The 144,179-nt window shown below is 38.8% G+C and overlaps 2 protein-coding genes across 8 annotated transcripts; one reads left to right on the top strand and one right to left on the bottom strand.

Annotated features, from left to right (window-relative positions):
• Nucleotides 1-27,798: 27,798 nt before the first annotated feature.
• Nucleotides 27,799-51,375, bottom strand: APIP (APAF1 interacting protein). The gene is made up of 8 exons (XM_049825123.1): nt 51,268-51,375; nt 45,687-45,787; nt 42,649-42,697; nt 41,224-41,341; nt 39,968-40,103; nt 37,286-37,453; nt 36,611-36,730; nt 27,799-35,381 (listed from the first exon to the last, which is right to left on the bottom strand). Exons 1-7 carry the CDS (start codon nt 51,301-51,303, stop codon nt 36,631-36,633), a joined length of 708 nt encoding a protein of 235 aa, XP_049681080.1. The 5' UTR covers nt 51,304-51,375; the 3' UTR covers nt 27,799-35,381; nt 36,611-36,630.
• Nucleotides 51,202-117,953, top strand: PDHX (pyruvate dehydrogenase complex component X). Of its 7 annotated transcripts, XR_007509121.1 has the most exons (13): nt 51,401-51,515; nt 51,786-51,973; nt 64,389-64,472; nt 69,861-69,961; nt 80,376-80,581; nt 82,705-82,803; nt 87,939-88,122; nt 89,711-89,858; nt 97,391-97,449; nt 99,844-100,002; nt 104,778-104,842; nt 106,684-109,216; nt 116,582-117,953. XR_007509121.1 is itself a non-coding variant. In XM_049825117.1 (12 exons), the coding sequence occupies exons 2-12, from the start codon at nt 51,832-51,834 to the stop codon at nt 110,881-110,883; spliced, it is 1,512 nt and encodes a 503-aa protein (XP_049681074.1). In that variant the 5' UTR covers nt 51,202-51,311; nt 51,786-51,831; the 3' UTR covers nt 110,884-114,460. The 7 variants fall into 7 exon arrangements, 6 of the variants coding, with proteins under 6 accessions (XP_049681074.1, XP_049681077.1, XP_049681073.1 ...); XM_049825117.1 differs by lacking the exons at nt 51,401-51,515; nt 106,684-109,216; nt 116,582-117,953 and adding exons at nt 51,202-51,311; nt 110,619-114,460; XM_049825120.1 differs by lacking the exons at nt 51,401-51,515; nt 106,684-109,216; nt 116,582-117,953 and adding exons at nt 51,250-51,311; nt 110,619-114,460 and having other exon boundaries at nt 51,790-51,973.
• Nucleotides 117,954-144,179: the final 26,226 nt, after the last annotated feature.

Below are 144,179 nucleotides of genomic sequence, written 5' to 3'. Positions count from 1 at the left end.
TGGCAGTGCAGTGAGTGCTAGCAGCTAACTGATGGAGTAAATGAGCTGCAATTACTGCATGTGAAGAGTTAATCAAGAGTTGTTAATACACTCTACAGTCATCATTTAGTGTACTACACAATTACATACCTGTGAAGAGGAGCTTTCAGCCCAATCAGAGGATAATTTTGTGGACCATTTCTCTTTTTTAAAGGTCTGCTAATGTAGCATTCCTTAGTTGATAGAGTTGATCTCCATAGAAGTACATGGTAAGAATTTGGTAGAAATGATAACTAATTGCATAATGCTTTTGGAATATGCATTTATATTGCATACATTGGTGCCTACTTTCTAACTGCCAGTTAGGAAATAGATGTATGTGTATATATATATGCCTTATGTGAATGGGTGTATTTATTAATGTTTTTGAGAAAGTTTTTAGAAAGGAATTCAAATATTTATACTAGTTTTATGAGCATCATAAAGTTAGGTTTCTTAATAAATAGCTTGTTTTCTTTCTAGAGGTTATGAATCACATCTTGTATTTCTTAACTACCTAGGAGTACTTAATGAATAATCAGTCATGCAAAGCTGTCACACTTGGTTAAAAAGCTCAGTCCTGTTTTTACTGCTTCAGTCCTTTATATCTTTAATTACCTTTATTTAGCTGATATAAATCACCCTAGAACACATGCTCTCCTAAGCAGCCCTATGTCTGCATGCATTCTGCAAAGTACTGATTGCACTTCTGGCTCAAGTGCAAAACCCAACTGTATCTCTTTCTCTTTGGCATGGTTACGGAAATCTTTTCCGTACTTCCTAATCCTTTTATCTAGAAAGAACTCATTCTTTCCCCCTCTGCTCTTTCTTAGACATATTTCACTACATTGGTATTCTTGCTCAGTTGGCTTCTCATATAGGTACACACATTTTTGTTTTATGCAGAGGCCCTTGTAGGAATACATCATCTTTTCCAGCACCTTCACTACTGGAACAAACTTCCTTGGATAAGCAGCCCAAAATGCATTAATGAATTCTTCTCCCCTGTTTGCAATTGGATCTGCACTCCACCATGCCTAAAGAGTTTTGACTCTAAAACTGCTCCATGCAGCCAGTCTTAGGTGACAGCAAGATACTCTATATTTAAGAAAGCAATTCACTCAGAAGGGGTTTGATAACTTCAAACATAAACAACATCACTGTCATAATAAATGCCTGGAAAAGCCACTTGGCAACCTAACCTACTCAATTGGGTAGTTGTAATGAAAAAGTGATGATGGGTTAAAGTCATAGTAACTAGAAAAGCCAGTCGATGGCTGCCAAAAACACTCTCAGGCTAATGTGAAAGTCACTTTCTATTTATTTTCTTATAATCTATCTGTTTGCTCTAATGGCTAGTGTCTGCAGATTAAATGTGATTAATTCTCCAAAATGAAAAGAGTGCATCTTCATGCAAAAAGTTAATTAGGCTCTAAAAATTGTCTTGCAAATCTCCAAAGGAAAGACAGACAAAAAACCCAAAGAAGATAAACTAGCCAGATTATTTTAGGATGATAATTTAGTCAGATCTATTACTTCAAATTATCTTATCTTTTTTTTTTTTTAATATGTTTTAACTTCTGTTCGAGGACTACAGGTGATTACATATACGTATACATGAATATAAACAAATGACTGTAGCTGAGAAGTTGAAGTCAGGTGTCCTATATTTCTGATTCTGTAACAGGCTTGTGACCAAGAACAAGGTATTTCAGGTTTCTGTGTTTTGGACTAAGTATATGTGAGGATTCAGACAAGCTTTCTCTCTCACTTCTTCCCTGTCCCCTCAAGATTTCATCCTGTTTTCAAAATTTTCCCTTAAAACTTCCAGCTCGTGACTAATATGGCAACATCTATAAAAACAATACCTATCATGAAAATATCTGCTAAGGGATAGCTGCATAATGTCAAACACTTCAACAAGTCATTAGCACCCTAAGCTTCTGATGCATCACCCGACATCAGTGATGCCTGCAATCAGACTGGCAGAGGCTGCTGTTCTGGCTGGTCTTGCTTTTTCAAATTCCTCTTTGCATGTTCACTGCCAACTGTACAAAACTGATACGCCTTTTTGATGAAACAAAGGAAATATTATTGGACAAGCTGCTGATAACAATATGTTGTTATTTGCATATCTAAATGCTGGCTTGTGAGTAAGCGCTGTAGGCCTGGGAATGGGTGGATTTCTGTTAGTGTGACTCAGACTGTACCTTTGCCTAGTACGGGAACTTTAGTGAATAATAATCACCAAGTATCCTCCCATTGTATGTAAACAGAAAAGTAGGAGCCACTCTTTCCAGTCCAGGGAAACCTTTGTCACTTGGTATACATAGGAAAAGGCAAGCTTTTGCTCTGAAGTGAATTTTTCTTGGTGTTCCGTGAAAACATCAATAATTTTCATTGCAGAAATTTCCACGAAAGTTTCACAGAGGTTTTTAACCAGGTTTGGAGTTTCTGTTACCCAGAATTGTTAAGACTTATGTCCCCACTTAAATCCACTTCTTCAATTTTTCTAATGCAAATGTGTCACCTTTTTTAGGCCTCAGACAATGCAGCTAACAAGATCATTTTTGCCCCGATCTGAATATATTATCCCTTTAATTGGGATCTAGTTCCAATGTTTTTCCTCTTTCTCTTCCCTACCTACCGACTTACCTTACCTGCCTTTTATAGCATTGTCCCTCCGCTTTTTTTGTGATAAATATCAATGTCCCCTCCAGCTCCCCTCCTCCAGTTCCTGTTCGGCTTCCAACATTCGATCTATTTTGCTAATGAGTTGATAAAGCTGCTCTTTTGCACATTATACCAGGTACACCAGTGCTAGTAGTGCAGGGCAGGGGTGCTACGCACCTACGGCTTATTTGTTCCCCCCAAACTGAAGCATGCACTTGGGAGTCAGCCTGGATAGAACAGCTCCAGGTACCCACCCTTTGAAGGGAAAATCCCAGGTAAAAATCAAAATGCCACAAACTCTTTATGACCTGTAGACCTGTTCCTTGTATAACAGGTGTTTCCGACACTGGAACTTCAGGTGCTTTTTGTGCTGCTCCAGGCTTTGGAGGTGGTCCAAACCTGCTCTGGAAGACCCTGTTGAGATGTAGGTGTATTTTGCATGCAATGAGCCATCATGTCACTTGTCCACGGTCTCTCTGAACTCCATCATTTCCTGAAAAAGGGGGAGCTTCCTTACAAGTCCTCTGATGGATGAAGACCTTTCTCAAGACATTACAGCTCTCCACCCACAGAAGAAATTAATTTGGAAAATTTAGGCAAGTGAGGCATGAGAGAAAACACTCCTGCCTTGCATTTAGCTGAGGAGCAGGTGCTCCCTGTGCCATGCCTGGGCACAGACAGGGAACACAAGTCCCGTGGCCCAGTCACACCCACACCACTCCCAGGTGGTGGAACTGGGACATGGTGGTGACATGCAGTGGGCAGCAAGCACCTGGGTTTCACCCTGGTGCAGATTTGTATGTGTGTAGCAGTGTCTGTAATCGGATTCGAGGGCTCAGAAGCTCCCTGACTCCCAGTTTGTATACACGTGCTTTACCTCCAGCAAAGCTGTCCAAGTAGCGATGTTATTAAGAAATCCTGGGACGGTGGGGGTTGTGCTCGTGGTGATGAATACCAAGCCATGGAGATGACCTGCCTGGGACTTTTTAGGAAGCACAAGATGCAAGAGAGAAAGGGATAAATAAAGAATGGGGCTAAAGCACTGTATGCATATACTCAAGTCTGGGGCTGAACCTTCTCCCCTGTGTTTGCAGTTCGTGCAACACCCAGACCTTTCCACTGGCATGCTCACTGTAAGAGTGATAGTGTAAAATTTGGACCTGGGTTATTGCATGAGAGCTGCACAGTAGACACATTTATGATGAATCTGTAGGAGACGATTCTTGCCCTCAGTCTAACAAAGCTAATCATCTTCTCATGGTCTATTCAGCACTTCATCTTTCCGAGTTGTCCTGGTAATTTGGAAAAGTTCCTATGTGAGCATTTTTACAGATAACCCTACAAAGAAGTGAGAGTATTAAGCAGTTGATGGACATCTCTGTTTAGTAGTGCCATTTTTAAGACATACTTAAGAGGGAGCTGCTGTGCAGGGGTGATTGCAAAGCAGACGATAGGTCTAACTGGGGGGTGAGTTCTCCAGGCTGCTCTGGTGTGTGTGCTGAATGCTAAAGGGTGCTGAGAGCCAAGTGCACCCGAATTGCCCTCTCTGCTGTGATCCAAAGGAGGCCGTTTTCATGGTGCCCTGCAGGTCCCCCTCTGCTAGGGCTATGGGAACAACTGGAAAGCTGAGTTTTCAGAGCTCTGCTGAGGGCAATCCTACAGGCAGCAGCGAGGGTGCACCCATCCTGTTCCCTGGTGAGCTTCTGGAGAGTAGGGCACGAACACTGACCTGGTCTGCAGGCAAGATTGAGTAGGTGATGATGCCCTCTAGTGACTTCCCAAAGAGAAAAATAGGATGATGCAACTAACAAGTGAATGTTTTTGATCTAGTATAAGACCTATGATGATAAAGAATTCAGGTCCTCGGTCTTTACTTTTTCTGTCTGACTGAACGCAATTATTGTATTTATTGCCAGCTGTGTGTTAAATTGTTCCAACATAACAAGAACTTCACAAGAGTGAAATATTGGGCTTGGTACAGTTTGAGTTTTACGTCTCAAGCTTTTTTGTTAAAGATTTCTGCTCTACAAGAGTAGGGTTTGCAAAAAAGAAAATACACAGCTATACTAGTCCTCTTTAAATAAGGAAAGACCTTTTTATAATACAAGAGCTATGTTTTCATACAAACCTGCTTAGTCATGCTATGACTGTTTCCTTGCCATGGGAATACTTGAAATTTAGGTTAAAAAATATAGTAACTGGATTTATTCCCTGCACTCACTTAATGGACCTTGCTTAACTTTTGGGGATGTCTTCACAATTTCTTTCTTTTTTTTTCCAACTGAGTTAGGTGGAATTTGGATCAGATGTTTCATAAGAATAGTGTTAGTTACACAGGCAGTGTTTTCTGAATGGAGAAGATGAGTCACTTGTGAGGAGGATGTGCAGGAATGGTGGATGTAAAATGTTGACAATCCCCAGGTTTTCATTCAAAGGAGCTCTGATCCACTCACCCCCTGCCTTCGCTATGCCCTTAGCTTTTCATGAACCCATCCATTCTGCAGAGACAATCTTGTTTGCTCCCACACTCCCATGTCTGTGCAGCTTTTCTTGTTTCCCCCATAAATGAGCATTACAATTTTTAAAGCACTGCTTCCATTCACTTACTACCTCTAAAAGAGCCTCTTCTGTGAGAGCTGTCAGTCACATGTACACATACTAGTAAACTATCATTCTTGGATTACAATTGGAGTTTTGCTGTTTGGTATCCCTTCTCTTGGGAAGAGAGCTTTTTAGCAGAAGGCCTTTTTGGGGGGGTGGGGGTGGGGGTGCTCTCATTACTGAAAATATGTCAATGCTAAATAAAAATGTCCAGATCATCTCAAGTCCAAAACGTCTAGTAGCTTCCCTAGCTGTTTCACCGCAGTTGTTCATGGCTTTGTTTAGCCTCAGTCTGAGGTGAAGGAGTAGGAGAATTAGGAGGGGAAAATATATCCCCTTTGTGCTTGGCGAAAAAGCCACCACCCTACATCTTCGGTGCCTCTTACTTGTTCCCAGAAAGCATGCAAATGGCTAAACATATAGTAAACATAAATATTTTCCCTTGTACCACATCTGCATCCTCCTTGTTTGCTTCACTCCTTGTGTCTTCAAATACTTTGCAAGATCTCTGGGCAAGGACTGTCCTCCTGTTCCCTGGGTTATACCCAGCCCAGCATGGCCCTCAGCCCTAGCTGTAGCCTCCAGATGAACACCATACCAGCGGGTGGTGGATGGGTTTGTGAGGGCTGCATGAAAAGCCTACAGGCAAAGTGAGGAGCAGGTAGTATTGGAGATGGGAGAGGTGACAAAGGATGCAGAAAGTGAAGGGACACAGAGTAGAACAGAGTCAATAAATAGAAAAATGTAAGGAAAACAGAGAGATACATTGAGCTTGCAATGCAACCAGGTTCTTTGTATCTCACCAGTTCTCCCAAAAGCTGGGAAGAAGAGGCACTGTGTTTGCAAGGGGTGAAGAGTAAGGAGGGAGATAAAGAAGGAGAGAGACAGAACAATGAAGAGTGTGTTGGAAATGGGGCAGGCAAAAACCAGGTACGTGCCACAAGATACCTGAGCATTTTATCTTTGCTGTCACTTGCCAGGTGACCATCTGAAATAATCAGACGGTATTAATTAGATTAGCAACAAGAATTCAGTGGGTGGAAAAGTGGGACAATCTGCTTATATTATGCATGTCAGCACGTATGACTTCTGTGCTAATTCAAGGCGTCTGTTTTGCCAGTCCTGGGTGTTCCTTCAAGCTGACAGAAAAGTGCTCTGGGTGGAAACAGATGTACTTAATTAGGAGCAACACCAATCTGTATTTTAGTACTTACAGATCTCAATTAGAAGAGGGTTAAAAATGTGCTAGACCCTGTACTAATAGGTCCTGTATGAACAGGCATCATGCCTGCAGAACCTCCCCTCTGGGAGGATGAAGTGAGGAGTGAAACACAGGGAGGTGTCTCTGTTTGGTGTTTGATGTCCTCAAGTAAGACTGTCAGTTATCAAAGTTAGTCTTACGCTTTGATCATACTTTTTTTTGGTGTAGGGGATGTCTCTTTGTTATGTACACAAATCCTTTAAAAAACTAAGGCCCTACTTTGTTGGTACTACTGTAATTCAAATTTTTTCATTAGTAGCTTTTTGTACACAAGTTATTTTTATATATAGATAGTGTTTCTGAAAAATGGAGTGAGTTCATGCAGTACTGGGGAGGAGAAAGCAAGCCTCTGCTCATGAGTTTGAATGAGCAGGTCTCTTTAGGACATGCATTGCACAAGCTTAGGACGGTATTATATGGTCTTACTGGCCTTTCTGTCTGCACTTGTGGACATCCCTTCAGCAATTGTTCTGCCCAATTCCCTGCTATGGAAGAGTGTTCCTTAAGGATGTGCCTCACCATCAATAGAGGACTGTTTCAGTACGTTCATTGTTTTTCCATATACACAGTTAATACAGAGGATAGAGGTGCAGGTTTTCTCCTTGTCAGACAGGGTGATGCAGACGCAGAAAGACTTTTCTAGATATGGGCTAAATATTGGAGCAGGGATTGATAACAGAATTGGAGAATGCCTCACTGCTATGTCCTTTTTGTTCAGTGGGGGAAAAAATATTGAATGAATTAGTAATTGACTTCTATTAGGAATTGTTGGGGGAGGTGTTATTTGTTTAACTTATCCCAGCATAAGGGTTTGCTGTAGACATGGAAGATGTTATTTCTGAATGCTCACAGTCCTTCTGTGTTGATGTGGTGCAGTTTTTGTTTCTTCGGGGTTTTTTAGTATTAAGTAGTCATCTGAAAATCAGGTCTTTAAAGTATCTCAGTGCATGTACTCAAGTCACAGGGTTTCCAAGTTCCCTGTTTCGCCTTAGTTTTCTTTAGTTCCTAAATGTTGTGGTTTGCTGGATCAATATCAACCAATCAGGTTTTCTTAAAGACCATCCTACACTGCCTCAGTTAAGTTTTAACCAAAAATGCTGTTCACTGCAGTTCTAGTGATGAGCTAAGAACCTCTCCAATACCTCAGTTAGGAATTACTGTTTCAAAATATCCAACAAAAACACTGTAAACTCGCCAGATACTGCAAAACAAAACAATAACCTCTGCTGTTCTTGTCATCGGGCTTATCAGAAGTTCAGACCGTGACAGAATCAGGTCAGCTTCTTTTAGTAAGGAGCTTTTGTTTTTATTTTTTCCTTCCTTTCATCCTTTGAACGTCAGGAAAGTAACTCTTTTTGCATTATAGTGATTATTTATTTAATTACCAATTCTTCACAATTGCATCTTTTCCCCTATTGTCTATATTGTAAGTATTTTAACTTGCTTACTTTTTGGGTCTTTGCTACTTCCTACACAGGGTAACTTTGATATCAGTTTTAACTTTTAGCATTTTATGCTTTTGGATGTGCAGTTACTTTTATTGGTTAAAATTCCTTTGATCATTTCAGCCCAGTGCTGCACTCTGCCAAGGTAAAATAATATAGGAAATAAACTCAAAATTTTGGAAGCTAAGGAAAGCCCAGCTGTCCATATTATTTATATAACACTCTACTTTTTCAGGATACACTTCACATAGCAACTAGTCTTCCAAATACCTCTGTTTTTTTTTTTTAAAAAAAGTTATTTCTTACTCTTCTAGCTCTGGCTATAATGATGGAGGAATACAGAACGATAAGATGGTGCTGGCACTAGAGAGTTTATATTCTAAACTGAGATAAGAAATGCCAACAGGTCACAGAAGAAGAAAATCTGGCAAGATGTTGGCAATGTAAACATTATTTTCTTCAGTAGGCATTGCAACTAAGGAAGATAAATTAAACTTTTGTGAATGAATGAATTTTTTTATTTATGCTTTTTCTTCATGCTGTATCTGAAAAAGCAGAATAGATAAGAGGAGGTTGTCACCTTTCCAAGGGAATCAACACTCGGGAATGGATGGCTCCTACATTTAAGCAAGTTGTTCTTTGCCTATTGTTGATACATCACAGAAGTATTGAAAGGAATAGGTCTGTGCAGGTAGAACTGGGAGCAGAGTTTGGCTGCCTTGATGACTGGTGAGGGTACACAGAAGGGCAAGGACCTGTGCTGTATTTGCATAACTGACAGTTGAAAAAAACAACGCTTTCAATTATAAACTAAAAAGTGCACAAGAAACACTGAGATAGTGATTCCTTTAATCTTACACTTTCAGTCACATGATGGGACAGGACCACACTTTGAGGCAATCTGATTTTCTTCCCATAGATTTAGGATTCTGCTGCAATTCCCTAATTGCCTTGGAATGTTGGTAATAACAAGCAGGGCATTATCACTCCATCTCGATTGTACAGTACTAGAATAGTTTGCATTTCTTTAGTCTCATTTACCATGGGGAATTTAGAAGTAACCTGACGGGTGAACCTACATGACTAATATTCCCTTTTTAGGAGTACAGAAATTGAGATGAATGTGCTGGTAATTTTTTTTCCTCCATGCTGTACAGACTAGGAAAGCCTGAGATTGGAACAGGGCGTTCAAATCCTTAAAGGGTTAATTGCTTTAACCCCTAAACTATACATACAGCTTGCACAAAAATCTTCATTCTCGCCTTCAGTGTCTTGGGCATAGTCTGAAGAAATTCATAGTAGAAACTTCTTTAATGGTGTAACACAGAACAAGTTTTCTCAGGCTTTCAGAATATATTGTATTTTTAAGAAATATGCAAGAATTGGTATGAATACTGAGAACACACATAATCTCTTATTCCTGAGACCTGCTTTGTGAATACTCTTAGGGCTAGCACAGATATCTAAGTGGTCAGTTCATAGTTTTACTGTTCCGTCTAGGGTCTATTCCTGTAACACACAGAATTCACATGCTTCTTAGCTGATGGTTTTGACTATACTGTAAGATTGTAAGATTTGAACCAAGTCAAAGTTTTAATGCTATAAAATCCACACAGATTATTTCTAAGTGCCACTTTCTTTTGAGCAAAATATGGTAGGATCTTCAAAACAAAATGCAGGATTTAGGTTTCTCAGAATTAAGATTTGAGAAAGGTGTTGGCTTTTCCACTCCTCTGACAGGTGGGATTTACTATTTAAGTGAAAGTGTGTCATGCTAATTACTTTTAAATGCTTTATTATTCATATCTCCTTTTTTTTCTGCTCACAATGGAGAAACACATGTTAATACAACAGAGTAGTCTGGATGGTGATTACCAGACAGTGGCAGAGAAAGAAGCGAATATATTAAAGACAAGAGGACCACGTGTGTGTGTGCTGGTTTTGGCTGGGATAGAGTCCATTTTCTTCATAGTAGCCAGTATGAGGCTGTGTTTTGGATTGGTGCTGGAACCAGTGTTGGTGACACAGGGATGTTTTGGCTCCTGCTGAGCAGTGCTCACCCAGAGCCAAGGGCTGTTCTGCTTCTCCCCCCACCCCACCAGGAGCAGGCTGGGGGGGGCACAAGGGGTTGGAGGGGACACAGCCGGGACAGCCGACCCCGACTGACCAAGGGATATTCCAGACCATAGGACGTCACGCTCAGCGTATAAAACTGGGGGAAGAAGAAGGAAGGGGGGGACGTTTGGAGGGATGGCGTTTGTCTTCCCAAGTCAGCGTTCCACGTGCTGGAGCCCTGCTGTCCTGGAGATGGCTGGACACCTGCCTGCCCGGGGGAACTGGGGAATGGAGTCCTTGCTTTGCTTTGCCTGTGTGCACAGCTTTTGCTTTTCCTATTAAACTGTCTATTTCAACCCATGAGTTTTCTTATTTTCACCTTTCCAATTCTCTTCCCCATCCCAGGGGGGACTGAGTGACCAGCTGTGGGGCTTAGTTGCCAGCTGGGGTTATAGCACGACAGCGTGGCTTGAACTCTCTCTGTGATGTGCTCTTACCCTGTTAAGGAGCAAGGCATGAGAAGCAAAATGAGTGTCTCTCCCTTGCATGCAAATATGCAAACAACTAGATACCCTGTGTTTAGGAGGAAGAGAAAATTTCATAATTACAGGGGGATTCTGTTTCCCAGTAGTACAGTTACCAGTACTTCCAATAGGGCATTATACATTATGACCCTAAAAGTGTAAAATCAAACTCACAAAGAAGTAGCTTTTTGTCTGAATTAGCTGGTGAGAGTTCAGGACCCTGGAGGTGCCTGTGTTTTGTATCCCCCCCTTGTTATTCTGAAGGATGTGTACTGAAATGACCAGCTCATTTCCCACGGTCTATCAGCCATCTGATGACCGCTACTGACCTTGACTAGACTGGAATGATTATTTAGCCATTTAGCTGTGGGAGATAACGTTAGTCCAAGTTCTTGGCCATACCTCATCAGTTTCCAGGCTAGTGCATGTAGGCACGATGAACCTATCGCAGCTGTGGTTTAATGGGTATAAACAATTAAGTAATTATAAATCAATGAGCTCTGTAACTCTGGTATTATAATAATTATATTTTAAAAGGCACTACTTAGTTACAACTCAGGGATTATTTACAGGCAATAATTAAGGTCAAACTGACTTCCTTCTGTAACACAGAGTATTTGTATGAGCAGCATGCCAAACAATAATTAATTTAAGGCAAACCTAATTGCCTAGTGTACTGAAGTGTGTCATTATCCTAGAGAATATGCTCTTGTGTCTATCACTGGTTGTATTTTAAAGAGAAAAGATGTCTTTTTTTTTTTTAAATAAAAATGCAAATTGTCTTAATATGCTACTTTTCAGTTATAATAGCATCATTTCCTTCAGGTTTGTTTTTTTTTTTACTCAGCCCACAGGAAGGAATAAACTAAGAGGAAAAAGACTATGGCACATTCTATGTATGAAGCAATCCTATGAAGAAAGAATAGATGGGAAAAATTAGTGCAATCATTTTACAGGATTATTCCCTACAGTATATTTCTCAGTACTTTGTCTGGTCTAGTTTGCAAAGATGCAAATGATGTCATTTTTATTGCTTCCCTTAGGGGAGATTATTCCAGTCTAATAACACTCACAGTTAGGAAATTTTACTGATGTTCAAACTGTTTTTCTTTACCTGACTTTACCCCATTGCTCCTAGTTGTAAACTCCCGCAGGCAATTTGGAATAGTTTCTCTCCTTCCTGGGTGTTCTAAGCCAAGCAATACACAAGTATTTCTTTTAATCTTTCATCGAAGTCTATCTACACGATGGACGTTTGGGCTTTGGAGAGCCCCCAAGTTTGCATGCAGCCTCTGATCACTGCCCTGTGTCCACATGTATGTCTATGCATGGACACGCTTGTGTGCAGAGACCTGTACCCATGAAATCCTTACCCCAGACAATGGCCCCACAGTACCCACTGACCGATTAAGCATTCTCTTGCAAATGGATTTCTTTTCCAGTTAGAAGAAAAGTCACCTCCAAGGCTGTTAGCCTCGAGGAAGGGTGAATTCATAGGGTCAGCACAGAGTCATAAAGGTGGGAAGGGACCCCAGGAGGTCTCTGGTCTGACCCCCAGAGCAGAGAATGGTGAGCTATGAATGCAGACCATGTTATACAGGGCTTTTCCCACTTGGGTTTCGAAAGCCCTCAAGGGTACATATTCCCCAACCTTTCTTGGTGACCTGTCTGAACACTCAATTTTTTCATTGAAATATTTTTTCCTTTATACCCAGTCAGAAACTTATCTTGTACCTGGTAATCTCCTGGGATTCATTTTACATTTACTTTTCAGCAGAAACAGCAGCTGTGAAAGGTGGCAGCATGAAAAGCGCCTCGTGAGCTTTGAAAGGCAGGGCAGACTTTTCCAGTTTAGAGTCAGATGAACGTTGTCAAGTTACCTTCCCTCTCTGAATTTTACTTTCCTGTTCACTGTTAATTTGTTTAAATGATAAACCTGGAAAAAAATAATCTTTGGAGTTAGTTACATCTTGAGAAGACATGCTTAAAATGGGCTTGTATTAAAACACTTTAGAATTCAGTTATATTATGAGAGCCATTTCATAAAATGTTGAAAACTTTCTGCTGTTTGATGAAATACCTAACATTACAGGACCATTGGTAGTCACACTGTGCTGTCTTTCTGCATTATCCGTATGAAAAGCGGAATCTTCCACAGCAAATATCCTTCTTCCTGGTCATGCCTACATCAGGTCACCTCAGCGACATGTCCTCAGGGGATTCACTTTCAGACCCTGGTGGTACAGCTAAAGTTGTCGCCATGTCATGGAGACATTCCCCATGCTTCATTCCTGCTCAGTGCTCCTCTGTTTTCTCTGCACTCCTACTGCTGAACAGGCACCACTGAGCCTTTCCCAACTCCATCACACTAGCGCAAACCTTTTCCTCTTTTTCGTCTCCATTGGCACTGGATAATTCAGTCACCTACTGGTCCCCCTCCTTGAAATATATCAATATATCTCACAGTTCTGGCAGACTTGATTATCACCTTGGAATTGCACTCCTCCCAGCTGGAGGTGTCACTGATAAAGAAATAATGCCTATCCTTTTTGCAACAGCAGCTGTAGTGAACTTTTATTTTATTTTATTTTAGCTAACAAGCTCTAGTTCTTGCAGTCTTTTGAAGACCCCTGCCCCTTCTTGCTCTCCTCTGTGTCACTTCCAGATGTTGTATTTGTGGAAGTGAGGTTCCCAGTCTTGGGTTCAGTATTCCAGCTAAAATCTTACTAACATTGAAAACAGATATTTCATGTATCTGTCAGGCTATGCTCTGCTTTACACATCCAAGGGTGATATTAACCTCTTTCATTTGTTTATCCTCTCTCATTTTTTTGCTGTGGCAGCATAATGTTTATTCAAGTGCAGCCTGTGCTCAGATAGATCCCCTGCCTCCATGTACTCAAAACTATTTTCTGGACAGTCATTCCTCATCCTGTTTTTGTACAGTTGAACACATCTTGTGTAAGTGTAGCATCTTCCACTTGACCCTGTTATTAAATTATATGCTATTTTTCTTCCAGTTTCTTGAATTTTCTTATTAAAAACTACAACAGTCAACACTCTTTCCTGAGGCTGTTCTCCGTATTTTATTCAGAAGTAAGGGTTTAGTAAAATATAGTTTCAGTACTCCAAAAACAATTTGATTAACACATGTTAGATGTAATTCTGTTTTGTAAAAGACACAGTATTTGTAGTGGGGAAATAGACATTAGCTTAGGAAAAGATACATGTGTAAAGGGAACAAAACAGAATGCCTGCTTTATAAATAGATGCAATGGAAGAATGACATGTCCTTACAATACAAAGTTTCCAAAAATCAAGGATTAAGTATTTCATACAAAGGCTGCCTAGGAAGCCATTTCAAAAATAACAAAATGAAAGAGTTATGTTCCAAAGTGACTGCATTTGTTTTTCCTTCAACAAAAAATTTACAATAAGATTGTTTTGTAGAGATCTACAGATACATATAGAACTCAAATAACAATGGAGGGATACTGTAATATCCTTTAGCAGAAATATGTCAAAGGGGACAGGCTTTTCAAAAAGCTTGGCTTCTTTTTAAGAGCCAAACTGACTAGCAGTATTCTTAGAGACTTTTAGCACTCCTGGCTTTGAGCACTTCTGAAAATTTGCCTATAGAGGTGAATGCTGAGCACTTGAAAAAATTATCCTTGAGCTCTGTGGAAAACCTGGCTACATTTTAGACAAATGCTTGTTCTATGATCTCTTCCCCTTTGATATAGCAAAGCTTCACATTGCTATTTGATGAACTGCTTGTTGACAGATATTTATCAGTTCTTAGCTGGCTTTAAAAAAAAGGGGGGGGGGGCAGGAGGGGAATCTTGGGTATTGTAGAGTAACTTGAGTATTGTAAAGTAACTATATTTAGAGGGAAAATCAAACAGCCAGCCAGTCAATCAATCAAATTTCTCAGTCCTTGAAGAAGACCTGGAGCATACCGTCTAAGTGCAGGCCTGGAGTCTTTCTCGCACTCCAATCCCTAGTTACATCAAAGCTTCATGTTTTTTCCAATGTTACTGAGAAAAGTTTGCACCTATTTTTCCACCATCAAATGGGGAGAAAATACAGCAACCTTCTATGCTGATGCAGGGAATGATTAGCCAGTTGCAGGTGAGTACCATAACTAATCCCATTGCAGAATAAAATATTACTAATAAAATAAATAATAAGAGTATGTATATTTTAATATACCCAATATTTCTCAAAGACCTGATATTTAAATATCACAGTCAATTGCTATATTAATCTAAGTTTAGTGTAACACCCATTTACTAAGGTTTCTGGATTGCATTAATGTTTTTCAGGTACAATACATCATTCCTATTTTCAGTCCTGCTGGTGCTGATGTTAACCTGGGAGCTCTTTTCCAGCCTCCCACCCTCTGAAGAGCATCTAAAGTGAACGTATAGGATACACATTCCTGGAAAACTCCTTGTATATTAAATTGACAATTAAAATCTTGTTGTGGCTTTCCTGCATTTCTGAACATATAACAGCCAAAATACAATCTGATGTAATTCCAGATTGGATCAGCAGGAATATTTTGGCTGGCCTGAAAGCGTCCTAGGTGAAACTGTAAGGCTACCTGTTGAATTATACCCCCAACTGTTAGGTGGGCAGTAGCCATTGCCTGACAGACTGCCTGGTAGATCACTGTTGCATCCTTTTTCATCCATGTACATAAAAATGGCCCAGTTTTTTGAAGATATGCCTCTTTTGCTGTATACATGGATGTTAAGTTTACAAAAGTAGTAATTATTTACAGCACTAGGTGGTTAACTTGCTCTTGTATCAACCACCAGTCCTATCCTGATTAATCAGTATTTAATTCTGCATTCCACATCTCTATTGACCTTTAAAAATATTTTTTTTGCTACCTATCAGGCAACTCTATAGGTAGGAATTATTTTAGATCTTATTTGGATGATTAATTATTTGTTTTTCAATTTGGTGGGAAGGGTAGACTTGTTCAATGCATTTCTCAAAATTACATGAAAGTAGTTTCTGAGCAATAGAAGTGGCAGAACTGTGCCATGGGTGCAGTAATCTGGGCTTCATGATCGAAGATGACATTAATGCTTGTTTTTTAGAAGTTATTTGTTTACTTATTCCCCATAGCCTCTTTCCAAAGATTGTACAAGAGATGCTTTCCTATAGCAACAAGGTAAAGATCTGATTGCATAATAGATATGGTTTAAGATGAGTTTTAATCTTTACTGAATCTTCTCACTAAATAGTGAATGATATGTAGCTGATGGAAGAGATACAGGAGAGAAAGAGCAGCTGGTGTTTTGACTGATTCTGTGATATTGTAATTATGTTTCTAAACCTGTGCCAGGTGCTTTAACAACTCTAGCTAAGTTTTATTTTATGTGGATGTAAATAAATAAGGGTTGTGGTTAATTTTCTTGTTTCCTGAAATAAGACTTTATAGGTGTCAGTGCAAACAATGTAATTGAAGCCTAGAAAAAATAGGAGACTTAATTATTGGAACTGTGCAACCAAAGTAATGGGGTGCTTGAGAGGTTGACTGGGTAGCTAGGGAGGAGGTGATTTAGCAGGCTATTAATAGTCCATCAAAGGGTCTGTATTTGTCTTTTAATAAGGACATGGAAGCCAGAAGATGACCAAATATAGCCTTCGAATACTAATGTCATGAACACATGGTGCAGACAATGATTTGAACTAGCACTGGTGCATATTGTATGGATAAGTCATTAATCAATTGAAAAACGTGTTACAGATTGATGTCAGAAGCTAAGCAGTAGGAAATGCATGGCAAAATGTAAAAGGAACAGATTAGATGTAAATAAAGGGGGGGGGATGGAGGTTGGGGAAGGGATTTGCATACAAATTTTTTGACTCAGCTGCTTGAAAGCTTGACCAGCATCATGCTTCATTATTACTGTACTGCATCAGCAAAGCGAACTTGAGCAACAAATCTGGTCTTGATTTAAATATGTGGTTAAAGGTGACTAGGTGAGTGAAAGTTCCTGACTGGTGGGAGAGGGAGGGTCCTGCCAGGGATGTGAGGCTAATGGATGAGCAGACGAACCTGGAATAGCGTCCAGAGACCCTGGAGAGCCAGTGGGACTGGGGCACAGAGCGGGAGGAAGCATTTACAGCCGGCAATGGCACACATATCAATTTTAGGAGAGCTTAACTCTTCTATTCTTAAGAGTTTAACTTGATTTAAATTTAGATGATTATTTCAGTGCAACATAAATCAGATAACATTAATAATAATACAGTATTATCAGCTCCCAAATAAGTGTATTTAACACAGACTGCAACTGTCTCCACTGAAAGCATAAAAGTGGGAAAGAAACAATTTTATTCAGCCCACAATGGAAAAGACTTGAGATTTCTGTGAAATGCACTCATATTTCTATTTCACAAAATATTTTTTCTATTTGTTCTTTTAAAATATCCTGCAAAGCCATATGAGATTATAACAAATCTCACAATTTTCTCTTTAAGTCTCTATGATGATGGTTATTGTGCAATTTGCATTTCAACATACAGTTATGCTTTCTGGACTCCAGCCCTACTGGAGCATGATCAACTTCAGGATAAACAACAAAGAGAGGATGTAATTATATGTACTCACAGGAGATGAAAATTAAAACTGTTTTCCAGTTTATAGATGTTAAATGGGCTTGAGTCAATTAGCAAAATCATCTTTCACCATAGCAATTAATTTATTGAACTGAGGGGTGGTCACCTAGTGCAACTTCTTAAGCAGTTGTGCTTCTTTCAGTGATAGGCAGAAGTCTTAAATCTTTTCTCTGATGCAGTACCTAGCAGCGGAAACCAGTCCTTGCCAACAGCCATAAAGCTGAGGCCTTATACTCTTCTAAATCCCTCTTCAAAACCTTTTTCTGCTGTGATGCTCATGAACCACTCCCATCGGTTAGGCAAGTAGGGAGCTGTAGTGAAGTCTGTTTGCTTTACAGTTATTCAGTCTTTCCAATCCACTCCCACCTTGTGGTTTATCTGTCCTATCCATCGCTTTTATCCCAGCTTGATAAGAATGCTGTTAGACGCTGCAGGAGCTCTTTCTTATTATTGTTTGCAAAACACCTAATTAAATTAAATCCTTTCATTGGGGGTTTCTAGGTGCAACTATAATATAAATAGTAACTTTGTAAGATTAGCATTATCTCTAACCCAAAAATCTGAAAATAAGACTTCAGTAGTAAGTGATGTGCAGTGCACTGGGAGGAACTAAGCAGTGGAGAAGGAACTGGGGTACCACAACAGAATTTCATCACCAGACAAATCCTGCCCAGTAATATGGAGGAGTGATAATAGATTTGGGGTACTCTGCATGTGCAGTCTACACAGCTTGCTCTCAAAACACCACCCAGACTAGAAAATGAGAACAAAAAGTATTTCCATTGTAAGATGTTTTTTAGTACATAGCAAATTAATTTCTCCATACTTAGGTCTGATTTATTGGTTGTTACTAACCTCTGGTTGACCACCTGCACACAAAAAGCTTCCCACATTAAAGGAGCTTAGGAATAAAGTGTAACCTGGGGGTCCTCATCTTTGAATGTCAGTGACATATCTTGTCCTGCAGCGAAAAGTGTTTCATCACAGAAGTGAAGAGATCCTTGGTTAAACCTTACAGGAGAGGTTACAGGTGAATATCCTGGGTCATAGCCTTGGTGTGACTTGGCTTTTAGCATGTCACCTTGTCTGTGATATCAATAATTGGGTCAAAACCAGCAATAAAAATGAATACGCAGTGCATCACTAAGGCAGGAGGAGAACACTATGTCTTCTGAGACCTCTGTGTAACTGGTCATACCTGTTCTAAAATGAGTACATTCTTTGAGAAGCATTAAAGGGAACTGACCTTACTTTAGTGTCTAATCATGATAAATGACAGACTGAGTTAATTATTACTTGGTAATTCTTTATTTAAACTTTGTACTAAGATTCATTTGCAGTATATTCTTTCATGCAGAACATAAAAGATGTAATTGCGTGCAGAGTGGGCGTGGTGTTTCCCTAGGTCAAGTAGGGAATAATTTGTTTATATATTTGCCTATATATTTATATATATATTATATAAAATCCATGCATGCTGTACATGACTATCCCAGTTTATAGGACTGTTTCTATTAGTTGTTTGCACAAATTGGGGACAGTCACTTTCTTAATGCTTGGTGGTCACTTTTCTGCCTAGCCTGATGTAAGGAAGCAAGATACAGATGTATTTGCACAGTGCAGCACTAACTTAATAAAACCTTCCAGACCCAGTCTAGGTCTTCATGCTTCCCCACTCCATACATCAGTATTTCTAAATTAGCTGGCCTGATTACTCCATCTTGTAGTCTTGTAGGAGTTATTAAGTCAAGGCCCAGACTTTGCTTCCAGGCTGTTCCAGGGATGAAACAAAGTAATTTGTGCTGAACCTTTTTACTCAGCTGACTGAAGTTGGCGTTCTGCCTTCAAGAAATCTGCTATAGACAGTACCTCACTGAATCACTTTTTTGAACCAAAACATATGTGTAGCTCTTGTATGTGGTTTACATGTATAGTTGTTGCATCAAGGAATTTGTGTGACTTAACAGAGGCACTGGACATGTGGAATGAGACATGGGCAGATAAATGTAGAAGGCACTTTGGAAAACATCAATGTAATTTTCACCAAATAATGCAGTATCTTGAGAAAGGGGGAATGCTAGCTAATCCTCAAGGATTTGGCTTATTCTTCTGCAAAATAGGATTCTTCTTTTTATTTAATCATGCCCCCCCCCCCCCCCCAAAAAAAAAAATCTCCAAGCTCCCCCCGCCAAAAGAAACCAACAAACAACAACCCTCTAAAAGGTTCTGAACGTGACTTCCTTGGATTGCCATCAGGTTTCTATCAAAAACAACAGGATCCTGTTGAGATTGAGATAATTCAATGCCAAAATCTTAGCTAATTCCCAGCTAGGCATGAAAGACTTCTTCCATCAGATCGGTCCTCACAGCTGCTGCCCTCTCTCCCAAAGCTGGCTCTTCTGTTTGTTCTCTGTTCCTACAGCTCTCATAAATTTTTGGGGCTGAAAGCCCCTGGCCATTCCCTACCTCAAGAACTGGTGACAAACTGGTACCATCTTCCTGTGTTTATTCTTGATTTCTTAGAATAGCATGAAGCTTACAGTGCATGAGGGAGGATGAATGAGCTGAGTCAACATCAACACAAAGGTTAAGAATGAAAGTCAAAACCAATCACTTCAATCATTGCTGACTGGTGTTCATTTGTAGTGTCTGGGCCAGTACAAGTGAGTAAAAGAACACCAACAAAAGCCTAAACTCCACTGAACTGGTAACTTCAGAAGTCTCCATAGAGAAGGAAAAGGAAGAAAAGTAATTACCTTTGCTCCAGGGGATCAGGAATGATGTGCCAGCTGCATCACATACACAGAAACAAACTGTAAAAGTCATCTCTGACCATTCCGTGGAAGACTGGAACCACACTTTTCAAAGCTAATCAGTCACTTTAATTAGTGCCCAACTTACTAGCCCTCAAGGCAACTTTCTTTATTAGTAGCACTTCTCTGCAAGTATTGTGGGTTCACAGGCACCTGCTCTGCTCTTTGGGGATCTCTGCACTGTGGAGCTCTCATTATCTCAGAAGGGTCCAGGACATTTGGCTATACCACAAAGAAATGCAAGCAATTACAGAGGAAAGAAACTTGTTCTTCCAGCATGGGGAAAATGGATGATCTGCCACAGGGTAGTCATTGTTTCATGACACAGCCACTGTTTTTTTCTGTTATTGGCCATATTTAGAAAGTAAATGTTTTTCTAAGCTCTGTTATTTTTCTGCCCTTTAGATACTCTTGTTCCAAGTCCTCTGTCCTATATTTTTTTCTGATTTTTTTTGTGTATGTCTTAATGTCCCCTTGATATCTTTAAGTCTTTGTCATGTCTGACTTTTTCAATAGGCTTGTTTTTAACTTTTTTCCTTTCCTTTCTTTCCTTTATTCTCTCCTGTATATTCCTCCCCCTTTTCCCCAGTGTTATATTTATTAAACTGCACTTAAGCAGTCTCAGTTGAGCATGAGGTCCTGTTATGTTGGTCACAATCTACAAAGCATAGCAGAAAGGAATTTTATCCTCCTTTCACAGATAAGGAAAATGTGGTTCTGGCTAGTCAGTGTCTTGACCTAACATATGTAAGGAAGCCAGATGCTTTCAGGCTTGAGACCATTTAGAATAGAATAGAGTAGAATAGAATAGAATAGAATATTTCAGTTGGAAGGGACCTACAGTGATCATCTAGTTTAACTGCCTGACCACTTTAGGTCTGACCAAAAATTAAAGCATATTATTTAAGGGCACTGTCCAAATGCCTCTTAAACACTGACAGGCATGGAGCATTGACCACGTCTCTAGGAAGCCTGTTCCAGTGTTTGACCACCCTCTCTGTCAAGAAATGCTTCCTAATGTCAAGTCAGGGTTTATCTCCCCTGATGCAGCTTTGAACCATTCCTATGTGTCCTATCACTGGATCCCAGAGAGAAGAGCTCAGCACCTCGCTCTCCACTTCCCCTCCTCAGGAAGCTATAGAGAGCAGTGAGGTCGCCCCTCTGCCTCCTTATCTCCAAGTTAGACAAAGCCAAAGTCCTCAGCCGCTCCTCACAGGACATTCCTTCCAGCCCTTTCACCAGCCTTGTTGCCCTCCTCTAGATGTATTTGAATACCTTAACATCCTCCTTAAATTGTGGGGCCCGGAACTGCATGCAGTACTCAAGGTAAGGCCACACCAATGCTAAATAAAGAGGAATAATCCCCTCTTTTGACCGGCTGGTTATTCTGTGTTTGATGCCCCCCAGGATGGGGTTTGCCCTCCTGGCTGCCAGGGCACACTGCTCACTCCTATTGAGCTGCTGTCGACAGCACCCCCAGACCCCTTTCTGCAGGGCTGCTCTCCAGCCACTCCTCTCCCAATTTATACTTGTGCCTGGGGTTACTCCATGCCAGGTGCAGAATCCAGCATTGGGACTTGTTAAATTCCATGCCATTAATTATTGCCCAGTGCTCCAATCTATCTAGATCCCTCCGCAAGGCCTCTTGTCCCAGCAACAGCACCTCCCAGTTTGGTATCGTCAGTGAACTTGCTAATGGTGCATTCAACTCCTGCATCTAGGTCATTGATAAATATTGAGCAGAACAGGCCCTAGAATTGAACCCTGAGGAACACCGCTGTTGACTGGTCAGCAGCCAGATGTAGCCCCATTTACTACAACCCTTTGAGCTCTGCCATTCAGCCAGTTCTTCGCCCAGAGCACCGTGAACCTACTCACGTCGCAGTTGGGTAACTTGTCCAGAAGGATGCTGTGAGGGACAGTATCAAAAGCTTTACTAAAATCGAGAAAAACTGGAGTTTTCATGAGTCCCACTGATACAAGACTACCAGTCATCTCTCTCTCTCTCTCTTTTTTAACACAGCTTTTCCCTCTGTGTTCTCTCTCTTTTCTCTTTTCTTTGTACTTTTCCAGAGAGAACCATTTATCCTCTATGGTTATGAACCCTTGGCCACTTCGCTGAGTGGGTATCTTTCCACCCAAATCAGTGGCAATGATCTCAGATTACAGGATGTTTCATCAACTACAGAACACCTGTAGTTGCATAACTCAAGTAAGTTGAACAGTACACTCATCCTGAAATAACACTAGGCACACAAGTTAATTGCATAGTTACTGTGAAAAAAAAAAAAAAGCCAAATTAATTATTTAGTGGTAACTATTCAGTGACTCTATCAGCAGCGGCAGTAACTTGCTTGTTTAACTTAAGATAACACTTTCAGTGCTTGCTATTTTCCTGTAATCCTGTAATTGACTGATGTGCAGATAGAATAGGTTTTCCCAATGGATTCGAGCACCTATGCTTGCTTGTGGACAGAAAGAACCACAGTCGATCTACATAAGGATCAACATCAAAATAAAGTAGAGCACGAATAAGAGGTTGTTTATTCAAGTCCTGAAGTGGATACTCCTATTCCAAGAAAAAACTTATCAGTGTTAAGTCACTTCTTGAGACTAGAAGGCTCCACCGGTTACAATTACACTGTTACATGGGTACAACAAACTCCCTTCCTCTGATATGACACACTCAAAGGGGATTTTTTTGGTTGTATTTCAGTTGAGCTTAGTCCCTTTCTAGTCAGAACAATGTAGTACTTAATGTAGTACCATTACCATATTCACAAAGGCACAACACATCTGTGTTACAGTATTGTACCTGCAGTACTGTGTTCAGCTCTGGGGCCCCCAACATACAAAGGACATGGACCTGTTGGAGCAGGTCCAGAGGAGGGTCATGAAGATGGTCAGAGGGCTGGAGCACCTCTCCTGTGAGGACAGGCTGAGAGAGTTGGGGTTGTTCAGCCTGGAGAAGAGAAGGCTCCAGGGAGACCTTAGAGTAGCCTGCCAGTACCTAAAGGAGGCCTACAAGAGAGCCAAAGAGGGACATTTTACAAGGGCATGTAGTGATGGAACAAGGGGTAATAGTTTTAAACTGAAAGAGGGTAGATTGAGATGATATGTAAGGAAGACGTTCTTCACTGTAAGGGTGGTGAGGCACTGGAAGAGGTTGTCCAGAGAGGCTGTGGCTGCCCCATCCCTGGCAGTGTTCAAGGCCAGGTTGGATGGGGCTTTGGGCAACCTGGTCTAGTGGAAGGTGTCCCTGCCCATGGCAGGGGGGTTGGAACTAGGTGATCTTTAAGGTCCCTTCCAACCCAAACCATTCTGTGATTCTATGATTGTCTTAAAATCACATTTACTCATTTGTACACAGGTCAGCATTTGAATTAGGCCTGTTATCAGTTTTCCTGGGTGTCTGGAGGATTGGGATGCAGTGTCTTGAGTGCTAATGTAATACAGGGATCTTGCAGAAGTAGTTATCTACTAGAAGTTCACAGCAGCTGTTGTTCTGTTCTGTCCGTATTTTGTTAATGTACTTCATTACTAATGGAAATTCTAAGGGTGTTGTTATCCCATATTAAGGCATAACAAGAGATTTTGATCTATTATTGAGTCATAATAGCTACTGGCATGGTGCTTTTTTCAGTAGTAACTGGTTGGCGAACATTTGGACATGTTCCTGCAGCAACACCCACTCTTCTAGGGAAAAGGATTATCAATGCAAATTATAGGGATGTGTTTATTAAAGGTTACTAATTTGAAAATGAAAAATTTGCCGAGATGAATGATTGGTAAAATCATCTATTAAACATTTCAGGACGAAAAGAAGATTATAAGAATCATGGGAATCAAAAGAGGTTTTTCTTAAAATGGAGGCCTGGAAGCTATAATTGCTCATTTCTTTAGATTTGTTCTAAAGTGCCTATTCAAACCTCCATTTCAAGCATCAAAGACTATTCTCAAGCATCTTAAGTATTTCTATTAGAGGTATCTAAACCATAGGTTTTTCTAGTGTCATCTGAATTTCTCCTAGAATTGTGTACAGTCACCAAAAGCCTCAAGTAACCAAGCACCTACATCAAACCTAAGCCCTTTCAGGAACCAGAGTCTTAATATATCTTTGGAGGGTGTAAGCACCTCTGGGTCAGGATCTGAATAAAATATTTCTCACAACTAAGTGACACAGAGAAGTAGCTTTTTATATCCCATGTTATATAAATGACACTCATTCAGAAATCTCCAATACATTTTAATTCCTTCTGCTGCTGGAGGGCCTTCATATCTGCATTTCCCATGACAAAAGCTTTGCTGAGTGACAGTACTTTAACTCCCTTCTGCTGACTCAGCTTTGTCTCGTTCAAGCTAAAAATAGTGGGACACAGATTCAAGTATCTATCTATGAATTAAACACAGAATTCAAGACTCCCCTTCCCCATGTAAATGATCTATTGGTTGCTTGAGGATTCATAGGTGCCCACTGCTATCTCTTTCTGAGCCAGTGAATAGTTTCACAGCATCTTCAGCAAGAAGGAATGAGAGTACTCCCTCCAAATTTAGAGTAACTGAAGTTTTAGCTCTCTTCATGGAGATGGGAGAAACTTGGTTGCACTTCCTTGCTACAAAAAGGTATGTGATACCAGGTTTTCATCACTCTGAATGAGACTACTAAGTGCCTGGGTACAATTTGAAGGAACCGGTATTTCCTTCTCCTCAGGAATAAATTAATAATCCCTGGTTACCTTTTTGTCGAAGACAGTGCTTAGGCATCCATCTTTAGGAATGGATTCTAGGCTGAGATTTCTCAAATAGGAGGAGGCTGCTCTCTGCTGTGTTCAGTCTAACACCCATATATGGCTTAAGATGTTGTTTGCTACTGGTTACTTATTCTACTTCACATACAGCTTGTATTTAAAAATGTAAATCTTCTTTTATTTGAATGCAAAAGTTTTTACGAGGAAGTCCATTATAAGTATCTGAAACCTACCTCCTTTTTTTGGATAGCACTTTCAAGCTATAAGTGCTTGAAAGATGCATAAGGAAGAACAAAACCTTTATAGAGCTTGCATGGATCATAGATGAGTCAAAGACCTGATATTACTTCTCTAAACAGGTATTAATTTTTACCCAATTGCAAAATCCCACCTTTATCCTCTAAGAACTCAAGCATGGAAGTCATAGTTTGGGGGAGGATGTTGTGATTTTATACTGCTGTTGTGGTCACCTGAAGCTGATATGACCAAATAGGATATTTTAGATAGTCCCAAGAGACTGTTTGGGTTATAGAAGCTAATTCCCAAGGACATCTACATATCCTTAGGAAGTGTTATAGCCTCTGCTCCTGAAATCACTGCCTTATGCTCAGCCCAGAGTTCTGCAAGGAAGGCTTCAGTTGCTTACATTATTTTCCACCCTGGTGAAATTACGTCTGGCCTGATCTTAGCCTTTTTGACATTTCAGTCTTTCTACCCCATGTAAAGAGCATAGAAGACAGTGAGAATTTCCTCTGTAGACCTTGATAATATTAAAAAGGACAATTTCAGTGCACAGCTGACAAGGTATGAAAAGACAAGTCATGAAACTATCCTGACTTTAACCTCTCCTGGCTAACAGCATTTCAGTGATCCTTGCTGCAGTTCAGCTGTCTGTCTTTTGTTTATTTCTTCAAAAACAAGTTTCTTCTCTTATTTGCAGAATTTGAGCTCTGTCATTTCCACTGGACTGATACTTCAGGATGAAGTAGGATGAAAACATTCTCTACGGAAAAATAAAAACTAATTTGTCTTAGTCAACTGTAATTCAAAATATTAGCTTAAGGATTTTAACAAAATATGCAAATAAGAAATATCCTGAATCAATTATTAGTACCTTTTCTTAAAGGAGAGGATAATTACAACTGTAACTAAGCCGATGTTTGTGGGTTTTACTATAAAGTTCTTGATCTCTCTATTAGCTTCTGAGCACATTAAATTTACATCTACGTCTTGCAGCTTACAGTATGATAAACTTAATCCTGTAATGGGAAATCTTCTTTTGACCTAGCTGACACCTGTAACACAAGGCTAAGTCTGGCCACTTAGCGGTTTAACTTTGTCAGCTTCCTGACACTTCTGAGTTCTTCATGGTTGCTTTTCTCTAAGGTGTTTTCTCTTTTTTTTTTTCACAGGCAAGATTATTTGTATGTTACATTCCCTGGTGTGTTACTTTGAATTCCTGGGATTTTAATGCTGTGGTGGTTTAACCCCAGTGAGCAACTAAGCACCACGCAGCCTCTCACTCACTCCCCCCAAATGCCCAGTGGGATGGGGGGAGAGAATAGGGGGGAAAAAGTAAAACTCATGGCTTGAGATAAGAATGGTTTAATAGAACAGAAAAGAAGAAACTAATAATGATAATGATAACACTAATAAAATGACAACAGCAATAACAAAAGGATTGGAATATACAAAAGATGCTCAGTGCAATTGCTCACCACCTCCCGACTGACGCCCAGTTAGTCCCCAAGCGGTGATTCCCCCCCCTCCCCCCTCCCCCCAGTTTATATACTGGGCATGACGTCCCATGGTCTGGAATACCCCTTTGGCCAGTTTGGGTCAGCTGTCCCGGCTGTGTCCCCTCCCAGCTTCTTGTGCCCCTCCAGCTTTCTCGCTGGCTGGGCATCAGAAGCTGAAAAATCCTGGACTTTAGACTAAACGTTACTCAGCAACAACTGAAAACATCAGTGTTATCAAGATTCTTCTCATACCTAGCTCAAAAACACAGCACTGCACCAGCTACTAGGAAGACAGTTAACCCTATCCCAGTTGAAACCAGGACAAACACCCATTCCATATGGTTTTTAGCTTTCTCCTTCCTGTTTATCTGCACTGTTTTCCTCTGCGCAGGAATCCTGTGCTCATTCTTTGTGCTCATGATGGAAACTTTTTACTGCATGTAAATATTCTCATTCCTTCAGGTGTGGACACTCTTCAGTGGAGAAATCTTTGTAAAACTATTCCCTGTGTTGTTAGGATCAATTTTGAATATGGTATGAGATAAAAAATCAAGGACCTGTAAAGAGAGGTAAGGCCAATAGGAAAGTTGCAGAGATTTACAGAGCTTTGGAGAATTTCTGGAAGTGAAGCTGTGAATGGCTTATCATTAATAATAAAGGAAGTAACCAAAGTAGTTTTGGGAAATACTGTTTTTTTCCAGAGGTTAAGCCTTCTGATAAATTTCTTCATATAGATTTCTGCATAGATTTCCACATACACAAAAACACAATTAGGGAAAGCTCGTGACTTGCGTAATGCTGTTATATGGCATAACGCCACAACTTCAGTCTCAGTGTTGCAGCCTGGGAACCTTTATCAAGTTTAGAGTTAAACATAGACTATATATTATGGAGAGACGTTAAACTTATATATAGCTGGGATGACTGTCTCCCATCCTTTGCCTCCCTATGGGAACAGGTTGCTATGTATTGTCATTTCATTATATTGGTAATTAATTTTGTGCAATGTGAGTTTTGGGTTACAATAAATTATTGAGTATTGTCTACTTGATCAGCTATTGTTCTCTTCTGGACTAATTAGAATTATTTCCTCATATTCAGTATGTGATAGTTTTGTTTTTAAAATTCCCAAAATTTAGGAGGAATCTGTGTTGTAGTAACTACTTAAAATATCTAGACCTTCTCTTTCAAATATAGCAGTCTTTCTCATTGAGGACTAGAAGTTTCAAACAGGACAATACATCTTGATGTGGGTAGTATATGACTTTTTTATTAATATTGGACTAATTATTCAGGCTAATAGGATTGTGCTGTTTTGATCATAGTTAAAGTATAGTAAAACATGGTACTATTTTCCAGTACAGTGAAAGTGTTCCATTAGTGCTTCAATTGCAGTAGACAGTGGTCATCATCCTAGTCATTTAATTGTGCTTATCTACTAATATTGCTACCATTGCTACTAAATGCTTTCTTATTTTGGTGTCTGAGGGCTCAGTTATATTCTCTCTTCTTGCCTTTGCTATAGTTAAATTTGTTATCATGTTTGCCCTTCCCTCACTTGAAACATTATTCCCCCTTTATGCTATGGTTTGAGGTTTGATAGACTGAGCTGTCACTGAGATGCTATTGCATGGGTTCTCCTCCCTTTATCGCTTTTCAGAAACAGCAGCTGCCCTCTTCCTACTCCTACACATCTCTTTGTATCCCCATTTTTTTTAACCATGGCAAGCAAGCATGACAGTAGCCTTGGGTTTTCATCTGGTTTTTCTTTTCTTTTTTTTCTGGCAACTGGACTTTCAGGTTCAAGTAACATACTCATCCAAGTTGAGTAAAAAATAAATAATCTTTCAGACACCTCTACAGCAACCCAGCCATAAACCTTCAAGCATGTTTACATGGAGGAAGTATCAGGTGACAAGTGTGACAAATTCTTTACTTTGGCAATGGGATTCTCCAAATAAAAATTTAAAGCATGCAACAGGATTTAAAATCGAAGTCAGGGACCTCCAGCCCTGACTAAGTATTAATCTGTTCAGAAACATTTAATTGCCTTGATTTTTAATTGCTAATGTACTTACTTTGAGGCCCTTCTGCTAAACTCCTATGTGGACACTCCTTTATTTATATACAAGTTGAAAAAACTACCTGCATTATGAAATCTCGTTGGTGTTGGCTGTTATTTTTCATAGGTGTAGTCCTGAACCTTTGTTTTTGTGGCATATGCAATATTTCAGAAGTTATCATAACCTGAAGGCGAGGGCACTAAATAAAAATGATGACCCAAGAAGATGCAGTAGGTTGATTTTGAACGTGACACAAGTCATAAAAGGAATAATTTTTTTATTGTATGAATTAAGTTGCAGGGACTGTTAAGTTAAACTTAAAATAACCCTTTTAAAAGTTGTTGAGGCTAATGAATTAGCCAGGAGGAGTTAGAGCCTGCTGCTGCCAACTAAAGTGCTTGGGGACTTGAGATAGAAGTGAACGATAAGAAGCAGCTTTCATGCATTCAAATAAATTACATGTTGGGCTTGACTTAATCCTGGCATCAGAATGATCTGTGGGGTTTTCCCTACATTATCTTAGTCTATGATTATGCAAATATCCTTTTAATGTAGCAACTCCTTAACAGGAAATTAGTCTCATACTTGCTCATGTGTTCTTGCAACCAACAGACATTTGCTTGCAAAATCCTAGTGTGTCTGAGGTACAAAAGGCACATTAACCCTTTAAGTACCAAAATTTTGCAAACATGCAAATAACAGGACATGCTTGGATATGTCGGGGATGTAGCAGATGAATCAGGAAATAGGTAAGTTTCCTAACACAAAAATATTCCTGGGTTTGAAAGTTCAACCAGAATGCAAAGAGTATTAATTTTACATTTGGTTTCAAAGATCGTAAGGATAACAGGGGAGGGAGAAAAATCCTACAGAAAATCAGGATTAAACCTGAATAAAATATGGAAATGAGACAAAGCAAAAAAACCAAAAGAAATGTAATAATTAGTGTTAAATGCACAGCAACCTTCTGAGCCCAGGTAGTCTGCCATCATCATTGACGCATATAGACATACTTAAATGTATTGCAATGATGTTGTTTTCAGGAACTGCACCAAAATGGGGACTGTGAGGGTAACCTGCTTTGTCTAGAGAACAGGAACTTAAGAAGTAGAATCAGGTATTTCATCTGCAGAGACAGATGGCTGGTATATTTTGGGAGGGACGGAATTGAAGTCACAAAAATTGCGTTGTGTTACTTGTGGTAGTATTAAGGTACATCTCTGAGTAAGCAGAAAAGCTCAGTTCTTGATTTCTTGTTTTTGTAAACCTCTGCTAGGTGAAATTATCTTAGGTAACCTCTTTCTTAAACTAAGGGTTTCTAGTATAAGAGGTCATCTTTCTTTTTATGCAAAAAAATACCAGTTAAGCATTTGATGTCAATCTGGGATACACCAGTGGTGAGTTGGCAGCTAGTACTCGAGGTGCCCCCCTTTTCTTTTTTACCCCCTCAATTGAAACACAGACAGCTAAATCCTTGGAGTTACAGGAGAGCCTGATGAAATTAAGCACCTAACTTTCCAATGGGATTTAGGGTAGTATCTGATTCATTCAAGCTCTTTTGAAACTCCCATCAAAGTGAACTGTTCAAGGCATGACCTTAAGGTAACACTTGAATCAGCCACAAAATCTAGACTTCCAGCTCTTTGCTTTAAATGTAAGACCTATTCTTTCTTCTATATCCAGTGTATTCTGTTTGTAATTACCAGAAATTACCATTAGAGAAATTGGAGCTAATCTAGGGCTCATTAAGGAGCGAGAATTTATGCCTTACTATTTAAATAAATTCTTGTTGATCTGGTTTCTGGAGATTAAACTCTGTAATTTTATGTGTCACAGATGGGAGAAACTTGCTAGTACAATAGCACAGTATCTTCGAGTAAAAGAAAAACCAACACATATACGTAAGTACAGAGAGAGTGAATGTTTGCAAATGGTATTCAGGCAATCCGAATTTCCAATATTCCCATTAAATCCCATCTAGTCAAACACACTCAGTCCATTTTTGGTATTGAGCACTAGCCAGTCACTAGTTTTTTCTGACTGCTCTACCAAAATCCAGCAGGTGCTAGATTAAGTCTGAGGACATACAGAAAAATCAAAAAATGTACTATCTGGAATTGATTTTGTTTTCAATAGATTAAAATCCTAACAAATAGCCAACTGTTGTGGTTCCACTAGAGATTTCACCTCCAAAACAATTTTGCAGTGGTGCACTCAATATGCTGAACAACTAGCATTCAAATTTAGCAGAAACAGGTCTCTCTGCTAATGATGCCAACCAAAAAAATAGTGAGAACTTTATTTACCATCTGATTTTTGTAGTGAACCCTTGGGTAGTACCACGATAAATGCCTGAGAGCTCTTTCAGACTCAGGGACTTAGAAATTTGCTTTTTTTAAAAATCATGTCAGGTAGCATTCCTCTGGAGTAACATTAAGTTTTAACATAAAGCTGACTTAAAATTAAACCAAACATACAGATTCACTGACTTCCATGGAAGCTTTGATGAGCTGGTAGCAAAACGTAGTCACAGGCACCTCTATATTCTCTGCTACAAAATTCTACCTCAGCTCAGAGGACTGTCCTTGGACACAACCTGGGGCTGTAAGGCACAACTTTTATTTCACCTTACACGTAGAGAAAAAACAAAACCAGCCTGCGAGGGTTCACCTCCTCTTGTAACAAAAGGGAAGAACAAGTCCAAAGTGGCTTCAAAAACGAAGCATTCTGCTAATTTCTTTATTGCTTATGAATCTGTTGAGTACATGACTGATAACTCCCTTCAGTAGGGATACCTTAACTTATGTCAACTCAGAGGTTTTTTTAACAATTTTAAAATTAAGAACTATTAATATCAAACTATATACCTTCTCCTGTTCCTCGATACAGAAGTAAGGCATTGAAAGTGCGCCAGGGTTTTTTTGCCAGTTTGCCATCTTCTGTAAAATGGCAAAAAATTGTTACAGGCCTATTTGTCAAAAAGTGTGGCAAAAAAAGAAGTTAGAGAAAGGCTACTGCTTTATTTCAGTGGGGGTTTTATATGTTAATTTTTAAATTACAATTTCAGAGTTGGAGGAAATAGGATGCCAGTTGTTTAGGCATTACAGCATTCAGTAGAGGACCCTATACTGGCATCATAGGTGCTTACTGTAAGTTAGAGCTCTATCTCTTAATGTTTCAAGATGCTGTATTCTGCAGGTTTTTTTCCTTCTTGGAAAGCAAGTAGGATGTTTGCAAGGAAATTACTTTTAGTGGGAAATACTGGAACTTAATTAGTTTTTTGGATGACCCACTTGAAATAGGAATTATGTCATTTTTACATAAGCCTATCTGGTGATACTAAACCTAGATAATCAGCTTTGATGGAGATCAAGTATTTGCTGCAAATGTATAAAAAAATCTAGCTGGATTATTAACCTACAATTCACATCAGAAAATGATGGAGACTTAAAAATGATGGGAGTTTAGAAGCTTTAAATCATATGGGAAATTTTCATAGTTTTGGTCTACATATTTGGTCCAGAACTGTAAGAGCTTTCTGAACACTTTGGGAAGCAATAATCATTTCACAAGTTTATGAAGCCAACAAAGCTGTGAAGTCATTGATTTCTTTGTTGAGAGTTCACACACAAACAGATGTGAGAAGAGTGTATTTAGCTCTTTTCCATACCACTGAATGGGACTCTGAGCATCTCAGAATCCTATATGAAAGAACTTTACTATGATAGAAATTTGATATTTCACACAGATTTCAGAAAGGCTACAGAGTGGCAAATTGTAGCTGGATGAGGATGTGAATATTTGTAATTAACGTGACCCCAGAGGAATGTATTTGGCAAAAAATACCTTTCTTTGTGAGCATTCTTTTGTAGTTTGTCATTACACATGCAGAACAAAACAACACCAAGTGTAAAATCATCTTTATCCTTGCAAAACATCAGAATTATGAAATGATACAAACATGTTGTATTCTGACAGGATCATCAGAACACCACTCTTTGCAGAAATCTAGCAGTTTATATAAGAATTAAAAATCACAATCAATAGATGGCAACTAGATTTCAAGACTAAATGGATTGTCACATCAAGAAGTATTTTCACTAGCACGCCCATAGGAAAGAAAAGCTAAGGGAAATACAATCTGCTTTCCCTTCATGCCAGTTGCACCTCTGAAATCTTAAAAATACTTAGAGATGTGCTTAAGTGGAGCAAAGGAGTAGGCAGCCTGTCTAAAGTCACTCTCTGATCTAAAAAATAATATTTTTCACCCAAGTTCTTATTGCAATCCACATACACTCACAAGATATGGAGTCACTGCAAAATATTTGCCACTGACAGAAAAGTGTCCAATAATGAAAAAATGTATCAATAAACATATAGTCAAAAACCTGCAGTAACTTAGTGATAACCACTATTTCACAATAATTAGTCACCCTCCCCCTAAGGTTTAAAGGTTGCACACTGCAGGTACAGCACTACGTACAGTAGGGAAGGACAAATATGCCTAAGTCACAAGACACCGATCTTAATGGAACCTGCCAGTCTGTCAGCATAGCACCACTACTCTTTACTAATTTTAAGAATTGGGTAGAACAAGCATTTGGGAAGGGAGTTCAGAAATAAAGTCAGTGGCATAAACCACAAAACAGTCAATACTATTCTTGTGTTCTTAAAATGTATAAGGAAGTCCAGAAAAGAATTAAATATGGCTATTCCTTTAATGTAAAAATAGAATGGCAAAGATTTTATTCAATTAAATTCACTGTAATCAACGCTTGCAGTTGAGTCTTGCAGTCCTAGCATCGGAGGGAAAAAAAGAGGCCTACCTGAACGATATGACAATTCATTTAACAACTCTTTAGTTGATATTGGACTGACAGGGACAGGAAAATCTGAGAGCAAAGCTTAGGTATTCCCTGTCGAGAAAATCTGAAGCATCCCAGGGAGGTTGAGGGTATGTTATCTTGGTAGATAAGCACTCAGAAAGTTTCTGATGGCAGATCATTCTATAATGAATCATTCCTGTTGAATGGTAACTTCATCAATTGATGTCTTGATGTCATCTTTGACAGCTGCTGTTGGTCTGGTAGCAGCAGATGCTGAACATGCTCTCTTGTGCAGCACAGAAAGACAGGCTGTAGCTGCTACCAGGGTGTGGAGATAAGAGGGATCTGGTTGCTGACAAACTGGCAGCATAGCAGCAACAACTTTAGTGGCTACACCAGGCTGTCATGGCACGGGTGACATCTTACTGCTTAGAAACAGCTGGTACCCAGCAGGCTGGATCAGGTCAGCGGGTGCTTGGCTTATACCATGATGCCATACTGCAAATGAGTTTTGTCGGAGCCCAGTGACAGACTGTTACGTGGGGACATGAGTACCCACCAAGACAAAGCAGGATGGTTTTTGTGCAAGTTCAGCACAACACAATTACCAGTAAATGGAGAGACCAATGGCACATGTTGTGCTATAACCAGTAGTCTGACATCGAAAACTAAAGAAAAGTCAATGCTCATTAACGGGTGAAAAATATAAGAAGTTTCCTCCCAACTCCCTGGTTTAGCAGAGTACTTTCCACCCATTTCAGTTCTTTCTGATCTCTTCAGAACATCCACAGTGACTGCCTGTCCACAAGCAGCCGAGTAAGACTGAATAGTCATCCCCATGAAATGGGGGAAGCGTTTTCTGCCATCTCTGACTTCAGCCATCTCATCTTTTGCCCCAGCTCTGGTGCTCTTTGGACCCACCTCTGAGTTGATTCAATGTTATACCAGTGGCTTATTAGGAAACAATATAATAATTTTCTTCCCCCCACTCCCACAGTAGTTTTCTCTTAGGCTGAAGAGTTAATTCTCCTCGTGGAAGCTCAAAAAAGTGCCAGAGATGATGCAAGGGGAAGCAGTGGGAATACATGGCCCCTAGCAGAAAACAAGGTCAGTCGGTGCTTACCCTGTCACCCTTGGGACTAGAGGCTCAATAATCAATCAGAAAATTGGTCAATCAAAGCTTAGACTGATGCCACTGGGGGGCCATCCCAGGAGATTTTGAAAGAAGACACTAAGATACATACATAAATATGTGAGACTATATTTTAATGAGCAGTTTGATTAAATCTACCTTACACTGGCTAATCATAGGTCATAAAAAGCTGTTTTAAAGTTGTAATAAACAAAATCTTATTGAAAGTGAATGAATTTAAAGAGGTAAAAACCAGACAAGACCCAGAGCAGTCTCTCAGTAACAACTTCCAATTGTATGCTATAAAATTATGAGTTTCCTATCCATTACAGTGACAATTAGGAAAATTTTAAAAATACACAGGCTACAGGCTTAATTTGAAAAAAAACCCTATTAACACAGCATGAAAGAATCTAGTTAAGGGGTCGTCCTCACTTTTTTTCCCCAAGAATAAAGGCTACTGTAACTTTTGGAAATGGAGATCTAGAACAAGTTAAATGATGTAGCAGTAGAGCAGGATCCACAAATGCATGTTGTTGAAATATGAATTTTTAAAGCATACAAACAAAATGTCACATTAGCTCTCCACAGCTTTTCTCAAAATCTTTTTTTTTTTCCACTGAATTTTCATTCCTCCTACTGTAGCTTTTGACAGGATTCATAAGTAGCAATGACTGTTCAGCGTTTTGTTTGTTTGTTTGTTTTAACTCTCCTTTTCTTCTTAGACGTGTTTAACAGTCAAAACTGACTGCTAACATCTCTCAATCAGCTGAGTATAACAGCACCCCCTTCTGGTTTTAGCAGTTTAAGGTGGAATCTGGAACTCCCATTATCATGTAAAAACCTGTATAGGAGAAACAAGGCAAAAGTTAAACTATCCTAAAACTAGGTATTTAGTCATAAGAAATAGGCAAACGAATATTAATGTCACTATGTTAGCCCAACTTATTCAATTGCAGGGGCTGAGGAATAATTTTAGAATGGTTCTCGTGGGCCATGAGGTAGCTCTGTGCAGGTGTGGTAGCCAGCACATCTTCATCACTGTATGTGGTGGCAGCACTCCAAAAACCTGGTCATGCAGGGGCTCACTTGACAGCAAGCCTCCTGTCCCACTGCTACTTTCTCTAGTGCGGGCATCAAGGCTCGTGATCCAAGTACCTGTCTGTTCTGGGCTCATGCTGCCTGAGCAGCCACTTGTTATCTCTTCTGAGGCAAACACAGTGGGTGGAGAGGACTATCTCATGGGCCAACTCTGTGCAACAAGTTAGCCTACCCTGTTTAATTAGACCACCACTTTGGCCCAGCAACAACTTTATAATCTCAGTACTGGTATCTTTAAAATTGCTTAGATTTTCAGGCAGAAGTGTCCCTGACTCTGAAACACTATGCTACCACTGTGTTTTGCCACACTGAGCTGTATATTGCTTACGTGAGGATTGTTTCAGGGATCCTTCATGTAAAGTACTGCCTGATCATATTATCTATGTGCTTTTTACTTTAAAATATTTGTTACGAAAACTTTCAAAACATTGATCATTGCTGCATTAGAAAACAGAAAGTCATGGTAATTTGCTGTATGAGGTAAACAGGTGACACTAATCAATAAAACTTAATCAAATTGCAACCAGCCGTTTCTGCTGAAGGAAAAAACCAACCCAACGCACCATATAAGTAATACCACTGAGATGGACTGAAATCAAACCTGATCCTGCAAGCTGAAGAACAAAAGTGGGTGTTCAGCCATCTCTGTATAGATTAGTTTACGAGGCTGGGGTCTTTTTTCTCCATTGGCTTTTTCTGCTAATGCTTGATACGATTTAGTTTTAAAAAGCAATTGCACTCCATGCTGTACGTTGGTGCTAAAATATGCACATACTTAACTATTAATACATATCTTTTTGTTGCAATTTGTGGTTAAGGAGCATTATTTCAGGCATAGATACAACTGCAGTGGTAACGGAGTGGGGGAGATGTCCAATACTTAAGTTTCCCAGTGGGAAAGCAGACTGAAGTGATGGTGTCATCTGTAGTCTCTCCCTCCAAACAGATCAATCTCTACAGATAAATTCATACCTGAATATGAATGTTGTCATTTACAACATCCCATTTTCTTCTCCTGGATGTTTTGAAGGATCTAGCCCATGTTGCTTCATCTGCACTGCGATATCAAACAAGTAATCGTAACACTCACACCTAAAATTAAAAAAGTTAAATGTAAAGTAAGGCTCAAGTATTACCTCTCTCCATGTTTTATGGAAATTAATAGTTTTCCTCCCTGAGATTTACATCACCAATGCAATAGTCTGACTGGACATCTCTATTATAATTTATTTCAATTACTGTGGTATGGAAAGTGCCCAGCATTTTTGCTACATGATCCTAATTTCCTACATTTCCCTCAGCAAATGAAGAAGTAAATTGCAAAAATGCGACTAGGGAAGACTACAGAAACAGTATTAGCAGGTGTCATATAAAAGCAGAGATTGCCTGCAGGTTTCACATGAGGAGGAACTTGTCCATATGAAAGGAAAACATTGGCAACCCTATCAGCCAGCATTGATATGAAAGGAAAACCAAGCAGTGGGAATCATGGACAAACCCACTCCCAAAAGCTCCCTATACTTTCAGCAAGGCCGGAACTTAATTTTCTGAATCACTGTCCATGGGTTGGAAATACATATGACATTAAGGTCATTATGATTTTGAGGTATAATAGCAAAAGATACCATATTCCTAAATGGTACTCACATCGTTTTGGCTTTTTCCCATGTTTCTCCCCATACATAAACTCCATGACGTCTGACCAATACAGCACAAGTGTCTGGGTATTTTTCCAGTGCACGTGCCATTCTTTCCTTGAGATCCTTCTCTTCTGGTGTATTCTCAATAATGGGAACCACTAGTGTATCATCATATCTAAAAGAAAAAAGAATGTATTTAAAAACCCACTGTGTTTGGATGCATTAAGCTTTTCCCTAAGAAAGAGACTGTGTAAAGTGGTTAACAAATTCACAACACTAGTGATTTTATGCCCTTCTCTTGTGAGTCACACTATAACATAAGAACTGTCAGAACATCTCTCACTCCCAAACATATGCTATGCTGGCAATACCTGAGCTACACTTGAGGCACAAAAAGAAAATAACACTTTAATGTGTTAGGTGTAGCTGTTTGTTCACGTATCACTTTGTAGTTGGGTCCCTTTACAACTTTTTCAGACTCTCTTCATCTTGTATTGGCATCACCTACAAGCTTTATCTCAGATTAAATTATTTAAAAGAATCACATCACGAAGAAGGAAATTAAGCTGTTTGCTGGAGAGCAGAAAAAAATTAATTTAGGTAGTCCAAAAAGCCCCTGGAAATAAGATTGTCCTGCTAAGGCATATAAATAGAAAGTAGAGTCAACACATGAAAAATAAATTCTCTGTGATGGAGTCATTGGTGGGCTACATGCGATCTTAAGAGAGCCTGAGAACCCCAGTTCCAAAGACAAGATGATGCATGTTACTCAGTGGAACTTGCCTAAGAGTTTCTTCTGAAGGAGGACTGGGATATTTGGCATTGTTTGAACCTTAATTAACACTGGCAGAAACTTGTTTAAATAGTTTTTAATAAGTCCCCAGTTCAGGTTCAGATTTATCATTGAGATCACATAGACATTTCATGACTGGATGCTAGTAGTACTTACTTTTATAAAACACAGACAGAAAGCAATCGTAAAAATAATACAGCTTGTACTTCAAATCAGATATTCAGAAAATTAAAAAAGTCTCACCTCTCACAGTTTTCAATACTCATGCCTTCCCAGGAAGTCCATAAAAATAGCGAATGAGGAAAATTAAGTGGGTTTTGTAGGTTTACTTTGACTCTTACATGTTCTGATTGTTAAAATTAGATTTGGAGTGTTCACTACTAGTGAGGCCAAATGAGCTAAGGGATTGGTTTCCTAGGTTCTGCTTTCTACTTGCACGTGAGTTTGGAAGCAGGTATAAATAACGCAACTGTTTCCTAATCATAACCATAAGCTTTTTATCAAGAACTAATATCTATAACACCCCAAGAAGACTCTAAATGAATTAAATACTCGATATCTCTTTAGTTTTATTGAAATATAAACAGCCTACATTTAGCCAAACCTTCATATAAAATACCTTGGGACAGTCTGAGACTTTCAAAGCTATTCACCACAGCTGTAGTTCTCTCTTTCCTGAATAGCTTCCAAAAAAGGTTTATGTCATTAGAAACAATATATCGTCAATACCTTTATTGAAAGATCCCATTCTGTATTATTGATTTTCTTTTTAATTCAATGGGGAGCTTTGTGTGAGGCAACACAGTGGAATCAGTCTAGCGTGGATGAATATGTACTTAGGAACCATTGTAATCTGGAGCTTTGATTCCTCCAGTTTTTCTGGTAAATTAACAGGATGACATGGGACAATTTGGAGATATGGAACCCAGTAAATACAATGTCTCCTGACTAACATTTAGGAATGTTTGAGAATTCAAAATGCATATCCAAAAAAGAAAATTGTTGTGGATTTTTTTAAACCCACTGTTGTTAGACAATTCAATATAAGGGGTGTCTTTTGCCACATTAAAAATACAAATGCTAATACTGACAAGAAGGTAAAGCTGGCAAGTCAACCAAAATGAATAAAATATGCCCGGGCGTAAAATCACATGCCAGACATATGGCTTGCTCCCTCGCCAAAGGGCAATAGTTAGTTACAAAAATTAACATCAAAAAGTGGAAAGAATTTCACATTTCAATTTTTCATCTAATTGTCACATATTATATAAATGTTGTTTGAGGATCCCAATTCAACACTCTGTGGGTGGAGTCCTCAAAACAAGCCTTCACACATAATTTGGAATAACTCAGCACTTACCTCAGAGCTTATCCTTGAAAAGTAGTAACATTATCTTTAATGAGCTGTTTATTCTGTATTTTTCTTTCAAAGTCTTTCAAGTAAAATCTGAAATCCTCTACTCTCTTAACATGCCCTAAACTAGCACAGGCAGTGATATGTGAAGTCCACCCAAATGTAGTTTGTATGTTATCAATCCAACCTAATGTTGGTTGGCTCCAGTTTCAGTTTAACACTGTGTAGATGTGTTAACATCTCTGTTCTTGAGATATTTGTCAGGACATAGCTCTTTATTTGGTTTATTTCTGTAGCTCAACAGACCATAGTAGCCTTGACAGTTACAAGATTTTATCTCGGATCTCTTCCATAAGCTTGACACCTTCTTACAGAAAGCCAATGACTGATTTATTCCAGATGTCTTTTTACTTCTTATTCCTAATACTTTATATTGCACACTTTAACACACATAACTCAAATAACTTTTCATCTATTTATATTGCTGAAAACAAATGATCAAATAGCATGCCTCTTTCCTTTATATAAATATAGAGAAGTACCGGTAAGAGCCTCCTGAAGTACACTTCTGGATTCCTTTTATCATCTCTTGATGGGTAATGCTGAACTCACTCCCTGGGTAAAGAAGGGTAGCCATAACAGCAGCCTTGGAATGAGTATGGATCACTGCGCCTGCCCCTAAGAACAGAAAGAGTAAAAAAAACACCAGTATTTTCAGAATTAATTTTAAAATGTGTCTATTAAGAAAATTGTATTCACATACGTGATTCATTTCCTTTGGCTAGGCATCTAGGCAAATGGTCATCTACTGTATTAGAGGAAAAAATACGCAGCAACCTAAATAAAGGTATAAGATAATTACTCATCTATGAAGGATAATTATGGATTGTCTTAGGACACTAGTGTTAACCTCTAGTTAGTGACAAATTCCAGGAGAGAAACTACTTGCACAAATTCAAGGAGAAACACTACTTGTACATTGCTTCACATGCTGCAATGACTGAAACAATCTATTAATTTTATCAGAGTTCTGAGATTCTAAAGAATTCCCAGACTTACTTGTGAGATGAAAGTTTAAAGACTTTTACTTTCTTTTTACGCTAGTACTATTCTTCAATTACCCACTGATTCTCTGAAAAAATATTTATCGTTATTGTTTCATGATGGAAAGATAGACAATAATTAGGTAATTATTGGTAGACAATAATTATAATTTACTTATAAAGTTGCAATGTAAACAAAAATATGAAATGAGTTTTCCTTGTGTACACATGTAAGTTTCTTGTGCAGGAAGATCAGAAGAGACTCCCTAAATTCTTTCTAAAGTAACAGCTGTAAATACTACACAACAGCAAAAGCTCTTTATTACTGTCCACCTACAAAAGAAAAGTTTCATACTTTCTTCACCTATCTGTAACTTAGAACCTTTGATCAAAGCCAATGGTTGTAAAAGGATCTAAAACATAGTTGCTGAATAGGCAAAACTACTGGCATAAAACTGCTATAAATACCCCAGCTCCTTCTGCAACCTACTAACAAACCGCACTAAAAATTAGTGCCGAAAAGATGATCACAGGTATAGCTACATGAGAAAGTTAAAATGTGAATGACAGTCACAGTATGTTACCACGGATTACCACCATGGTACGTATTCCTTTGCAAATCAATTTATTTTATAGTTTCATATTTATTTCACTGAAACTTCCATGTATAAAGAATATAGTACTGAATATCAGTTTTGTGGATGTATATATACAGTGCTTCAGTCATCACTGAGCTAAAAACATTTGCTACACACCTCTCATAGTGTAGGCATTCATAAAAAGAGGTGTACACTGGCTTTTCTTTAATTTCTTCTGTGGTGGAGGACCACTGATGTCCTGTTCATTCATGTCACAGACAAACATATCTTCTGGCTGTAAGAAAGAAGAAATTATTTTGACCTCTGATGATCAGAATAGTTTTGTTTTCCTTCTTGGGAGACAAATATATACACCATATATTTAATATTGAATGTGATTTTAACTTCGTAAAAGTGCTGTAACGCACCACGTTTATTCTAGCTTCTAACACTATTAACTCACATTGTGTAACGTGAATTAATATTAGGTACTCTTTTTATTCAGACTGCTGCCAATCAGATATTCGTAAAACTAAAATTTTCTCAGAAAGCAGACAGCCTGCATCTAAATAACAGACAATAGATCACAAAGAAAAGTAGTAACTGATTCAAAAAAAGAAATGTATATGTACTTTTCTTTCTCCCCTTAAAGAACCAACAAAGGACATGAATTAAACCTACATATAATATATTTAACTTGTAGGAGTATTTTTTAAACATTGCTTTTAGTAGATTTACATGAATGTTACCTTTGCATCAATCAGCTACTCATAACAGTACAAAGAATTGTTCAGGGCAGCAATAAAACTTTCTTCTTTAATGCTATTTTATTTACAGTTGCAAAAGATTTCTTTACTCACTGCACCCAATCCACTGCTACTGCTAGTAAAGAACAGACCATTACCGTCTTGTCATGTTATGCCTTTGCCTGCCTTACTTGCTAACACCCCCAGCGAGCACTGCTGCAAAACCCCAAGTTTCTATCAGTGAAGAGAATCCTTTCACTCGTCATTGTATTTACCCTCAGATCTCTAAGACAAAAAACCCTTTCCACATATTATTCTATTCTGGGGGAGTACCTGCTGTCATAAAATAGTTATCATTTACCATTCTCCCCTCCACTTACTTTTTTGGGTGTTTTGGCTTTTTTTGAAAGGAGACAGGCAGACGAGGTCACCTTTTTATGGGGAGAGCCCATCTATTTACTGAGAATATCAAGACAAATATCTGCAATAAGTAGAGGTGAGGTGTTAATGCTTAATTACAGATGTGCCAGAGTAACTTGAAACTGTAGCCAAACACCTATAAAGCCATTCAAGCTTGACAAAGGATAAAACTGGACTTGAGTAATGTTTGAATCTCACAGTCTTCTGTGTTAATTTAAAGCAAAGACATGATCAAGACTAACCTACACTGGCCACTGAAACACATGTTGGCTTGCTGTGCTAGTGGAGTACTGGGTGAAACCCCCAGTTGTTTTAATAAGGCAGTCAGTAAGTATAACAAATTTCTAACTTTACATAAAGAAAAATGAAACTCTAAACAAAGGTACTTTCATCCATCTCAAGATGAGCTCTGAGGTAAAAATACAGTTCAACATACCTGTATTCTTTCCTTTTGGACTCCTGATGGAGCGATGTAGATCTCATTTCTATGAAAAGTTACAGACAAGGAAAATCAATAAACACAGGGTTGTTCAACTGCACGGGCATTAGAGTTCTTGATCCACTGAAAATCCAGTAGCAAATCTAGTACCTCATAATTTAATAGGTTGACATGTAGATGGTTTTCAAAATAGAACCAAACCATAGCAGGGCATACAAAATCTTTTAACTTGCAGGGGTACAAAACCATGCTTTCAACTTGACAAGAGATCTGAAGCACACGTAGGAAGTGCAGCCTTATTTTTCCTACAAAGAAAACACACAGCCTCTCCCTGCAATAATTCCAAACTCAAATCCCCAGAATTCAGAATAAAAATGGAACGACAGAAATTGCAAGCAGATACTGATCTATAACAAAACAGGTGACAAAACTATTACTTACAATGCAAATACTTCTGGGTTTTGTTATAACTGTGTAGTTTAGGTTTTTAATACATTTATATATTTATTTGTATCAATAAAAAGATAACACTAATGCAATGCAATTAAATGACTGAAATTCAAGTAGAAGTGCATCACTTCTTGCAAGGTTTACATGAACAATGACTATAAAAAATTTAACATTAAAATTATTTTAAGGTGGTATCTGAAATATTTTCAATAATAGCAACCCCCCCCCCCCCCCGATTATCTCTCTCAATTGTAATCACGACTCGGTTTCGACAGTAACATACTAAATTCAGGAGCATAGAGACACCTAGTGAATAATTAGTCAAGTTACAGACACATTTCCTAAGGACCACAAGGTATTTTTTATTTCTGGACAAGAGCACTTAGAAGAGCAATGAAGCTGGTGAAGGGTCCAGAGCACAAGTCTTATATGGAGTGGCTGAGGGAACTGGAGTTGTTTAGTCTGGAGAAATGGAGTCTGAGGGGAGACCTGATCGCTCTCTACAACTACCTGAAAGGAGGGTGTAGTGAGGTGGGTGCTGGTCTCTTCTGTCAGGTGGCTGGAGATAGGACGAGAGGAAATGGCCTCAAGTTGCACCAGGGGAGGTTTAGATTGGATATTAGGGAATATTTCTTTACTGAAAGTTCAGGTTATCAGTCATTGGAACAGGTTGCCCAGGGAAGTGGTGGAGTCACCACCCCTGGAGGTATTTAAAAGACGTGTAGACGTGGCACTTTGGGAGATGGTTTAGTGGTGGACTTGGCAAGGGTACTTTAATGGTTGTACTAGATGATCTTAAGGGTCTTTTCCAACCTAAATGATTCTATGATTCTAATTCTTCCAAAAATACAACTCTTAAGATGACGTACTCTTCATAGTGGTAAAACAGCTGTGAAACACATAAAAATGTGGCTTTATCATATTTGTAATTTTTAACATTCATGAATTAAGACTGCCAACATTGCATTCATTTAGTCTTAATTCCTTTTCATGAGCAAGATGATTGAGAGCACAACATATAAAGAAATCAAGTGGTAATTCAGTTGCTAATGAAGACGTGCATTTTTTCTTCTTTTTAAAAAATTCATTACAAAGGGAAAATCTGATTATGAAATACAGCCTTTGAAATACAGGACACCTGGCAAAGAATTCTAGATCCATTTTTAATATGCTATCACACGTCCAAATTGGCATTTTTATTCCGAGTAGTTGATATGAATTGCACAGTGAGTAATACTGGTTAGGATTAGCTGGTAAAACCAGTTGTTAGAATTTCAGTCAAATTTCAATTGTTCTTTCACTATTTCCTATGTAACAATTCTATGCTAGTCTCACCTCTGCCTCATAGCTATTCATTTTGAAACATACCTACTGTTACAGTAGGCATGAAACTACAGCCATGTAGATTACTGTTCCTAGACCATGTAAGATATTGGTATCAACTCAAGTTTGTATTTTGGTGTAGTCTGAGCAACCAAGTTCTAGAACTGCTGAGGAAAACTGTACTACTATGTTAGTGTATTCTCTGTTGACATGATTTATCTTGCCACAACCAACATGAATTGCACTGAAATAACAAAGAAAATAGGCTACATTTAGCTACTGATGAGAAATCAGTGCTAGAAAGATCTTTTCATAGATGAAAAACTTTAAAACCAAGAATTAACTCTCTTATCATTCCTCTCATTATTATTACTGCTACTGCTTTGCCTGCAAAATCAAGAAGGGAAGTGGACTGATCTGCACAAAGCCACAAATATTAGCATTTAGAGCCTTTACTTCATATATGTATATATATCTCATATACTTGAATAGCAATGGCTGTTCTTGTCTGCGTGCAAGTGTACGTCAGAAAAATGGGAGGTCAGACACTTTCAAGTTAAGAGTGTCACAACACCCTGTGACTGGGGACAGAATTGCAGGCACTGTGCAAATTATTTTGCAGAATGACTTCTCTTTTTTCAGTGGCCACTGGTAGGAGCTCTGTCTCCATTAAAAGCTTGCAAAGTATGCACAGGGGGAGACGAGCAAATTAAAAAGCAACGTGGTTCTCCTTAGGAGTGGATACAGACCAAAAATTGTTTTGCTGTTACCTGTCCTGCTTTAATTATATGTTAAGAATACCTCCTTAGAATTATATCAGTAGAACAGTAATTTCCTTCTTAAAGGAAATGTATTGCCTGCAAAATGTCTAGGGTGGGATTCATCTCACCTAACCACAGGCATTTGAAAGCTGTGTGCCTGGTGTAACCCACTCTAAATTCCATGGTCAATGAAATAAAAAGGGGAAATGCCTTGCTCCTTAAAAAAAATTCATCTACCTCAAACAAAGATAGGAAAAGGACAGAAAAAAGTCACTCTGAAGTTGGCTCCCTCCATGGAAGGGACTGCAATGATTAATGCAGACTAGCCAACTCCCTTCTACACGGTTAAATTTGGTGTACTGTCCATTTCTCCCTCTACTTCTTGCTCACTCTTGACTTTCAAAGATTTTTCATAGAACTGAAATGCCCTCACCAACTCCTAAATACAGCCACCCCCACTCCCTCTAAGCATCACATTCTTTCTCTTCCACCTTTACTTACCCGTGTTTCAAGCTGATTCCTCCACCAGTTCCTGTTACCCAGCCTAAACCATAAAACAGTCTACAAAGCTCTGGTATAAGATTTCTTGGATGTAACTTCTCCTAAAAATAAATTAAAGAAATAAATTTAAAAACATCCAAAACGTCACAAACCTAAGATTTTAAATTCTGAAATTTAAAGTTTAAAGGGGTAGTAATTTCATACTGTAACATGACAGTCTAATTTATGCTTATGAACCGCAGTTGCAAAATGACTGCATGTTTGCACAATGCGCTTTACACTTTGCAGGAGCCATTCACACCTTGAACAGAACAAACACCCCTAATAAAATGTGTGTCTGATTATCCTTCACAGGAAAGGTCTCATCTCAAATTTACTCGAGTGCAGTGGCCCACAGGTATTACATCAGCAAGATTAAGTCATATGCTATTGCCATAAAAAAAGAAAAGAAAAATAAATGCATCTAACATCCATTTTGAAAAGCTCAACTAATAACTTTTCCCATTGAATCAGTTTTCTGTAGAACATACTTGATATTATGTATTTTATACATATATTATTTATATTGTATTTCTACGTAGCAGTCAAAAATACCATAGAAAACATAGGCAAATTATTTGATGAACTTCACATTCCTACCTTTTTACAATGTGAGGTTACCTCACATGCAGTTTAGACAGACGGCAAACTTTAAGAAGAAAAATAGTTCTTAAATTTTTCCGTATTCCGTTGTTTATTACATCAGTAAATATATCTGTATCTGTCTATTAACCAAAGGTATCTGTAGTGTCAGAGATTCATTCATAGGTAATCTAAACCAGAATGGTTTTACAGAACAAGCCAAAACTATTTACTGGCCATCTTAAACATTACTCTGCACTGAACATATGAAACTAAGAAAGCTGTACCTAACAGGTAGTGGTCTTTGATAAGTGAGTACTACTTTGGAAAACTAAAAATTTTGAATGTTGGAATCATTTACATGAGAAATATAACCGGTGTACACAGAGAAAACTGTGAGATTCGACTTTAATTCATACTGTGTGCTTGAATTTATGCATTTGCATGTTGTCTTGAGTATTTCTTTGAGATTATTGAGAGAACAAAAAGCCAAAGTCTTCCCCATTTACCAGGGTAAAAATAAAATAAAACCCGTAAGTGCTTTCACAAAGATCCTGATACAACTGAACCCATCAAGGAAGGAATTAAGTAGAGAAACAAAGCAGTGATTTTATTTATGGCAATTTATCTCCCTGGGATGGGGTGAGATTTCTACCTACACCACCACAGTAATATAGCTGGTTTTGTTTCTTTATATGGGTGTGTGACAAAAATCAGCAATTAAGCACAACAGATGTGCCCTTTGTATTGTTTTCAACAGAAAAATGTATTAGTTTTAGGAAGGCTAAACCCTTAGGTCACCAAATACAGTCCCCTGCTACTGCATTAAACTCTCATGTAATTCTTTTTATGTATGCATTAAGCCTGATCAGTACTTCACACTTCAACTTCATTCTAGTGGAGCACCATATTCTTCAATGGCACTTGTTTCTGAAGCAATTATCTTTAAAGAACTGGGATTCAGTACATATGCTATTCCTGCCTGCTCTGATTTTGTTTCTATTATTTACAGTCTCTTTTAATATATTAAAAATTCGCCTGTTTGTTCATTTCAAGTGATAGAAACAAGACTCTGACCAGCACTCCTAGAAACTTATGTAAGAAGTTAAGATTTGTAAAGCACCATGAACGTTCATCAGTTCACATTACCTGAAACAAATAGAACAGTATATACAAGAGTACATGAGGAAAAAGACCCCAGGCCAAATAAGCAAACTCCTACATTTACAGTGGAAATAATCTAAAATCTTCCCCACTGACACAGCTGAAAATGAAACCACTCCTTTCCAGCTCTTTGCCACTGAAAATAGTAATATACATCAAGTATACTCTGACTAACTAAACATTCCACAAACACTAGTGACTCTGAAATGTACTGTGAATCTGAAAATATTAATGCATGTGTCGTATGTTTACAAATGCAAAACAGGCTCATAGTATGTGTAAATTATGGGTCTCTGTTTTGTTGTTCTGATTTATTTATACAGAATTAATGGCTGTATATAATTTTTATCTATTCAACTGTCATAAAACTGAGTCCCACAGTATCTTGTTTTGACTCAGACATCACTGCCTATTAGTGATAGACATCACTGCCTATTTCTAACCTATGTACTACACTGGTATTTTTCATTTCAAAGAAAAATTATGTCTCTTCTACTTTTGAGGGAATAAGCTTATATTAAACAGGTTTATACGGCTACTATTTATTGAATGTACACAGCCATAAAAAACCCCTAGATTATAACATTCCTACAGTTGTTTCATATTTTCCTTGTTTGATTAATCTAGACATTTACTGCAAAACTCATATTCATGGGAGAACATGAGTGCTTTTCACCACTTTAAAAAATCATAAAAAGAATTAAAAATTCAAATTCAGAAGCTACTTTCATCAAGAACATATGAAAATAAATACAATAAAGGAATTTAGACTTTTTTTTTTTAAGAATTCCAGGATTATAAATCAATCCTCAGAGTTTAACAGTATTTTTCGAGGACCAGTGGATGCTGATTATAAGCATAAAATTTCTAAACAAAAATATTACTGTATTTCAGGTTTAAAATTACTGACAATAAAAATGACAGTTCTTTCCATAACTAAAAAAGGGTACTTGCTGTAGTAAGCCCGTGAGTGAACATGTGTAAAAACAGTAGGCAACTCAACAGGATTACTCTTTGTCAAATCTCAGTTAGCACTACTTTTAAATTTGATTTTTAAGTTGAAGTACAGATGCCATTGGCTATCTCTTCCTTCATAGCTCCAACTCAGGACCTGGCCCACTAGTTTTGTGATACAGCTAACATGAACAATTTAGCTTCTTTGCTGCTGTGCTGCTACCATCTTAGCCTGTTTCTATGTGCTGTTAGGTATGAAGGAAAACTCCACAAATTTCCATGAACTAAAAGAAGTGACTAATTTTTCAATGCATTAAATTATTCTTTTGAAAACAGATTTGCTGGTGAATTTCTAAACAGAAACTGACTGAAAGTATTCACTGAAAATTTAGAATATTTCCAGCAATCAAATCTTTAAAAAAAAATTATTATTGTATTCTGCAAGATTGTGGTTGCTCAAGGAAAATTAGCTTTTTCCTGTTTTATTCAAATTACTGTACCTAATATGATTTAAAAACCAAAACAAAACAAACCCACTCTCCTAACCCCCAAAAAACAGAAAACAAAGTGGATCTAATATAATGGAAACCAAGGCTACTTGTGGAACAAACACATTTGTAAAGGTTTTGCAGATAATTTTCAAAAGGTATAAAACTGAACTGCAATGTGGATATTTTAAGTTATTATAGTAAATAAACAGTGAAATATGCATCTCTTTCACACATTGCTTAGAAATCATGTATCTTCCTCAGGAATAAGCACACACTGCATAGATGAAATCACACCATTGATATTTCATACTGACAGGTAGTAAATCATGATGAGGTTTCTCTGAATAGCCACGTAGTGATAAGTTTGATGTGGTAAACCAGATTTGTCCAACACTGTATACATAAAGCGAGAAAGGTACCATTAATAAGTTAGTAGATTTTGGTTTAAAATCTGTCTTTAGCATAGAAATAGATCAAATGAATCAAAATAGCAAAAATAATGTCATGATCCTTTAAAAAAGTTTACTTTCTACACCACCTTCAGCACCATACAAGGATTCTACAATGCAAAAGGGAGTTGTTTTAGGTGAGAAAGGAAGAGATAGGAAAGCAATGTGGTGAGGATTCCTACTCTGCTTAAGAGCCTCAGACTGTCAATTTTTACAGCAAGTACAGACCTCCAACTGAAATTGATCATTTATAGTGTGCCTTTTTTATGTTTTTAATTTTATTGCAGCAATTAGAAGCTTTAATAGTTTTTTAAAAATTACAAGTGATTAGCTGCTTTACTGCTCAGCTTAGTCATTTATGCCCATGAAAGGACATTTCCAAAAGAAATGTTTGTGCAGCAGCAGGAACCCACATTAGGGGAGGTATTCTGTTAACACCCATAGAATAAAGAGGACAAAAGCAAAAAATAAGTAGCACATACCAAAACTGGTAGGCAGGTAGTTACTTAGTACCGATACCTTTGCTGAAACATTACAAAAAAAATGCTGTTGTCACTGTTCTCATCCCCCACCCCATGACTATAAAGTTGAGGATCCTCGATGGTCTAAAGTAAGACCGTAAGACTTAAGCAAAGGGCAACTGGGACTTTGTGAGCCCCCTAAGATTGTCTCCTGGCCCTTAGAATCACAGCAAGCAAAGGCTTTGTTTAACACAGCCCCTCTGAACAGAGACCACTTGCATCTTGTTGCAGTTGCTACAGGGGCCTGTCCGTCACAGGAAAATGCTTCCAGTTAGCACTGGACTTGCAGAACCAGGTGTGGGGAGGCAGCAGTGGCAGCATCAGCGAAGCAGGCATGGATGCAAGACAGCGGCAGTGGTTCTGAGGCAGGAGACAGGGAAGGTGAACTGATTGGGAGATGGCAGCCTGGGGCAAGACTGACAAGGTTTGGAAGCTCCTACTTTAACCTCATCTTTAAACCCTCTAATGACAGTGAGTCACAAACTCCTTAGGCAACAGTCCCAGGTTAGAAATATTTTCCTAATTCCTAACCTAAACCTTGCTTGCTGAAACTTAAGCTTGCTATCTCCTGCTAAACAGTCATGGACATAAAGAAGACGTTCTTCCCTTTCACCTCTGTGACAACATTCTACATACTAAGACAACTCCATTTGCTCCTCTTTTTTTTTTTTGACTAAGCAGATTCTTTCCCTTTTTCCTGACAGGCCACATTATCTGGCCTGCTGACAATTCTCATCTCCCTGTTGTCAATCCACGCTGTTCTCAATGCTCAGGCTGGTCTCTTGACCAGTTCCACATACCAACAGGACAGGTATTCCAAGCCTCATACAGGTGATACTCCCATACGCTCTAGCATGACGTTTTTGCTTCGTTTGATGAAGTGCAGCAGTGCCGGCTCATGCTGACGTTGTGATGACTTACAATAATGAAGTTGTCAAACTACAACCACCCCCCCAAACAATCAAACACAGAAAAAAAAACCCAAGAGAAACCTACACCCCCCCCCCCCCCCGAGTTAACCATAAATAAATAAATTAATTAATTAAAAGCACCACAAGTCCTGTAAGTGCAGCCAGGCTGTCAGCTGGCAACATTCTGGGAAGCGCAGTGAATCTCCTAACACCTCCGTACTCCCTGCTAACTCGTCACTACGAAGGCTATAGCTAATTACAGGTGACGAGAATCGCCTCAGAACCCTACACTTGCCAACTGCCGTGCTGCAGCACCCGCTGCCCCGAAGGGCCCCCAGGACCGAACCGGGCACGCCGGCAGGGCCGTTCCCGGTTCGCTGTCACATCGCGGGCTTGCTTTAAGGGGACGCTGCCGGGAGGACGGCCCTGCGCCCTGCCCGGGAGCAGGCGCCGCGCAGCCGCTCCGTTACCTGCGCGGCGTCGAGGTCGTTGGTGGCGGCCGCCATTAGCGCCGGTAGCGTGGGGGTCCTTCCTCCCTTCTTCCTTCCTTCCTTCCCTCCCGCCTCCGCTCCTGGCGGCGGGGCGCCGGCCCGAGCGGTAGCCCGGTGGGCGGCGCGTTGCCCCGGGGCGGGATGGAGAGACCGGCCTCCCCCTCAGGAGCGGGAGCGGCCGGAGAGGAGATGCGGGCGCACCCCGGGGGCGGGCAGGGTTGAGAGAGGTGCGGGTGTGTCTGTGATAGGCGTTTGCTCGTACCTGGGGCGATGGAGGCGGTCAGGCCCGAGCAGGCGAGAGGCTGAGCGCCCGCGGCTAGGCTTGCCGCCGTGCCAGGCGCAGGCAGATGGCCAGCGGCAGGGCGGGGGGCGGTGGTGAAGCCGCTCCTCCGCGCTGAGGCGACTTCGGCGCGGGGTGGGGGGGAGTGTCGGTATTTTTTGTTTGTTTTGGGGGGGGGGGGGGGTTGGTGATTTTTATTTTTTTTTTTCCTGGTAAGGCAGTGAGAGAGACAGCCCCGGCACTGGGGAGGGCAGGAGAGCAAGATGGCGGCTTCCCTGTGGCTGAGCTGCGGCGGCAAGGGGGTGGCGAGGCTGCTGCTGCGGGGGCGGCCGGCTCCGGGCGTCGGTGTGTTTTTCCCCGGTGGAGGAGGCTGGAGGTGCCTGCGCGGGACCCCGCAGCTGCTGGGTGAGTGACGGGCGGGATCCTGCGCCCTTCGTTGTTCGTCGGGTGCCCTGTGCCGTTGGCCTGCCGCAGGTGCGTGCGGAGGAGCTGCGACCCCAAGTGAGGGATAAGGGCGGGTGGTGCTAGGGGAGAAATGGAGGCTGTGCCAGGTGGTGGGGAGGTGTGAGCGGCTGGTGGGACCAGGAAGGTGTGTGGGGTGGCAAGGCCGAGCCGGGCGGGTGGTGCACCGAGCGGAGAAACTCGGCAGCGATGAGCCATTGGGAATTAGGTCGGTAGTTGTGGAGATGGGTTAGTTTGGCGGGGTGCTGCTTGGTTGGGTCTCTGGAGGGACGTTAGGAAGGGTACGGGCTGGTGGGAGTGGATTTGGAGAGAGGCAGTGAAGGTCTAGACAGTGTGATCACTGAGAAGAAACTGAAGGAATTGTATCTAGAGAGGAGACTACATCGGTGGGAGATTAGGCCTTCAAATATGTAAATACTCTGTTGTGCATAGAGAAAAAGAATTGCTTACAATTGGAAATAGTTGAGTGGGTTTTAGGTGTAAGTACAGGTAATTACTGAAAGAGAAAGATTTGGGGTTGGGTTTTTTCAATATTTGGAGATTCCACCACTTTTCTGTCATCTTATTCTACAAGTAGTGTTTCAAGTAGCTGGAGAAGGGCATGGGAGCTATATTTTATGGGTTTTGGGGTGGGTTTTTTGTGTTTTTTGTTTTTGGTTGGTTTTTTTTTTTTTACATGGAGAAATGGAGTTTGAATTTATTAATTGTGTGTCCAGCATACATTGCCACATAGAAGTAAACCTGTGAGGTTTTGGCAACAGCCTTTCAAGATACTTTTTCTCTTCTCAGGAGTTTGTTGTTACAGAATTACCAGGCAGATCTTCTCCTTACCTTCCATGTTTTCTGTGTAAGCACTGCTCAGCAGTAAGGAAAACATCCCTGTGTTACCAACACAAATCCAAAACACAGCCCCATAGGAGCTACTGTGATGAAAATTAACTCTATCCCAGCCAAAACCAGCACAGATGCCCAAATAAAATGTGACCTTTCCTCTCCCTACTTGATCAATTAGTTACAACTTGTGAGACATTTAAACAATAATCAGATGCATTATTAGGTACTGGTGTGATACTGAGCATAAAATATGTGAACACTTTGGTTTTTAAGTGCACTTATAACAAAGTGACCTCTTGTTAACCTTGTATAATAAAACTACGTGCATTTTACAATAAAACTCAGTAGTAGTTTAGAGACTTGTTAATCATCGTGATTTATATTTCAGTATACCCTTCTTTCCAGCACTGGTTGTCTTTGCTGCTTTGCAGTATGAAAATCTTTTTCTTTGCAAAACCTGCTGTGTAAGATGTAGGGAAGGCTATCCCTGTTCTTGAAACAAATGTTACTTATTTTCAGATTTTATTAGAAAAAAAAATTGTTTCCTTCTTCATAAAATAATATATGTTTGTCTTTTTGTCCAATGTAGGATTAGCTACTTCTAGATTAGCCTTACTATCTAACTCCTTAAAGACCTTTTGCCTACAGTCCTCCCAGGAAATCTATTGGAGTACTTTATACTTTATGGTGAGAAAGGCTTATTTAATGTGTAGCTGGAGTTAAATTGCTTAATTTTGGATATGGGTGAATTTTTTTTTCCTTCCTTACAGTAAGCTTTTATGTATTAAGCTGGATATATCACTCCTTTAACTTGTTCAGGCTTTCCTCATTAACTTGTTTCTTTGAACCCTTTTAGTATTTCTTACTGTTCTTCAAGGTGGTGCATATCTCAGTGACACCATTTTTCTTAAATGTTTATTGTATCCTCTAAAATGAAAACTAAGAAAAAAGTCATAACTTCTCTGGTAAAATACAGCTCTTCTGGACATAAAACTCACTCTTGGTTCCTAGTCTGAGAATTTAAAGTTAAGTCAGTTTTATTTTAGCATTAGTTTTATTTTTCCACTTTTCTGTTTCTGAAAATGCCACCATTTGAAGTATTGGTTCATGTGGATCTAGTTTTGTTGTGTCACTAGTTTTTGCTTCTCTGTGTGTTTCTGTCCCTCTCTGTGGTGATGGTAGAGGAGGGAGAAAGTTGTTTTGCATAGTCAACATGATTAATTCAGGATTGAATTCCCAGTTTGTTGCTTACAAGGAAAGAAGGAAGAAAATTAATGAACCTTTATGTTAGAGGTCTGTCAATTTTGCTTTGTTTTTAATGTTTCTTAATCTTATCATTGATGTCAGGTTGCAGTAGGTCTTTCAATTCTCTAGTGACTACAGAGTATGGCGTAGGAAGTTACAAAGTATCTCTCTGGCGGGGCACATTAAAGTGTTTGTCTTCAGTTCGTTGCAGTTTTTTTGGTCTGACAATGCCGTAGCTGTTTCCATAGCGAAGGAGGTGAAAAAGAGGCAATGAACCTGTGTTATGCTGAGTAAGTTCAAGTACAAAATTCACTGTCAATGGGATTCTCAGATTGTAGTTAATAGGATATTATAGAGGTCTACCAGTCCGCTCTTCTCTTAAAACCCTGCTCTTCAGTCTGTTTGATACACAGCCTAAATATGCATTGTATGTCTTAATGGAGAAGGAAAGAAGCAGAAGCTTTGTGCCCAGACTCAACTTGATTCTTAAAATGTATCACCAAGAACAAATTCTCTTGGATACACAGAGGGTTTTCTTTAAAATAGCAGCTACTGTTTATGTGAAGTTTTTTTAAGTCTTCCTCCTTTTTTATTCAGATAACTGATAAGTAATAACACAGTTACTGTTGATAGTAAAATTAATGGATGGTGACTGGGCGTTCAGAATTTTCATATGCTCATGGCTCTAAATTCTATTATGCCCATAAGCTCTGTCTTTGAGATTTTGTGTGAATTGCCAGAACTTTTTGCTTACCCATAATGAAAAAGCAACAATGTTTACTTCCCAGAGTGCTTATAAGGACTGCCTGTACAGTGCAGCTAACCTACATGAATGCAATGACTCCTTTTATTAGTTTATTTTTCTCATTTAATGAAGGAAAACATTATGTGGTGAAGGGAACTGTTGAACATGATTGCTTTTTTTTTTCCCAGAAACATATTTAAGCCTGTGTTTTGGATATCTGTGGTCATTAACTGAGAAGTGACTAAATAGCTTTGAAAGACCATTGTTGTAGCTAGTGTTCTTGTGTATCTGTTGCTGAACAAGACTCTTAATTTGCAACACTACTGAACTTCTCTGAACACAGGCCTCTCTATGCATGAGCATTAAATGAATGCACAAGGAATGGATAGGTTGGTGAGCTTGGAGGATGGGAAAGGAGTAGAGAAAATGAAGTGCATAAGCACCTGGATTGTAGTTCCACAGTTGCTTTAATTCAAATTCTGTGCAAGTTCCCACTGTCCATTTTGGGTGTTGGTTTTGGTCATACTGCTGTGTGATGAGCTGTATCAGGAAGCTAACTTAACTGTATTTGGTTTTGTTATCAGCTTAACTTCTAGCAAAATCCATTCCCTAATCTGGGTAACTGGGCAACAGCATGAATATTGGTACTAGTGGTAGTATGAATAAAGGTGTCAAAGTGAATAGTTGGGTCAGAACTGATCAGCTCCTTTTGGTTGTATCATGGATTGACATTAAGTTGATGTGGAGCAAGAGGCAGTTGCGTATCGCTTAAAACTTTTTCCTGAATTGTCCCTATTCAAAATGCAATCATTGTGCTGCCTTGAAAAATTCTGTTTGTGATACATTGTAGAGAGAAGAAATGCTTTTCTTGTTTAAAAAGTGCTTTGATTTTGTAGCTATGAAATTACTTTAAAGCATCCAAGCAATGTTAATAAATGTGTTCTCTGGGAAGTTCTTCAATGAAGTTGTTGACCACATCCAACCTCCAGGCAACTGAAAGTACTTAGAAATTGAGTTTTTAAAATCAGTGCCACAGTACTGCCAAGTCTGTTGCTGAAATCTTTTCTTGTGCATTACTGTAATGGATGCTGTAACTATTACCATTTTGTTGTCTAATTCTTCATAGTTCAGATCAGGTTGCATATAAGTGAGGAGGAAAAGGAAGTTCTGTGCAAAGTAATAGAAGTAAAGCAATTCTTTGGTACACTTTGTCCACTTTTTTTGCTGCCATGGCTGTCCATGTTATCAACATTATTTCTGCAGATAAAGTTCTTCCCTAGATAGCCCAATTTAAAAAATGACTTGATATAATTTATAACTTCTTTTAGTGTTATGTTCTCTGAAGTCTTATGTCCCCAAAATTTTCTCAGAGTGTCAGGAATATTTTTCTTTCTTTGATATGCCAGCAAAAGCAGCCTGGAAATAAATCTTAAGTTTTGCTGGTGAGTATAGGAGTTGGGAGAGGGGGAAAAAACCCCACCAACCCTGCATGTGGTTTTCCAGTGTAGGGACAAAATCTTCTCATCTCTCTGCTCGTTTTCATGTGTGTTTTTTCTGAACAACTTGCTTGCCGCAAGTGACTAGAAGTTTGCAATGATTTGCGAAATAATTCCAGTTAGCTTTATGCTTGGTTGCTATTTAACAATCAACATTCAGCTGTAATTACCAGAAACAATAAAATAGATTTAAAATGTATGTAACACCCATGTGGGAGAATACAGCAGAATTTCAAATGCTAACACTTAGCAACTATAAGTAAACTGATATTTTCTTTTTAGATGAAGAGCTCTGATGTATCTGTTAAATTTTTTTTTTGTTTGAATCCATTTAGGAGACAAAATGTTTCCTTCCGTATGCAAATTATTTTTGTAATTTTAACAGCATGTTGAACTTCCAGTGAACAGTTTTAAAGGAAAAGATCAATGACAGAAGGGGTCATCTTGCAATATGTTTTAAGTCTGCAGGGAGAACTCACAAAATTTTACAGTCAGATATTTCTTTTTCTGAATGAAAACACCACATAGAATATATATTTATATATAATTATGTTTTGAAGTAAAGTGTTAGCAGCATTCCAGGTAGTGGTAGACTTTGTTACCCACAACTTGCAAGGTCTTGTATTTAGCATCTTCAAAGAAAGTGGAGCATAGGGCTAGTTTTCAAACTTTATTTTTCTTACAGTTTCTAAATAGACTTGCAAATTTGTGATGATAGAATTACACTGATGTGTTTTCATAGGTCGAGAAGGGAAAGAAGGCTATTTGAGTTATAGTACTCTATTTACAGCGTAAAGCATGGGACTAGAAGTGGAAAAATGGGTGTTCTTTACTTTTGTTTTGCTTTGTGATGCAGAGTGAACTATTCTGCTAGCACTGGGATTTACATCAGTGGTACCATTATTTCATTAAGAGGGTTTATATTCTCTTGCCTGCTGAAGCTGCTGAGCAGCCCTCAGCTCCCCATGTCTTCTTAGAAAGGAGTAGCAGAACACTAGGTTTTCTTCCAAAACAGAGTTTTCCTTTGACTGAAATGATACGTTGGTCTTTTTCAGGTAGCAGAAAAGTTCTTCTATGTAATAATAAACAGCCTTTATTAGTTGCCTCGGCCTTACAAGTCAAATATTCTGTGTACCTGGTGGAAAGCTGGGGAAGGCTGAAGGAAAGAATTTTTTTTATTTACTGTTATGAGTACTTGTCTGTTCTCCCACTTAATAGAGGTTTTGCAAAGTTGTTATTTAGCATGACTGTTAGTAATAAGTTAAGTGCCTGAGAAGACTGTTGGCCTACTGTATTGGCTGTTAAAGGCATAGTCATATACCTTCTACGGTCAGTTTGAGTACTGCTTCTCAGTTACAGATACCATTCCTGCAGTGAGGAACAATATTATAGAAAATGGCAGTTCTTAATTTTCATATTTGACATGTGCTTTGATTTTTTTTGATTCTTCCTTCTGCTTTGTACCCTGTTTATTTTACTTACATATTTTTTGCACACTTCATGTGTACTTGCTGCTGGATCTTCTCTCCCAACTTGATCAAAGGACCAGAATGGACTGTATGTTTTGTGGTAGTTGCTCATAACATGAAAGGGAAAATGTTAGTGGCACAAATTTGTTGCTCAATTTTATATTTATGTCAAAGTATGGAGCATATTCTGGGAAATGGATGAAGTGACTCCTTACTGAAGTGAAACATGTGAAGCACCATGTTTAAAAATTATTTTTTTCTTATTGGAAATGTGGAATACTTTCACTTCTTTTCATTGAAGTATGTCCACTAGTTCTAGATAGTCCTAGACATTTGTGGGATATAGCTTCAAAATCATATTTTGATTGTCAAAGTTGACTTGTCAAGTTAGACAAACGAAACAGAGAACACTTCTTTGTACCCTGTAATGTATTATTTTCTACTCACTGTTTTCTGTACGTTTTTTTAAGTGAACATATGTAGTATAAAGAAGACTGTGAATTCATGCTTTAATTTATAGTATTTGAAAAGTGATCATAGACAAAACATGATTTGGTAAATGGACACAGATAGGCATTCACAGAATAATACATATTCTTAGGATAGTTAATTTTTCTGTGTATTGGTCCAAGATGAGAGGTTACAAGAAGCAGTTTTTTAAAGAAAATACTTGGAGGTAATTCAAATGGGAATTGCCAGTGTTATGAGGAACACTGGATAAATTTCTAAGCATTACAGTAATGAGTAATATTAAACTGACAACCATTTAATGTATATTTCCTCTTGCAGTCTTCTGGGAACATTAACCATGCATACACTGGGCTCATTTCCACAGTTCAAGTGTTTTGGGGACCATGATCCTGATTGTGTTGCTCTCATAGGGACTTACGGGAATAACTAACTAACTCAGTCTCTGCTCTTTGTGCATTTTCAAGATCATTGATGGCTGCTGAGGTTATTAGTGGTTTGCTGAAATCTTTCCATTTCACATTTTAAAAAAAGTCATACAATCATAGAATAGTTTGGGTCAGAAGGGACCTTTAAAGGTCATCTAGTCCAACCCCCCCTGCAATAAGCAGGGACATCTTCAACTAGATCAGGTTGCTCAGAGCCCCGTCCAGCCTGATGAATGTTTCCAGGGATGGGGCATCTACCACCTCTCTGGGCAACCTGTGCCAGTGTTTCACTACCCCCCATTGTAAAAGATGTTGTCTTATGTCTAGTCTAAATCTACCCTCTTTCAGTTTAAAACCATTACCCCTTGTCCTATCACAACAGGCCCTCCAAGAAAGTTTGTCCTGGTGTAGGTACTGAAAGGCTGCAATAAGGTTTCCCCAGAGCCTTCTCTTCTCCAGGCTGAACAACCCCAACTCTCTCAGCCTTTCTTCACAGGAGAGGTGTTCCGTCCCTCTGATCATTTCTGTGGCTCTCCTCTGGTCCTGCTCCAACAGGTCCATGTCCTCCTTATGTTGAGGACCCCAGAGCTGGACACAGTACTGCAGGTGGGGTCTTACCAGAGCAGAGAAGAGGAGCAGAATTACTTCCCTTGACCTGCTGGCCACGATTCTTTTGAAGCAGCCCAGGATATGGTTGGCTTTCTGGGCTGTAAGTGCACATTGCCAGGTCATGTCCAGTTTTTCTTCCACCAGTACCCCCAAATCCTTCTCTGCAGGGCTGCTCTTGGTCCCTTCATCCCCCAGCCTCTATTGATACCAGGGATTGCCCCAACCCAGGTGTAGGACCTTGCACTTGGCCTTGTTGAACCTCATGAGGTTCACATGGGCCCACCTCTCAAGCTTGTCCAGGTCCCTCTGGATGGCATCCCATCCCTCAGGCGTGACAGCCACACCGCTCAGCTTGGTGTCATCTGCAAATTTGCTGAGGGTGCACTCAATCCCACTGTCTTATGTCATTGATGAAGATATTAAGCAGTACTGGTCCCAATATGGACTCCTGAGGGATACCACTTATTTCTGAGCTGTTGACTGCTGCCCTCTTGATGTGACCATCCAGGCAATTCCTTATTCACTGAATCGTCCATCTGTCCATTTCAGAGAGAAGGATGTTATGTGGGACTGTATGAAAGGCCTTACAGAAGTCCAGATAGATGACATCCATGGCTCTTCCCTTGTCCACTGATGTTATCACTCCATCTGTTTTGGGTTTGTGTGGTGGGGTTTGGCAGCAGGGGAGGGGGCTGCAGGGGTGGCTCCTGTGAGAAGCTGCTAGAAGCTTCCCCATCTCCAAGTCAGACCCACTGCTGGCCAAGGCTGAGCTCATCAGTGATGGTGGTAGTGCCTCTGGGGAGGAAACCTGCAGCGGAGGAGGGCAGTGGGATGTGAGAGAAACCCCTGTGCAGATACCGAGGTCAGTGAAGAAGGAGGGGAGGAGGTGTGCCGGAGGGGATGCCCCTTCAGCCCATGGTGAGATGGTAGGCTGTCCCGTCCCCCCCCAGCCTGTGGGGAGGAGTGGGGGAGCAGATGCCCACCTGCAGCCCATGGAGGAGCCCACGCTGGAGCAGGGGGTTGGATGCCCCATGGGAAAGCCCACGCTGGAGCAGACTGTGCCTGAAGGATGGCAGCCCATGGAAAGGACCCATGCTGGAGTAGGTTGTGAAAGACTGCAGCCAGTGGGGAGGACCCACATTGGAGAAGTTCGTGAAGGACTGTCTCCCGTGTGAGGGACGCCACAGTGGAGCAGGGGAAGAATGAGGAGTCCTGCCCCTGAGGAGGAAGGAGCGGCAGAGACAACATGTGGCGAGCTGACCTCAATGCCCATTCCCCCTCCTCCTGCACTGCTGTGGGGAGGAGGTCGAGAGAACTGGGAGTGGAGTTGAGCCGGGAAGGATGGAGGGGTGGGGATAAGGTGTTCTAAGGTTTGGTTTTACTTTTCACTATCCTTGTTTTGATTTGATTGGTAACGAATTGATTTTGTTTCTTCCCCAAGTTGAGCCTGCCTTTGTCCATGACCATAATGGTAAGTGATCCCTCCTTGTCCTTGTCTCAGTCCATGAGCTTTCCTTTATATTTTCTCCTCCTCATCCCACTGCGGCCTGGGGATGAGGAGTGAGCGAGCTGCTTCGTGGTTCTTTGTTGCTGGCTGGGCTTAAACCACAACATCATCATAGAAGGCCAGTTGGCTGGTCAGCCAGGACTTGCCTTTGGTGAAGCCATGCTGGCTGTCTCCAGTCACCTCCCTGTCCTCCATGTGCCTTAGCATAGCTTCTAGGAGGGTCTGTGTCATGATCTTCCAGGCACAGAGGTGAGGCTGACAGGTTGGTCGTTCCCAGGGTTCTCCTTTCTATACTTCTTAAAAATGGGTGCAGTGTTTCCCTTTTTCCAGTCACCAGGGACTTCACCTGACTGCCATGACTTTTCAGATATCATGGAGGGTGGCTTGGCAGCTACATCAACCAATTCCCTCAGGACTCTGGGATGTATCTCGTTAGTCCCATAGTTTTATATATGTTCAAGTTTCTCAGGTGGTCTCGAACCTGATCTTCTCTTACAGTGGGAGGGACTTTGCTCCCCCAGTCCCTGCCTTGAGGTCCATCCACTTGAGAGGTGTGGGAAGAGTGATTGAATAATAATAGAAATAATGGAAAAAACTATGTAATGTCTTTAACTCTACGAAACCTGTGAAATACTTACAGTTGAATACCTGCTTTCTTTTACAAGTGTAATGATTTGTTCTTTCGTAATCCTGTAGCAATGAGAAAGACAATGTCAGATTTATTCTATGTATTAACATTAATGAATTACATAATATGGGTGGATGCTTTTAATTCCCTTAAATTGTTGTGTATTAATTGAAGTTTCACTTCTTTCTTTGTCTTCTCTGATATCTTAACCATGGTAATTCTTAGGACTTGGAAGTAAGGATGAGAAGTAGTCTTACTCTAGGTGACACATGCTTTTCAGCTCAAAATTCTTCTAGTTTTTTCCCTTGCCCTTTTTCCTCTGGATAATGAGGGGGAGGACACAATTAATTTCCAAGTTTTTAAAACTTCCTGCTTACTCTAAGCAATACAGCAACTGGGAGAAATGTGGTGATGTTTCCTATTGAATGATAATAAGCCTTAATGCTGGCTAATGGAGAAAAGGGAATATGAAGCAGAATTGATTCTTGCCATTGTATACAATGTACTTTCTACGTGTCTATTTCTATTCTCTAACTGAATACAGATTCATATATAACACTTCAAGAAAGAGCCTCAAAAATCAGTCAGGTGCTAGAAAACTACTCTTACAAAACAGTATCTAAAAAGATATATTTATTTGGCCTCTTAACTATCCTTAAAAGTTCAGAAAGATAGTATCTCTTTTATTACAAGCTGTATGTCAGAACACTACTTTGGTATACTGGATCAAATGACAAGAGATGTAGTGCGCTACGAAGCTGAGGAATGTGCTGTATCATGAGCCCTGTCCTCATAAGAATCCCACTTACATGGCATGCTGCTTTCTGCTGTGCAGTGCTACTTCTCTCTGTGTATGGGTTTACTAAGCAGATTCACTCATTTGACAGGCTGAAGTGATCTGTTAGCTAGCTATGTCTAGTACATGGTGTTGCAGGGCCAGAGGGGTGTTGTTGTTGTGTTGCTTAAATACACTGGACTTTTGAGATCTTTTTATTTGGCTTGTCAAAGGAAAGAAAAGGCTAAAAATTTACATGGTCTTTACATATAGACACCCAGGAGAAGCATCTCTGTAATGAGAAATCTTTCAAGCTTTTTAGCAGAGACATGAAATCCAATCACTGAAACTTGAAATTAGGCAATTTCAGTCTGCAAAGTAGATATAGTTTTGTAACAGAAAGGATAAATAAACATTGGAAAAGTTTATCAGTGAAAGGGGTGTATCATCAGTGTCTGGAGTACTAGGATCAGGAGGGCTTTATTAATTTAGAAGATATGCTTTAATCTGTCATCTGGAAAAAAAATCCACAGCCTGTGGCAAAGAGGAGAAAGAGAGGAGAAAGGAAGATGTAGTGTTTGTGGTGGATTGTGCCAAGACCAAGAGAACTTCTGGTCTAGGAATTCCGGACTCTGAATTCCCATTTCTTTTTTTAAGGTTTGAACTTTGGGGAATGAGATTACATGTTTGTGTTGGCCTGGTCTTAGTATTGCAGTTCAGCATTAAGACAAGAGGTCATAACCAAAGGCTAGATACTTACATCTTGAGAGTCGGAAAGGTTTCTAACAATTTGCTACATGTGTTCTGCACGTTTACACCCTGCTCTGTCCTTACACATGTGTGTCCATGACTAGAAGCTTGAGGATGGATAAGTACACTGAGACAGAAGAGAAGATGCCTGCCTGGCTGGTACTCTGGTCATAATAGATTCATAACCATACTTCTGACATACTGCATAACTAGGAAGAAAATATGGTAAATACCACTGAGGAATTTGTGGGTAGAGTTACACTATCCTCTGTAGCACATCATGGTTCATCAGCAGGGAGCATATCAATACCTTTCACTCAATTTCTCATGATTGCAGCAGTTTTGGCCTCTCTTGAGGACCGAGATATGTGTGTGTGTGTCTGTGTGTGTGTTTTCTCTTCTGGGCTTGCTTATATCTGACTGAGTCTTAACGTTCAGAATTCTTTCCTTGCCAAGCTAGCAGGAAATGGGAGGACAAGTCTTTGACACTCATCTCATTCACTTGTGTCCTGGAGTAAATGAGAAGGTGTGGCACAGTGTTTTAACCAAGTTTTTTTTTCTCAAAGAGACCCTGACAAAGGCAGAACTAAGCATATGCAGAGCCATGTGTGGAAAGCCCCCCAAAATGGAAACGTGCTTTGGTTTAGTAGATCTGTCTCTGAAACACGAAGAGGCAGGCGGTGTTAGCTTGCTCAGCGTTGAAATTTTATGGTATTTCAGGTGTAAGGGGGGAGAATAAAAAAAAAATATTAAAATCCCAGCTTCATGCTAGCTGGTGATTTTTTTTCTAATGTATGTTTGTATTTTATAACTGCTTTTTCATTCTACATGCAATAGCTTGTGTGTAGTTGGAGCTCTAACCAAGTTGTGGATTTTTTCTGTTTACATTTTTGTTGGACTAAAGTTATATAACTGTTTCACTTGCAGCCAGTGTAGGATTATTCAGTAGGTCAGGCTGATCTGAGGGGTACTTGAAATGCTAGTTTGTATGTTTTCAGTAATGCACTAAGACTTGGTCATGGAGAAAGTTTCCATTAAAAATTAAGAAACAAAGCTGAAGCAGTGTGAGTATCTAAAGTAGTCTTAATCAGATCCCAAGTTTCTATATCATATTTTTACTTAAGACAGAGTTTAGTTTGCTTAATACATTGCGTTATTTATGACTTCATCCTCAAGTTGGCTCTTGTTCTCTGTGTAACATATAGGTTCTATACTTAGTGCCTTATTTTCCTTGGGAGTGCATGCTTGTATGTAAGCTTAAAAAAAGAGCATCGTAGTGAATCTTTTGTTCAACTGTCTTTCAGATTCATGCACTTTTAGTTTCATTTGTGTTAAGCAGTTAACTGAGAAAATAATTGTACTTAAAAGGTATTTAGTCTAGATAATCATGTGCTTGTGTTACAGGTACGCCTGGTATTAAAGTTCTCATGCCTGCACTTTCTCCTACAATGGAAGAAGGAAACATTGTGAAATGGTTAAAAAAGGAAGGTAAGTAGCATTCATCAGCTATATAAATCTCTTCTGTAAGAATAAGATCATTCTTTCTGGTTGTACCTTTAGTATTTTGAAGCAAAATGTTTGGTTTATGGATGCTGTCTTCTTGAACAGTACCTAGTTTGAAATTGCTGGTTCTTGAAACATTTTTCCTTTAGTTGTCTTCCAAAAGGTTGCGTTGATCATGTTTTTGAAATATTTCCATTAGGCTGTTCCAGGGTGTGAGTGTGTGTATGTTGTTTAATTCCTGGTGTTGTCATGCTGATCAGTAACTTTGGAAGTCTGAGAGACTTTGACTTTGGGGAGGGTCTCTGTTTCATTATTCTGCTGTATTATGAAATAACATGAAAGAGATGGTATTTTTGTAGTTGCTGTTCATGGCTTACTTTTTTTTAATATCTAAATTCTAGTCTACAATTAAAGCTGATAGAAAAATTTAAATTACTTTCATAACCCAAATTCCAAATGGGGAAATCTCTTTCAAAAAAACCTAGCCCCAGAACAAAAACCAAACTTCTCCTTAAAAAAAGCCGTAACAATCTTGGTTATCTTAGGTTCTCTATGCTCTGACAACTGAAAAGTAATATACTGCTGTTAAAATATGTTGGAGCAGCTATATAAATAGTCTGAATGTATGTTTTGTCTTCACATAGGTTGTATGTAAACGAAAAATGATCTGCAGAAGAATTGGCAGTCCCTGTTGTCAGGAGACCTTTCTCCCCTCTCCTCCTACCCTTTTCCTTTTCCAGTTTAATATTAACTGGATTTTGACTGTAGTTTTGGCTTCCAGGTAGCAGTTGTCCATTGGTATAGGATGCATTGCAGAGTTTTAGATGACTGTAGGAATATATCTTGTTCTCAGGCATTTTTAGATTTGCTAAAGAGATGAACACATTTGGAGAAAAGAAAATCTCTCAAAGTGTGTTATCTTTGACAGACACGCTTTGATGAGCTAAATGTATGTTTTGACTATTCTGCCCAGATAAGCCATTTCCTTTGGCTTGCCCTCTAAATGTTGATACAGCCTCCATCATTGTGTTACTGGAGTACTTTGCTTTTATACGTTTTGAGAAATGGCCAGAAGGCAACTTGTTGTTCTAGTAGTGGACATGAACTTTTGCTTGTAAAACTTCTAGTAATAATTTCTTCAGAATTTACTAGGAACAATATGGCAGTCTATGTCTGTAAACAGTAATTGCAGCAATGTTCTTGAAACTTGAAGCTTCGGTTTTTCAAGTATCAAGTCCAAGATTATGCAGAGAGAGAGAGGAACAATCCTAAGTCCTTTTTCTGTTCATTAGCTGTCAATAACTGTAAGACATTGAAAAACAGACTACTGTTGATTTCTAATAAATACAGCATTCAGAATTGCAAGAGAAAGCAAATAAAAGAGCACGATAGGAGTAGAAGTAGATTCTAGTTTGCTCCACGATGCAAATTAATCTGTCTTCATTGTAAAAAGGTCTTAGGATGCAAAAGCTGTACAATGGTTTTTCTCAGTCTTTCCACTACACTTCCACCCCAACACAAAAGGAAAAGAAAGTTCCACAGCTATTTTAATGAAATTAAAATAAAATCTTAATTGATGATTGGACTTTGAGAGAAAACTATTTTAGGATTTTTATTGCTCTACGTTCTATTTAGAAACGAGACCAAAACTGAATGTAGTATATTGTCTTATTTGGCACATCTGTGACCATAATAAGTTCCTATAGTTATTTTTTCCCTCTGACAGTCTGGAAAATAAACATAATGACAACATTAAAAAAGTGAAGATAAATTTTGAAGAAAGCAGCAAAGTGTTTTAATGTTTATACTCCTGTCTGCAAGGGATGCTCATAACCACATAATTGTCCAGTGAGTTGGCCATCTAAATGTAGTGGCACTACTGAATATAAATGTTTTTGATAATCTCTATCCAAGAAAATAAATGTTTTAAAGCAATTGACAGAAGAAAGCTGATGATTGCATATGAAAAGGTTTTTTCCACTGTTTAACCAGCAGGGGTCAGTGGAATACTGTTTTGATAATTTTTCTGCTCTTTGTGTAACTATCAAATGTTTTCATTTTACAGTTTCACAGGGTGGACAGATGATTTCAGTACTATAGAAGGAAAAATGCTGAATTTAACTGACAGCTTTACTATTTCCTTCTCATTGTTAATGCAGTTTCATATTGATTCCTGTGGGTAATAAAGTTGTTCTCATAAAAATAAAATTGTGTTTCTAAAAACTTGTTTTTATTATGTATGAATTTAAAGTTGATGAAAGAGGACAGATTGACACCCCAGGAGACCAAAAGCCTCTTGTTACTGTGGGCAGGAAACAGAATAGGCAACAGTGCCTGCAGTTTCTTCATGCAGTGTAACTCTGCCACCTTCTGAGATATCACCTCCAGGGACTTTGCTCTCTATGCTCAGTCAACTTTGATTTGATTGCAAAGAGTACATCAAGGAATGCAGTTTGTATCTTGTGATTTGGATACTTGTCTGTCAGTAATTGAACAGAGCATGTAGGCTATTGAATGCCAATTGGATGTGATCTCCTAGAGGGAAAGGCAGCTTCAGTAGAGATCCTAATCATTCAGCCTAGCTATTAGAACTTAATCATTAAAAAAACCCCAAACAAACTCTACCCAAGATTTTTCAAGAGCATTATATATAATCTCAGAGAGCTGCCATTTGGACAACTTCTGTTGCAAATACTGTTCTCTCATTATAAAGTGTAAGAGCAGAGATATGCTCTGCAGAAGTGGCCTTTCCAATCCTATCTATTGGGAAAGCTTATTTGTAATGACATCAGAGTGGGCATTGGTAAGCAGCTATCACAAATTTTGCAGTCTCTAATGAAAATAACTATGATCCTTTCTGTTGTAGTTGGGTACTGAAACACACATGAGATTTTTAATGCTGCTGTGAAGTATTCTTAAAATTACATTTAATCAATTGCCTTCCAAATTTATGACCAGTGCTTGGCTGCAGCAGTGAAAGGAAAACAAAAAAGTAGTGGAAAACTGGTTTGCCCAGTTGTCTGAAGACTTTTCCTCTTGCCTTCCCTCTGCAAGATAATCCTTAGCTTCCTGTGAACAGTCTCACATACCCAATTTAAGAGATGTGTCATGTGTGACAAACACTTGAATGAAGGTGCTTGCTTTGGCTGCCTTGCACTGTTGGAGTTACTGGTGCAGGTTGCTTAGCACAGAGATTTCTTTTTAATGATGCAGAACACTTACAGTCTGATTGTAGGTTGGGAGAAGAGAATAATTAAGGTACAGAGTTAAGCTCCTTTCTGATTGCCTATCTTAGCTCTGTAGGTTACAAAATTTGCCCAACAATTTGATTTCTTAACATCTATGAAGTACTTATCTAATGATCTGATATATGGGCTACTTTAATGATGAAATGGAATTAAAACACTGGTATAGAGCCTGCAATTTTGACTTCCCGTTATAAACTGTTTATGCTGTAGTTATTGCAAAGTGCAGTGTGGCAATTAGTACTACTCTGTGTACTCCCTTGCCAAGTTCCATAATGGGAACACTTATGACTTACAAAATTATGTAAGTGACTAAGCTTTGACTGTTTCCATTGTTTACCACTGCAGAGATCATAAGGATCATACAACACTTCATTTCACCCTTCTAATTCAGGTAATCTTGAAAAAGGAAATAATAATTAAAAAAAAAAGGAAAAGTGTTTATCTCTTGCCTAAATACAGGTGGTAACCTGCACTAGGTTTATTCTGATGCTTAAGTGCAACAGTGAGTGATATCAGGAATTAAATTAAATGCTTAGACAGATAATACTGTTGCAGCATTTCTGGTACTAGGGAAATACTAAAATTTTACTTCATATAAAAATTGCAGTCGTGTTAGACTTGTATGTCTTGTCGCCATTTTTCAGTGCTCTGTAAGGAAAAGATTATCAATATTTTGGAGGCCAAAACATGCAACTACCTCAAAGTTTTTCAATGTAATTTCAATTTTAATGTTGGCTGTCTAGTCAGTATTGATCTGTTGAAAGAATCCAGATCCCTAATATCTTTATCGTGCACTAGTGGATACAGATATTCTTCAAAAGCGTAGGAAGAGTATACCTCAAAATTAATCATAGATTTGTCTAATGTAGCAAAAGCAATTTCTAACACTTGTGCATATTTTTATTTCACAAAGTAAGTATGCCTCTAAATGACCTTTTTTAACTATTGACGAGAAGCTCAACATGACCTGGCAATGTATGTTTGCAGCCCTGAAAGCCAACTGTATTCTGGCCTGCATCAGAAGAAGCATGACCATGACCAGCAGGTCTGCTCTCATTAGGCCCCACCTGCAGTACTGCGTTCAGCTCGGTAGCCTCCAGCACAGGGAGTACATGGACCTGTTGGAGTGAGTCTAGAGGAGGGCCACGAAGATGATCAGGGGGCTGGAGCACCTCTCTTGTGAGGACAGGCTGAGAGCGTTGGGGTTGTTCAGCCTGGAGAAGAGAAGGCTCCAGGGAGACCTTAGAGTAGCCTGCCAGTACCTAAAGGGGGCCTACAAGAGAGCCAAAGAGGGACATTTTACAAGGGCATGTAGTGATGGAACAAGGGGTAATGGTTTTAAACTGAAAGAGGGTAGATTGAGATGATATGTAAGGAAGACGTTCTTCACTGTAAGGGTGGTGAGGCACTGGAAGAGGTTGTCCAGAGAGGCTGTGGCTGCCCCATCCCTGGCAGTGTTCAAGGCCAGGTTGGATGGGGCTTGGAGCAACCTGGTCTAGTGGAAGGTGTCCCTGCCCATGGCAGGGGGGTTGGAACTAGGTGATCTTTAAGGTCCCTTCCAACCCATTCTGTGATTCTGTGAACTATATAGGAGATTAAGGAAACAAGCTTGCAGACATGCTTTCCCAACAGATTGCAGTTCCTGATGTTTTTATTTGAATATCTCTAATAGCATAGATATAAACTAGAGAACTGTGATACTTAAAGATGTTGTTGCCTGTGACCATTGTCTTGAAAAACTATAGTTTTAAATAGCTTGCTTTGAGTTAGGGCTAGCAATGAATATGGAAGGCTCAGGATTTTATTCATGGCAGTGTTACTGAGTGATGGTGTTCTGGAAATAAATTTCATTGTGTGTACTTTCTCTTGGAAAACCTGCTGTAAACATCAGTATTTGGAATATGTTAATGGTCTGCTGCAGCAATTTGTGTCTCTGAATCTTAGTGGTTTTATTTGGAAATTAAAGATACAATATGATAAACAATGATGGGGGTTCAACTAGCTATGGAATATATTAAAGAATGTAAAACGGTGGTATTACATGGATAATATCTATCTTCCATGGTTAAATAGATCTGGAAGGAAATTTAGGGTAAGTATTCTTAAGTTCTGTTATATTTTGCAGGTGAAACAGTGAATGCTGGAGATGCATTGTGTGAAATTGAAACAGACAAAGCGGTGATTACCATGGAATCAAGTGATGATGGCATATTGGCTAAAATACTGGTAGGGATTCTGCCTTTCTGAGTAAGATGATATAACTTCAGACTGTTGTTTAGCATATTGCCTCAAAAACTAGTTAGATAGCTGAATTTCCTTCTGCTCAGCTTTCAGAATAATGTACGTACTTCATTCCTACTGAGAAATAATTGCTCTATTTCATACAAGTACCAGACTACTGATACATGATTCTGTACATGTTTTCATATGGATTTTCTGTTAACCTGATTGAATTATGTTGGTTTGTATGTTTTGTACCTAATGAATTATGTCCACAAAATATTGCAGTTTATGACATCTCTGAGTTATAGAAAAACAAGATACATTCAGTTAGTTGGAATATGGAATTTTGGATGGTACTTTACCCAGGATGTGTGATCTACATGCTAGATTATCTTGTGCTGGCCATTGAAGATGGAACATTATATAAGATGGGCTCACACAGAGGACAATTCTTAGAACTATTAATTTCTTGTATTCTTAAAATTAGATTGATTAGGCTTAATATAAAGAATGACAACTAGAATGAATGTGAATTTCTCTGAACCTCATTTTGGGGTATTTGTGTGTATGTGCATATATAACAGAGATAATGCTCAGTTTCTTTGGGTTCCTTGTTTATGTTTGGCTTTAAATCTTGTTACGTACCAAGATGGAAGCAGTAACAACTGGACTAGAGAGATCAGGATGAAGGACTTAGTTCTAAACCTGCATTGCTTAAGGTCTGCTTCCAAGTCCTGTGCTATTCTTTACATACTGTATTCCAAAAAGACAAGTAAAAATCTGTATCTTTTTCTTTCTCCTCCTCTTTTCTAACATTTTTGAAAAATGTTTCTTATTTCAAAATGACCTGATGTTAATTCTCTTCAGAATTTAGAAGGGTGAGGCTTTAATTCTGAGGCCTTCTGTTGCTGCTTCTGTGTAAAAGTAAATATTTCATTTTCTGAAACCTCATATTTGATGCTTAAAAATTAAGTGAGACTCTATTTTTCTTGTCTATTAAATATATATAATGGGAAATGTATTTTAGAGTTTCTTATCTTTAGGGAGGGGAATGAAAGTTGTTATTGTGTATAAAGGCAGGGGAGGGATTTTTCCCTCCCTTTCAATATTCACCACTTTTTCTAAAGTTTTCCCCAAACAATATCCAAAGCTGCAGAGTTCTCTTGACTGATCCTGTGAAGGCTTAAACTGTCAGCTAGCTTCTAGCACTTCCAACAGAACACTGATACCTTTTCTTTTTCCCTTTTGGAAAGTGGGTAGATAAACATGGATAATCTTAAATATGATTTTGCAATGAGTCTGTGGTTTGGGTAAGATACAACAACTTGCTCAATTACAATTGTAGAAAATCTAGTTGGGCAGTCACATAGGCAGCTAAATGGGGAAACAAGGTTCTGCAGCATAATGTTTCTTAGTTTTAATGCCTGTACTGATATATAAAGAGCTTCTTACCACAACAAAACATCCTACCTATGAGCTAGTGTCTCCAAGAAAAGTTATGAAACACTTTGTAACATTCGAATGACAGGATACTGAAGAAATCTACTTGAATCACTGTGCAGCTTCTTAGATTTTTTTGGTGGTAGACATGTTAAAATTAATATTAGCACTGTTATTTTGTCTTGATTCTAAGAGTGTTTGACAGACGCTTTTCCTGTCTTCGTAAGCAGTTTGTCAGGTTTGGTTGTTCCAGGACTATTAATTTATCTTGTGTTCTTTCTGTCAAAGGATCCTTTGTGTCTTGAAGCATTGCTTAATAACTTAGGTTTCCAGCATTTTAGTGTTTGCCTTTCTCTGGCTCCTTACCCTTGCATACCACTCAGTTGCTTGGCCAAGCAATTGCATCTACAAAGTGCTGTTGAACGTGGTGTGAAATGAACACCATGCAGCAGCCATGGATATTCACCTTTACTTAGGCGCAGCCCAGCATGATTTGGTGCAGCTATGCAGCTGTGTGGTGCCACTCTTTTACCAACTTACAGTGAACATAAAAGGCTTTTGTTGTAGTTGGGCTCTGTATTTAAATACTGTTATAGCTTCAACTGCAATTTTTATACTTCAGCTTGTACGTCATTTTCAACTCCTGCATTCAAGATACAAAGAATGTGCCAATAACGTTCACATGAAAAGTCTGGTTTTAAATGACTTGCCCCTGTCTTGTGTGGGAACTTGGTAACAGAAGGGACTAAATTTCAGTTCTCCAGGACAAGATTCAGTTGTCTTTGTGATACTTCCCTTTTGCATCATTCCTTATGTATCTTTTACATCACACCCCCCAACTATAAATGAAAGGCTGCAAAAAATGATGAAGCAGGAATGTCCTACAGAAAAAACTCCATCTCTTTGTACAATCTTATATAGCTTCATAGAAAATGGAAGAAATACAAGCAAGCATGTTATCAAAGACTAAATGATACATATACAGAAATTGTGCTGATGGAATATTTTACTTTCCAGCAGTACAATAACAGTTTTTTGCTGTTCTTGTGTGTGAAAATCATTAATAAAGCTGTAATATACTTTTTGGTGCAAACCACATTTTCCAAATTTTCGTGGTGCTTATAGGCTAATCTATGCCTCATTTGAAAGAAAAGAACATATGTAAATTATAGTCTGTATTCCTTACTCTCACAAGACTCCATCCTTGTGGTTTGCTTGGGAGGACTAAAATTTTGTTTCTTCATTTCTTACGCATTTCTCTCCCAAACTCCTCACTTTTTGAAATTTTCAGAACGGTCGCATTTCCATGCTGGTGGAGTATTGCAGCTGTTTCTTCCCTCCCTCCACAGTAATTAAACAGCACGATGAATTGGAAAAACTTGAATAAAATCAATAAAAAATTATGAGAAATTGTTTTGCCATATGTGTAATAGATTATGAAACCCTTTGTCAAAATGTTTAGTTCAAATCAGTATGATTGGAGAGAATAGAGTGGAAAAACTGTAGAGATTGAGAAGTAAAATGTAGCAAGATGAGTGGAATGAACTTGAAAGGGAAAATTCTTGGCTGAACAGTGGTGGTTTTAGAGTGAAGATGCTTCAGTGACAGAATTCTCCACTAGGAGAAGAGATCCAAGACCCCAGTGAAAAGCTGTATTGAACAAAATCCTTTTTGTGATAGGAAGAAGGGGAGGGAAAAAACCCTCACTAACACCCCACCCTCCTCACCCCCCGAAACCAAAACAGAGCACAAAAAGAAACCCCTCTTGCATGAACAGTAAGACCCAACTGAGAGATCCAGGCTTTAATTAGAAACTTTAATTGACAAAAATATGTTTTATGGAGCTATGAATAAAATAGACTTTACTGTATAGGTTTTCATTAACTGAATGCTCATTAACATGAACTAAGGAGACACTTCTTCATTGACTTTTCTTCTCTTCACTGAAATCCTTTATGGTCTATGGTAGAAAAATTTTTACCATTTTAAACAGGTAATATGAAGGGTAATACTCTTCAAATGGTTATTTCTGTTTTGCATCATCTGTTTAAAGGGTTATTAGCTCATAATCTATATATCAGTTTTGTCTGTGTTTTCAGAACCTGTTGATAACTGGAAAATATTATTCCAAAAATAACTGTGGGATTCATTTTAAGCTATAGAATCTTTCCCCTTCCTAACATACAGGGGTCAAATATCAAATTAGAAGTATTTTGTAGACTTCAGTGTGTCTGAGATGCAGTAAGAAATACCAAGAATTCCACTGTGTTTAGGGTGAAATGAAGTTAAAAGTATTTCTAATTTTAATATGCAAAGTTGTATAAGCATAAAAGAATGATTTCTTGAAGCTTAAATTAAGATTTCAACTAATCCATACTTCTTCTGGAAAAAAAGTTGTTTATCCATTTTAGCTCCATGTTATCATATCTTTTGATCAATAAATAACTATAAGAAGTCTGAAACTTTTCGAACTCTACTCAGTACTCTAAATTCCTTTGTGGAGATGATACCACTATTTCAGTCACACTTCTAGGCATAAATGCTTAACAACTACAGGACTTTATCTAAAAGATGCGACTGTTTTTGTAGTTCCACACTAAACAAAGTGTATCAGATGCTGCCCTGCCAAACGTTGCTTTATATACATGCACTTGTTAATAATAAGACTATTTAAAGCTTAATGGCATTCAGTCAATTTGAAAAACATTTACTAAGGGATGCTATCGTCTGAAAAATTAAATAGGCATGAAATTTAAATGTCTGTTTCGTTGATGTTTGCTATGTTCCGTTGTTTCACTGTGTTTAATACAGATATTTCACAATCAAATTAAGTTTGTGTAGAAAGCGGGAAAAAGAATTAAAACCTGGGGGGGCATGGCTGGCTTTCCATGGAAATCTTACACTGTTTCTGAAGGTTGTAGTTACTAAGTTTTGGTGTGACCACAAGTGTTGCTACTAAAATTTCTCTGGAAGATATTGCAGTTTTTGGTCTTGGCACTTAGCTACATTTGTAGTTCTAAAAAGGGTGGATATTGACTTGATTAGTTAACTGCAAAAACCTGGAAGAGAATGGAGAAGATCATTGCAGCTGATAACTATTCCATTTTTCACAATCATTTATGTGCTAGAAGACTCTTAACATATCTTTCCAAGGTATTCTCTTCTGCAAGTTTGAAAACACTTGTGTCCTTCAAAGGATTGTTTTCAAAACTCTTTTGTTCTGTTATAATCCTTCTTTAACAATTTAGTCTTTAACAATTTGTCTTGGAAGTATGGTGCTCTAAACTGGATTAAATGTTCTATCTAAAACCTCATCAAGACTTTATATAGTAAAATACTTATCAAGTAATTAAGGGAACACTTCCCAAATGAAATATGCTATGCCTCTCTCACCCTTCCTTTTTTGCAGCAGTGTCTATATTGACTCATGTTTAGCTAGTAATCCTGTGTAAACTTGGAGCCTTTTCTGCTTAACTAAAACAGTGTTATTCTACTAACAGTCCTACAGTTGTTAAGAACTAAGACTGCATTCTCAAAGAAATTGCTGTTGAAGGCAAACTTCTATAGAAAATATTATGTAATTTGGTCAGGGAAATCTCATCTAGGGAATGATCTAAGCAAGAGGTGTGGATTGCGTAATTATGTATAGGCATTACTGGTATTAGCTGCAGTCTAGCTACTTAGGAAACAACAGAATGGGCATAGGTACAAACTAATTCCTGGAGCCATCAGTGTGCAAGAGAAAATTCTACCCTATGCATGGTGAGACACATGTTTCTGCTCCTATTACAAAAGTTATTTGGGTTGGTATATTAGGTTGCCTATCTCTGCTACGGTTGCATTTTCTTACAACAGCCTGTATTTGCATAGTTATCCTTTGCAAAAAAAGGGAGAGTGCTTTCCTGTGTGGCAGCATTTAAGAAGTGATGGTCTGTTTAGTATCTTCCGTTTTTGCAGAAGCAAAGGGAACGTCCTTTGCAAAAATGAAAGTATCAGAATAGGTGGGGAGCTGAGTGGGGAGGAGACATGATATAAGATGGAACTCAGCTTTAAGTGAAGTCTATCAGGGCATACAGGAAATTGTCATTAGTGTTTGATTTCTACAGGATAACTTCCATTGATAAATAGTTTTTCCCAGATGTTCAGATTTTTTATAGCACCTTGAAACTTCTGAGTTTTTGTGTTCAACTGTGAAGCAACACATCTAATAAGTTTCAGAGAATCTATTCTGCTATCCCAGGACAAAATCTCACACCAGACATGTTTTTAAATGTATTTTTAGTCTCCATATAGTTATTTTAGTAATTGCTGGATGAGTAATACTTTCACTATTTTTAATTCTCTCTTCTTCAATTTTGAATGTTTCTGAAAATCATTTGGCATCTAATAGCCTTGACAAAAACTTGTGCAACCTTTTCATTATTTTTTTTTTAATATGAAATACCTATTCTGCATTTACAAATACTGCTTTGTTAGATTATGTGAAGAGGAGATATGGGGATTTTTTTCTGTCAAAAGTATTAAAGAATGATTCCCAGAGAGACATTAAGAAAAGAATAGCAGACTCCAATATTGAATTTTCAAGTTTCTTTAATAGTAATGCATGATGACTACAAGTAGCATTAGTATTTCAGAAGTGGTGTTTTTCCTGTTTCCTGTCTTGTATTCTGAATGCATTCCAGATTTCAAAATTCGTGTGTATTGCTGTTGCGGCACATTTTTTGATGGATCAAAACCAGACTCTCCAGCAGCTACATGATATCAGTATCATGGAGCAGTGACAGTTGGCCTTAGCCAGGATATCCACATCATCCAATAACAAATCATATGCCAACAGCTGAGTCTGAGGAGATGCCAGGAGGTAGAAAATAACTGTAATGTCTTTCAGATTAAGGGAAGCTTAATTGGAGTAACATGAACAGATTAATATGCAAACCCAATTTTAAATGGATTATTTTAATTCCCCTTTTTGGAATCTAGAGATGGTGGACTTAAGTATTAGAGTACAGAATAGATACACAAATAGGCTTTTATTCCAGTCTCCTAAAAAGTACAGAAAAAACCCTGATGTTTTGGAAACTGAAATAATAGGGGAACAGTAAGATCAGAAATTTTCTCATTGTTTTTTTCCTAGCTCAAGCATGATCCTTAGTACTCTTTCTGCAGTTTCCAGTGGATATTTCTGCACTATATTGGGTGTTCAGTAGATGTTTGTGTAAGGTTTATAACATTAAGCTGTCTCAGGCTTGTGGATGGGGAGATGATGTCTTATTGAAAAGACTGTCCTTCCAAAGGCCACTCAAAAGTTTCAGATGTGACGTTGATGGGAAATTAAGCATGTTTGGTGCATCTGAGTTATCAGCATCTGGATGAAGATTACTTGCTTCCTAAAAGAAATGAGGCAACAATTTTATGTTCTTCGATGCCAACTACAGTTCTGCACCATCTTGACTGAGTTCAGTACAGAAAACTGACTCAAACACATTATCTGCCTAACACTTTGGTTTTTACCTTTAAAGATAGAAGGTTCATTAGATTAAATGAACTCAACTTCTGTAACCCTTGGGTTTTTTTGACTGTATAATGTAAATATGTATAGTTTAAGAAAGAGCAGGGTAACAGTAAAATAGATATGCATATATTCCTTTTCTGTCTGAATAAGTCTTTTAATGATCACATCTGATTCAGTGTAAAATGCAGTAAAATATTAAATGACTGAATGAAAGTATTAGAAGGGTAATTTCAGAATGGTGATTGTTCTTTTAGTAGACTTGCTTTTTAAATTAACACTGACTTTTTTTTTGCCTAAAATACTTATTAGTTCAGTTTGGACCAAAACCAGATGATGAATTATTGTTGAAGAATTGGATTTAATATCCATTACCATTTTCTCATTCATGACCTAAATGAGAATTGGATGAACTGAAACTACTTGGTATAAAACTTCCCACTGCAGAGTGAGCCAGCATAAGTTCCATCCACCTTTCTTGCCAGTGTAGGAGATAAACATCTGCTTTGGTATATGTGTGTTAGTGACTAAAGCACTGTGCTGCAGTGGCAACAGCTCCAAGGGAACTTTATTCCTCTGTGCACTTAATCTCCTCCAATTTTTTTCTCCCTGTCACGGCTCACTTGTGCTTTGTTGGTTTGTCAGCAAAGTTAAGATCTTTTTGACGCTTCTTGGCTGTGCGTACACACAGTAATAGAAATGCAGTGAAGCTACTTGCTTCACCTCTTTCTACAGCTGAGATTCTGTTGTTCACTGAGATTTATGCAGAGAGGTTTTCTGGTATTGTGAATTATGGAAATGTAGAAGTGACTCAAAAATCTAGGAAATGAAAAGTTAAGCAAAATAACAAGCTGCAAAGGCTATGTGTTTAAAAACATGTTTTTTTTAAAAAATGTGTGTACACTTTTTTTAAGTATCAACTCTGCAGTCATCTGGACTGGAAACTTGTATTAGAAAATAAGGAATGCTGGGGTTCTCACTTAACTGTCTTGGAGTGGTGAACATGAGAAAAAACACAATTGGCTTGCTCTGAAGAATGAGAGTTGGCAGCATTGATGGCTTTGAATGCTCATACATTGCGGGGTTATAAACAAAGCTTAACTAGTGTAAGTGTTGTATTATGTTTCTGAAGGCTCAACCATCCCTCTTGGATTTCTGCATGTGTTATCATAGCACCATTAAAGCCCTCTGACACCGAACTGTAGTAAGGACTTGACACCCACAAGCATGTCACAGCACTTCTTGGTCTATTCAGTTACAATAGGTAGACTGCTTATAAAAATAAGTGTTCTCTGTTGTATGTGCAAGCCTTTGTAAACGAAAGAAGACATGCCAAAAAATTTGGTTTGTTCTTATTTTAGAAAAAAAATGTTAGCTGCTGCATATTAATATGTTATGAGGAGTATTTTGAACTTGGGGGACATACCTGTATTGCATCATCATTGGTATGGATCAAATATCTGAGTATTATGCTGATAAACATAGTTTTTCTAAATACCTTGTTCAGTGCTACGTATGATAAAGCTGTAAAATAATTAGTGTGAATAACCAGTACTTTGTATGTTTATAGCTTTCCCCCCCCGCCCCCGGTTCTTGTGTTTCAGTGACTAGGTTAGGTAGCTTGTGTTTATACTGGTTTTAAGCGTCCGTTTTATTTTATTATGAGTGGTAGTAACATTGCAATTATACATAGTTTTACAAATCTGTTTTTTAGTGGGCCTTTCTGTAATAGGATCTTTAAGCCTTAGATGAATCAGTTCAGGACTTTTGGTTGGCGTTCTGTCATCCCCAAGTACTCGATAGTCTGAGATTACTCAATAAAAATAAAATACGAAGTCTTGATGGACTCATCAGACTTACTTCTCTCAAATGAAGCTTTTCAGAATATTAATGGAGAAGAATGCATCAAGAGATCAGAACAAGAAATATTGAACTAAGTCTTAAATAATTTTTTCCATGTAATAAATACTCTTAAAGAAGTAGTATTATACTAGAGTTTACCTAGTGTTCATGGCGGAAAAAGAAGTGAACTGACAAAACTGTACTTGTGAGACGTTTTATCAGAACACACTGAGAACAAATTGCCTTTGCTGTTCCTTCTTCGATCTAGTATTGGTCCTTCCAGGGAGGGAGCTGGGTAATCCTGTGAGATCTGATACATGCTGTCAGTGGCGTTAACTGTGCAGACAACCACCTTATCTGAGCAATAACATTCTAGTATTTGCATCTGCCTAGTACAGTCTTAATAGCATTTGGTTTTATTTATTAGTGTTTTAAGTGCCTAGAAAACCCAATTAAGGTGGTAAGAACAGTGTGAAAACTGATACTATGTATATTTTTTTGTGTGTCTGTCTTCTGGGCTTTTCAAATGATAGTGATTTGCATTTTCTTGGGTAAAATGTCAGGATTGCAGATCTATACCGGCTTCATTTGAGGCAAATGTATGTGCAGTATGGCTTTATGGTGGAAATATAATGTCCATTTCCTTTGTTAGGAAATCAACTCTATTCTAAGTTGTAATTGACTACCTGTGATCCTAAAGGTCTATCTTTACATTTGGCCTGATGCCCTGGAAATGTTACTGCTTTTGAGAACCTGAAGAATTACACTTCTGCAACCATTTTGGAGAACGTAGGAGGAGCCCTTCATTAGGTTGTTAGGTTAACACGACTGCCATGCCTTTATCTGCCAAAGTATCGAAGAGATATTTTGACTGAGATACAGGTATCTCTTTGTTTAAAAAGGAACCTCTAGAATAGATTGGCTTTATGCAATCTAATTAGATTATATTAGACTAGATTATATTTATCTTTCTGTAAGACTTCTGTTCAGATGGTCTTTGAAACGGTGATTTACGTACCACAACAGTGCTGTCGCTTTCTTGGTGGACAGACTTGTTATTTGGCACCGGTTATATTAAAACAGACAAACTCAGAGGTGGAAGTTAGTGGAAAGTGAACATTATCTTTTTCAGAAAGAAATAATGGGGCACTGTTGTTGCAGAGTTTTGGTCTCTCTTAGTTTCCTTAGCTTCTGAATTTACAAGCTTGTGTTTTAGAAAGTAACACTGCTTGATACAGGGTAGATACCTCAAAGTACATCTGCTGGATGTGTCCAGCAAAACTTTCAGGCTCTGTTCGCAAGATCAGGCATCCACATTTGTTTTCAGTAACTAATGTGACTTTATTCTTGGAGGTACTCAGTAGTCTGTAACTTGCTTACTTTGATTTCTGAATGCTAACTTTAGATGTATGGGATTTTGATGCATAAGTTAATATTTCTCACCTTATAATAGCAACCGTAATTAATTTCAATCATGAGTCATCTTATTAATAGTAGGAATAAAACAGGATATATTTTCTTGATGAAGTGTCATTAATATGTCTGAAATTTTCACATCTACCATTTTTAGTCATATTAGTCTAGACAGCACAATATGTAACATTGTTCTCATTGCCTTAAATTTAGGTGGAAGAAGGAAGCAAAAATGTACGCTTGGGTGCGCTAATCTGTCTGCTGGTAGAGGAAGGACAGGACTGGAAGCAAGTTGAAATACCAGCTGATGGTAGTGAACCATCTACTCTGGCTCCACCAGCACCTGCGCTTACCTCAACTCCTGCAGGTCCTTCAGTTTCAGCCCCTCCTAAACTGGAACATCAACCTGGAAAATTGCAGTAAGGTTCTATGTTTGTTATGAAATGGAACTCTTAGATCAGTAGAGCTGAACCAAGAATAATCTTTTGTCCCTTTTTACCTAGTAATAAGCTGTTAGTTTAAGAGAGTGTTTCGGTATGTGTGAGGTAATAAAGCTTGCCTGCTCAAAATATTTCTTTGCTTGTAAGCCCAGTAAGTCAACTGGAACAGCATAGTTTTATTAGAATGCTTTTTATGGATGTGGTTTTATTCTGACTTTGTTCTGCTTTACAAAGGATTCTAAGCTTAGTTAGGAAGAAGTTGTGTTTATATATGATGGACACTAATGCTTATGCATCAGATGCTTAGTTTACCTATAGCTTGTTTTCTATTTAGGAGAAAAAAATAAACAAATGGCACACTCCAAAACCCTTCCAAGCTCTTGAACTTTTGATAATAGAAAAAATTTCTTCTTATTTTATAACAGTGGAATGTGGAAAACTCAAAACTGTGGCTTTATGTGCTTTTTGGTAGTTTTGTTTTGGTCTGTTAGAGTACTCTAAGCATTGCAAACATCATAGAGGGGGAGTAAATTAAGCCCAAAGTGTTAGTCAGGTAATAATAGTCTATAAATCACTGGTTTGTGTCGCAGGATGTACCTTATTTGGAGGTATCGCTCCTTATTTGGAGTGTATTGTAATAACACAAAAGCTGTAAAATTACAGCCTATTAAAAAAAAAGGAGACTAATTTTGGTAGCATGTGCTACGCAGACTGTTTGGTTTTGGTTGGTTTGGTTTTTTTTGCAGGGTGGGGTGGGGTGTTCGGGTGTGGGGCGTTTTTTGTTTGGTTGGTTTCTTGTTTTGGTTTGTGTTTGTTTTGGGGTTTTTTTTCCCCAAAACTTATTACCTTTTCTATCTGGTTTGCTATGTTTACGTTTGCTGTCATCATTTAGACTCTTGTCATGAAAGCGGAAGACAACTAATTGAGATAATTTCCCAAATGTTACCTGTAGTAGGAGGATGATCCAAGGGAAGGATCCTTGAAAGGATTAAGTCTTTTATTTTAGTACCAAAGAACATCAGAAGCATGTCTGTTTCACTGCAACTGTTAATTAGAGATGTATCGGCATCTTTGGAATCAAGTGATCACTTATGACATGTTTTTTTTGGCAGAAGCTTATGAACAGTTCTTAAAACTCAATATGGTGTAAATACAGTCTCCTTTAGGAAATAATGAATTGGAGATTTTGTGGAAAGACTTGCAACCAAGTATTTACTCTTTTATGAAAATGTTGCTGCCTTTGTATCTAAGAATTCTGAAATCTCTTCTCTACGTGTTGGGATTTTTTTCCTCATTTCAGAAAACAAATCATACTAAGGTGCAGTGGATGCTCTGTAGCTATGTACTGTGCTTTGTAGTTGATCACTGTTTCTGTTTCCAGGCAGAAATGTTACTATTGAGCGTACCCCATCTAGGTCAAGATGGCAGGTACAAGTTTACTAGTATTATACTATATCTTAGGCATATGCTGATTAAAATGTGTGAGTGTGGGAGGGCTTAATATTTAGTCTTCTAAAGCAGATACTGAATTATGCAACTACATCTATATGGCTTTTGGTTTCTGAAAAAGTAGCCATTTCATTAAATCAATCCTATAAAATAAAATCAAAGATAGGGCAAAGGTAATGTTATAATTAGAATTAAGCTGCATTACTGATGCAATTACAGCTAGCCAAACAAATAACAGACATGAGCAACCCTCTTGTCTGAGCTCCTAAAACTAATTTTTTAATGTTGCTATAACAAGCTGGTCTTAAGAAAACATATTTGGCACTCTTCACTGATGACCCTTTTTCAGAACAATCCGCAAGTATACTGCATTGCAGCTGTAAGAGGAGTTTGGGGATGAGTTTTCCATTCTTCATTTTGATCCCTTTAAGGTCATTATCGTGTTTTTAAATTCAGCCTTGAATTAAAGTTTGGTGAAGGGGCACAGTCTGACTTCAATGTTAGGATCACAGCCTTTGTACAGAACTCTGCTTTGTTCCCCAGCTGTTGCTTCTGAAATAGAGCATATATCATATAGTTTCTCTTGATATACATTAAATGAAATAAATTAATCTTATTTTTTAAATAGTTTATTTTTCTCCTCATTTCTTTAGGGTTCGCTTAAGTCCTGCTGCTCGCAACATTCTGGAGACACATGGACTAGATCCTAGCAATATTACACCTTCTGGGCCTCGAGGAATCTTCACTAAAGAGTATGTAGATATTTCAGTAAAGCTACAACCTCATATTCCCTTATTTCTTCCTTTGAACCCAGAGCAATCTCCATGAACTTGAAAAGTGCATTTATTTAAAAAGCCAGCTTTTCGTTCCAGTTTCTTCTATGTGGGAATGGCTTAGTTAAATTTGAAAAACCTGTTGAGAAGATATGGAGAATAGGGTAGGAAATATTGTAAGAAGCCTTTCATTTAAAAAAAAAAAATCTTTTTGTTTTTGTGTACCATCTGAGGTGCATGATACTGCTGTCACATTTGCTGCAGCTCAGCTATCAACTCCTAGGCACCACTGTTAGCTGCCATTGTTGATCTCAAGAATTTTGCTGCTCAGAAGTGTATTCAGAGCTAAAATAAAATACCAGTGGCCTGTTTTCCTCAACTTGTCATCTTCGGGGAGTTCAGATCTTTTGCTTCTTTCACTGAAGTTCAGTTATGAAGTCTGTCAGGATTTAATTTGTTCTATTTTTTATTAGGCTGGGGAGAGCAGTGAAGTGTAATGGAAAGAAATCCAGAGTTCTGTTTTTCTCCCGTCTTCGTTTTTTTTCCCCATCTTTGATGTAAAGAATGTTTGTTTACAAGCCTGTGGTTTGTTATGATCAGGCTTCTAGTAGTTTACTATACTTTTTGAGTATTCTGATGTAATGATTGGCACTCAAGCCTTGGAGTGAGGAACTTGTCTATAAAAATGTGTTGTGGTAGATTCAGAGCCCTTAGCCTTGAAATGGTGCATTATCTTCACATTAGCGTGTATGTTATTGGAGATGAGGATTTTGGCAGGAATACTTATTTTTGTTCTCAGTAAAATTATTTCTTTTGACAAATGCTAACATTCACCTACGCAGACCTTGTTAGCTGCTGTAATTTTAGTTCCATTCAAAGACAACCAGGTCAGTGTAACTTGGAATTGAACCCAGAGAAGGAGACAGTGGAAGTCTGGTGGCTTTTTTTCAAATCTCTTTTTCTTAGGGTCTTTGGCTGAGTTGAGTTAAAATAAGGAGTTGAATAGATGTAATATCCTATATAATAGCAAATTATCAGAGATAGTTTTTTTCTTAATTATGTAAGTGTAATGGTAATTTATGATGTGTTACTGGGCTATGGCAGGTGGAAACCCTCTAGGACTTTGAGCTGCCTAATTAACATTCTCTAGTTGTCATGGAGATGTAGCAAAGATTTTCTGTAGCTATGAGAATTATCTAACAAAATCTTTTTTCAAAACTGCTTTCTTCCATACAAATGATTTGACTTTGAAATGTCATTTTAAGATGCAGACTGACTGGGGGGGGGGGGGGGGGGGTTAACCATTTTTCTGAAATGGTGTTAATCTTTCAGTTGCCTACATGCTCTATGTTCAGTTTGAAATGAAATGTTTGCAGATTTTTTGTAGAGAGCTGCTACAGATATTCAGGGAAATATTTCTTTTCCTAACTTTTGATTACTGTTAAGATACATGCCATGCTTTATAGCTAAGTGACTCATGGTCTCTTTTCCAAGTAGACTAGCAATTGATTCTTTGGGGGAGTGTTGCATATTCACTTTTCACTTTTAAACCTTGAGTTTCCTTATTGAACAATGAACAAGGCTCACATTCACTAGATTACAGGAAACAAAGACAGTAAGTTAGGTAAGCAAGCAAGATTCTTTCCCCTCAACGTTCTATCCTTAAATTCAATTAACTGTGAAACTTCTAACAGCAATAGGAGCTTTCACTTAATAGCTTTCTCTGTCATCATCTAGTCCTTTAGTAAGCTGATACTTCATTTCTCTTATGTATCTGTGCAAGGCTGAATTACATTTGTCATCTTCCTGCTTGGTTTTGGCTTATGGAGTGGCAGGGTTTTTTTATTTTTAAGCAATATCCTCTGCTTTCTTTAGAAATATACTAGAAAATTGATGTGTCTGTACAAAGTAACATAACTTCCGTCAAAGATTGCGCTGTGTTCCTAGTCATCAGCTCAGACACTGTGTTTGGGAGAGCTATGTTAAAATTGTTGATTGTTTCAGACTACTTCTGTCCTTTCTCACCTTATTTAATAGTGATCTAGGGATTTATAAATGCAACCATAAAAGGGCAGGGCAGGGGGCTAGTTATCAGTAATAACTGTGTTTTTCTGAGGCCATGTTCCTCCCATCTGTACCTTCCTACCAGCTGTCACTAAGTGTGATTTGGGATCTTGGACCTGCTCAGGTATTTGCATTTTCAGCTTGCAAATAAGGCACAGCGAACACATGTAGTGCTGGTTTTCCAGAGAGTCATTTCATGTGCATGTATTAAGTGCAGAATTAGTGGTATCTATGCTGTGTGTAATTTGTCAGCTGCCATTATGGAGGAATTAGTTCCTTCTATAATGTTTGATAGTGCAGTAAGTCTGAAACCTGGAAGTTTCTGATGTGTAACGTTCTCTGCTCACCTTTTTCCTTCTTCCAGGAAATCTTCTATGAATTGAGTAATCACATGTTCAGATGAAAGGGGATTGGGACAATTTAGTAACAATAACTGCTAGCGTCAATCTGTGCATCTCCTGTTGCACCACTGGATCCTTAGTGATTTCTAGGTGTGTGTCCATTTCAAACAAAGTATATTTTGAGCACAAAATACTCGGTTTACTTTCATCATTCTTTGGATTTTGGCTAACATCAAGTGGAAAGATTACACACTTCTGTAGTGGTGGCGAACTGAAGTGTAACAGAGGTGCCAGAGTCTGCATACTTCTAATAATAACAGGCATGTTTTTTTTAATAAATGTTTACCAAGCTCTGGTATCTTTTTTGGGGAGCAGACTGCTGTCTTTCATGTTTGTTACCTTTCTCTTTCATCTTTGTCCATTACTATCTGGTGTTGATAGAGGTTTATGGAGTAGTTGGAAAGATGTGTCCAACACTTCCAGTTCTAGTAAAATATCTGTTTGCCTGACTTGTGCTGAAATCTGTTTCATTTGGTTTGCTTTGGTGGCTCCTCCAACCCTACTTATTATGCAGGCTTGCAATCTTGTACTAATGACAGTCATAACACTGCTGTACCTATTTTTCTTAATATCAGTGAAATCATGTGGAATTGGTGTGGGGGAATTATTTTTATATGTACATATAAAAATATTTATATATTATATAAAATATAAATATATATGAAGTATGATTTTTATATGTATATTTATATATCTTTATATCTCATATTATGCATGAGTTTCAAAAGCTCCTGAGTGAATCTTTTAATCTAAAAATAAGCTCAGTTTTGGCAATACTTTTTTCAGTTACTCTAAAAGCCACCAAAATTGCTAAAGCATTTGCACATGGCTATGATAGGTAGGACCATCTGGTTTTTGTCATTTGCATAATATATGGAAGTAATTTTAAAGCATTTCCTTAGCTTTAAAATATATAAGAAGCTTTAAAAGCTTTATTTTATGTGTTATGGAATGTAATGAGCAGATGGTCTGTCTTATGACTGCCAATTTAAAACCCCTAAGTAATTTTCAGTAGCTTCTAATGTGTTAACTAGGAAAGCTGTATTATGTCATGTAGTTACTTTTTTTAATGTTCAATTGTAATGCTAGGGAATGATTTTCATTCAATGAAATCTAATTTTTTCGCCAATATAGTGATTATGTTAAATACTAAACATTTATTTTTAAAGCAAATTTTAGCTAACATGTTAAGTTGTGAAAACAACAAATTTAATAATGACAAATTTACATCCTGAGCTCAGTCACTTGTTTTATTTTTAATATCATTTGCTGAAGTATGTATTGAAGTGAAAAATAAATTGAAGCCAGTCGGCAATCAGTAAAAGGCTATACAGGACATGCAGAGCTTTTCAGTTTTCGGTTCTTGGTTCTGGTGTGCTACCTTGTTAGGAAGAACTGAGAAGGCATAATGTTCTGTGATTTTTGTCCTTTCTACAGAAGTTTAATAACACATAAACTGTTGACTCTCACTCAAGCAGAAATCTAATGAAATTAGATAGCTTTGTTGTTTAGTATTTATGGCTTATGTTTCAAAGCCATGGTATGGTTGTAAGCGGTTGTATTTTTACATTTATTTTTAATTTCCTCTGCCAGTTTATGTAGTAAAACTTGATGTACATAAACCTTTGTGTACATGCTGTGGTGATGTCTTCATGAGGTGATAGAGATTTATCTAGGGTGTATGATACGGACTTTTGTTATCATATCTGGAGCATAAAGAGAGGAGATCTATGACTGATGCAGCTCTTCAAAGAAGTTGCTAGCATAGGTGCAATTACAATTGCAAACCAGAAATTTTACTACAGCTTATTTCCCTCGCAATTAGCAGTGGTGGTGTAAATGCAGTCTTTTCTGTTTAGCCTCACAGGTGCTAATCTTTAGCATGTTGCTTTATAAATACAATGCACCTAGGGTAGATGTAGTATTATAGCTTAAAGATGGGAGTTTACTTATGTCTGTCATACTATGCCCATGAAAGGGAAGTTCTGTGGTGGTAGCTATATCAGTATAAAGACCCTGCAAGAATGCTTATAGAGTAGATGAGGTTTGACCACATCTGGGACTGTTAAATGTTACCCAGTCTTTGTCTTTGGTTCTTTAGTGTGGCACTATCTTTTAAATTGCATATGAAGTATGGACTTGTATACTATCTACACCTCTTTGTGCATATTTATGTCATAAAGGTACGGAGAAATGAATGATAAATGTACTACTCAATTTTCTGTAAGCACTAATTAATTACATTGAATTCAAATGATTATAAATATATGAAACAGCTTTTGAGACTATAGCCTGAGTAAGTGTATTCTGATACCTTATTTAGAAGAATTGTTAGTGCAATTCACAAATTAGCTTGTATACTCACAATTAGTGATGATGAATGTTACGCTTCTCTAACACAAATATTTTCTGTTACTGCATATTCAAGCCCTTTTATTCACAGAAGTTAATGAGAATTTACTAAAAAGATATCACAAAAGAGACACAAAATTCATATCAGTTAATAATAGCCACCTTAATATTTGGTTTGACAGCAGAAATTTAAATGCACAGAAATGGCTAGTTAAAATAAGTGATAGAATAGTAATACTTTAGGAATTTTTGAATGAGTTTCTTAGTTGTCAGTATTTCACTGTGTTTAATCACCAGGGATGCTCTCAAACTTCTGCAAGAGAAGCAGAAGGGCAAACCCAGTGAATTGAAACCTGTGGTTTCTCCAGCTCCTCCCCAGCCTACTCCAGTGCCTTCTGCTTCGCAAGCAACAGCTGTGACTTCTGCTTCTCCAAGGCCAGCAGTTCCACCAGTTTCCACACCGGGACAACCTGCTGCACTGGTAACACTTCTGTTGTCCTCAATATTGCTACAGCTAAATATTGCCATGGCTGCTTAAGTAGCTGTATGAGATTTCCAGAACTGGAGAAACAAAGGAAACTAAGGCCATCCAGATGCCAAGCCCGTCACGTTCAGTTTTTAGTATGTTTGAGTGATTCTAAAGCGGTGTAACTCAAACTGCTAAGCTCCTGAAATTATGGTCTGCACACTACTTTGTGTAACTTGGAAACTGAAGCCATGAAAAAATTTACATTGCAGGCCTTGGAAAGAGGAAAATCAGAGAGGCAGCAATTTTATTTCAGTCCCCAAACAAGAAGATGCTACTAGTTTGGAAATCAACAATACATTTTTTCCTTCAATCCCTGCAGGATCAGTATGTCAGTGTGTATTTCCAAAGTTGGAGGAACTTGAATCCTGATTTATTTTTACAGTACTTCATTTGTTTGCTTTCCTGCAATATAAGTATATGTAAATGTCCATTGATGAGTTGTCAAGAAGCAAGGAAGGAAAGGGCTTAGTGGTTGCTTTAAAGAGTAATTTTGCGAACTCTAGCACCTAAATACAGTTTCTATGTTAATTTGAAATGTTCAAAATACCAGAAATTATTTTTTAAAGAATAAATGCTCATGCTGAAATGCACATTAGTAGAAATTGAAAAACTTTTGTGACAAATGGGGGGGGAAACCCTTTCTGGCTCTAGAACTAAATTTGAGGTATCTTTACAGGCTGAAGTTTACAATGTAGCTACAATTCATAATATTCAGAAAATGCTGCTTTTTGTGCACTGTACAAAGAACCAAAGAAAGCACAGAAAGCTCAAACTTAGATATTTTTCCATTACAGAAAAAATGTTTCTGTGATTGCACTAGAACGTACATATTGCAATTTTTTGTGTGTTGAGTACTACTCAGTATGTAATACATGTGCTATTGATTAGGTATACAAAATAATGTTTTACAGAATCACTTATTTTCTTGCTTTCTGTAGTGACTTATTTCAAGAGATTCCTTGAAATTTGCCTTGCTTCTGTAACAAAGTTGGGAAGACTTCTGCACTGAAATGTTACTGAATAGGTGTGGAAGGAGAGAGAAGAACAACAAAAAAGACATGCAGTAAAGCCCATCTTAAGGAACCACTCAGGAAACTGAAAAAGCAGTAGCTTACTGAGGAAATATTCTATTATAATTTAAATGGAACAAGGCATATTCTGAGCAATATGCCAGGTCTGACAGATGGAACAGTGCTTATAAACTTTGGCTGAGAATTAATGCCTGAATATTTGGAAAATTTTTTTTAAGCAGTCTACTAGAATAGTAGGGTTAATTCTATACCGTAAAGTTAAGTTAAACTATCTTTATTCTATAAAACCCATTGTGTTGATCCAAGTTAAGTGGAGTAGACTAGAACACTCAATGGTCTTAATCATATTAATTTCAGTAGTTGACATGTATCACTTTTTGATATCTAGGGGATATTGAAGTGAGCAGGAATCACTGATGATAATGCATCAATGCTGGAGTCCTGTTTCAGCAAAGAGGAAGTATGTTTGCTCTCTTGATTTTTAATATGCAGCATATGATTTCTTTCAGGGCACATTCACAGAAATCCCAGCTAGCAACATCCGAAGAGTTATTGCTAAGAGATTAACAGAATCTAAAACTACTATACCTCATGCATATGCTGCTGCTGACTGTGACATTGATGCTATTTTGAAATTAAGAAGAGAATTGGCCAAAGGTTAGTGATTAAACTGATTTGCTATAACATGTGGTACTAAAGCATAGTTAGTCTTGTTTACATGATCTCGCCCAGGAGGTGTAGATTTTTCTGTAGGCAGAACACTATGCATTCAAATAATCTTATTTGGTATTCTGTATGTTGGACTCATGCTGTAGTTCCCTGTGATTATTAAATTGGGTGACTTATCAAGATACAGGAAGACAGTGGTGTTACTTTGCCAACTAACACAACACTCTGTAGACAACTGCAATTTAACACAGGATTACGCATTGTCCAATTGGTTTTTGTTTCCTTCCATCCAATTGCAGCAATATTTAGCTTCTTGATGGTTAAACTCTCAAATTATTTGTGTGAAAGGTAATAGGGAAGGCTTCAAATTAAAATACACTCATGCTCTGTCCTTCTAAGTACAATGTTAAAATTTAGTTTTGCTGGCCTCTTTGATGTATTTACTGGAAAAGGAAAGCTAATGCAGCCTCTCAAGTTCTGGGTGAGAATGGCTTTATCCATGGTGAGGAAAGAAAGTGAGTTTTTAGTACATGCGAGCCAGTTGTGGTGAGTTGACCCTGGCTGGATGCCAGGTGCCCACCAAAGCCTTTCTATCACTCCCCCTCCTCAGCTGGACAGGGGAGAGAAAATATAACAAAGGGTTTGTGGGTGAAGATAAGGACTGGATAGATCACTCACCAGTTACTGTCACAGGCAAAACAGACTCAACTTGGGGAAAATTAACTCAATTTATTACCAATCAACCAGAGTAGGGTAATGAGAAATAAAACCAAATCTCAAAACACCTTCCCTCCACCCCTCCCTTCTTCCCAGGCACAACTTCAGTCCCGGAATCTCTACCTACCCCCTACCAGCGGTGCAGGGAGACAGGGAATGGGGTTCATGGTCAATTCATCACACGTTATCTGCTGCTTCATCGTCTTCAGGGGCAGGACTCATCCCACTCTTCCCCTGCTCCAGCGTGGGGTCCCTCCCATGGGAGATCGTCCTCCACAAACTTCTCCAACGTGGGTTCTTCCCCTGGGCTGCAGTTCTTCATGAACTGCTCCAGCGCGGGTCCCCCACGGGGTCACAAGTCCTGCCAGCAAACCTGCTCTGTGGGCTCCTCTCTCCACAGATCCACAGATCCTGCCAGGAGCCTGCTCCAGCGCGGGGTTCCCACGGGGTCACAGTCTCCTTCAGGCACCCACCTGCTCCGGCATGGGGTTCTCCCTGGGCTGCAGGTGGAGATCTGCTCCACTGTGGACCTCCCTGGGCTGCAGGGGGACAGCCTGCCTCACCAGGGTCTTCACCACGGGCTGCAGGGGAATCTTCGCTCCGGGGCCTGGAGCATCTCCTCCCTTCCTTCTTCACTGACCTTGGTGTTTGCAGGGTTGTTTCTCTCACATATTCGCACTCCTCTCTCTGGCTGCTATTTCTTTCTGTCCCAGCAACTTCTTCTTCCTTCTTAAAAATGTTATTATAGAGGCGTTACCACTATCACTGATTGGCTCGGCCTTGGCCGGCGGCGGATCCATCTTAGAGCCGGCTGGTATGGGCTCTGTCGGACACAGGGGAAGCTTCCAGCAGCTTCTTACAGAAGCCACCCCTGTAACCCCATGTCCCCCACTACCAAAACCTTGCCACACAAACCCAATACACCAGTACATGGTAAATTCCTCTTGAAAGCAAAGCAATGGTATTAATGTGAAGGAGGCAGGGTTATGTCCTTCACTGAAACTTATATATATATATATATGCTTAAAGCTATTGGAATAGAATGCTTTAAGCTGTTGGAATAGAAATATGTCCCATATAAAACTGAATGGTTTTAAAATATACATTGACAATTGGATTAAAAGCTATAAGTCTCTCTCTATATATAGATTATAAGTGTAAATTCCAATTTTCATAATGCGTCCATTGTGTCTTATTTATACAGAAATGTTTAGGTATAAGATTAAGAAATTAAATTTTCCCTCTTTGTCTCAACTTGTATTCACTGAAGTGACTTATTTAGAAAAAGTTCTTGAAGTTTAAGGTCATAATCTAAGATTGGGGTGGGTTTTTTTTGCTAAGACTGTTTTTGGTTTTGCTAAAATAAGCTGAGTGTACTGTGCAATAGGTTGTTTTAATAGTTTCAAAATTAACTATGCAGACTAGAATCTTCTTCCCAAATCTCAGTTCAAGAAAGTAAGTATGACATTGTCCTGGGTTTAGCTGGGATAGAGTTAATTTTCACAAGAAGCTGGGAGGGGGGGACAGCCAGGACAGCTGAAGCGAACTACCCAAGGGGATATTTGATACCATATGATGTCATGCTCAGTGTATACCTGGGGAGCTGGATGTATTTTAAAAAAAAGAGGATTTTTCAATAGAACACTCTTCAGGCAGGTACTTCATTTTCATGCAAAATATCACAAAAGTGCTGTTTGCTTAGTGTCTTTTTGTTTAAGGACTTATGTAAAAAAACCTGTATGAAAGTTTTTGTTACTTTAACATCATCATCTTCTTAATTTAAATAAATTTTATATTTAGAAATATTTGATCAAGATACTGATTTTAATGTTCTCTACAGGAAGTGGCTCCAATTTCCTAGTTCATGAAGGTATTAAACCAAAACTTGTTGTGGAAACTCTTCAGGAAAGCATTGTTTTATATTAGGTCAGTTCTTGGAATTACCTGCAGTTACTAACATTCCCCCCCCAGCCCCGTAGCTGGTTTAATATTCTGTAAAGAGGATGCCAACACAATGCAATCTATTTATAAATATCAGTGTCGGAAATATGGAAACAAATGTTTCCATAAAACTTCGACATCTATAATTTGATCAAGCCAGGTTTACAGCTGAGTAGGTTAGAGTTGTAATAATCTAGGGCATTTTGCTCTTCAGTAACTCATGTTAAGCTAGAGGATTTTCTAAAAATTATATCTTTTGACTGAGATATTTAAGCCTGAGGAAAAATTTATTTTGTAATATAATGTTTCTTTTTTCCATCACATTTAAGGCTATTTTCAATTAAATACACTTCTTCAACCAGAATTTAAAGTACTGTAATGAAATCAGATCAGAGAGAGAATTGTTGAGCATTTGCACTTATAAGACTGTATTTTTTTCAGCAAGGTCATATCTCCGTCATATCTCCATCGCCAGTCTGGTTAGCTGTGGAAAAAATTAATGAATGAATTCACTCTCCTTTTCCAGTCACATCTTCCATCTCATCTCCTAAGCTACTTGCAGAGGTTTTAGATTTCTGGAGATATTTTTCTTCACAGAAAAGCTGGATTAAACAGTTGAAAACCTGTGCTGTTATGTTTCTTCCTCTGTAGTACCTTCATTCCCTTTGATGCCAAAACTTGATTTATTTTAAGCTGTCCCAATCCACTGATACATTTTGGCATCAGACTTGTACAACAATTATACAAGTACAATTGAGGTGATGTTGGAAAGTAGGAAGCAGGAGCTGAGGGGAAGGGAGACAACAGGCCTGGGTGGGCTCAATGCCTGCCTTCAATTTCTTGCTTGTCCATGGAGCTCTAATTCTGATACACTCAGAAATGAGGTTTGGCTGCAGCTGTCCAGGAAGAGTAACTTTCTCAGGAAATCTATCTGGTTTTAAGGCAGAACTTGATAAAGTAGTCAAGATCAGGTAGTATGATTGACCGCAATATCTGTAAGTGATTCTTCTGGTCTTAAGTTTCTATAAAATGTGGAATATTCTTCGTAAAGAATAATATTTACTTCTAGTGTCTGAGGTTAGCGATACTGTTTATTGAATTGACAATATCTTATCTCTGCCTAAAATGACATGACATCTATTGTGTTTATCTGCTGGAAATTAGTTGAGATCAGTTGATGTCTACTTTATCAGTTGCACCCAAACTAATTAGGCATAGCTTTTTAAATTAATTTTCAGTCTTTTAGAGGAGAGATCCCTTTTCAAATCGAATTGGGAAAATACTGATTACTTTTGATAGGTTTAGCTAATTATGCTGGTGAAGGAATCATTTATTTGTTTACAAAACTTGACTCTTCAATAGTTACAAAGTTTGGATACTGTTCCAGGCACACAGGTTAATCTCTGCCACTTCATAAATTTAATTTTCATTCATCATTCATTCAATTTTATGAAGTCTCATTTTCCACACTGTTCAGGCTGCATGAGCAAGTAGTGAAGTTCTGTTTGCTGAAGGAGACATGCACACGTACATCGCATAGCCTGGTACTAAGTCTGGTACTTGGGTAAAAAATTATGAAGGCCCATTATTTTATAATGAGAGAAACACTTGGTTTAGGTTTGGGTTTTTTCCTACTACTATACTTTTTTTTTTTTCCTAAAGGCCAAAGTTTGTTATGAAAGACATTCATGGAAGAATACAGCTGTCTACACAAGAGGAAGGTGCATAAACAATGTCATATGGATTCCTTTTGGTGTTCAGCTAGTCTTTTTCTGGTACCATTTAAATCATTTGTTCTCATAGTTCAGCTTTTAGATGTGTATCCTTATTATTACACCAAGTAGTAGAAATAGGATTAATAGTTTATGCTGTCTTAGACATTACCACAATAATGAAAAGTGAGTGTTTTATTATAGGTCTAATGCAGTGACATGTGACACTTCAAGTTTTGTTCTAAAGCTTTATCATTGCTATCATGGTTTGAAAGCTCATAGGTTCAGGTTCAAATGATAGTTTTCCGAAGCCATGTGAACTCTGCATTCAGCATAGCATAGCAGGATAGTTTTAATTTACATTTTTATTGCTGTACTGATTGAGAAACTGAGTGCTTTGTTCTTCTTTATTGAAGCATTTAGAGAAAAGCATGAAAGCTGGGGCCACCTATTGCTGACATTGCTGTGTCTTTATTTAACCTGCACAAATTAGGTCCAGTTCTGAGAAATGCTGCATGTTCTAAGGTTTAACTGAAGTCCGTGAAATCTAGAGACTTTTACTCACAGAATCAGGACACAAATGTATTCACGCATGTACGAGCCTATTAGAGGGGTCTGAACACCAGCCAAGAAAACTGACCCCAAATCACAAGGATCATGAAGCTGTAAAAAGAGAAACACAGTTAATCATCAATTATAGCACATTCATTCAACTTGAGTCATAACTTTTTACTGATCAATTTTTTCAGAGGCTGCATGTGATAGTAATACTAAGGAAAAATCTACCATTTAGGATTCTAAATTACCTTCAGCATTTATGTCAGCTTTGAGACTTTGATAACTAATCATCAATCAGTTATTGCTTTCAAACGAAAATACAGTAATGACTTTGAAGAGTCATGAAAGAGTAACAGGACCTTTTTAAGTTGAAGTTTTCTGGGTAGTAAGTAGGGCTTGTTTAACAAAACTTTTGAAAGGATGAAGAACCTAATCCAGGCTGACAAGGAAGAGAGCTTGAAAGATTGATGGGAGGAAATACATGTGTTGTTACAATGTATTGCTGTACATGTGAAGACTGCATTTCTTGAAAATAGGAATGAAGAGGGAATAAGACTAAAGGAAGAAAATATGTTGGCTCAGGGGGCTTTCAGTGTAAGTAATTCTGGAGTTGGGAGAGTGAATTTGATGGGTCTTACAATCAGCTCTTGAGGGTCTATTCTAGAGAGTGGTCCCCCTGAGGTGTGGTTCTGTTAAATTGCCGTAGCTAAGCAATGTCTTAGAGAAACCTTAAATGATAGCCTGGAAAAAATGTGTATCATGTATACTTTTTTTAAAAAAAACATTAAGTTTATTCTTTTATATGTAATTGGAATACAGTATTTTAGTCAATATGATTTGTAAAAATAAAGCTTGTTTTTCATTTGAAGCTTTACTGATAATTGAAATGAGTTAAAGTGGATCTGAAAGAAAACGTGTTGGTTTCACAGAAACGATGAGTCCCAATAGTGTTTCAGGTGATCTTTTGGGGTATCTGCAACTTGAAATGTATTTGAGCATCCTAGAGGTAGAAGGTTCAGTTTGGACCAATGTCAAATAAGAGAAGAAAAGGAGAGAGTGGGGTTTTTTTCTAGCTAGTAATGAGCAGTAATAAAGCAGTTTGTGGTTTTGTGAATAGATACCCTGATGTCACATCCCTTTTCAGTTCTTGAAAGAAAAGAATGGGGTACCGAAATTTGGAAAATGGATGGGTGTGAATCTTTCATTGATAAGGCACTTGTACAAATGCACAGGGAGGTGAGAGTTGTCATTTCTTGGTATCCCAGGGAGATATACACTTTTGTGTGCCCGTTTATTCTTAGGTGCGAAGTACTCATTGCACAATGTGCATTAAATAACTTCTCTGTAATAATTTGGTAGAGAGCAAAATATGGTTTTCTATCACTCGGGAGACAACTGTCAGTTTTAATTCAATGAAATATAGACTACAAAGTCACATAAATACTTCTGACCAGTGATGCATTGTGAATTGGTAATCTTAAAGTAATATTTTTATTACTATAACTTTGGGTGATGATCCACAATTAGTTGTTCTTCAAGCAAGTTATGACAAAAACTTTCAGTGATTTGACCAAAACATTCTTGATGCTGTTTACCTGCCTTTACTTCTTTTATGAGTTGGGTTTTTTTGTTTGTTGGGGTTTTTTTCTAGCATAATTAAGGAGAAGAGCAATAGAACAAGAGCTGAAAGATGTCTTTAGCCTTTGTGGTTTGTGGGGGAGAGGGGGATGTTGTTTGTTTTCCAAAAAAATGGTATTGTAGTTGCCCCTAGACAGAGTGCCTAGGTCTTCAGAAGCTTTCTAGGTCCCATCTGTAAATGTTTTGTATGGCAAGACCGACATCATTCAAATGAGTAATTTTCTTGTCTTCAGGGAAAGGCAGGCACATTAGCAATCCAATATTCAATGTATATTATTCCAGATATAGCTGTAGGTAGGTGGCTTTTTTCTGTTGTTGGCCCCCACCCCCTGACCTCGGAATGATACTATAGCTTTTATACGTGGCATCTCTTCCAGCTGAAATCTTTGATAGGGTTCTCCCACTGGGGTCATCTAGATGCTAGTGCTCAACAGTAGAAGGATTTTTGATTTACTGAAAGCTGTGCCTCTGGGGCAAGGTTGAAAAGACAGGTTTGTTGTTATCACAGTGCAACATCAAAGAGTATCTTCAAGGTCCAAGTTAAATTTCTTTACATGAATGGGTTATTGTGTGGATGTGTAGAAAAGGGTTTTCAAGGTTAACCTAATGAAGTTAGCCTTGAAAGGCTCTGTATACAGAGGCACCAGCTAGGTTTTAGAAAGAGGTAAGTGTTCATATGGTGATATGCCTGTCTGACAAAGAAGTTTGCAGCTTTTTTGACCTTCTGGTAACAGCTGGCAAGAATATCTCTGCTCAGAAGACTTTTATTTGATGATGCTCCTTTTGTCCCAAAGGGGAGAAAAGTTTTCTTGCTCTTATGATTTTAGTTTGAAGTTGAGTTACTTTCTGGCAATGTTTCAAAGAAGCAAATCTGCTGAATCACTGGAATCTTGCCATCACACATTAACAAATCTTATGAGCAATGATTGTTGTCTTTTTTTTTTCTCTTTGCAGATGACATTAAAGTATCTGTAAATGATTTTATTATCAAGGCAACTGCAGTTACGCTGAAGGTAAGTGAATAATTGACTTCCAAAAAAAAAAAAAAAAAAAACCAACCAAAAACTTTAGTAAACTGCCAAGGAGACAAGAGAAGTATTTGGTGAGCCTATTAGAGATACAAATGCGATCACAGCAAAGCTTGTAATTCTTCATCACTTATTGTCAGGTTTTTTTAAGCTTTCCAGGTAGAATTCTCTATATTGTCTATGCTGTGGACTGTAAAAATGAGAAATTCTTAGTAAAGATCCACTTAATACAGTTATCATCTGTAGATAATGGTAGATGCTTTGTCAGCAGCCTAAAGCAATTGGCAAGATAAGTCTTCTATTCTTTGCTGATGTATTTATTTTCTCTTACAGTTATAAACAAATATTTATCCAAGTCTTATATCAGTCTTGTGTGTTACCTCAGATGTATTCTGATGGCCTACTTAGTGACCTCTGCTTTGAATTAAAAATTCCTCAGGAAACAAATAAGATCTTAAATTTCATTGGGGTCTACTTACTCCATGCCAAACTACAGAGGCTTTACAGAGTCTCCATAAGTTCTTTGCGTGCTCGCTGGTAGAACTGGTTACATTGCCTTCCAATTTGTGTTGATTGCTCTGCTTGAAGAACACTCCCAGTGCCACTCAATTTTTTTGAAACTGAAAGGTTTGAGAGATCCTTCTTTAGGAGAACTCCTGTGCTTTGGAACTGTCTCCTCTTAGTCCAGAGTGTCTCAAATATAATCACTTGGAAAACATAATGTGAAATTAATCTTACTTCCAAACTTGTGAAAAGAAAGAACCATGATGGTTTCACTTAGATGTGGAGTGGTTTTGGTTTAAATTCAGTTTGCACTTAATCTTTGAAGTCAGTCATGGGTGGGAGCTCTGACCAGTCTGAAGGCCAGTATTTTTAAGGTTCAGGAGGAAATGTTAGTGATCACTAAAAGACACTAACTGGAAAAGATCTCTGTCATGTAGGAAGATAATTAAGGGGGACACAGCTTTGTGAATGTGCCAGTGGGCTCACCAGATGATAGCCCATTAGAACAATTCTGGCTTTCTGGAACAAGGAGAGAGGAATAAGGCTAAAAGCTTCCAGGCTGATATCCACAAGTGGTTGTGCTTAGTAACAACAGCTGCTAAAGCAGTCCTTTAAGAATAAAGAGTCTTTCATTGCTGAAGTGATGGGAGAAATAATACTGTCTGGTCTACACAAAAATTAAGACTATTCTAATGATATTGAAGTTGGTAGGAGAAACTCCTTGTCCCTACCATCTGTTTTGGATACCTTATATAGAGAGTCACACTTGCACAACACCCACTTGAAGGCATCTTTCAACTGCATATGCTGTGGGACTTTCCTGAAGTTTATTTAACTTGCAAAGTGGAGTACTACCATTTATTTATTTATTTATTTTAAATATACGTTCTAGTGTTGAAGAATAGGAACTGAGTGTACTGTTGCACCACTTCTAGGAGTGGAGTTAGTTTAGATAGAGGTAATGTGTCCCTCCCAGACTTTTTTCTGGAATATCTTCTCCACTGTGAAGTCAACTACCTAATTTCTAATTTCATTAATGACACTAAATGCTAATCTTGGAAATAGTATCTTCACAGTATCTATGACCAGTTACCTGAGACTTCACCTATATGTTGGGGTATTTTTTTTCCTCCGAGCTGTTTCAGCTTTATATGGTAAACTCTAAAAACCTCATTGAAATTATCAGTAAACATTATCTCAATTTTAATTGAGTCCGCACAAAAAAAAAATCTGATGAATTTTAGGAGAACCTCATCTGAATAACAGTGAGTGCACCTGCAGCATATTCTATTTGTACCTTTCTTTGTTGAGAGTCATGCTTGAGAGACGAGTGGAAAACAACACATAGGTATAGTAAAACTGTCCATTTCCATGTTTTTTAAGTCAAGATCCTGTGACTTATTTGGGGGGAGAAATTACACTGATTTGTAGCTTTGCATGCTGGGCATTCATAAAGTGGTATCAGTGACTCCTGAAGGAATTTGTAGGCTTTTGTTAATTTTTTTCCAGCAGCACCAAAAACCTTCTGGCTGCCCTGCCATTTTCAGTTCCTGGAGCATACATTCACGCTATTTGACAAAGTAAGTTTAAATAAAAGAAAAGAAATGCAAGCCAATCATGTACATCTCCTCTTAGACTCTCACAGTGATTTTATTTTTTTTTTCTTGCTCATGGCAGTCCTGATGACAGATGTGACCTAGTCTTTTGCCTTCATTTACAGACAGCAGTTTGTATTGCACTAATTACTTTGGTGAATGCCTGTATGTGTCTTATGTAATGCAAACTATGTGTCGTAAAGGATTTTCCTTTTTCTTGATAATTGATTGCACTGTTGTTCTTTTAACAGCTGTCTTTTTTTTACTCTCTCTCTTCTAGCAAATGCCAGATGTGAATGTAACCTGGGATGGAGAAGTCTGCAGGCAGCTGCAGTCCATTGACATTTCTATTGCTGTGGCAACAGACCGAGGTCTCATTACACCAATCATAAAAGATGTTACTGCCAAGGGAATAAAGGAAATTGCTGCCTCTGCAAAGGTAGGTCTTAAATGTACAGTAGTCTGAGGAGTATATTACCTATATAGATTTTTCATAGCAGAAAATGTAGCGTGACCCAGGTACACATCAGTGATAACAAAGGCAGTTTCAAAATGGATCTAAAGCAGTTTCAGCATTCCTTAGACTTCAAAATTATTACTAATTTTGCAACTCTGTTCATTTTTAATTAACAGTAACTTAGTCATATTATTTAGTTGAATGTTGGCTAGACTGAACAATAAACATGTATAGACTTCTGGAATTTAATATAATTGTATTTCTTTAATCCTCCTGAGAAAGCTAGATAATGTTAATTTCCTTAGTATTTCCGGTCTTTGGGTTTGAGATTTTGTTTGTTTGGGAGGTTTCCCCCCTACCCTTTCCCAGAAATTTTCTTGTAGCTGCTTGTATTACTCTGTGCAGTTACATTATGGCACTTATTTCTGTCTGCATTTTTTCAATATGCAGTTCAGTTGAGAATGTCACCCAAAAGGTGACATTAAACTCCTCAGACTGATGAGCAGTATTTTGCATAGACCCGGTGCCAGTTAGTGACTTGAATCTGTAGCAGTTGTTACCAGCCACAGAAGAAGTATTTCTTGGCAGGCAAAAATTGAATGAGTGATGAAATGCCCTAACACAAGCCTTCTTTTGTCATTTAATGAGTGTTAATCAAAGGCCTGCAGTATCTGAGGAATGCAGTGGAAGTAGCTGCTAGGGCATAAAACTGTCCCAAAACTAGACACAGGCTGCACTTTGTAAATTTTTGTATTCTACCAAAAACTACAGAAATAATAATAGTCTGTGTTAGCAGAGGGGAACAACCAACAAAGTTGTAGCAGAAAAAGACATAAGTGTTATGCCACAGAACATCCATTATTGAAGTTTTTAAGATTTTTCCAGTCCATATTGTTTACTTCATGTTGAATGTGTTGTGAAAGCAAATCCTTTCACTAATATAATAGCCAGCCAAGGAGAATGATCAGCTGAGATTGTTACTTTATTCTGTGATTATTGATAGAATGACAAGAAGAAAAGCATTATAAGAAATGCAGTATAGGTTGTGCTTTCATTATCATCCCCAATACCTGTGATATTGTGATGCAGTATTACAAACCTCTCTTACCATAAATTACAGTGTCCTGCAGTTCCCATGATGGGAATGTATGTTTGCATTATGTTTAATAGGGGTATGATAAAGTAAGCATTCCCCTTTCATTTCAAATGGAATGTGTGTAACGTAGATCACACTGCTCAATATGAAAATCATTGGGTCACATAGATTGCAGGTGTACACACTAACGTAATTTTGCTTTTAAACTTCTTCACTGAATTACTGAAATATATATGTACCTGACATGCACACGTGGGAGGCACAAACTGAAACTGCAGCTGCTCCTATGCTGGTCTCCCTGTAGTTTGGCAGGCACTTTCTTTGTGTAGATTGCTTGTATATCCCCTTCTGCTGCATGTTAATTTTAACTTCTTTCCAGGTCATGTGCATCCTAGCACCATATTTCCATCATTCAAATAATGCAATTGCATATATACATTATGCTCATATTGACCCTATTGTGTGAACACAGTTCCCGTGGGTATTGTCTTCTGGTTCACTAATTATTCAGAGATTAATAAAAGCCTAAAATAAAATTCAGTGTATCCTTTTGTTGTGAAAAGAGTGGTTTGGACCACTTAAAGAATCACCATCAAAGGTATTAGCAAAAGTGATTTAATAGGAGTTTATAAAAGTGCCACTTCACTGAAGTTTGATAGCAAGGTTCACTCTATTACTTAATACATGGATGAAACATACAAAGGAAACAAGTTACAATCAAACTAGAATTGTTTATACAGAGACTGAAGATGCAAAAGGGTAGTAAAGAAACATACAATGGAAAACCAAGTTAGAATTGATTTTTCATTATTTGCCCAGAGATAGGAGACATAAAAAAGTTAGGGGAGACCCTCCCATTGGGTCACAAGGTTCAGAGAAGACCCCCTTGTTTTCTAAATTCCTTTTCTAAACTCCACACTTTTTAGGTGCAGCTGGATCCATTCCTAGTCCCAGGCTTGGGCAGTGGTTTATGTCTAAAGGAATTATGTGTGTAACAGCAGTCTAAGGTTCATTCACAGTTTGAATAGAATTTACTACAATGACAACAGTGACTTGTGTATAGATTTTGAATATTTGTACTATACTTGCTATAGGATATCTGAGTTAGTTCACACATGCATGCACGCAGATGCTAAGATCTCCCTCCCCCCCTTAAAAATTCCCCTCGAGTTCAGTGAAATATTAATGTCAAGTGTCTCACCACTTTCTCAACGGGTGAAGGTATCAGCCCAGGTCCCATCAAGAGCTTTCAGCAATGGTCCTCTGATTTTCACTAACTGGAAAGTTTGCAAGCTCTGAGAGGTATCCCACTCAGAGGGAGATGCAGCCCACTGTGGTCCAGGAGAGCTCAAAGGGCCTCACTTAGGACCGCTGTTTATAGGTTTGTGAGATGATTGGTTTTAGTCATCAGCAAATTACTGAAATTCCAGTAGCACTGGTACCATTTCACATAAGCTATGATTCAGATAAGGGATGCTCCAAGGCTCTCAGGGAACAACTTAAACAAGAGAAGGGATGCCCCAAGGCTGTGAGGAGATGACTAATTATTCCTGCTCCCATTCCCTGCCTCCACCAGACAACAGGAATCCTTGGTATGGTCAGTGCTGCTCCTTGCCTTAGCTGTTCAAGAGTTCATGGTACAGTCAAGGGACCATTACACATGCTAAGGCCTAATGGGAATCCCTGAGATCATAGAGCAGCCCAGGAGGGGGCGTGAACGTGCCACCACACCTTTTAACTTTTAAATTAATAATAAGGATGTCAAAGTTTTGTAAACTTGGTGTAAGCCTGAATTTAGTGGGCGATTCATTAGGATGAGATTCTCTTAAACTTCTTGGGTTTTATTTCTAAGCTGAAGTCATTGCAGTTGTTAAACTACTGTGGTCTTTCAGAACCCTTGACTGAAAGATGTTTAGAAATGTATACAGGGAAGACACTTGTTTACCATGACCAACAGAGTTATATTACAACATGAAAGGGGATTAATCCACATCACAACTATAACTACTAACCAATTCATTATCTGTGCGAAAGTTTATCTTGTAATGAATCTACCTCCACCCACGTGCAAAGCAAAAAGTAGTTAATTCGATCACAGTTTCCACTTACTGACTCTGGTCCTTAAAGGCAGGGATAATGTTTCATAGAAATTACCTCTTCATAGATTGAATTGAGTGCTTAACAGGATACTCATAGAACGCATGTAGAAAATACCTGGAAAGCAGAACGGGCAATTCCTGGAAAGCAATCTAGAAATTTATCAAAAAGAAGGGGGGGAGGGGGGAGTCAATTCCTAGAAAGAATATGGAAAAAAAATCCTAAAAAAGACCAGTGGTAGAATTCCTAAAAAGGGAGTGGAAACTTCCTAGGAAGTACAATCTCCAAGAAAGTTTCACAAATGTGATATAGCACTTTTTTCATGTTGTGATAAAGTAGATTTTGGGGGTTTTTTATTCACTTCCACTGAAATTTCCCTAACATAATTAAATTATTGGAAACTATCATTAGTTCTATTCTTTTTACCAGAAGAAGGAAAATATGAACAGACTGTGTTCCTTTTATCAGTCTTCCCAGAAGCAGATCTGAGTCTATTTCCCTGACTGTGCTTTTGGCAACAGTTATTTTTGTCTCAAAATGTCATAATGTTGCAATTGTCACAATGTGACATTTTCCATGAGCTTTTCCACCTGTGGAATAAATAAGGGACAAGCCAAAAACACTACATGTATTCTTTATGAATAGGATAGATAATCTGTCCTGCATATATTCCCACTTCAGTCTCTGCTGTGAGTTGAAGAGCTCCTGATTTTGAAAAGGTTGCTACTAATGGAGAAGTTGTCTGACACCTTTCCAGTCACCACCTTTTCCACTGGGTACTCGCAAGGTGTTAGGAATGGGTTGGTGACTGAATAACTGTCTCTTGACCCACCAATGAGTGCCATTTCTCTTGAGGTCCACACAGTCTTTTCTTCCTTATTTGACAACTACTGTAACAGTTATTCATCCTGATTCTCACTGCTTCCGTCTAAGGAGACCGCTGAGCTAGAAAAATCCTAAGGGGGGATAAGGATCTTTTTCTCCATGGTCTTATGTTAGAACATAGTATGAACTTCTTGGGCTGTATTTTGAACAAAACGTTTGTGGATAGTTCCTTCTGTTATATTTAGTAGAAAAGTCTCACAAATGAAATGGAGGTCACAGGAAGGGTGGTCTTTAAGGTAGTTGAATGCTTAGCTGGAAGAAATACATTCAATCTGCTAGGAAGTTCTGAAGTGATACATAGCAGTTTCTTTAAACAAATACATTAAGAATACTGTGAATTTGTCTCATCAGTATTTTGCTTGATATTTTTATCATCTAGAAACACCAGGGAGAATGATGTTCCATTGCGAAAACTGGAGCAAGGTTTGTAAGGTGGGAGAACAGCTTTTACTGAATAGCCAATGTCATTGGGAAAATGAAGTTTTGTGTCGTAGTCTCTCTGCCAAATCATTGCAGCTACAACAACAATGTTGCTGAGGTGCTTCCCTAAATCCAAAAGCATATGACCTTTTAATGGCTGTATGGTACTTACAATGTCTTACTAAAGTAAAAAGAATTAAGCTTATTACAATGCTTTAATTTCTTTCTTCTCTTCTTTTTATTCTTTCATTTTCCTTAGGCTCTAGCAAAGAAAGCAAGAGATGGAAAACTGTTACCAGAAGAGTACCAGGGAGGATCTTTTAGGTAAAACTCCCTAGCAGCACTTAATATGTGCAGTGTGGGTTCAGAACTGTTTTATCCTCAGCTATTCCACTGTGTGTTAATGCATTGCCTTTTAAAATCTTGCTCCATTTAGGATAAAACTCCATGTGATGATTCAGAGTGTCAAACCTAGGCTGAGAGCCCTGTATCAGGGAGAAACAATTATCTTGGTACAGGTTTATTTAATCTGAGCCTGGTGTGAAATTCATGTTTTTCATACTGAGACTGATCTGACTTTTATTTTGGCACCTAATTTTTCCCTATTGCAGAAGAATGTTGGGGTTTTGGTTTTGGTGGTTTTTCTTTTTTTAAGAATTGCATTCTGTAGTTAGGAAGACCCACTGATAATAGTTTTAAAATAAATATTTTAAAAGGAGTTGTTTGGCAGACGTACCGCAGCAGACAGTGATGTCCAGTTTGTCTTCAATTCACTCTTCAGAGGAATGTCTCTAGAGGGGCAAAAAAAGTTACAGGAAAGTTGTGGCGTTAACTCTTATAGTTTACTTTTAATTGAAACATTAAAAACTGAGTAGAAAATTCTACATAGAAGCATATATTTAGTAAATATTTTATTTCTATAAAATGTACTCCCCAAAAAGAGCTAGTGACCTCAGTGATGAGAAATAACAGGCATGTGTTAAACACCATAAATATAGTAACACAGTTGCACAATTAATTTCTCAGCTGACTTTTTACGCTCCTCAAGTTTCTAAACTTTTAACGTACTGTGTTTTATGACACATTGTCATCAGGCAGCATTTTTTATTAAATAAACTCTAGCTTAGCTCACTTTTTGTCAATTTTTTAAAAGCTAATTCTGAATGCTTATGTTAATCCTATTCTAGAAAATGTGTGATGAGAGTAATACTACAGACTTCTGCAGAAACACTGCTGAAGTGTATATTAATGTGCCTGAGTTCCAACTCTCTGGAGTATGTACCGCTCATGCTGCAGGAGTGGTCAAAAAAATCTCTAAGCCTTTCAGCAGAAAAAACATAAGGGAATGCAACAGTGGAAGCTTGGATGTCTTCATCAACACAAATGGCCCCTAGGTGTGAATAACTGGGTGTTTCATTGGTAACAGATGGCACTAGTGAGAACAGCTCTGTGAGGTGTGACCAGGTGGATGATCTGTTCAGCCTGGTGGCAGACCTACGAGAGGAAGTAGAAAGGCTAAGGAGCATCAGGGAGTCTGAGAAGTAGATATACTGGTGGTGAAGCCATGTTCTGCCCTCCCCACCAGAAAAATACCAAGATCAAAGGGATCCTGTATCCTCCCCCTGCCAGGCTGAAGACAGTAGCTTAAAGGAAAGGAGTGAATGGAGGAAAGCCCAAGCTCAGGATGGCAGGTGAATGCCCTCCTTGCCTTCCCAGGTGCCTCTGGACAACAGGTATGAGGTGCTGGATGTGCAAGGCCAGTCAACAGATTATATGGATGACAGTACATCTACACCAAAGGTGTTGCCAAGGTCAGGAAGGCCTTCACACACCCCCTGCTCTGTGTCATGACCATGTCCATGAGGAAGAAAAGATGGGTTATAGTTGTACGCGACTCCCTTCTGAGGGGAACAGAGGGTCCAATATGCCAGACAGACTCTCCTCGTAGGGAAGCCTGCTGCCTCCCTGGGGCCCGGGTTAAGGACATCACTAGGAAGCTTCAAGCTTGGTACAGCCCTCGGACTGTTACCCTTTACTGCACTTCCATGCGGGTTGCGATGAAGCTGCGATGCGTAGTCCAGGGGCAATCAAAAGAGACTTCAGGGCCTTGGGATGGTTGGTAAAGGAATCTGGAGGATGGGTTATTTTTTCCTCTCTCCTTCCAGTTGTGGGCAGCAGCGTTGGAAGAAACAGACGGACCCAGTCTATTATTACGTGGCTCCGCGGCTGCTGTCCCCGCCACAATTTGGGGTTTTTCGATAATGGGATGGCCTACGCAGCCCCAGGCCTGCTGGCTTCAGATGGGATTCGCCTTTCTCAAAGGGGGAAGAGGGTGTTTGCTCATGAGCTAGAGGGGCTCATTGGCAGAGCTTTAAACTACACCTGAAGGGGGAGGGGGATGACACCAGGCTTGCCCGTGACAAGCTGTGGGATGACATGCCAAGGTTAGAGGGATGGCATGCTAGCGAGGGCCCTCAGCCTGTTGTTTTGAGATGTGCTGGCTACACTGAAGCATGCTTGGAAGTCTTATGGAGATGAGCCAGGGGCTTTTGAGGTACTGGGAGCCAAAAATGAAACACCAGTGAAATAACTCAAAGGAATTAAGGGGTGTTCCCCTAAGAAGGTGACATGGCTGACAGCCCAGCTGAAGTGCCTCTACACCAATGCATGCAGCATGGGCAACAAACAGGAGCAGCTGGAAAACACCATGCTGCTTGAAAGCTACGACCTAGTTGCCGTTACTGAAACTTGGTGGGATGAATCCCATGACTGAAGTGCGTCTATCCATGGCTACAGGCTGTTCAGAAGGGACAGGCAAGGAAGGAGGGATGGAGGGGTTGCCCTCTACATTAAGAAATGGATAGACTGTGAAGAGCTGTCTGTGAAGAATAGCCACGAGGAGGTTAAAAGCTAATGGATAAGAATTAGAGACCTAGGCAACAAAGGGAACCTTGTGGTTGGTGTCTACTGCAGACCAACCTGATCAAGGGGAGCCTATTGACAAAGCCTTCTTAGTCCAGCTACAGGAGGCATCGTGCTCACAGGCTTTCGTCCTGCTGGGGGACTTCAGCCACCCCAGCATCTGCTGGAAAAGTAGCATGGCAAGCTGTAGGCAATCCAGGAGACCCTGGAATGCTCCGAGGATAACTTCTTAAGCCAGGTAATAAACAACCCTGCTGGACCTGTTGATCACCAACACAAGTGAGCTAATCGGTGATGTCAAGACTGGAGGCGGCCTGCACTGCAGCAGTCATGCACTGGTGGAGTTCGCAGTCCTCAGGGGTATGGGTCAGGCAAAGAGTAAAGTCAGGAGCCTGAATTTTAGGAAAGAACACTTCCAGCTATTCAAGGATTTAGTCAGTAGGACCCCCTGGGAAACTGCTCTCAGGGACAAGGGAGCAGAACAGAGCTGGCAGATCTTTAAGGATGCTTTCCATAGAGTGCAAGAGCTCTCGATCCCCAGGTGTAAGAAATGGGGAAAGGAAGGCAAGAGACCAGGATGGATGAGTCAAGACCTGCTGGTCAAACTAAAGGACAAGAAGAAAGTGCACAGGCAGTGAAAGCAGGGACGGGGATCTTGGGAAGAGAATAGGGACGCTGCCCGGTTGTGTAGGGATGGGGTGAGGAAGGCCAAGGTGTGGCTGGAGCAGAACTTGGCAAGGGATGCAAAGAAAAGTAAGAAGGGTTTCTGAGTATGTCAGCCAGAAAAAGAAGGTCAAAGAAAGCGTGCCCCTCCGATGAGCAAGACTGGCGAACTGGTAACAATGGACAAGGAGAAGGCTGAGGTACTCAGCAGGTTTTTTTGCCTCAGTCTTCACTGGCAACCTCTCTTCCCACACCTCTTGAGTGGATGGACCTCAAGGCAAGGACTGGGGGAGCAAGGTCCCTCCCACTGTAAGAAAACACCGGGATTGAGACCGCCTGAGAACCTGATGAGTGTCTATGGGACCTGATGAGAAATGCATCCCAGAGTCCTAAGGGAATTGCCTGATGCAGTTGCCAAGCCACTCTCCGTGATATTTGAAAAGTCATGGCAGTCAGGTGAAGTCCCTAGTGACTGGAAAAAGGGAAACACTGCACCCATTTTTAAAAAGGGTAGAAAGGAGAACCCTGGGAACTACTGACGCATCAGCCTCACCTCTGTGCCTGGGAAGATCATGGCACAGATCCTCCTAGAAGCTATGCTAAGGCACACAGAGGACAGGGAGGTAATTTGAGACAACCGGCATGGCTTCGCCAAGGGCAAGTCCTGCCTGACCAACCTAGTGGCCATCTATGATGGAGCAGCTACATCGGTGGACAAGGAAAGAGCCATGGATGTCACCTATCTGGACTTCTGTAAGGCTTTTGACACGGTCCCCCACAACATCTTCTCTCTAAAATGGAGAGGTATGGATTTGATGGGTGGACTGTTTGGTGGATGAGGAATTGGCTGGATGGTTGCATGCAGAGGGTAGTGGTCAATGACTCAATGTCCTGATGGAGGTCAATGATGAGTGGTGTTCCTCAGGAGTCCGTATTGGGACCAATACTGCTTAATATCTTGATCAATGACATAGACGGTGGGATTGAGTGCACCCTCAGCAAGTTTGCGGGTGACACCAAGCTGAGTGGTGTGGTTGACATGCCTGAGGGATGGGATGCCATCCAGAAGGACCTGGACAAGCTTGAGAGGTGGGCCCATGTGAACGTCATGAGGTTCAACAAGGCCAAGTGCAAGGTCCTGCACCCGGGTTGGGGCAATCCCTGGTATCAATAGAGGCTGGGGGATGAAGGGACCAAGAGCAGCCCTGCAGAGAAGGATTTGGGGGTACTGGTGGTTAAAAACTGGACATGAGGTGGCAACATGAGCTAGCAACGTGCGCTGACAGCCTAGAAAGCCAACCATATCCTGGGCTGCATCAAAAGAATCGTGGCCAGCAGGTCAAGGGAAGTAATTCTGCCTCTCTTCTCTGCTCTGGTAAGACCCCACCTGCAGTACTGTGTCCAGCTCTGGGGTCCCCAGCATAAGAGGACATGGACCTGTTGGAGAGGGTCCAGAGGAGGGCCATAAAAATGATCAGAGGGACAGAACACCTCTCCTGTGAAGAAAGGCTGAGAGAGTTGGGGTTGTTCAGCCTGGAGAAGAGAAGGCTCTGGGGAGACCTTATTGCAGCCTTCCACTACGTAAAGGGAGCTTATGAGAAAGACGGGGACAAACTTTTTAGCAGGGCCTGTTGCAGTAGGACAAAGGGTAACTGAAAGGGTTTTAAACTGAAAGAAGGTACATTTAGACTAGCTATAAGGAAGAAATATTTTACAATGGGGGTGGTGAAACACTGGAAGAGGTTGCCCAGAGAGGTGGTAGATGCCCCATCCCTGGAAACATTCAAGGTCTGGTTGGATGGGTCCCTGAGCAACCTGATCTAGTTGAAGATGTCCCTGCTTATTGCAGGGGGGTTGGACTAGATGACCTTTAAAGGTCACTTCCAACCCAGACTCTTCTGTGGTTCTATATGGATTATTCTTTTTTCCACTCTTTGCAGTAACTATAACAAATCAGTAACTATAACAAAAAGGAGGAGATGGGCTAGCTTTCTCTATAGGCAGTCTGTCACAAGAGTCTAAGCCTTTCGTAGTATACCGCTTCCCAGTTGATGACACAGACAAAAATGTTGAAGGGAGAAAGGCACGATGAGGCTTTCTTGTGCCTGAGTGATATCTAGATGCCCAAATTGTATCATTGGTTAGCAGCAACCATTGTAACTTAAAGTTGTGAGGTTCAATCTAAAAGACATTTGGCTTGGATCAGGGACAGGCAAAGTTTATTTGCAGATACCACTTTGCTGTCCTATTTTCGACCTTTAGTGCATGCAATGCAAGCATATATTACTGTAATGAAATGGGGCTTTTAAAAAGGTGCATTAGTTGTAATTGCAAAAATCCCGAACCCGTGAGAGTCTGAATGTGCCCAACTGAAATCCAGTTCAGATCTATTTTAAAGTTAATGGGTTTGGCCTTGGGAGAGAATTAGGTCAAAGTAGTCATTGAATATAGATTATTTTTATTAAGGCATATACAAATTCTGACATTACTGGTAACTCTTTTCTCTTTCATTTAGTATCTCCAATCTAGGCATGTTTGGCATCAATGACTTCACTGCAGTCATAAACCCTCCACAGGCCTGCATCCTTGCTGTGGGCCGAGCAAGACCAGAGCTGAAGATTGTGGAAGATGAAGAAGGGAATGAGAAGCTTATGCAGCATCAACTCATGACAGTGACTCTTTCAAGTGATGGTCGGGTGGTAGATGATGAACTGGCTTCAAAATTTCTGAAGACCTTGAAAGCAAACATAGAGAATCCAATGAGACTTGCCCTGTGTTAAACTTGAAGATTGTTTCTTGTTTTGATAATATAGATAACTGTTATGTACTTGGCATTGTTTTTCTGTATAGAGGAGTAAATAATTACTGTGAGATGGAGAGTTAAAATATTTAATTTATTGAATTAACATGAAAAACTACTAATTTTCATGCTTTTAGTCTTTTGCAATGACCAGGTTTTATACTGTAAAGCTAAAAGACTAAAGTTAACATGCTACCTTTCTTTGAACACTTAGTGCTAATAGCACATAATATTTGTGTGGAAAAGTCAGTCTCCTCTGAAAAAGAAAATTCAAGAAAACCATGAAATTTAGAAGGGAATCATAGAATAGTTTGGGTTGGAAGGGACCTTTAAAGGTCATCTAGTCCAACCCCTCTGCAATGAGCAGGGACATCTTCAACTAAATCAGGTTGCTTAGAGCCCCATCCAACCAGACCTTGAATGTTTCCAGGGATGGGGCATCTACCACCTCTCTGGGCAATCTCTTCCAGTGCCTCACCACCTTCACAGTAACGAACTTCCTTACATATAATCTAAATCTAACCTCTGTCAGTTTAAAGCCATTACCCCTTGTCCTGTCACTACATGTCCTTGTAAAAAGTCCATCTCCATTTTTCTTGTAGGCTCCCTTTACATAGTGGAAGGCTGCAATAAGGTCTCCCTGGAGCCTTCTCTTCTCCAGGCTGAACAACCCCAACTCTCAGCCTTTCTTCACAGCAGAGGTGTTCTGTCCCTCTGATCATTTTTATGGCCCTCCTCTGGACCTGCTTCAAAAGGTCCATGTCTTTCCTGTGCTGAGTACTCCAGAGCTGGACGCAGTACTCCAGGTGGGGTCTTTCCTGGACTGAGATGGGGTGCTTTATTTAAGGACTAAATACCTAGCTGTTAGGAAAAGAGGAATCATAACTGAGCAAAGTGCTGCTGTGCATTCTGGTTAATACTGAGATAACTGAGTAGATAAATGATATTGCTGCTGTAGAAATTTTTTGACTTTTCAGAAGACTTTTCTGGCATCCAGATTGGATTGAAATAAGGTTTATAAGATTTTGACAGATATGTCAATGGCTTCCTACATAAAAACAGCAACATTACATACCAAAAAAGTTTTGGTTTAATTTCATTTTCATTACAAATTTAACTGTTCTTCACTTTCTCCGTTACTATAAGCTACATTGAAGAAAACAAGATGAATGGGGAAAAGAAATGACAGGAAATTCTGAGAGACTAAATTAGATCATAGATAAAAAGTAATTTCTCAAAATATTAAGTAACATGGTGTAATCTACAGCTTCATTCATATAATTAGAACATATTAAAAAACATTTAAACTGTAGGTGCATCTATTTTTTTCCAGTATTTTAAGATAACTGCATAATCTAATTCCTTGTAGAGGGGTAGAGAGGAGGATAAAGTTGTCTGAATTAATGCATTCTCCATAAAGGAAGGAATCTCAGCTTCTTTTATTTTTAGTTTTTGATGGAACCAACATTTAGTGAAAACCACATTTTGAGTAAAAAAAACCCCTAATAATAGGTTTTATTTTACTTAATTTGGGGACAATTACATTTTTTAAATTGAGGAGTTGCCCCAACTCAGATACCTTCTTCAGTACCACAAAATATAAAGAAATATCTTTTTCAGGTGCTCTGTGATGTTTTTTGGTTAACTTAAAACCCAAGTTAATTGTGCCAGCAGTATTGAGATGAAAAACTAGCTGTGATCTCCTAATCTCATAGAGGTTCCAGTATGAAAGGTGGAATTTTGCATACTTAATAGTTGCTGAATAATGCTGTCCTTTCCACGGATAGAAAAAAGATGTAAGTAGAAAGTGTTTCATCATCAGTATATATTGAATTGTAACTCGGAGGCTTAAGTGTAGTGGCCTGAAGTTCAAATTAACATAAGTAGATTGTTGGGGGTTTTTTTATATATAAATATGGAACCACATATTGTAAGTGTTTGTAATGAAATAACTGCATTTACAGGACCTGGTGAGAATATAAATTGTCAGTAGAATTCTGGGACTTTGTCTTATTCTAGATTGTGCAAGTCCTTTTTTAAAGATTTGGAGGACTTGTTTGTTGAGCTGCTGCCATAATTAAAAAGCTAATTGCAAGACAAAACCTTTAATTAGTACTCGGCTGAGAGTTTTTGCTAAATGAGTTTCCTTCTTTGGCTTGTTCTGATATAATAAATTTCATAAACTATTAATCTAATAGTAGGGAGAGATTTTTATTACCAAATCTAGTTTACTGCGCAATAATAGACATACCCATTCTGTACTTCCAGGAGTTTCTCACTGATAAATTATATTCAAGATCGGGTGCTGAAGATTAATTTGCAATTTTAAGTGGTTAACCGTGAATTTTTCCAAAGTTGTTTATCAATCCCATATTACTTCCAAGGGAAAAAACCTACCAATTTATATATTGTCCTTGATAATATACAAGAAATTCTCATTGTTTGTGTAGCTAAATCTCTTCTGCCCAGGAGAATTTCCAGACTAATTTAAAAACTGATCTACTGTTCTTCATTTTTGCACTTGGTGCTCTAGTGGTGTTGTGTGCTCCTCACCATTTGTATATTTTACTTTTTAGCTGGTCACAGTTAAGGGCTGCATGACTGATGCATACAACTATAGTTTTGTGTGTGTGTGTTCATGTAGTGCAAGTTGGAGCTTTTGGAGCTAGTGGAAGGCTCTATTGTATGTAAGTATAGAATGTTTGTCATGTCTCATTCATGTGGGTATTAATACACCCATTATAATTTCCCTGTTCAGCACAAACAGGTGAAGACAATGCAACTTTTTCTCCAGGTTAAATAAACCTTTACAACTTTTGAACTAGGCAAATCTCAGTAAGGCTAATACAAGCTTTAATTCCAATTTCCTGAAACCTGCCTGCTTGCCAGCATTGTCATTTGATATAAAGATGGATGTATGCGATTTGTCAGTCATCAGCCTGTGAAGGAAATCTCTGAAATTTAGACGTGATAGCAGTCAGATCTCCTTAATTCAGAGTGATTGTACCATTTGGCAACATCTACCACTGTAGCAGAAGTGAGACAAATAGTTGCCCATACAGATTAAAATAAAACATTGAATATCTTCCTGAAGAATTTAGGGATTTGGGAATGGGGGCAATGGATAAAATGGCCCAGAAAGTGAACTGTGTGAAATGGTTGTGTTTACATTTGAAGCAAATTTGCCTTGAAGTAAAAGTTGTACAGATGAAAAATATAACTTGTCATGTTTTATTCTTCAGAATGTCTTCTGTCAACGTCTTTTTTACATACCTAAGCAAGAAATACCATGGAAGATATCTACTTTCTTGAAAAATTAAAAAACCTGAAATAAAAATTTAAGGCTATGCTTGGGGAAAATTACTTCCTTCATATAATTTTCCTTTGCAAAATGCATAGTTAGAAAAAAAAAAAGGTAGCTATTTTAGACTTTGTGATTGTTGGCAAGCATTGCACTGTGTCACACTTTAATCCCTAATTGTACTGTCAGAGTATTTGACTTTTTTGATCTTTTTTTCTGCAATGTATTCCTTATGAAATAGAATTTCAGTAATTAATCTTCCCACATGTAATCCCTGAAAGAACCTCACTCCTGCAAAGTGAATGTTCAGTGCTATTTTCACCTAATCCTTTTGTCCACATGCTCATCTCCATCTATACAAAATACGTTAGACACTCTTATTTCAACTAATGATTAGTCCCATTGGATACAATAGAATTTAAAAGTTGAGTAGGAATACATAAATATGACAAATGTTCAGACTTTGTTTCTTTTATCATGTGCTGTGTTGTACAGAAAGCTGCATATTGATTGCATTAGAGTATATCCAGTTACAGAGTGAGTTAGGGGGAAACTAATTCAGAATTGTTGGAACTAAGTGTCATGCTTGATGTGTTTTTCATATGCAATAATTTGTGCCATAAGGTGACAGAAAATAAAGAAAAAGATGCCATTAGGATTGATCATATAATAGTCTTATGGTGGTGACCTGTAGGTTTGAAACTGATGTGGGTTTGGGTTGTTTTGTTTTTCCATTGAGTTTTTGTCCTGGATTACATCAGACCATAACAAATACTTTTTTTCCTCCCTAAAATCCACTGCCAACTGGTCAGATGGGTAGGTCTCTTTCTGTCAAAAGTACTGATTGCAAGCCCCTTTCAGTACCGCTCAGTTTATCCTGGCATTTTCAGATATGGTTTAATTGCAAGCCCCTTTCAGTACCGCTCAGTTTATCCTGGCATTTTCAGATATGGTTTAATTGGAGTAAGGTTAATCTACTTGTATGTTAACCAAAAATGGGTAAGACCAGGAGAAGCCCCTGGGAAGCTTAATTTCTAAAATTTGTGCTGTAGACTTTTATGGAGAAGAGTTTTGCTCTCACAGGTGGACAATTCGGTATCTTTCACAACTACTCTGCTTCAAGGATATGACAAGCTGTAGCATAGAATTAAAAACTTTGCATAGGAAAAGACACAGTGAGATGTGGCAAACATGACAGCATACACATTTAAAAGCTTTGGTGACTGAAGAGCTGGAAAGTATCCCAATGTTGCCCTTCTTTTGGCAGAAGGAAGCCATGTTACAAGTAGTCCCCTTGCCAAGCAGGCAGTTTTCTGTAAGCAAGCAGGTTACGTGACACTAAAAGATGTATAGGTTACTGAACTGGAAGCTCATACTATGGTTTGTCTTTTAATTCAACTGTTTATATCTTTGTTTTTATCTAGGTGTCTTAGGTCTTCGTTGTTGGTGATGATTTTTTTTCCTCCTTTCCTAAAATGTAAAAGTATTCTCCTAAGAATTCACAAGAATGCCCGTCATTGAATTGCTTATCAAGGAATGTAATGTCTGTGTTCAAAATCCTCTTTGATCTGTTTCCAGAGCCTATGCAGTCCATACAGCCCCATAAGCTAGAAAAGAATGCCGGAGATGGATTGTCATGAGAGATGGGCTCTCCTCTGGTATTCAGCCAAGCCCCTTTCTGTAACCCACAAAACTGTTTGTTCTGGTAGTGTTAGATCAAAAGCAAGCGTTCTTTGAAACACGTAGTAGTGTTGGTGGTGTCATTTGCAGATTAATGCATGCAGTAGCCCTCTCTCTTTCGCAGTTGGATGATCCTATATAATTTGGATGCAGGATTGTAAACTGGCATTGAATGTTACTGCCAATTAGGTACTCTTTTTTAGAAGAATACTTAGGACTCAGACCACGGTGGGAATTTGAATGGAACTGATGTGACTGTACAGGAGTAACTTCCAAGAGCATTGCATATCAAGAGACCATACTTCATAGGATTAGGACACCTGTTGTTGCCTATCTGGACTTCTGTGAGGCCTTTGACACGGTACCCCACAACATCCTTCTCTCTAAAATGGAGAGGTATGGATTTAATGGGTGGACTGTTTGGTGGATGAGGAATTGGCTGGATGGTTGCATGCAGAGGGTAGTGGTCAATGACTCAATGTCCTGATGGAGGTCAATTATGAGTGGTGTCCCTCAGGAGTCCGTACTGGGACCAGTACAGTTTAATATCTTGATCAATGACATAGACAGTGGGATTGAGTGCACCCTCAGCAGATTTGCAGGTGACACCTGGTGTGGCTGACACACCTGAGGGATGGGATGCCATCCAGAGGAACCTGGACAAGCTTGAGAGGTGAGCCCATGTGAACTTCATGAGGTTCAGCAAGGCCAAGTGCAAGGTCCTGCACCCGGGTTGGGGCAATCCCTGGTATCAATAGAGGCTGGGGGATGAAGGGACCAAGAGCAGCCCTGCAGAGAAGGATTTGCAAAGGACTACTACTCTTGAGCTATTTGTTCAATTCAAGCTTATGTTGATTATTGTTTTTTTCTGCTGCAACGTTAAGTAAATCATTTCTTAGATCGTTGTACCAATTATTCTAGTTATGAGAGTAACTTCTGCCTTTCGTGTAGGTAATATTTCAACTTACATTCTGTACCACTTTCATGTTGTGGAAGGGCTGTTTTTCAGCCTCTTGTTCATGGCTGATTTGCCTTCACTGCTCTGATTCATGCGATTTTGTTCTTGAAATCAGAGAATAAATTTTTTTTTTCAGGGCTTTGAAATAAACTATGTCTTCACTTCTTATGAAGTACTGCAGCACAACTAATAAAATTTAACTAGCCATCTACCCACTCTTAATATTTTTCTGAGTTCTCCAGATCAGAAGAGATTCTCATTTAGTACTGTAGTGCATCATGAATCAGAAATAGCTATTATTTCCTTTACCCTGAAGGCTGCTAATAAGCAATCAAGCATTGTCATTTAAGAAGTGTACTAGTACCTACAATTTTTTGTTCCCCAATAGCTGTTTGTAGACTGCTGTTTGCATTTCCTTTCTTTTTGTTTAAAGAGGTATTGAATTACATGTGAATAGTCACAGTGTTTTGTAAGTAAATGGAAAAATACGGTTGTTCAGTTTATGTTCTGTGTATGCTTGATGATGATGGTTTCCATTTTCCTTAAAGGTTCCAAGTATTAGCTAAATGATACTCCAATAAAGTGAGATTAATGTTTTGATAATGCTTCCTAAATAACTTAAATGTTCTTATCCTTCCCTTTTAGTTTTTATATACTAGGTTAAGTTTTAGAAACTTCTAGCTTACAAATATTTCCTTTTTTAATTCAGCCAAATGACAGAGTTGTGTAGATTTCTCTGCTGGTTTTAAGAGGCAAGGCCAAACCCTTTGAGAATGTGTTATTTACATTAAAGTCCTAGCAATCATTTAAAAATGTATTGTTCTTGCAAAAGAAGTGTATCTAAAATGAGCCTGACATTGATCTCAAGATGCAAGGAAGGTGAGCATTGCTGCAGTAGCTTTAAAGGATGTTAGCACAATAAAGAAGTATCTTCAGCGTGTCTCCTATCACTTTCCTTTCTGACTATAGTAATGTAGCATGAAAAATGAAACGTTGTTCTGAAGGAAAGTCCATGAAGTGTGCTTTTTTTCTTCTGTATTTTGTAAATTACCATAAACATATGCATATTTTTTCCAAAACTTTTTTTCCAAGAAAGTGTATTAATCAGCCTTTAATCTCTGCACATAGAGTTATTCACTGAATCATTCTTCAGAAACGAGAATCCAGGTACTGATGTGCTTCTCACCGGTGGACTTGTTTGGTATAAGCCTTGATGGTGCCACTGTTTTCGATCATTTCAGTCAGTGAAAGACTTGGGAAAGCTGAAATACAGAAAGGCCTGCAGAGGGCAGACTGAGAAGCCTGGGTTTCTGATGCGTAAATGTAGTCACCGAACTATTTCAGTGTGTAGATATTCTTTAATTTAAACTATAGCATGATGGTTTGGTGTTTGGCTTTGAAGTGTTTCAGAAAGCACCTGACATGAATAAAGAAGGATTAGTAAACACTAACTTGCCTTGATCTGTTGGAATTAGGATCAGACGGAAACCTTGGTCATTGTGTGGCTCTCCTGCAGAACTGGATCATAGCATCATAGAATATCTCAAGTTGGAAGGAAGCCACAAGGATCATCGAGTCCAACTCCCTGCTTCTCACAGGACTACCCAGAACTAAACCATATGTCTAAGAGCTTCATCCAGATGCGCTTTGAACTCTTGACAAGTTTGGTGCTTCCCTGGGGAGCCTGTTCCAGGGACCAACCACCCTCTCAGTGAAGAACCTTTTCCTAATGTCCAGTCTGAATCTCCCCTGATGAAGCTTCATTCCATTTTGTCATGTCCTGTTGCTGGTCACCAGAGGGAGGAGATCAGCACCTGCCCCTTCGCTGCCCACTTTGAGGAAGTTACAGACTGCGATGAGGTCACCCTTCAGCCTTCTCCAAACTGAACAAACCACAGGACCTCAGCTGCTCCTCGTAAGTCTTGCCCTTGAGGCCTTTTGCCATCTTGGTTACCTTCCTCTGGATACACTGTAATAGTTTGGTGTCCTTCTTATATTGAGGCACCCCAAACTGCACACAGTACTTGAGGTGGGGCCGCACCAGTGCACTGTAGAGTGGGACAGTTGCCTCCCTCAGCAGGCTTGCTGTGCTGTGTTTGATGCACCTCAGGACACAGTTGGCCCTATTGGCTGCCAGGGCATACTGCTGACATCAATGATGTTTTATTCCATTTGTCCCCAAAATGTTGAAGGCATAGAGAGCAGATTCCTTTAAGTCAGTATGGCAGTTACATCCATAATGGATTAAACAGAAAACACTGATCTACAAAAAAACTACAAAAAACAGTTGAAAGTACCTTTCAGTATGTTCTTAGATAAGCATAAATTTTAAACTTATAACCTCTTGTGTTTTCATTCTTTATAATCGTGCTTGAGTAAAGCAGGAGGATGTTCATGGTAGTCTACTGGAGATTTGTAGAAACATGATAACCAGTAAATTTTCTAAGAAACACAGAAACTTAGGATTTGGGTGAAGACCCATGTGTTCATTAAACTGGGGTGCAAATCATTTACTGGAAGCTTGACGGGCTACTTTGCGTGGTTACTTTACAAAATCTGCCTAATCTGGATCAGGGAAAAGCCATCACTGTTTACTTGAATTCAGTTTGCACTCCTTCCCTTTGACGTCAGTTTTGCTTTGACTTGTAGGTATCACAGTGAATAACTATTCATATACAATAACCATATTGTTCTTCCCTCTCTCCACAATAATGGTCCTACCTGGCAAGTTAAACATTTGTGTCATTATGAGAAATAACTAGCTGGAAAATGACAGATTTTTCTGTTTGTTCATTACCTGTACTAAGGAAAATGATTCATGCTATGTTAATGAGTACTGCTATTTATCTCCTTCAAGATTAGAGATCAAGAGAAGATTCTCTTTTATACCTTAAAAGTTCCTCTCATGTGGCCTAGATCTAGATAGGAACAAAGGGCAGCTGTGAACATTTTTATTTCTGCTCACTGTTGTAGGAAGAATATACTGAATTGTTAGTGCAGCAGATCTCTCTCCTACAGTTTCATGATTTTTACATTGTCTATGTAACGTTTATTACAGCATGCTGTTCACTTCACTTTGCAGGGATCCAAGCAGTTGAACCTTGCAAGATACTCTCTCTTGACCTAGTCATTAACCAATTCCTGTTTCAGCTGCCTATCTTAAGAAAATATGTGTAATTATGTTTCATTTCACAACCTAGGTGCACTTTTAATTTCTTCCCTTCCAAATAAATTATAAGCTTGAATATCCATGGAGGCTGTTCACTTGTGCAGATGCTTATATTTGCTGTGTGATGTCCCAGTCTCCATTAGCAATGTGTACTGAATTTCTCTAGGTTTCAGCAGACAGCAGCATGCTGTTTCCTCTTCCTTGCATGGAAAATAGGAACTATATCGGATCCCTTGGTTCATCACTCTTCTTGTCCTGGTTTCAGCTGGAATAGAGTTAACTGTCTTCCTGGTAGCTGGTACAGTGCTGTGTTTTGAGTTCAGTATGCGAAGAATGTTGATAACACACTGATGTTTTCAGTTGTTGCTAAGTAATGTTTAGTCTAAAGTCAAGGATTTTTCAGCTTCTCATGCCCAGCCAGCGAGAAAGCTGGAGGGGCACAAGAAATTGGCACAGGACACAGCCAGGGCAGCTGACCCAAACTGGCCAAAGGGGTATTCCAGACCATGGGACGTCCCATCTTGTATAGGAACTCCGGAGTTGGGGCAGGGGATCTCCGCTCAGGGACTAGCTGGGTGTCGATCAGCGGGTGGTGAGCAGTTGCACTGCGCATCATCTGTACATTCCAATCCTTTCATTATTGCTGTTGTCATTTTATTAGTGTTATCATTATTAGTTTCTTCTGTTCTATTAAACCGTTCTTATCTCAACCCACGGGTTTTGCTTCTTTTCCTAGTTTTCTCCCCATCCCACTGGGCGGGGGGGCAGTGAGTGAGCAGCTGCGTGGTGCTTAGTTGCTGGCTGGGGTTAAACCACGACACTTCTGAAGTGTGAGACTCCTGGCTTATAGTGTAAATTTCAACCAAATATTCTGAGTGTATTACGTTGCTTAGTCACTCATTTTGGCAAGGATTCTAGATCACTTTACTACTCATTTTATAGTACAAGCAATACACAGATTCAAATGAAAATAATATTCACACTTTTTTTTCCCCTCCAAGAGTATTTAGAGAGACAAGTTACATACAGAATTATTTTGGAGTCAATTCACAAATGAATTGGTTGTGCCCACAGAAATTTATCAGATATTATAACATCTTGCATTTCTCTGTTGAAAAGTATAGAAGAGTTACGGCTTTTTCAGGCAGATTAGGAGTCCTTCCTCTGTCCGTTCCTATTTTGAACCTAATCATAGTCTTCAAAGCAGGTGCTGTGTTCTTACTTAAGCTCATAACAAGGGCCAATGATTCTGAGTGACTCCCAGCTGGAGCAGAAGAGACGTTTGGGGATGTGCTAAATCATCTTAAGCAACGCACCTCCTTGGCTGCTTTTCCTATTTATTTGTATGCTATCTGACAGGCTTTGACCACTCTGACAGCTGCAGAGGAAGGCCACAGAGGGTCTAGGGCCTCTTATTGAAATGGATAATACTAATAAAGAAGAAGTAATGTGATTATTGGCTCCTTTTCACAAGATTTTTGTTAATACTTCTATTCCAATGCCTTTAGCCACAATGTAGCTAGTTTCATTGATTGTAAGTCGAAGGAAAGGGTTGCAGTTTTACCACAACAAAACTACAGCTCTGTTAATACTTTTGTTTTCAGACAAGACAGCTTTTCCCTACTGTGTATTGACATAATGACTCTGTTAATCATTGGTATGTGACACCCTTAGCTGTATTAGGAGGGAAGAACATTGCTTATGAAGGTCAATACTGTTTACCTGGAGATTAGCAATTGCATTTTTACCAATAGCACCGATGCTGCTACAAATTATGAAACTAAATTGACCTATCAGAAGTGTCTTAAATATTATTCACATGGCTTAAATATTAAGCGAGATCTGAGCCGAGAGAAAGAGGTGTTTTGGCCAAAGACTACATTTCAGCAATTGCAAGAAGACATCTTTATTTTGGAAGACAATCCCTATTGTGCAGGGTAGAAAAGATGAAAAAGTCAAAAGAAAGTAGTCTTTTTCACCTGTGCTTGAACATCTTTCTCTTTATAGCATTATATTTATTTTATTGATTATCAAGAAATGCCTGGATTTTTTTTAAGCCATAAAGTATAAGCAGATGATCTCTGTCCATGCAATTGTCTTGAGCAAACTCTGAGGGCAATAATACTTCAAAACTTTAAGAAAGAGAATTCTACTTCTCAGACCTCCTTCTAAAGCATTTGTGCATACTTCACGTGTGCCTGTGCGTATGTATATACCTCTGTGTGTGCTGAGATGGACTAGTAAAGAGGGGAAGCTGCTATTTCAACCACATTTGTTAAAGCCTTTCAGATCTGGGCTACAGGGATGAACAGAGACAGGCTTCTGAAATCCCCTGCTGAGACTTTAACATTTCTGCTTTAATATATGTGTGTCAATGTGTATGTGTATAGGTACAAGGCTGGGGGAGGCCTGAGAGAAACCTGCCCTGATTACATTTGAAGAAAGTAATTGCAACATTGCATCTGTTGCTCAAACACAAGTGATGAGACAGTTGAAATTATAGCTGGGAGCAAATACTCTTGCCTAAGAGAGATACCCTGAAGAATCTATGAAGAAATCTTTGTGTGAGAAGGCAGCTTTCCCTTATACATACCTCATCACAGGATTTTGGGAGGGATGTGGTGGTGGAAGCAGTTGTCTTGTGTGAGAATAATGTGTCTAGTGCTCTTGGAAAGGTTTTGAACATTTATCTTTGGTAAAAAGACAATCAGCTAACCAAGCAAAATCTGCAACTGTTGCAGAGTACTTCATTGAGTTTGTTGATAAATCTATGAATCCAGAAAGGCATATTCTAGAAATCACATGTTATTAGAACTGATTTAGGCATAGGCTAAGCCACTGTTTTCTCTGCGCTTTTCTGAACCTGAGTCTGATTTAATTTTTAAGCTGTTTAATGTGGTGGTTGTCTGCTTGTGGATGTGCACTGTATCTGACTCAGTAGTGTGTGTGTGTATACCATTTATATCAAAGTAACCAGTCGTGGATGGTAATTACCAATTTACTTTTAATTTCAGAATTGACTGGATAGGCAGCAATGCCACAGGAAATGCCATCTTTAAAAAAAAAAAAAACAAACAACTACTCAATAGCCATATTAGTGGGTGGTGCTTACTGCACTGAGATAACAGTTTCCCTAACTAGTGACAGAAAGCAAGAGAGGTTGGGACAGGAAAACAGTAACTGTAGAGAACTCTGTGGCAAAAGAACTCTGGATTCTTGCATACCTAAAGGCTGGGGCAGAGGGGTGTGGGAGGGGTATTTTTTCCCATTTTCAGATGAATTATACACAGAAAATTTTAGCTTTGTCTTGTTAAGTGACAATTCTTTGCCATATCAACCACAAGTTCTAATTACAAACTCTAGAATGTTTTTCTGACTGGAAGTTTTAGGGGTTTCTTCTGAAGTTTTTGTGATAATAAAAATAAATGTTTTCGTGTGGTTTTCTATTATTCTTGTGGTTATTTAGAAAGCTTGACTAGAGTTTCATATGTGAACAGCAGATTAAACAATTATAGATTGCAATTTTTTTGCTTAAGGTATTCAACTGCTAGGTAAGTTTTCTGGAGTAGATCCCCATGTCACCGATGGTAGGAAATGTAAAACCAGCCTTTTTCTAGGCTCTGAACCAGGTGAGAATAGCATTTAATTTTCTTATGCTCAATTTTCATTTTTTTTTCATTTAAAATTAGTTTCAATGTACTGAAAGAATTAGTGGCCTAGTTTACCAAAAAACATTTATCAATATGCTGATGTTTTCACAAAACTGTGGATGTATATCTGTAGTTAAAAATTTTTTCATTAGAATTGCTATGAGCATTTCAAAGATGTTCATTTGCAGAAGTTTTGATTTAGATGTAGATTTATATAAGTAATAAAATGTATGCATAAAGTTTATTTTGGTACTGACCACCACATTTTAATATAAGAGGTCATTTATGTGTCAGTTGTTTAAATCATTTGAATAATTTCTTATCTGGCAATGCTTAATCAGTTTTCCCAGCAATCCCAGAAAGCCTTGGCTCACCTCACCATGAATTGCTAACAACTTACATTATCTCTGAAATCCTTATACAAAAAGACCTTTTTAGGATCCTAAAAGTTTGAATAGAATAATTTAAAAAATGTTTTTGATTACAATGAGAGCATATTTGGACTTGAAAGGAAACTTCAGCATCTGAAGCCGGTGAGGACTAAATGCTATCAAAAATGTAAATTTTTAAGAGTTTCTGACTATCCTTTCCTTAGTAACTGTTTTCTTGCTTATATGTAAATGGAATCCAGGGTTGTGAAATGAAAATACTACTGGGACTGTCAACAGAGGTGCTGAGAGACTGAAAAGATTAGGATAGCAGCTCCAACTACATCTTAAAAAGCTGCCTTCAGCTTCCAGTGATACTGTGAAATATCAGTGAGGAAGCATAGCCCTTTGTGTTCATGTGTCTCAGGTCTCCTGGCACTCGGTCTCATCTCTTTCAAGCAATCAAATTGAGAAGACAAAGAAAACAACTGACCATACAGCAGTAAGCTGAAGCATCTTTCAATCATTTATGAGCAGTCCTGGCTCACTGGGGAGGTCCCAGTTGAGTGGAGATAAGCAAATGTGATGCCTATCTACAAGAAGGGCCAGAAGGAGGATTTGGGAAACTACGGGCCTGTCAGTCTGACCTTGTTGCTGGGGAAGGTTACGGAGCAGATCATCTTGAGAGTCATCGCATGGCATGTGCAGGAGAACCAGGTGATCAGGCCCACTCGGCATGGGTTTATGAAAGGCAGGTCCCGCTTGACTAACCTCATCTCCTTCTATGACAAGGTGACCCCCTTAGTGGATGAGGGAAAGGCTGTGGATGTTGTCTACCTGGAGTTTAGTAAAGCCTTTGACACCCTTTCATACAGCATTCTCCTAGAGAAACTGGCTGCTCATGGCTTGGATGGGTGTACCCTTTGCTAGGTAAAAAACTGGCTGGATGGCCGGGCCCAAAGAGTGGTGGTGACTGGAGTTAAATCCAGTTGGCAGCTGGTCACAAGTGGTGTCCCCCAGGGCTCAGTATTGGGGCCAGTTCTGTTTAATATCTTTATCAATGATCTGGACGAGGGGATCGAGTGCACCCTCAGTGAGTTTGCAGATGACACCAAGTTGGGTGGGAGTGTTGATCTGCTTGAGGGTAGGGAGGCTCTACAGAGGGATCTGGACAGGCTGGATCGATGGGCCGAGGCCAATTGTATGAGGTTCAAGAAGGCCAAGTGCCGAGTCCCGCACTTGGGTCACAACAACCCCACGCAGCGCTACAGGCTTGGGGAAGAGTGGCTGGAAAGCTGCCTGGTGGAAAAGGACCTGGGGGTGTTGGTTGACAGTCGGCTGAATATGAGCCAGCAGTGTGCCCAGGTGGCCAAGAAGGCCAATGGCATCCTGGCCTGCACCAGAAATGGTGTGGCCAGCAGGAGCAGGGAGGTGATTGTCCCCCTGTACTCAGCACTGGTGAGGCTGCACCTCGAGTCCTGTGTTCGGTTTTGGGCCCCTCACTGCAGGAAAGACATGGAGGTGCTGGAGCGTGTCTAGAGAAGGGCAACAAAGCTGGTAAAGGGTCCAGAGCACAAGTCTTGTGAGGAGCAGCTGAGGGAACTGGGGCTGTTTAGTCTGGAGAAGAGGAGGCTGAGGGGAGACCTTATCGCTCTCTACAACTACCTGAAAGGAGGTTGTGGTGAGGTTGGTGCTGGTCTCTTCTCCCAAGTAACTAGTGATAGAACAAGAGGAAATGGCCTCAACTTGTGCCAGGGGAGGTTTAGATTGGATATTAGGAAGAATTTCTTCACCGAAAGGGTTGTCAAACATTGGAACAGGCTGCCCAGGGAAGTGGTTGAGTCGCCATCCCTGGAGGTCTTTAAAGGACATGTAGACATGGCACTTGGGGACATGGTTTAGTGGTGGTCTTGGCAGTGTTAGGTTTATAGGTGGACTCAATGATCTTAAGGGTCTTTTCCAACCGAAATTATTCTATGATTCTATGATCTAGTTTAGCTACCTGGAGACATTATAAAGATTCCAGAGATTAAAGGTGAGAGAAATTTTACCAGACAATTAGATCTATGTTTTTGTGATGATTTCAACAGTGTCCCTGTACGTTTAAGATAACACTTTCTCTACCACCATAAATGTGAAGGCTGGGTATTCCTGGTGTGGAGCTTATTCTGACTGTGGTAGAGATGTTCTAGAGGCGCTTTTTTCTTGTTTGTTAGAAGTAAGACTCAAAATCTCAGCCAGTTTGTGAATCACATGCTTAAGGCAAAGAAACCACAGCCCTGCTGCCTCTTTTTCTGTAAGCTTGGGTTGCAATCCTTTCTCAGTCGTTAGCTCATCTTCCCATTGGCTTTGAATAATCCCTGCTAGTGCTGCTTTTCTCTGAAGCTGTCTTCTATGCTTACCAGCCCCATGTCAGGAACTGGTTGATACCTATCTTCACAGATTCCGCAAAAGGATAAAAGTAGAGGCTTTAAGTAAAAATTTGTGACTATTAGATATATATATGTGAATGTTGTATTCATTTGCCTATCCAGAAAACTCTTGGAATGGTTTCTTTTGAGCTAACTACTGAAAGCCTGTGAAGCAAGAGAAGTATTTAATTAAGATTGCTTTATTTCCTCCTTTGTAAACTGTTCACTACCCACCGTAATCCAGCAGGATTTGCCACCCCTTCAAAAAAATTCCTTTGGCCATCTGTAAACTGTTTTGATTCTTCAAGATTCACTAAAGCAGGAGTCATTAATGTAAAGCACATACTGTGTTTTTCAGTTTAGAGTGGGGTACCTGTAACTGTTGCCTAATCACCTTGTTAGAAGCTGTTTGCTGAGTGGTATATAAAATACACCATTGTTGAAGCTAGCATGGTTTATGATTTGCTTTTACTGTTTTATTCCCTCCCCCACAGACCCCCCGCCAAGTTGCATGTTGGGATTGTGGTGGCCCTTTACATCTGTTTAAAAAAAAAAAAAAAAAAAAAAAACAAAAAAAACGAAAAAGAAAGAGCTAAAACAATAGGGGACAATATCTGCCTTTCAGGAGTGGCAGCTAGAGACTAGGTGGGATATCCAAAGGTGTCTAAAATAACACTGAGGCTTGCATGTAAACAATGAACTCTCATCACTGAGTTACATCACTGAGTAAGCATGGAGAGAAACCGCTGTTAGGTTTTGACTTGCTGTTACTTGTTTCCCTAGAGAATGAACTTGAATGATTTTTTTTTAATTGAAAGTTTGTTTTTTGATAGGACCTTTTGTACTTTCACTGCAATGTATGATATAAAAAGAATCAATATTTCCTTAGACTTGGAGACATGTTTCTAACATCGGTAGCTGTGCATGTCCTGAAAATAAAGATACTTATGCTATGTACAACTTCTGCATTCCTGAGCTGCCTCATACATGGGTAAGAAATCAGCTTGCAAGCTACTCTCAAAATGAGAAACAAAGGACTTGCTGGATAATAGCTTGATTTGATTATCTTTCTGATAGATTTCAGATTGTTTATAGAAGTGAACTGAAGTTCAATGAAATAGAAACAGGAGGAAAGACACACTTTAGTCTTCACTTTTGATTAAATCTGATCCAATCTTCTGCATCAACTACTGCTATCTGTAATCTGGAGATCTGGATCATGAATCGAAGAGGAGGAAAGTTCTGTCTAGTAACTCCTGGCACAAAGCTAGATGTTTACAGATGACAGTTGAGTTTTAAGTGTAGGTGCCCCGGAAACTCCAAACTGCAAACATAGTCTCACCCCAGATTACCAAGGACTGCCTGCTTACCAGGTGCTTACCAAGTGATTTACTGAGGCATATGAAAGAAAGTACAGAAACTTTTTAAAATCAGGAACTGAAAGACATATAACTGCTAATAAAACTAGGTAAGATGTGTGCAAACAATAAATTAGAACTGTGCTCTGATTTCATATTGAACACATCCAGCCAAGAAGACAACTGGACTCCTTCATTGAGTATTTAGAGTGGAAATAAAAATTAAATAGTGCTCTGCAGGATAACTGTATTACATAGTAAATTAATATGAAATATGGTTACTTCCTCTGTATGCATTCTTTGATTTTTTTTTTTAATTTTTTTTTTAAATGAAAAAGCCCTCAACCTAGATATAAACAAAGAAGAAAATCCTACTATAAGGATATGGACTTTTTCCAGCATACATGACTTACCAAAACCTAAGAATAATTAGGTAGGCAACTTCTAAACACTTTGCACGTACACAATAAAACATTTCTTTAGTGAATAGTAGGCTGACACTACAGCAGGAAAACAGTAGGGAAAAAAGCAAGAGATGCCAGTACATGCTGATGCTGATTACAACACACTAGGTTTGTTGTCTTAAACCAAGAGTATGACATCATCAAACTAATGTCTTTGATCTCAAACACCAAGGCAAATGAATTGCTATAAAAGGCCATACACTGGATTTTTCCCAGTACTGTTCCAACTGATTATTTGGAATAAGAATTAACAATTAACATGATTGTAATTCATACAGTCATGTAATTAAGTCCATAATTAGGCCTGATTTTTAGAACAGAGGAGCATTCAATTCCTATCGTATTCCAAGGAAGATAAATTGTCTGGAGGGAGAGTACATGCTGGCAGGTGAGATAGAAGGTTACAGAAGGAGACCATGCTGAAGAGGCTTGTGGAATTTCCAAGAAGAGGAACATATGCCAGAGACGGGTATCGAAAAGGAGATGCAGGTCAACTGGCTGGCACTGTAGAAACCAGAGCAAATCTGGTGAGTGGAGGGAGGAAGAAGTAGTTGTCCAGTGACTCACAGCCAACCTTGTGTCTCTTTGAGGAACTGTTCAGTGAGCTCCTTCCGTGCCTCTTCTGCATCGTGGGGTTTTATCTACAGTAAAAGTTAACGTTTGTACAGCTGCCTTCACTCCAGCCGTTGTAAGTATATAGTGCAACAAGTCTTTGAGATTTCTTATGTGGACTCTATTGAGCGCGTATGTGATCAGCAGGATAGAGATGGAGCTATTCAGTGGCTTGTCTGGCCTAGTTCAAGTCTCCAGCAAGGAAAATTTGTGCCTGGGATGCCAGCCAGGTGCTTTTTCAGTTTGTGTTGGCAGAAAATGATGCCTCCTTGACTACAATGTACTTAAGAAAAATAAAACCATTTCAGTTCTGAAGAAAATAGCTCTGATTCTGCAACTCTTTTCTGCTCCATAAAGCTGTGTTGCTGTGTTAGTGTCATAGCCCTCTGTTGTCACATTGTAGAGCGTTATGAGAGGTTACTTTGATGTGACTCCAAGGGAAGTGGCAAGTTATTAAGCGCAGATACCCAGTTTAGACTGAATGGTTTGTTATTTTGCAGTTTGTCTTTTTTGGATGCTGATATACTTCAGCTCTTTCGGTGCCTTCTGTGTAATGCATTAGGTGTAAATATTGTTTGGGGTAAAAGGTAACTTGTGAAGGAATTGGTGGAGAACATCCTGAGATGCCTTGTCCTCTGAACGCTGCCATGAACATATGGTATTCATTGGAGATGGTATGGGCCTGTTTCTGTGGGGAACTGAAGAGGAAAATATTTCCAAAGCATTTTAATTATAATCCCAGAAGAATCAGGCCACATCTTTATGCCTCAGACATGTTCAAGAGATACAAGCACTTTTTGTATCATTCGGATGAAATGTTTTAGAAAGATATGAGGGGTCTATTAAGCCTTTGCACATGTGTGATATCGTGAGCAAGCATACAAGAAGCTTCTCAGTTTCTCTGAGTCTAAGGGAGTACAGTTTTTGTCTTTCACACCACTCTGAGATGTCTACAGTATGGGACATCACCCCACCGCATGTAGAGTACAAACCTGCAAAGGCAGATACGCTGATTTCTCTAATGCACAATTGTGCATGGTTTAAGAAACAAAGATTCTCCCAGGTGAGCATCTCCTGCAATCCTTTTTAACAAGCTATTGACAACAAAACCATGGTTTATTTTCATCATTCCCTTTCCATTTTTAACAGCTACTGAACCTAAATGAGTTTCTGGTCACAGTATCACATGTTGATGCCAATGCTAAATGCTAGCAAACCATCTAACCTGACTTTCCTTTAACAGAAATCTGCCCCAGCGGTCTTGATCAAAAGTCGTTTGCTGTGCACTTGTGCATTCACCATGAGTACACTGCACTTCAGTGATTCTCTGCCTTTACCTTCTCCAGAGATTTTATTCAATTCTGACATTTCAGAGAGTCAAGTCTGCTATCCAGATATCAATCCCCTGTATGGCAAATTTTTTTATAAAATTGCTATTGCTCTTTAGCTGGAGGAAAAAAAAAATATCTGGATTTTACACAGAAGACAATCTTTTCAGGATTATTAGTAGTAGGGTGGGTACTTGAGAAGGAAAGATTTTTCTCTATAATAACTAAATACATGTTATTGTACGTCATCCCTAAGGTAGCATGATTAAACTCCAGTGAGGTATCAGTCATTCTTTTTGGAGCTTTAGAACAGTTGTAGCTTTCCAGGCTGCATTTCCACAGTGTATTGTTTATCATGAATCTGCCAGAATTTTAAGCAGGCATACCCTCGCATTCTGATGTTAAAATATTCTATAGCACCTACTTCACTAAGCAAGTTCGGTTCAATTTACTGTAAAGTAAGCTCTATTTTGTAGAATGCATCAAAGGGTGTGGAAAATTGTCTAAGTTTGCCTACACTAGGGACAGAAGGCAGAATGATATAGGAGGAAGAGAATTGCTGATACCAAAGACTGATTAAAAAAGTCCACGTTAACTTACTGTGTTACCTTATAACAGCTGGAGGGATACAGAAAAGGATGATTGGAAAATGAGAGCCATTTGCAACTCAGTATGGGCATAGTTATTAGACATGTCACTCATAAGTTTCCAAATTCCAATATGGGGAGAAGGGAACAGGAATCAAAGCCTGTAATACAACTGACCACTAGTTTTGGAAGAAACTTGCTTCTTCTTGTGACTTGGATTTTCCACAGGCCTTTTTTTTATCTCCAGCACATAATAGAATAAAACATTTACTATCTTTAAACTTCAAGAAAGTCAGGTTTTCCATCCTTGACATTTAGAACCACTGCCAAATCACAAAAGTAACTGTTAGCTTTAAAGCAGCACATTCATTTCTATGGCAGTGAATAAGCTAAAGAAAAATAGCAGTGTATTAGTGAGAGGGTAAACACTGCTATTTCTTCTTGAGAAAAGTTCCATTGTGCTTCATAACTAATAGGCCTCATCCCTACTTTTTACTACAGTGTTACTGCATCTCACTGAATCATTAATTACAGTTTGTTTTTAAGAAAGGAAAGCGCTGTCATTGCTCTTGTCTCAGCAGCAGAATTATTACAATATGGCAATGTGTTTGGTGTCACGCTAGCAATTTCCGATTTCTAAGAACACAAATGCACTATGACCTACAAACACCAGGCTCTTCTCTGATCTTTTCATAGACTCCAAAAAGAACAGAAGCTTGCTTTGCTGTGCCTGCAGGGTAAACATACGGTGATCAACCGCAGGGTTGTGACTGTTGACTACAACTAAAACAAGGCAAGAGCTGTCAACTCAATCTTCTACTCAGGGGTCATTGAGTTTAGGGGTAGAAAGCCATAACAAGGGGCACATTTCTGCTGAAAGCAACCAGAGAATTATTCTTTGGTGGTTCGTTTTTTATTTGTATGGAACTAGGCATAAGGCCTCTGCTTGCAGATTGCTTCACAGAATCTACCTGTCATACCTGTTGCTGGCATTTCCAGTTCCAGCAAGCCTTGTGTATCCAGTGTTTTATTTTTATTTTCCAGACTGCATGATCTTCTTTTCTCATATCTCTTTTTTGCTATTGCAGTAGTTTCACTTTTCCCTTACCCTGTTCCCTTGAGGCAGTTTTCTTCTTTTCCTCTGCTCTGGCACCTTTTGCTGGCTGGATCTTATACTTATGTGATGACACAGTACCTCCAAAGGAGCCATAGTAAATCATAAATGCAGTATTGCTGAAGCCCTTAATGGACACTATCAGAAGATATTATCCTTATAAATCTGTCCAGAAAAGAATGCTTAAGGAAACCCATCCTTTTCAGAGTGCTTAAATGAGTCTTCTGAGGGTGTAGGCTTCCTTGGAACTGCCTCTTGTTGGCCAAGAAGTCAGTATAGAGAGAAGATGCAGAAAATAATCCTTTTGGGCATGTTTCTTGGAGCAAAGTCCTTACCTGGAGAAATAGCTCCAGAATTGTGGATATTAAATAACATATTCCTCATTAAGCTTCTCAGACTGCAGAAAGCCATTTGTTAAGAAAAGTGAATTACAGATACAGACCTTGGCTGTAGGTAGCTTGTCTCCTGGAACAGGCCCTTTGGATGTACATTGTAGCCTTGTTTCTGCCCCTATCTTCTGCTCCTGACTGGAATTCCAGGATGGACTCTGTACCTGGTTCATCATTTGCCTTGTCTGGGAGTGGCAGTACACCCTTATTTGCAGCATTTGGCTCTGTCCACCATTTTCAGTCCCTCTGGGACTGCTCTGGCCCTTACTGCTCCCAAGAAAGAGTCACTTCTTGCACTATGCTTAGTGCTTAGTGCACAATGCACTATGGCTTCCATGTGCAACCTTCCTTGCTGCAGCTTTACCAAGGTGAAAATGTGTTCTCAATTCCAGATCAGCCTCTTTTAGTTCCAGTCTTTTCTTAATCTCAATTTTTATCTTTGTTTATTCAAGTTTATCTCAACTTTTATTGAAGATTAATCTTTGTATTTTTGTAAATATATTTTCCTAGCAGAACGTCAGCCTTCCAGCTCATCTTTTACAGAGACTTTTTTTGCCTTTCAAAATTACTGTTGTATTAATTTCTTATATGCTGCTTTAGTAGATGGGAAGTGTAGTCTCAGAGATCCATTTATAGTGTACCCATCTTTTCACTTAACAAATAAGTTTTCATTTTTACCCTAATTGCCTGTGTATACTTAGTGTATGAGAACCAGTTTAATTTTATCTCAGCGTTAGACCTCTGTTCCAAAAGCCAGAGGTATAGCAAACTCAGGATGCTGTTACTTTCTGCCTTGCTAGTTTTTAGATTCACAAAGCTCATATCAGAAATATTAGGCCACACAGAACTGACCTAAGTAAGAAGAAATACATTGGGTTGCCAAGTGCACTGTGCCTGGAAAAAGGCAAAATAAATCCAAATTCATTTTTAGGGCATTATAGTAGGAGTTCATCCTTTTCTTGGACAGCTATTACTTCTTCAAGAACATGGACACATGTGTGGGATGGGTTGTGATGCAACAAGGTCTTCCTCAGGTTGTATCCATAACTGCTGAGTATCAGTCTTAAATGTTGCCATTGTAAGCTGTTTTAGAAGCTACATAATGAATAAGAACATTCATTTGTAGCCCTCACTCTCAGTAGCCTGGTGATGATGGTGATCCTGGAAAGCTTTATGGGTCAAATCAAAAGAATACCTTTGGAGCAAAATGAAATGTTACAGACCTTCATTGTGTTTATATGTTTTGACATGATTAGGGCACCCTGTGGAAATTTAACTTTGAAAAGCTTTTCATTTCACAAAGCCATCACTAAATAGGTATAGATTTAGAGTGACAGTCAGTGCTGAAGTGAGAGTAACCCTTGAGAGAGGGTGCACTATGTAGCCATGTATATTCACACACTGTATACAGTATTTACTCTCCAGTCAACAATATACAGTATATAAAGTATTTACAGTAATTTAGTTGGTAGACTGCACAGCTTCACTGTTGTAGAGATTAATGTGGTTTATGGTGACAGCAGTTTTACAATGACAGATCCACTTGGTAGTCAGTCAGCTAACTAAGCAAGCTGGGGGAAAAAATATGTAGAGCATTTAGTAGAAGTTTTTGCACTTTTAGTAGAACATGTAAAGCTATTAACATTCACAAAACTTGCAGGTCACCCATCAGGAAGACCAGAGTCTTCCAGGTGATGTTTGCTGTGTCGTATGCAATCCCAATGCCTTATCTTGTGCTTTCCTTTCCCCATGGCCTTATTTTCATCTCTTGATCTCTTTTCTTTTTTTCTTCCTCTTACTCTTCTCCTTAGTGTGTCTCATTTACCTTTTTTCTTTCTCTGTTCTCCAATTTTGTCTGCCAGCACACTCACTTCCACTGGTTGTCCCATCACTGTTTTGTGTGCTTCTCAATTTTCCTTTTTAATTTTCTTCTGTTTTCATTCTTAAGTCTCTTTTCCCACTATTATTTTAGGCCTCAGCTTTACCATTAGTCAAGTGCTGCCTCTTCAAATTTATATTCTGTATGAAATATGAGAGAATTTGAATGGAAGCAAGTGATCTTTCACTCATGTCAACAGTAAGTATAGTTGTCCTTGTCCGTTCTGCCACTTTAATAATAGTATTTTTTTCTCCAGTTGTTTCCATGGGTTATTAGGTCTTTAATACTTGAATGTTAATTTTAAATCACTTCCAGGTTGAACATCTGACCAAGATTTCAACTACACTGTCCCATCTGAAAGGAGAGGAAAAGTTCCCTCTCTGCACAGTGCAAATAGTAGCACTGAATAATTTCCAAGCCTGTAGAATATACTACAGTGACTGGCTTTTAAGACTGTGCTGGAAAGTTAGCAAAGATAGTCACAACAGAATAGTGGAATAAGCAGAGGACTGGGAAGGGGCTGTATAGTGAACTGCACTGTGGGAAATGTCCCAGGTTGAGTAATTCCCTCCAACCTGCCTAGAAAGCTCCCTGTACAGCTTCAGTCTGGATTGTTTCAGACTTACTGTGCCATGTTACTGCATGCTGGTGAGCAGCTGTTGAGATCCATCCTGGAGGCTGCTGCACTCAAAAAGCCAAACAAAAGCAACCTTGCCCCTTCTCCCCCAAACAGGTATTTGCTTGCATGCTATTTATTAGCATGAAAATATAGTTTTGGAGATTTCTTGGTAGAGCAGTGGGTGTAGACTGCAACATAGAAACTATGCATTTTGAAAACAACCACTACTATAACAACCAGATAGTAGTATGCAGCCACTGCTGTGATCTCATTATATAGGAAGCTTATTATGATCTCTTTTTTACATTCATTATTTTTACTTTTTTTTTTTTAGACTTGTTCAAGTAAATAATACAGTTTGTCTACACTAAGTTAAGAGGCACTCCTTGAGCTGTTGCGTATAACTCCCTTTTTACAGTCTGACAAAGGGTTGGTTCTCCACTTAGACTCAGCCCGTGCAGCTCCATTGACTTCATCTGGGAGCTTTCGGCCTAAATTTTTGTTCTAATTACATATCCAGCAATATGCAGTAAAAAGACTCTGTTGAACAATCAATTTAAGCACCGTTCTTATTAAGTAGCAGGTTCATGGAGGTTTTGCCCAAGCCATGTTTTCTAGAATGCTCTAAGTAAAAAAAAAATTCGCTCATTACAAAATACAAAAATAGTATTGTAAAAAGGGAAATCTTTTTAGCTATTTTGCATTTTTTTTATGCATCAGCTGGTCCATCACAAGTCTGTCTGGTTTGTTACCCCTAGATACAGTTTCTAGCTACATTATTTCTTTTCATAATATTCTATGGGATTTGTGGTTAATTTTTGAAAGGAAGTAACATGTTATGTACTTGGTGTCTTTGAATCCTTGAAGTTCAAGGTTCTTCCTTAAGGGTTCTCCCTAACCACTTTTGCTTGATCACTCAATGGCAGCTGCTGTTAGAAAAAGTACTGTGTTTCCCCAGGCAGGACGTTCCCTTATTGGACTCCTTTCTACTGCTTGAAAGTCTGAGCTTTTTCATGAAGAACCATCAGTGTCTGCATTGACTTCCCTACAGCTTGCAAAGTCTGTTAATCCTGGGGATGTGCTATAGGTGCTGGTATAGAGAGGCATAAAGAACATGCTTATTGCAATATAAATCAATTATATCTATATTGTTTACCAGAAATTTAGTGTAATATTGATTTAAATAATAGAAACAAGGCCATTGTGTCAAAGTGCTTACTTTTGCCATGTAAGTTTTCTTAGAAAGTAAATTAAATCAGTAATCAAATCAGATAAAAATAAAGGGAGAATATCTTTATCTCTGAGTTTCTCAGCTATCAAGCTATACAATTTCTCGCCTGTTTTTGTTTTTTTTTTCTTCTCTGTTTCAACCAAAACGCTTTTTCAAAGTTATTAATGGTGAGAGAAGATTTTTTCGGTTAAAGACAGGTGAGAATTGCTCATATTGTTCTTTTCTCCCTTTGTAAGGACTGATGCCACGGTTGACATTTTTTCAGATATCTGCCGGTAGTGTTCTAATACCACAAGTGTGCTTTGGAAAAAAATATTACTAGTAGTGCATCTACTTTACAGTCCTTATTCATTTTTTTGGCTGTATTTATTTGTCAGGATGGATTTAGTCTAGAGTAAGATGTCCTTTTTTTTTTTTATGCATTATTATCCAACACTATACAACGAGTCAGAGCAAGGTTTTTTCCTTCATTGATTTTTCTGTTGTTAGGGCATATTTTTATAAAGTCAAATGTTTCAAGGTTTCTTTTTAATTATGGATTTTAAAATATAAATGTGATAATGGCAAAGTCTCAAAGTTTGGGCCTACATTCTCTTTCGCTTGAGCCCATTAGCGGGTGCAAGATGAACAAGTTTTTTCAGCTTGCTGTGGATGCAGTTGCCTTGAAGTTAGCCACAGGAACCCTACAGCATCTTCAGGTGTTTCCCTATCTAGTTGGTTATGCAAGTCTGTGGTTATTGTTTTATGCTCTCTCCACTACCTTCTTTTCTGATACCCGTCTTTTGTTCCTGACGACTGGCTCTGTTTCCAGAACTGCAAAGATGTTCTCATTCAAAGCATTGTTTTCCTAATTCTGATCCACAGGCAATGGTTAGCAGCCTTCCACTGTGTTACACCTCACCCATGGTCTCAGTGAAAAGCCTGCTGCAATGATCTGCTTGCTGGTCTGCTGGCAGGTCAGCAGACTGACCAAAAACTGTGGGTGACCTTCACCTACATGACACTAGACCGGTATTTTTTCTGGTTTCTTCTGTGGCTCCCAGCCTCTAAGCATAAAGTTAAATTAAGTTATCTCTGCAGAGTCTTTTCAGGGTACAAAGATATTCCGGAACAGAGAACTTAAGTTCACTGGGACAGGAGCTCCAGTCTCTTCTTTACAGTCTAATGATTTAACCTGGGAGGTAACAATTCACCTCTGCATCCTGTTTTCTGTAGCGTTGTATGATAGATGAGCTAAAGTGAAACAGGAATAAGACACATGAGGAATTTATTCAAAGTTAGACACAGAGGTGGGGAGAGGGTGGGAATTTTCCAGTGATTACACCCTGGCCCATGAGACTTAATTATCCAAAACAGTCTGCTAACTAATGAAATTTGTTTGCATAGCTAACTCCCCTGATTAATTCTGGGGAGGTGTGTGGCTTTCCTTCCACTTCAGGGAGTTTCTTGTATAATTTTCTTCCAAAGGTGAATAACGTCATATTTCCCTCGATGCAGCTGGCTTTGAGAATCAAACTCTGTATTCAGCAATTGAATTTTCAATCTCAAATGGTTTGATGGTTGCATCCACTACAGGAGTTTTTCTCCTGTTCAATATGTACCTTGTACAAGTTGCTAGCTCACATTTCAGCCTATGCCATTGTACATATAAAGTACACCTTTTTCAGAGTAAACCCAGTCAGACGTGACACCTTATTCCATAATTTATCTATGTAAAGCTCTGGCAGTGTATAAGGAAAGACAGAATTATCACAACCACTAGTTTAAATGGCAAAAACTCTTTTGAACACCGGTGTGTCCTTTTTGTCCAGAAATTATTTGGATTTTCCTCTAAATTTGTTTTTGGTTTTTAACAGTTCAGCAAATTGTAGTGTTCGTGCATGGTGATCTAGCCTACAAGTTGTTCTGTACATGGAATAGGTTATCAGCTGATAACACCAAACTCTACAGGTCAGTTAGTGTGAGATCTCTTTGGTAAAGTAATTTTCAGGACCTTCTATTTTGGTGTTTGTTTTGATCATCTGGACACATTTCTAAAGATTTAGTGGAAGAATTATTTATTTTTTTTTTTTTTTTTTTTTAAGAGCAAAGTCCTCACCCTGGCATGGCATGAAAGTTAGGTAGGAAGGGAAGCTGAGTGAAGCCAATAAGTTTTGCTATAAGCAAAGAAAGTAGAACATTAATAGTTCCTTTTTATGCATGTCACGTCTCCTTTGGAAGTAACTGCTTGAAGTGCTGACTGCAGCTCAGTATTAACATGGGCATGGAAATAGAGATGAGTTAATACTTCCACTGGCTTAACATCATGCTGGACTAGCTGCATTTAAACAAACAGAACTCTTACATTTCCAGGATGAGAGATGCTGTCTCATTTCACCTACTATTTAGCCGTGGACAGTAATGCAACATTTGCTGATCGCTGTCTGCATGTATATTGTGCTTTCTGCTGCCATAATAGATCTATCAGGTCACAATCAGGAGATAATGCTCTAGTGATGTTATCTGATTTCGCACCTGAAGCTGCTGGTAAATGTGGATATGAACCCAAGAGGGAAATAGAATATTGCATAGGAACTGACAAAGCTCAGAAACTCTGGGTTTTTTCCTTCTCAAAGACATACAGAGGAAGAACCCAGTCCTCATGAGGAGAACAGAATGTGAGGCTTCCCAGACTCTGTGATCAGAGCTGCATACAAGGAGGTTTCTCATTCCAGTGAAATCTTGTGCAGTAAATGTTAGCTACACATGATGGAAGAATACAGGTTTTCATCACATTCTTATTATGATTGTAATGGTCTTGCCCAGTGAACTTTGAATTCAGCAGTAATTTTTCTTGGCAGCCAGCCTCTGAACATTATGAAGGGGTAAATGAGACATCTCTTGACTTGAAACATTCTGCCTTACAGATTTTGAGAGAATATGTGATTCCAAACAGGACAATCCAATTCACTGTTTAGTGCGAGAGATTTTCCCACATATCTTTTGCACATAGCTGTCCCAGTACTAGCATTTTTATTCCTGATTCATGCCCTGGGATTTCTGAGTCTTTTAGGCTGTCAAAATTACTGAAAAGCTTGGAAGCTAATGACAGAAGTCTTAGATGAAAAAAAGGAACCTATGGATTTTAAGCATCTTGCAGTGCATGGAGAATTGGGCTAGAAGCCAGCCTGGTTGTTCAAGGCAGACTGATAGAGGCCAGTGGAGAAGTAATTCTTAAATCTGTCCTTTTTCCTGGGCTTGGAATTCTACTTTAGTCATGACTTGAGGTATATGAAGACCTGAAATTCCCAGTAAGAAAACCCCTTCTAGAGTTCAGAGGCTAGTTTGTCCTTTCAGTCAGGATGCTGGCTCAGTGTTGGTGGGGTTTTTAGCATGCATTCCTCCGAAAGGAAGTCTGATGCTTAGACTTGCTTAGAAAGTAGAGGACCCCGGTTCAGTGCTTTTTACTTCCAGGAAAAAAGCCATAGATAGACCAGAGGGTAAACTGACACAAGGTTATCTTTACCTATATCATGAGAGTGAGCCACTATGTAGCCTAGTACACAACATCGAAAAGTCAAGATAGCCAGCCAGAGAGGCTAATGTGGAAGGGTGTCCTGGAGTTGTGGTTCTCAGGAGTTAGTCGATGGCTTATTAATTATTACTTCCCATAACTAAAGATTAGCTTTCCCGTTCAGTGTTAGAACAGTAATCAGTATTTCCTATCAATGATAAGAAATCTGATCACACTTTTTGGCTCTTGTGATCTCGGAGATTTTTGCATTTGAGCTTTCTGAGCACATTCAGTAGCAGAAATCAAAATCATTTTACTGACACAAACCACAGGTCTACATGGAATCAAAATGTTGAGGTAAGATTGTTGATGATGACAGCCTTGAGCTGAGACCCCCTGAATCCTTCCTGGTTTGTCCTTGAGGTATGTATGAGTCTATGTTTTGGTCTGGTGCTTTGTAGGCATCCATTTCTTGGTTTTGCTGTCTCAAAATGAATCAGTGCCCTGCCTTTTCAAGTCTCAGAGAAAGGAAGGGCCACACATTTACCAGCGAAAGTAGACAAAGCCCTCCTGCCCGCAGCGTGTTTTGCAAGAGGGAAGTGATGTCTCCTGCAAATGACAGGTGTAATTTTTTTTTTTTTTTTCTTCCTTTCAGGCATAGCACTTGGTGGGAGAAGGTGAAAGTATTGTGTTCTAAATGATTGATGCCACTTTCTGCAGGTGTTCCCTTTTTAAGTGTAGCATTAGAGAAGTCAGTATTTGAAAGTGCCAACGGAATTCCAGTACACTGTGGCTTCACTATCTGTCTTTCTGGGTGCAATAATTATGGCCATAGATGCAATATGTGCCAGTGGAGGAATGAATTTTTCATATACTGTGTGTGATAGTTCCAGGCAAGTGAAACCAAGGGATGTCTTGAATTGTGTAAAGCTAGGCTGAGATAATAGCAAAGCCTGTATGGATGAGTTAAACGGGCATGATTAGCCTCTTGTCACAGTTTTCCATGGTTATACTGCATAGCTACAATGCATGCAAATGTTGTTCTGCTATAGCAACATGACTCATTTGTTCTTTTAAAGACATTTCTGTTACATCAAGGGGATCATTTTTGGAAAACTGATCATTTTCACTGAGTCAGTTAACTGTCTTGCCTTTTCCAAATGTGCCTGGTTATCTTCTGAGTAAGCTTGGAGAATGTGAGGCTGAATGACTACTGGTCGGGTCTCTCTGACTACAGGCAGAAAATACCCTGAATAAATACATGGCTTGTATGTCATGCCAGTATTATTCATATACGTTCTATCTAAGAAAGCAAGCAATTCAGCAAACCAGTAAATGCTTTTTTTCTGATAGTGAATTGAAGAATGCACACTAAGGAGCAGATAATGCCTCTTTCTCAGAGGATTTTCTTAGTTGTTTGGGCTTGTAAAAATAATTCTTAAATTGGTACAGAATAACTCCATGATCAAAGCCCAAAATCTTCTTTGTGTTATACAAACTACAGTTTATGAAAAAGCAACTTTGTATCACAATTAATAAATTATAAGTAGTAAGATTTTAGAGGACTTTAAATGTTGATATAATAAAAATATGAGTTTGTCTATTGTCATTGTTGTCTATTTCAAAATTATTTTTGTTTAGAATATACGATCCAAGGTATTTTCACTGAATTTGGAAAAGTTTATAATAGAAAGGTGTGTCTGTGTGAAAGAACATATTGATGTATGTGCTACTTAATAGAAGAGACAGAATTTCTTGTTTATAAAACATTAAGTCTACAGTAGTCATTTGATATAAACCAGAAGGAAAAAAACCCCCACTGGGTAACCTGAAAAAAATGCTGCCTGCATACAGTCCATATGATTTGTGTGTAAATGGACAATGATATACCATTGTCGCCTGAAAATATGAAAATTAAAGCACAGGTAGGTTTATAAAAAATTAAAGCTTTTCTTAAAATGGCTTAAAAGGAGAACATAGGCATTGGTTTTTAAATACTGTTGTGGCTTTGTTGTTTCACTGACATAACTGTTCTGCCAAAAAAAAAAAAAAAACCAAACCAAAAAAACTGTCTGTTTACTATAGTCATGGTGTGCTCAAGAGTTATACAGGCACTGCTTGTTCTAGCTCGCAATTTCAGATAAATCCCAGCCTAAGTACTTGTGAAATGGCTCTTGACTGTCCTGGAACTAGTGAGAGTTACTGAATGGAAACTGAACAGCAGGGATTTCCCAGGTTTGGTCCTTGTTAACTTAGAAGCACTGAATTCCTTCATTTAAATTGCTCAAAAATGTCTCCCCCATCTCTGGAAAACCGAGTTATGCGAGCTTAAAGGCTAGCAGACCGCTGCTGTCTTTAGGTGTAGTCTGCTCTGCTGCCAGTCCTGTAAAAATTCCTGTGACATGAGTGGAGAGTTACAAGGTAGGAGGTATGCTCAGCGTCACAGCAGGCAGAGGCAGCCGAATTAATGACTTCTCAGTTATTAATTCTACTCTTATGGGATCACCATATCCAACACGTAAGAAAGAACAAGCCCCAGCTCGCTGGGTTGCCTTTAGTTTTACTTTTCTGCTTGCAAAGGCAGCTCTTGCTGCAGCCAACAGGAGCATTCTGGGCTTTGGGTTAATCATACAGCTCTCATAAATTTTGTAATGAAATTATTCAGGAGACATTGACATAGAGACTTTCAGTCTTTAAAGTTCTTACTGTATTCTAGGACACTTTCATATTTTTATTAACACCATTCTCTGTTTGCTTTTAGGCAAAATGAGACGAACCAAAAGCCTATGCAAACTAGAACAACAATTGCAACAGCACACAGTTACATGATATATACCTGGCATTACATTGCAGGTATGTCAAGATTAAAAATACTAACATAGAGGTCCTAATTAACATGCACACTGTTTTCACAACCAGCAGCTTTTGAAATGTGAATTCACTGGATCAAACTCTCTCAAATCTTGTCTCTTCTGTACTCCAACTGTATATGTAAGACACACCTGCAATTTGTTTTCTACAATTATTCACTTTGTTTTAATATGTAGTATGCCTATTCTCTCCAGAGAAGTTTGCATGCAGATCATGGTCTAAGATTCTATTTTTCTAGGCACTGATTGATTAATTTTGGCTGGTGTTTGGACAAAGAGCAATTGAAAGGGAAGAACAAGAGTTACATCACCGTGGGTTTTGTTCCAAGGAGGGTACCACATGCTTTAAGCTTGGTGATGCAAACCAAAAAACAATGCACAAGCATACAAGAGGACGCAGAAACAGCCTGAACAAAAATAGCATAGGGACTGCAGGTACCAAAATGTTTGTGCATGTATCTGGGGGCTGGTTTTGTATTCCTGCAAAGCAAACTTTATTTTAAAATATTCTGCAGCGGAAGAAGACCAGTTAGGATCTTTAGCACTTGAGAAAATAATCACTTGCTTCCTACTTACTTGCTCATTTTTTCCCCTCAAAGCATCATAAACTTGTTTTGGAGAATTTTTTTAGCTGGAAAATTATTACAGGAACAGCCAGAAACAAGCAATAATTATAGTAATGCATTACAAAATAAGGTACTGTTGGAACCAGAAAAGCAGCAAAGCAACCTGCTTGTGGCTTATTTCCTGGGTGAGAGTAAGAGCTCAGGGTGTGACTGGGAAGAGGAGGTTTATGCCATGGAAATGTAGTAATCACCACCCATGAATAAGGAGGTGTTGACTAATGGGAAGTAAAGTTTTGGGGTGCAGATGGCTAACAGGGGACCTAGTTTCATTCTCTGCATCCTGCCTATGACTCTGAGAAGGGCTCTCCGTCTTTTTTACCCTATCTGGCTGTGCATTTGGCGTTAGTCAGGATTAAATCAACTGCATACACAGTGCTGATGACTACCTTGCTGTAACTGTGCCTATGAACATTCCTTTGCATTTAAGAACAAGACCCAGGATTCTGGTCAGATTCCACGTCACTGTGTTGTTCCTCCTTAAATTCTCACGTATATTCATCTGACATAAACAACTGTCAAAAAAAATATGCTTTCAATCAATTGCTGTATTGTAGTGCCAGACAAATTTATCCTTAAATGTAGCCTGCAGTGAGAGTCAATTGATGATGATGGACTGCTAAATAAATAGCGGTTGTTGCCCATTATAAGTACCCGTAGAATAAACATTGACTAGATATTGCTGTGTAAAATTGGTGGATGGAGAAGATGAAATTGATGTGGTTTGTAATTTACTTGGTAGTTTTAAAGTTGAGATGTAAATTGTACAGTATATCTGATACAAAAGCCAAACATTTGTTTCATGCCACTCAAAAGATAACAGCAAAATCATGTGAATCATTAGCTATCAGATATGACGGCTACTGAAATAAAGTTCGTGTCTCTTAAAGAGGCAAAACTGGTGGTGCTTAGAACATAGTGATCAGGAAATAAAAAATAAAATGTTGCTAGAATGGAAAGTAAACCTAACAGAAAAGTGAACTTCACTATTAGAGGCTACTGTGTTAATTAAGTTTCTGTTGAATAATGCTGGATTGGCAGCTTGGAATATGAAGGCGTTTTTAATTAAGAAAAAAAAAATCACACTCACATGAAAAGTACTTTAGAAATGGCATTAGATGAGTTGTCTTGTATTCTTTAAGTAGAACAGATAAATAGTTCGATTCCTGGTA

Source organism: Accipiter gentilis, chromosome 22 (genome assembly GCF_929443795.1).
Source record: "Accipiter gentilis chromosome 22, bAccGen1.1, whole genome shotgun sequence".
NCBI classification, from domain to species: domain Eukaryota; kingdom Metazoa; phylum Chordata; class Aves; order Accipitriformes; family Accipitridae; genus Astur; species Astur gentilis.
This window is presented reverse-complemented; position numbering and strand designations above follow the sequence as displayed.

Excerpts from the sequence above, each read along its gene's own strand:
- PDHX (XM_049825117.1), top strand. The coding sequence starts at position 51,832 with ATGGCGGCTTCCCTGTGGCTGAGCTGCGGCGGCAAGGGGGTGGCGAGG. Across the intron at positions 89,859-97,390 it reads AAGAAGAGAATTGGCCAAAG|ATGACATTAAAGTATCTGTA; the intron begins GTTAGTGATTAA and ends TTCTCTTTGCAG. Across the intron at positions 104,843-110,618 it reads TACCAGGGAGGATCTTTTAG|TATCTCCAATCTAGGCATGT; the intron begins GTAAAACTCCCT and ends TCTTTCATTTAG.
- APIP (XM_049825123.1), bottom strand. The coding sequence starts at position 51,303 with ATGGCGGCCGCCACCAACGACCTCGACGCCGCGCAG. Across the intron at positions 37,454-39,967 it reads ACTTCAGGAGGCTCTTACCG|ATATGATGATACACTAGTGG; the intron begins GTACTTCTCTAT and ends TTTTTCTTTTAG. Across the intron at positions 36,731-37,285 it reads TGGGAAAAAGCCAAAACGAT|GTGTGAGTGTTACGATTACT; the intron begins GTGAGTACCATT and ends TTTTAATTTTAG.